Source organism: Xiphophorus couchianus, chromosome 18, assembly GCF_001444195.1.
Source record: "Xiphophorus couchianus chromosome 18, X_couchianus-1.0, whole genome shotgun sequence".
In the NCBI taxonomy this organism is placed as follows: Eukaryota; Metazoa; Chordata; class Actinopteri; order Cyprinodontiformes; family Poeciliidae; genus Xiphophorus; species Xiphophorus couchianus.
The window spans coordinates 6,711,849-6,844,265 of record NC_040245.1 but is presented as its reverse complement, the minus strand read 5'-3'; the positions used below and the strand labels follow the sequence as shown (position 1 = coordinate 6,844,265).

At 37.4% G+C, this 132,417-nt stretch overlaps 3 protein-coding genes across 5 annotated transcripts in view; 2 read left to right on the top strand and 1 right to left on the bottom strand.

Annotated features, from left to right (window-relative positions):
- Positions 1–10,728: 10,728 nt before the first annotated feature.
- Positions 10,729–39,768, bottom strand: cog6 (component of oligomeric golgi complex 6). The gene is made up of 19 exons (XM_027999215.1): positions 39,566–39,768; positions 39,022–39,165; positions 38,491–38,562; positions 38,105–38,163; positions 29,213–29,324; positions 28,306–28,388; positions 27,755–27,825; positions 26,203–26,296; positions 24,820–24,948; positions 21,565–21,656; positions 21,241–21,305; positions 21,035–21,126; positions 19,826–19,943; positions 18,940–19,071; positions 18,516–18,683; positions 17,081–17,188; positions 15,880–15,933; positions 14,623–14,702; positions 10,729–11,319 (listed from the first exon to the last, which is right to left on the bottom strand). Exons 1-19 carry the CDS (start codon positions 39,698–39,700, stop codon positions 11,172–11,174), a joined length of 1,956 nt encoding a protein of 651 aa, XP_027855016.1. The 5' UTR covers positions 39,701–39,768; the 3' UTR covers positions 10,729–11,171.
- A 923-nt stretch (positions 39,769–40,691) lies between these two features.
- LOC114133237 (LHFPL tetraspan subfamily member 6 protein) lies at positions 40,692–106,077 on the top strand. Its single transcript, XM_027998972.1, has 4 exons — positions 40,692–41,004; positions 43,077–43,577; positions 98,895–98,993; positions 105,295–106,077. Exons 2-4 carry the CDS (start codon positions 43,193–43,195, stop codon positions 105,411–105,413), a joined length of 603 nt encoding a protein of 200 aa, XP_027854773.1. The 5' UTR covers positions 40,692–41,004; positions 43,077–43,192; the 3' UTR covers positions 105,414–106,077.
- Positions 106,078–128,328: 22,251 nt separating this feature from the next.
- The window catches only part of nek3 (NIMA related kinase 3), a 7,419-nt gene continuing 3,330 nt past the window's right edge, over positions 128,329–132,417 (top strand). The window contains exons 1-10 of one of the 3 annotated variants that reach the window (XM_027999642.1): positions 128,329–128,384; positions 128,546–128,676; positions 128,950–129,043; positions 129,585–129,682; positions 129,784–129,867; positions 130,040–130,107; positions 130,207–130,293; positions 131,691–131,745; positions 131,931–132,131; positions 132,314–132,417. The exon at positions 132,314–132,417 is cut by the window's right edge and continues 11 nt beyond it. In XM_027999642.1, coding sequence (XP_027855443.1) covers positions 128,560–128,676; positions 128,950–129,043; positions 129,585–129,682; positions 129,784–129,867; positions 130,040–130,107; positions 130,207–130,293; positions 131,691–131,745; positions 131,931–132,131; positions 132,314–132,417 — 908 coding nt within the window. In that variant the 5' untranslated portion in view covers positions 128,329–128,384; positions 128,546–128,559. Of the gene's footprint in view, positions 128,385–128,545; positions 128,677–128,949; positions 129,044–129,570; positions 129,683–129,783; positions 129,868–130,039; positions 130,108–130,206; positions 130,294–131,690; positions 131,746–131,930; positions 132,132–132,313 lie in introns of those variants that run through there. The other 2 variants (XM_027999643.1, XM_027999644.1) reach the window with 2 other exon arrangements.

Here is a 132,417-nt window from a genome sequence, read left to right as displayed (position 1 = left end):
AAACTATCAGAAAGTAGACCAACACCTGGTATGCTTTTGAATTTTAATTCAGGAATTTGATGATAATTATTTAGAAAAACATGATACTATGGCTCAATTAACTAGATAATTAATTGTCTTAGCTTTGTTTCCTCTTGATGCAACATATTAAGTTTGACAGTTTCTGAAAACAGAATCAAGAACGTTTTGTAGAAAAAGCATTTCCATCAGGTTAGAGGTTAAAAACAATCAGTGAATCATTCAATAACAGCCCAGAAACTAATTATGCAGTAGAGTATATGTAAAAGTTAATTTTAACAAGTGAACGTCTACATGGAACTCAAACATGTCAGACTGCAGTTAAAAGAGAAATGTACTTGTATCAAAAAGCACATGTTTCCACTGTGCATTTTTTTGACACTATCCATCCAAGTGCAGAAAAAAAAACATGATACATGCCTACGTTGGAAGCTGATTATCTTCAAGAAAAAAAATGCAGCATGTGTTGGGCTCTGACTCAGTGTTTGCTCATCTTTCAGCTGAACTTGGACAAGACGAGTCCAGACAGCAGAGTTCGAGGGTTGCACCGGCTGAAAGAGGGCTCCACCATATGGCCTCTTATTGGGGAACAAAAGAGGAAAAAAAATGCAGAGTTTACAGCCTCTCATATCGTGACAGCAGATGCTAAGTGAGTGGTCTTTTTTTTCTGTGACTCACATATCTGGGCCACCCACGAATGAGAACATCAAGCTAAGATCACACACTGTCTCCACGACAACTATAATTCATACCTTTCAAAACTCTTTCCTTTTTTTCAAACATTTTGACTCACGCTGTCACAAACGTTGGGTTTTTGTCACATATGAGTATGAAAAATGCTAAACCTAGATGAGGACATTCTGTGCGCTACCCATAAACTGAGAGGCAGGCTTCACAAAGCTTCTGAAAACAGATGTTTGTGATATTTTGGCTGACAGCCTTAAAAGAACCAAACAAAGTCAAAAACATCCCAAATGCTCATAAATCAGATGCGGGAAAGTGCTTTGTGAAAGTCTAATCCTTTATTCTTAAATTTTATCTGACTTCCTGCTGTGATTTCCTATTTAAGGTCAAACAAAGCTTCCTACTTTTGGATGAATCTGGAGAAAATCATATGTTAGAGCCAAGTTACCACTTAGGAGAAAGTCAGGACCTTTCCATGCATGAATGGGAGGAAATAGCTGGAGAGTTCAATCACCAAGGCAGCCATTCAGGAATAACACCCTTTCTTTTGCTCCTGTGCACTCAGGTTAAACACCAGAGGTTGTTTTTCTTTGTGCGGATTTGATCTGCTTCCATGATTTGAAAGTGACCCTTCAACATTCATCCCACCCCGTCGTGAAAACACGACCCGTAGTGGACCAGGCCACCGCACCCGGTTTGTTGGGACAGCTGCTCGGAGAATCTGGGCCCGCTGCAGGTTCCGTGATTCATTTTCTGAGTCAACACCGTGAGCTTGAGCTTCAACTTCAATTCAGCCATGATTCACAGACAAATTTGTAAATTTGAATGATGACTACTCACTTCAATGTGTGCAAATGTTTGTGTATCAAACACAGCCTGTGAAAAATAAATATTTTTTCCCCAAAATAGAACAAGATGGCATGCTTTTTGTTTACATTCAAGAAATTACAGTTTTGAAAGCATTTTATCATAAAATCATTGTTGAATCACACTAGGAAGAGCAGCTAAATCAATGCAAATCATAATGTGGTATGTTACTGTTAAAACCGGGTTTAAAACCATTTACATAACCAGTTTTGTCTCAGCCAGTAACTGTAGCAATATGATTGCCAAAAACACACAAAAAATCTGGGTCATGCATCATAGGAATGTCCCAATCCAATCCCAAGTATCAGATCAGGGTGATTATCAACGCATTTCTTTTTAAATAATCTGTGCTAGAGTGTATGATTAACATCAACCTTTGATATATGTCATTGGTACGTAGAAGAGGGTAATGTTCTTAGTGTGACTGATCCGGATCATTCTGGTTCTGCTCCTGAATTAGTTGCACCATACTTTCAGTTTGGGCTTCACTTTTTACTAGGCTCATGCGTGGAATGCGTGCGTTGGAGTGGATTAATGATGTCAGGGCAACAGTTTTTGTCATGGACAGCCACACCCAGTCTGAGTAAAAAGCCACTAATCACCAATCTACCTTCGACAAACTGCTCCAAATTCCCTATTCATGCTAAATATTATTGCTATGAGTTGTAGGTCTGGTGACTCATGTTTTCCAACGGCATCTTGCTCATTCAGACGCTACAATGGGAAGGAGTGGCTTTTTGCTGACACACATTCCCACACAAATATTTTTCATCCGCTCTTGTGCAACTGTAGTTTTAGATCCTCAGATTTCAGCTGTGCATTTCTTATCATGTGAAGTGAAGTGGAAAAAAAAAACTGTTGGTTTAAAAGACATTGATGTTAAATAAGGAACCATTATCTAGCAATGCACTGGAGACATGATCAGACTTGTCGACCTTTTTAGTTGTGATGTTTGACTGGTCATCTGCACAGTCTTGCAAAAGATTTAATTATGGACGTTGAATTTTTTCACATTTTATCACATCACATCCACAGACCTTAATCTACTTAACTGGAATTTATGAGATGATTGACACAAAGTAACAAGACTTGGAGAGAAAAGGATATGTGGTGGTTCAAATTAAAAAGTAAAATGTTTAACATGAGTTTGTTTTACATCAGACTTTGAAAAAACAGCTTTTGTTGCAATCACAGCTGCAAGTTTGTGGGGTATGTGTATCAGTTTTGCATATTGAAAGACAAACTGAAATTTGTGCTCATTGTTCTTTCTGAGATAGCTCAAGCTCATACAAATTGGATAGGCAAAAATGTTCACTTGTTGCCTTCAGCTTCTCAATTGGATTTAGGTCTGGACTGACTCAGGTCCAAACAGGTTTTCTTCAAGAATTTAGCTTAAACAGCAGGATAGTATGTACTTTCCAGGCATGTTGTACAATTTTGTAGCAGAATCACATAACTGTTAGGTTCTGTCGTTTGAAAAAAGCTGTTTATATCAAACATAAGTTAAAAGAAATTTGATATCGCCACTTGATGCCTTGAAATCTGCCTCTGTCTCTTTAGGAAGCTCCTGCTCTTTCCGACACTCCGCCTTCAGCACGTCATCACAACAATGCATCTCATTATTCTCATTATACAATCTTTCTTAGGAGTGTTGGACTGCGACGTAGTTTGTATGATGACACACAGTTCCAGCAGGTGTTTGCTAATTGTTGCAAACCCCTGCAACAATTAGCAAACAACTCTCCGGCTGACATTCCACTAGTTTGGAATGTCGGCTGGAGAATGCAGCTCCAAGAAGGATCCTGCCAAAACTGTTTCATCATGATGATGGTACATTATTCAATGTTTATTTTTAACAACACATGGGCTTAACATGGACCAAAAAGCTTCAGTGAACCACTCTTTTGTAATGCTCAGTGTTTGTGGACTGCCTAAACAAATACTTGTCCTGTCAATAAATTGTCCTATTTAATACTAAAAGGAAATGGAAGAAATAACTGCTGAGATTCCACCTGTCATTTGGTAAAAGCCACAGACGGATGGACTACAGCCACTGCCAACATACATGTTCATTCTGGACCTGTGAGCACAGTCCTGAGCCCAGTAGAAGCTGACAGCTTGGTGCCGTCAGTGCTCAAAAAAGGTGTGAACAAGAATTTTTAAACGTCAGCAGCATGAAAAGTTAACGGTGAGTCATATGGACTGAGTGACATCTAAGCTGAAACTTAAGATGAAATCATTTTATTCATTTAGTTAGGGGATAAGACAGTAAAAATAACATATTTAACCTTTAGGGTATTTATCTTGTTATGCATTGAAAAAAAGATCTGCATGAGGTTGTGGGGTTAGTATGTGCTGCTCAGATTCTCTCCCTTGCTAAGCTCTTTGAGTGTGTGAGAGTGTTTGAGCGCACACTGTAGGGAGTCAGCACACAGGCTTGGTTCACGTGGTTCCAAAGGTGAAGGGCTATTAGGGGAAAGGTGAGTAAAGGGCTGTGGCTTTGGGTTATTTAGTAACTGCCTCTCTAAGGAGAACTGCTGCTTGAGCATGTTTCTATACTGTAGACGGATGCAAGATTGTGTGGGTTTAGTTTGACTTTATTACGAAAATAGAGATGCCTTAAAATGGTGCAGAGGGTAAAGGATAAGACCCATGGCAAACTCAAACTTAGGCCTAGAGTGATAAGATCTTTGTGGTTTGGCACAAAATTCTCCAAAAATGTTCTTGTCTTAAGTCAGTGAAGTCAGGTTTTGTGAAATTACCAGTTCCCCTACCTGTATCCGGGCTACAGCAGCAGCGCTGATGAAGTACATGGACATAGTCAGAAGCCTAAACCAACATATTTTAGAGTGGTTATAATGTTCACCTGAGAAAACTGTGACAAAACTAACAGAGTTGATGAGAAGATAAAAGGAACAAAATACATATTTAACCTGGAAGAAAACCCGTTGAGGGTTCAAAAGACTTGTGCCACCTTCCAGAAAAACAACCGTTATGTTTGCACAGCAGGGAAATTAAATCTGTATCAGGTTTTTTTGCCCATATGTGACCTATATCCAGCTCTTTCACTGCAGTCTGAACAACCTAATTCAGATCTTTTCACCCACCCAAATATCCAATCTCTGCACTATGTGATATTAATTTGGATACGTATTCAATTGATCTCAAAGTGTCTGTCATGTCGCATTTTATCCGGCTTTTATGCCATTTAATGGTTCCATTAATTATTACTTCTGCAAATGGCGCATGGATGTGTGATGTTAACATTCTCCTGCGCATGTGGGTCGCATTTGGGATGTAAACCGTTCACACATGTCTCCCTGCGGTCGGTTTTAATTAGTATTAAGAACGACCAAGCAATAATAAAAAAGCAGATTTCAGCAAAAAATCTGCATTGATTTTTTTCAAGGGGGATGAGAAGGCTGGGTGAATGTAGCCTTGGCATGCAGGAAGCACTCAGCCATCTTCTATTGTGTAGTATGTTGGAGCAGCAGCTTATCTACTGCTGAGAGGAAGTAGTTAGATAAGCACATCTTGAAGGCCAGCTCTATTCTAAGATGCCGTCTCGACTCAGTGAAGGTGGAGGGAGACAGAAGGACTCAGGCTAAAATAAGATCACTGTTGGACAATCTCTCCCATTCCCTGCATGACTCTGTTGCTGAACTGGAGAGCTCCTTCAGTGACAGGCTGCTACATCCTAAATGCACAAAGAACCGTTACGGCAGATCCTTCCTCCCAGAAGCTGCTAGACTTTATAACCATCACTGCTCCCAATAAACTCAATGTGTGTACATCCCTGCTGTTGTTTGCATGATTTTATTGTTACTTTTTGTAAATAGTCTGTTGCTTTATCTGCACAAATACACACACATTTTGTACATCTACTCAGTTGGATGTTACTTTTTATTGGAGTACACTGTTTTTATTAACTGCTGTAATAAAAACTGTTGTTTCTGTTGTTTCCAATTGTGTTTTTATATATTATTTTCTTTGTTTGAAGCTAAATGCTTCGACTGCCTGTCACTTTGCTGCTGTTGCTCTGGAATTTCCCCACAGTGGGACAACAAAGAGTTTTATTCAACACCATAGAAAATCTTTGATATCACGCAGGATGTTGCCACCTGAGACTGGTGACTGTTGGATCACCATCCAGGGACGTGTGGCAACAATTCAACAGGTGTGTTAGATGCAGCCAGAGCGTGCTCTGATGGTCCCGTTTGTTTACCATCCCAGAGTAGAAGGGGGCACATGAAAGTGGGGTCACCGGGTCTGCAGCCATGACCCCAGTGGCCACATCAACTCCTGCTCGTATAATCGCCGTCTTTCTTCCTTTCCCCACTCAAACATAAACACAACTTGGCCCAGTTGTTTTGCTTCGGGAGGAGAGTCACAGGACCGAGCTTTGAAGAAAGCCAAGGCAAGGCCGCATGTAGGCCAGCGAGATCGAAGACAGTGTTCACTGTGTGAGTAATGATTGACAGAGTATCGGATTGCTCACAGATGCATTAGTCACGGCAAATTTGTTGCGTGTTCTTGTTCTCGATTCTGAGTGTGAAAAGGTCTCTGTCAGTCTCAGAGCTTCATGAGTTTGGAAAACTTGAGCTGAAATTTGCTCTAGTTTAACACCCCATTTAATTATCAGGAATGACAATAAAAAAAGTGAAGATTTTCAAACAACACTAGGAAAAATGTGGTCATTAATGACAGAATTTGGAAATTTCTAAACAAGCGTGTGTGCAGTCAGCACTCAGTACAAAGTGTTCATACCAGCAAAAGCAAACATGTTTCTGCTGGGAGGAAAAAAGCTTACACAATGAAGTATCACAACCACACGCAATAGTGTACAAGCATTCTGGGGCACCATCAGGGGGTCCGACCTTTTTTTTTTCCAACAGTGTGCGGGAAAAACAGCGTCGTCATTGGCTAATTTTTGGCTGGAAAGAGCCAGTCAGCTCTGCTTTCTCCTCTCATCCCACAACTATCCAAACACTGGGCTGTTAGTAGCTCCGATGTGCTCTATTTATCAGGCCACCTGGACATGCATCTGGTCAGCCGGGGTGTGCAGGCCTGTCAATAGCACAGCCAGATGGATGTGCATTAATAACGGCGTCTTATGTGTCAAAATCACAAGTGGCGAGTGGTGACTTTGGAGGCAGCTTTGAAGCATTGAAAGCTGTATTATGGGTGAGTGGAGTGAATGAATGGCAGAGTGGGGCAATGGGAACAGCAGACAATCAGAAGGGAAAATTAATTACGGAGCACTCCTGTTTCAGTCAGTACTTCACTGTGCTCCCCTTCCTGTGCTAATAGACAAATTACATAATAGCCTCTGAAGAGAGGGAGCTTTGACATAAGGTAACCTCTCAGAATAACAAAGGAGAAGCAGAGAAAAAAATACAAAGTAATTCAGCTCCATAGTGAAATGGACAACCACTGGAAGTTGTGTGCTGTGAAAGAGTGTTTTCCTCTAAGATTTCTTGTTTTTTTGTTCTTTTTTGTCATACTTACATGCTTCAAATTATCAAATAAATTTTAATAGCAGACAAAATTATCTTGATTTAATACAGAATGCAGTTTTTAAACGATAATTTTATATATTAGGATTTTTCTGATAACTGGCAATGAGTCTTTTAAACCGCTGTGGTAAACCTTCAGTCCAGTTTTGCAGGTAGAGTTGTTTTAATTTAGCAATATTGTGATATTTTTATTATGAAATCTTGGTTTAAGCTCATATCAAAGCATTTAAATTGCACCTAGGTCCAGACTTTAACTAGGCCACTCTAAATGCATCTCAACTAGAGTGTTTCCCCCCCTCTAAGCTCCAAGTTCCAAGTTAGAAAAATAAATGGAACAAACTGATGGCCAGATATTTTCTTTCTGGATTTTCTGCCAGACAGCAAATTTCATGGTGAATTCTGAATTCATCAATTTTGTTTTGAAATGTTCAGACAATCATATTACCACCAGATTTTCTGTCAATATGATGTTGATTTTTTTTAAATAGAATATTAGTTTTACATGAGATATTTTCCAAAGAAGACCATTGTTTGGCCTTGGAATTTTCTCATTGGTTTAATTTTTCCTCTAATCTCTTTCTTAGTGCTGAATCGTGAATGCGTCAGTAGTGCTTTGGATGTTACTATGAGGGATTTTTTGTTGTTGCGATATACTAGATGAGTGTATGACAATCCCAAACGGCTTTTGCAACCCTTCAAGAGTAACAGATGTCAATAAATTTCTTTAAATTGGGGAAAGATTTGATGGTTTTCAAGTTCTTTTAGCCTGCTTGATGTTGTCAGACAAGTTCTTGTTAATGATTGATTCCACATATCTGGCAGTAATGTGTCAAGTATTGATGAAAAAGTACTATTTATAAGTAAAATAAGCTGCCAGTGGAACCATATTAAACAGATGGTTTTTGGTCTAGTTCAAAAGCAAGGGATCATGAAGTTGAGAAACAAAACATTTTCCAAGAACTGAAAGAGACCCATGTTATGTCCAAGGACTGATAAATTAGATCCGGGTGTCTAAACCACCCTCTCAGGCTGAAAGCTTGTGTTCAAAGTTTACCAGAAGAACGTGGGCACGAGGCAGTGGTGGTACGGGACAGTTTGTGACACAAACAGCCTCATCAAAACAGATGATACATTAACACTGCGCACATCGCCGTGCTGACTTGAATATTTAGTGTCACAAAGTCCATCATTTCGTAATTGATTTCCTAACAGCTTCCTTTTGGTTAGAAGGTTATCTGTGTGAGAAGATTAGCGCTGCAAAACAGAAGCCATTTTCCCTGAAATGTGGTCTCACTGATAGACAAAACTACCTGTAGGTAGTAAGTTTATTTTCTTTTCTATCCCACTGATACACCTTTAACTTTTCAGCCTAAATATATTGTCTAAATTTAAACCCAAAGCAAGAATAAAGCTTCCAGTATTTACACTGAATTAATTTTTTTGTAAATAGGTTACAAATTTTTCTTTAGCGCACTGTTTTGTCTATGCTATGAAACAAAACTAACACTTACTGTATGTAAGACAACTACTTGTAAAAAGATAATTTAATTATAAAAGTGACACGTGCACCATGATGTCATTTCTTTAGTGATTCTCAACTGAAATAAACAGGAAAAAAGCTTTAGCCTGAGACTTCTAAAATTGAACCTTACAACACCTCTTGAACTTTTTCAAAAGTTCTCTTATTAAAACCACAAACTAAAGCCAGGAAGATAGAGCACCTAACACCAATTTTAAAGTCCCTACAGTGGCTCCCTGTAGCTCAGAGAATAGACTTTAAAATACTGTTGTTAGTGAACGGTTAAGCACCACAATACATTCAAGATCTGTTGTTGTTGTATCAACCTCCCAGACCCCTCAGGTCTTCTGATTCTGGTCTGCTCTGCATCCCCAGAACCAGAACCAAATGAGGAGAAGAAGCTTTCAGCTTCTATGCACCACAAATCTAGAACAAACTTCCAGAAAACTGTAAAACAGCTGAGACACTGACTTCCTTTAAATCTCGACTAAAAACCCACCTGTTTAGAGTTTCTTTTGAAACATAATCAATTATGAATTTAATGATGGCACTTGACTTAATGTAATGTTTTGATTGTTGATTCTATGTTGCATGACTTTGTATTTTTGTGTTGGTATGATGAAAAGCACTTTGAAATGCCTTGCTGCTGAAATGTGCTATACAAATAAAATTTGATTTGATTTGAAACTTTAAAGTAGCATCTATTGCAGTAAAGAAAAATGATACCTGCTTTTTTCAACTTTTTTCCCCCGTTTTTACAAACAAAAATCTGAAAAGCGTGGCATGCATTTGCTTTCAGCCATTTAATGCCGCAACGCATAACTTTCATAAAAAATATTTTTCCATATTTGTTAAGCTGTTCCTATATTGTGACAGTGCAGTATGAGACAGATAATCTGTGAAAGAAATCTAGCTCGCTGAATACAAATGCATGCCACACTTTTTAGATTTGTATCTATAAAAGAAGTGCCAATAATCATGAATCATTTTCTTTCTCATTCACAATTCAACACCACTGTTGGACAACAGAAAATCTTAAATAATTTTTCACCTTTAGGAATGTGGGGTTGTAATGTATCAAAACGTGAAAAAGTTAAAGATAACTTGTCCTCTTGTCACTTGTCCCTGCCCTGCAGAAAGGGAAAAAGAAACCCCAAAATGGCGGTATTATCCTTTAACCCGGGCTCCTGCTGGTTTCATGCTCCAGCAGGCAAAAGCTCGGTAACTGGTGTCATATGGAGCGGATGATGGGATGAATGTCCGCTGCTGTGGTCACAACTACCTGCCTATTTGTGGAGACTCCATCAATTCTGCCAACTGCTTAATAAAGTCGCAGAGAGGACAAAGATCCCACACTCTGAACCCAGAACACATCTGTGACTAAGTGGGTGTGTTATTACTCATAAAGTGGATTGTTATTAAAATACTCCTACTTTTAAAACTCCATCCCACTTTCTGACAGGGACTGTGTAGCAAACAGACTCCGACTCTCTGTTTTTGTCCAGACAAAGTCAAGCAGAACTGGGAAAAAAAGAGAGAGCCCCTACTATTTAAAGGGTTTAACAACGCTGTCCAGATGCTGAACTTTGTGGTATTCCATTTATTCCCAGTACTCGATGTCCCGGCCAATGATATCCGAGGAATATCCGGTGAGCTGGGGGAAATCCTGGGACTCTGTGCAGAAAGTGCTGCCAGGTTTGGGCTGGCTGCCATGAACCCTGATGTCAGATAGCAAAAATGAAACACTGCCTCTCAGAGCTGAAAGCAACAGCAGAACGGTGAATCAATATTCACTAATCTTTACCGTTTCACTGCTGCTTTATTGGAGATTATATTGGCTGGCTTGTGTTAGATCTATAATGATATATTGCGAGACGGTGCCAGAAGCGACAATTAGGTTTATTGTTAAGAGATTAAAAACATAACAGGGATGAACTGTACTTCCTAAATCTAGAAGCTATTTATATCAACAATAAAGGCTGGGCTTTATTTGGGCCAAGTAAATCAACAACAAAAGAGGTTGATTATCTTTTCTTGAGAGTTGGGCCACTGCAATATCTTTATACCATCAGAGAGAGAGAGAGAACCAAAGCATGAAGTTGTGAAGAAGACACAGCAAACATGTTTAGGTTAAAGTCAACTTTATGTTTGCAGTTAAGCCTCAGAAGTTCTTCTTGCCATTGTTGTTAAATTCTTCCTAACCGCTTCTATGTGTGGAAAACAATAAAAGTCTTACACTTGAGTGTTTTCATTTGTTTTAAGTAGAGCTCAGCTTTCCAAATATATAAAAAGCTCTTGTTGTTTGCTGCAATTATAAAATACAAAAATGTGTAAAGGATATAAAAAGACAAAGGAGTCACAGAACAAATGGTTGCATGACTCGCATGTGAAGTTTTAATTCCAAACACACAAAGCTTTATATACAGGCACATCTCTCTGACGTCATTGATTTTGCAGGAGCTGCACCCATCCCGTTTCTGTTATTCACATTTAGGTCATTACGCTACACAGATGGCATGCCTCTTTTGTATGCAGTCTTTGAAGCAGACGAGGCAAATAAAGGTTTCTCAAGACAACAAAGTCTGGACCTGTTGAGGTGATCTGGGTACCAGGTTCTCTGGGTCCTTGTAGGCGTTAGCCGGGCTGGTCAGAGCCGTGTGAACCTCTCCATAGGCTCTGCACACCAGCTCTGTGGACTGACGGAAAATCTGCTCCCTGCAAAAACAGACAAAACACTTGAGAGGCTGCGCTTAATGAACAATTCATAGCTCAGTGGAAAGATTCTAAATTTGATATAATGTAATTAATCGTGAAGAGGAAATTACACGTGGTTTTCTAAATTTATGTCACAATTAAAAACCTGAAAAGTGGGACTTGCATTCATAAGAAGGTGCTGAGGTTAGAATCTGTAAACAGTAGGGATGGACCGATATTTAAATTTGGGCCAATATTGATATCCGATATTACTATTGCGGTTATCCTACAGGTTTCACCAACTCAAATTTAATACATTTTAAAGATTGCTCCTTTTAATGTTATTCCTTATAGCTGCATCTGTGGCTCTCTATTCTCTCTTTGGTTCTATTCTCTACTTCTTTTCTTTTTTTCATCCTTCTCTGCTGTATTTTCCCCCATTGTAACTTTGTTACATTAAAATACCTCAGTAGCTATGACTGATGCTTTACCACCAAGTTTAAAATCCACCAACTCCGACTTCAGAGTTTGTCGCACCAAATGCTGCTCTTAGATCAGTGCGAGCAGTAGCAGCCGCAGTGATCATTTTCAGGGGAGCAAAACTGTGACATTTCCAGGATCTGTTTGTAGCTCTTGGTAGCAGCCGTGTGCTACTCACTGCATATGTATCTCTACAGTCTTAACCCCCGCAGTGCCAAGCTTTTGTGCGCAGAATGTATGTAGCAGTGCTTGGGTTGGCAACAGCAGTGAGCCAGTGGTGAACACGAACATCGTTCAGTCAATAAGCGATAAATTTGCACTTGCCCATAGTAGACGCAAAAAATCAAGCTAGCAGCTAAATACTGGTAGTTTCAACAACCTCGAGTCATAGAACGTATTGAAAAAGTCTTCTGCCAGACGAAGGTTTAGTTGCGCGCAAAGACCTGCAAGAAAAAAATAACTGAGTGGAAAGTACAAGATTAAATAGTCCTACCACCACAAAATCGGCAGGACTACTGCCACAGATTAGTGACTCCTTATGTGTAAGTCATTAGTAGTCGCAGGTCATGGGTCATTTAAGACCTGAGATTAATGCATTTAAGGCCAACTTACATTTTCTAAATTAGTTTAAGACCTAAATGCCTTAATTTTAAATACATATATTTAAAACTTTTTAAGGACATACAGACACCCTCGGTCACCAATGTTAGACTTATTTTCCTGCCCTTTTGACACCCTAAAAAAAAGACCAAACCACTGACAATGGCTCCTTAATTCAGGTATACACCCCACAGTCCGGCTGCATCACTACAATGGCCACAAACCCAAATAAATACCAAAACCACACAAACGGCAACAAGATGGAAACATTATTGGTCATGACCAATAAGGATATGTAAATTTTTCAATGTCAGCCAGTGGCAATATACCGCACATCCCCAGTTAAGAAGGCATCTATTAGTCATGCACTCTGTAAATCTGTAATTCGTTTTGGTAAGAAAAAAAGGCTTTGTTGAAAGCAAAAGGAAGTTCCTGTTAAAGTTTCCCACTAATCATGTGGTAGGAAGTTGCTCTGGTCAGGGGGAACTAAAATTTAACTATTTCATCTACATGGATAACATTAGGTATGGTGGAAAACCAACACATCAGTCCAAACACAGGATCCCCAGCTGGATTCATGCTATTGGCAGAGTTGTGCTGTGGGAAGGAATGCTTTTCTTTAGCGAGAGCAGGGAAAGTAAACAGAAAATGAATGTAACTAAATAAAGGAATTTGTTAGAGGCAAAAGACAATGTCCAGACCCAAATCTAATTTAAAATCTGCGACTGGACAACTGGTGTTTATAGACACTCTCCATCTAATCTGACTGAACTTTAGCAATAGCTTTACATAGAAGAATGGGAAAAGACATCTGGTCTTTAGATGTGTAAGGTTGTTAGAGACAAAACCAAAAAGAATTGCAGGTGTAATTACGCTGAAAGATGAAAGCACTAAATTGGGCCTGGGGCATGATTTAGATGACGATTTTTAATTTAAGTTTAGTTTAATATTGTGTGTATACAAATTATGAGAATCATCTGATAAATAAATTTCCAATGGACTGTCAGTCAGAATTTTATTCCGTGTGCGTATCCCGGCAGGACTGATACAAATCTTGACAGTGTTTGGTACACACTGCCATCTATAGATAAAGATCACATTCACAGCTGACTGGCTCAAACAAAAGCATCTAAATATTTATTATTACTATCGGTTATATTACCCACCTGGATTGACTGATAACGTCATTTAGGTTTGAAATATATATATGCTGATTTAGAGAATTTTTAATCTTTTTTTAATTTTCAACACAGCAGAAAGACATTTTTGGACAATTGGTTTAATAGAACATAATGTGTGAAGATGGGAATTAGGCTAAACTATGATGTCATTTCCACATGTTTTGTAAAATTAATAATAAAAATGTATAGAATAAAAATTTTATTTGATTACTTCCATATTATCACCATTTGCTTTTCTTTCTTTTTGCATTTATTCTATTTTAGGTAAGTACTCTAATTAAGATTTCAGGAAAAGTAAAACAAAAAATAAATAAATAAGTTTTGCATAAATGCATAGGAGCCTAGTGAGAGGACTGGAGGACACGGTTGTATCCCTCTCAGGCTCTTGAGGATCCATATTTTTAATTGGCCCGCAGAGAGCCTGGTACCACAGTGGAGTTTATAACACCTTCTACCACACCAAGTGTAACATCATAAAATGTCAAATGAAAGGAAGCCCCCCAAAAAAAGATTACTTCCCCATTTATAGCGTTTTTCAGGGTGTTTTTGTGTATTTATGTGAGCAGAGAAGCATGAGAGCTTGGCAGGGATGACGAATGATTTCAGGCTACGAGTATGTGTGAGAAATGGAGCAGAAGCTAATTAATGGCGTCCTGCACATCAGTTCTGCTGTGTCCATTAATAGAGAACATTAACCTGAGGTACAGAGTGCTTCTCAAGCCTGCTGCGCTTTCCTCGTAAGCACAACTCGCAAAAAGAACCCTGAAACGCAGCAGCTGGATTGAGCTAAAAGCATGGGCGTTTTCTGATCAGTGAGACAAATAGAAGCAGTCCAGCTGAATATTTGCTCAGTGTGTTGGTGGATTTAGCAATTTAGCGTCCGAACTCCCTGTGCATTTAGTCGAGTGTTTTGCTCAGAAGGCTGAAATGATTCTGTTACATCTGAAAAACAAATGTTGACCATCATTAGGTAAAAGCTCCTGTTCTATTTTTAAACTCTCCTTTTTATTTCACGTAATGCGGTAAAAATTTGAGCTCATCTTGTGTGTTCTTTCAGACTCACTTGATGGCTGCGCTCAGAAGGAAGTTGAGCTGCGGCATCACAAGAGTGTCCGGTGATGATAGGTACCGATCAAACTGGACCTGTACGGAAATGAAAGAAACCTTATAGGTATAGAGTGCCTTACAAGTGTATTTACACCCAACGAAATCACAAATGGCAATGTATTTTAATTAGGTTGTTCCCCTTTGATTTTATTTTTTTATTTTTGCTTTTTTAACTAAGTTCTAAAGCATTCATACAACACATGGAAGGCAATCTGTGGACAACTACACACCAGACTGGTGGAGCCTACATACTAATTTGGTGATTTCTGAAGACAGTTGCTCTGCATTTTTTGTTAGTAGTATCAGAGTGAAGGGGGTTAAACAAAAATTTAAGGCACACTATTGAAGAGTTAAAAAAAACATGAAGGATTTTTCTTCTACTTCATAATTTTTTACTACTTTATAGAATAGAATAGAAGTACTTTATTCATCCCAGCAGGGAAATTACTTCGCAGTTACAGCATAGAGACAAGACACAATAACAACTACCACTGAGTGGTAGTTGTAGATAAAATAAAAATAAAAAAAATAAAATATAAAATGCTATAAATTGTAAAATATAAAATTTAAACTAAATATAAACTTTATAGTTCCTCTCTAGCCTGACCATTGCCTTCCAAAGCAATTCCACTCAATTAACATCTCCCTTCTGTGGTTCGTCTGGGATTTCTCCCATTGAGCTTGATTTCTCAGGCTAAATTTCAACGATGACGTCAATTTTTTTGTGATGTTTTGGAATTGTAGCTTACCTATATAGGATTGAAGTTTAGCGATGGCATCAGAGAAAGTGAACTGAGCTATTCAGTCCATGCTTCCAAATATATTTGCATTACCAGCCATCTTGTTCGGCTCTGAACTTCTCTCTTTGCAGTGACGATGATTATTTACAGTGCACACAATTCCCATAAGCTTCATATATTTGAACTGCCACATTTCATATGTCATGGCAAAACGTTAGCAATCCAGTAGAATTTAAAATTTCAATAAAGTCTACATCTCCAAGAAACAATCGTCATATCTAAATAGTAGAGTGTCCAGACCCTATGTATGAAGGGGCAGGTTGTTACCAGGTTAGTTCATCACATAACATCTGAATTAAATATGTTCAGGCGAGAGACTGTAACAAGACAAAATGATGACAAGTTTTCTAAGAGTTCAGTTTTGCAATGTATGAAGATAAATTTGCTTTACTTGTACATATAGGCCAACCCACCATTGCCGTTTTCACCGAAGAGACGTCCATACTGGGGAGGAGAGACAGAGGACCCTGGGAAAATAGAAGCAAATATTAGATTTCATTTTAACAGTAACAGTACTCAATCACTAGAACTTCAATAACTAACTACATTTACTTATGTTTGCAAAGATGTATTTTTCATAAGAATAACTGAAACTACATGTAAATAAAAGTAAGACTAAATATTATGTGTCTGAACCTGTGAGTTTGGATGTGAGAACAAGGGAAGCCTTCACCTGAATACAAATGCAAAGAAGACAAAGCAAATACATACTGCCTGTATGTACACAGCAACGGGTACTTTTAAGGCAATTAGCTTTCACTGTAAGTCTAAAACGGCTACATTAGGCAAGCTTAAATGCCTAAATTGCCCACATTAAATCCAGCAAATAAAAAAAAGTGCAAGGTTCAAAATCACGGGAAAATTACGGACATTTAAACAATCATAAAGCCTCCGCTGAAGGCTGCAGGATTTTTTAATGGAACACACCACAGCTTTATTTCCGATTTTTAATTTATGTATGACAGAAAAGAAAATGTTACATGAAGGGTAACAATAAGGAATAAACATAATGCTTTAATAATATTAACAACTGTTAGGATGGATTCTTGCTTGTGACTAATACCTGAGATTTAGTCCAGCAGACCAAGGAGCAAGACATTTAAAGTACACAATAATAAGGAAGAAGTGAGAAGGCCACCCATGTAGGGCTGAGGTCTGCAGGAAAACGATGGTTTGTAACCGTTCTGTGTCGAGCAGTAGCATCAGTGGGGCGTGGTGTGTCCTTACATGACCCAAGGGCAGGACTCGCAAGCTAAACCACAACTATGAGTTTCACTCAGCCCAATGGAAAGTGCTAAACCGAGAAGAGGAAGGCTCCAGGACAGGGCTCTTATCTGCACAAGACACTTCTGGAGAGGCCAGTATATTTTAATAGAACATGACACAATCTGTCTTTCCTCTCTCCTTTTCTCATCTGTAAATCTGATAAAAACCCCATTATGCTCCAACAAAGACGCAGGTCAGGTGGTAACCATAGCAATAGGAAAGCCTATAAACACTTCTGAAGCCCAAAGAGAGAGCACAAACCATACTTCAGGGGACATATGCCATTTAAAAAAAACACCCACAAAAACAGGAGAACCATTATGGATGTAAAATGTGAGTGTTTCAGACCTGTTCAGCAGTGTGCTGCTGCACGCAGCTGTAAATATAACTTAGTCCGGCTCTGGTCAACACGTAGGACGCCTGCTCGTTGATCAGCGTATCAAGGTGAGCCTCAATCTGAAAAATGCGACACAGAAGGAGAGAGAGGCTTGAAAACTGATTCCATGCATTGTGAATCAATGGCACTTGTGGTTAATGAAGAACTACCGTGCTATTGATACTGAAACTTGTATGGAGGCTCTTGTGGTGCTCAATTACAAAAGACATGCTAAAAATAAAAGGATGGATGGCGCGTTTAAGCACGAGCAACAATACATGACGCATTCACTTTCATGAGACGGCAAATTAAATCTTTTTAGTAAAAGTTTTCAGCTGTGGATTTTAATCAGAGGGATAGGAATAGTTCTTTTTTTTTACAATAAGCCTACAGTCAATGTGACTTTAAGCTGAGCCATTATGCTGGATAACTGTGTTTCATGGTTATCTACTGTTGCTTCAGACTGGCATGATTTACCACAACAATTATTGTTATCTTGACATATTTGACAAATAAAATGGATCAACACATTGTCATATAAAGTGTTTTGCAAAAGTATTTATACCCACTGGATCTGTCCACATTTTGTCATGTAAAACCACAATCTTTTATAAATTTCTACGAGGTTTAACAAGCAGGAAGACACAAACTGGTACATAATTATAAAACAGAAAATTTTTAATTCACACAATTTAGTCCTGACACTACCATATATCACAGTAGGGATGCTTCTATCATGCAATATTTGCGTGTGTACAACAAAAGCCTCAAAGCTTCTGTAATTTTTTAATTACCTAAACCTACTTTAAACTTCTCCACAACTTCATGAGCTGACCTGTCGGCTGTGTTGATGATACTATTTGTTCCCAAAGCCAAGGTCATCACAGGACAGATGAGTAATTTAATACTGAGATTAAATTACTCGCAGTTAAAACTCAATTTAATCTTCCTTCTGCTTCTCAATTATATGATACTTTGGGTGGTTTTGTCACATAAAATCTTAAAATAAATTGAAGCTTGTAGTTATTGCATGAAAAAATGTAGATAGCACCAAAGGGTAAGAAGACTGTTCTGGACTGAGTTAATGTTAACCATCATGCTAACATTAACTGCTAGCATGTGGCTAACTGTTAGCCACCATGTCTTATATCTCGCAGTAAGACATGGTGTCTTACCGTGTAAGATACGGTAAGACACCATGATACATGATAGTGATAGCATTTAAGCTAACATTAGCTTTATACCTAATTTTGAATATACATACAGTACATACAATATCGGCAAATACTGCACTGATGATATCAGTTATTATGGAAGTCTATTTTCTTCTCTTGATATGATGATACATTTGGGATATATAGTGCAGCCCTATTCACTAAGAGATGATTGGTTACAATCAGGATATACCTGGAACTCGAGCATCTCAAGCCTCTTGTCAGTGAACTCAAACAGAGCTAGTGTAGTCTTCATGACATACAGGGAGTTGACCATGTAAGTGGCCATGTCAGCTGTTCCAAGGTTACTGGCTGAGACGGTACATAACTGTAGGAGAGGATCCAGAATGCAAGAAAGCACCTAAAGCAGATAAAGTAAGACAAGACATGAAGAACAGCGTATAATAGATTGGATTTTAATGAAAAGAGAGCTTCAAATATTAACAGTCAGTGCTTTGACAAAGTCAAATCTATTTCATGCCAAAAAATCTTTTAGGGTAATCACAGCATAAAAGATATCCTGCATTTTTGGTCCCATATTGATAAACAAAAACAAGTGATGTTTTAAAATATTTGAATTCAACGCTTAAATTAGAGATTTGCAGTTGCATTTTTACCTGAGCAAAGTCAGCCTGCCGAGCATCCAGAGGAACTACAGACGAGTCATGGGATGTTAGCACCTCCCTGAGGAGGGTGAGGGTCTGATTGAGGGATGCTGTGGGTCCAAGGTCCGGAGGCGGCAGCTCCACCTGCGTATACACACAGAGTGTAAAATATAACACCAATACAGGAGAAATATGATAGAAGGCAATCAAATTAGTTTTTTAAAAATATAAAAACACATGAAAACTTATTTACACTAAAAATCTTCTATTCTCTGGGTTTGAATCTACAAAGCGTTTGTGATGAAGAGAGTTCTGATTTCATTGGGCTCAGTACACAGGTTGCAGAACTGACCAAGGGCACCTTTGTCCACCTAATAGAGCAAATTATGAAAAGGTTGTGTTCCTGGGATTAGCTGAAATTGACACCAAAACCTAAGGGCATCCAATTTGATTAACACTGAGCCACAGGGATAATTCTTGTAACTGCTATTGATCAGAGCAGAGCCACCGTGGAAAATGAAGGAGCTCATGCTCGTGCTATGGTACATTTGGAAGCCAATTTAACTAAACAGTTCGAAGGAGAGCGTTTCTTGGCAGCTAGCGCCATTTTGCTGTTGTGGCCAGGAGGCTGAAACTGTTTACCAGCTTAAGTGGTGCAGAAATAGCCTTGTTGACTTTGAGAGTTTACACCTAAAGGAGAAATACGCATGTTCACAAGGAACAAAGCTAAACTCTGCTGCACTGTGATTTCAGCATTTTCACAAAAGAACATTGCAAATCATCTCTATTTATGAAAATAAAGCCTCTGTTTTCTCCGCAGGATAATATGTTCCTATCAATCTTCTTCTAATACCAGTCTGAACAAATAGAAAATGAAATTGCCATGTTCTTCCAGCACCTTGTCCATTAGTCTGCTCGCATGAAGGCTCAGGCTGTTGAAGAACATCTTTTTGCTCAGGAGGTGCATTTCCTCAATAGTGATGAGCATGGAGGCCACACTGGTCCCAATGATGGAGCTGAGCAAAGATTCGATCAGGAAAGTTAGAAGTTTCTGATTGTTTTAATGACAACACAACAGGCAGACTGGGCACTGTTCAGGCAGTGCCCAGTCCTTCACTTTGTGCACATTTTGCCAGTCTACAACGATATCTTATCAGAAATATATGAACTACAGTAGTGAAATATTGTAAAGTGGAAACAAAATAAAGGTTTTTACACACAAAAACATTCCCAATTTTCCCCAATGTTTATCGCACAGAGAATGAATGACAAGGATCTGTGTATTTTAAGTCAGATTTTGAATTTCGAATTTGACTGGACCATTTAAACACATGCAAATGCTTTGATCTAAATCATGCTAATTCTGTGTATTTCACGTTAGTGTTCAAGTGTTTTATAGTCTCTAAAATGTTTTTCTCTGTATTTAGCACCATTGACTTCCCATCAGCGCTTACTAACATCATTGTCCCTTCTGTCAATGAGCCTTCCCACAGGATGAAGCTGCCACCACCATGCCTAAAGATGGGGATGGTTTGTTTGGCAAAGTAAAATGTTGGTCTTATCTGACCAGATCTTCTTCTTTCACATGTTTATAACAAATGTTTGCAGTTGTCTGCCTGTGGCAACTACAAATATGCCTTGGTATGGTTCTGTGCCTTTCTACAATTAATTTTTTTAACCATAAAGTTTAGAATTGTGCACTAGATAGCTCATAGTGAGATGTTCAAAGCTTTAGATATCATTTAAAAATATAGCCGTTCTTTAAACCTCTCCACAGCTTTATTCCTGACCTCTCTGTTGTGTATTCATTTGGCTTTATGATGGGTTTTTCCACTAACAGCACCACAATTTTCAAATTTTTGAAAGACTTTGAAAACCTTGCATCATTTTCCTTCCACTTCACGATTAGACGCTACTTTCTGTTGGCCAATCACAATACATTGCAACAACAGACAGACCTAAAACTGTTCAAGCTGCCACACACCATAAAAAAACCTACAAAAAACCTGAGAAAATTACAAAATGGATCATAAAAAAATATGTTGTTTTATTTTTTTAAACAGAAATCTGACTGTTCATTTGCTTCCTGGAGCAAAAATTCAAATACCTGATTGTGTGGTGGTAGAACTTCAGCAGGTTAGAGAGCTTGTAGAGGAGGACAGCACCCGGCTCTGCCACAATGACTTGTTCTATCCGTACCTGAGGAGAAGATCGATAACAGAACAGCTGGGCTGATGAGCAAAACCTGACAAAAAACACAGCGTTCAGGCGGCTCAGACTAAAATGGCGTTTAAAACATAACTGGTTGCTCACTTTCAGTGGTCTGCAAACCCCCTCTGTGATGTGCCCCACCACTTCCTGCATGTTCTCCTCCACATCTAATACAAAGGGAAGGAATTAAAAACTTAATAAAGGCTTCAACAGCTTTAATGCATGTGTTTATAACAATGGTAAGAGAGGCATTCACTAGTAAAATTATTTATTTCGTGGAGGTTATTCTTCAGTAACTGAGATAAACTATTTCAATATAATTTAGTAAAACACCTACAAAATGCTGGTTACATTCATGTGCTTTACATTCATCACATGATCCTGAAATCAGATCATAAAATATTAGACCCCTCAAAGTTGAAATACCTTGTAGAGTGACTTGTTTTAGTAGAGCTTCTAGATGCTCTTTCTCTGAGGCAGTTGCTTGGTGCAGCCAGGCCAGCATGTCCCCAACATATCTAAAGAAAAAAAAGAAAGAATAAATCAGTACTAATACACAGGCAGTAGTGAAATACCTCTAGGAAAGGACAGCCAAGTTTTCATTTTTGTTGTCACACACAAGAGTTGTTGGCTTTTTAAGTAATGGTTGTTCTTGAGCTCACTTATGCGATGAATTCCCGTTTAAAAAAAACCCCAACAACAAATATTTAACCTTCCTATGATTAAATATAGGACTCAAGTTGCACTTTTTCACAGCGTGCACAAAAATGCTTAAATAGACTAAAAATGGGCATAAAATAAATAACACAACTCAATTTTTAAATATTTTTTTAATCGGCACTAAAATTAAATACAGTTCTCACCAGAGAATGCGCTCTACTTTTTTTGTGAGAATTTGACTGAAAATTCTGTCATAATCTTTTTTTTTTAACCTCTTAATTTTTAAAATAATAACAGAGAGATGCACCCTTTAATCTAAGCTGAATAATTACTATTTTTTGAAATGCAAATTTGGTTACAGAGACTTCACAATCTGTTTTGATTATTGTTGTTTTGGTTGTTTTGTTTATTTGAATACTTAAAATGTTTTCCAGTTCCAGTGTTAAATGTTCTTTAGAAATTAAAGATCTGTTTTTATCTTTGAGAGGGTGTACACTTGTACTAATATGCTATTATTATTATTATGTTAGTTGAAACTGGTCTGAAAATTACAGTATTGTTTATTACAACATTTTCAGCGAAAATGTATTATCCAGCTAAATTTGTTATCATGACAGGCCTTATGAAATGATGATGCCCTTTATAAATATTTCTGTCCAAAGCAGCAACACTCCTGCTAGAAATACAGACCATATGGGCATAATTTACTTAAACAGTGTAGTTCTATATACAGTGAAAAGTATCTCAGCAAATGGAACAGAGGAGATGAAAGGCTCATGATAAAGGCTCAGGGAAGCATAATAGAAAGAGTGATACCTATAAACTCTAATGTGTCAATAAACACAAGCAATGCAGTGATGAAAAAAATATTGTTAAAATTCTGCCACTTCCTGTTTCTATTTTTGAATACATGTGTTGCAAGCATTTTTACGATAAGAATAGCTCATTTACAACTCAAGGCAGAAGCAATATTTGTGTTTCTCACCTTTCTGTTTCAGACCCAGAAATGTACATAATGTATTGTTATTTTACATCAAACAAGTCAAAAACACAGTTTTAAGATTCACACATTCTCTACTGCTGTTTTAAACTTGGCAAGACGGCGTGAATTTGTGGGTGTCAGTACATAGGAAGTGAACAAGAACTTGATGTTCTGAGAAATGCTGATGTCCCCAATGAAGTGGAAAGGATTTTTGTGTTCCACACAGAGCTGATATTCTGAGAAAATCTCCTGTTTGGCTCCAGGGTAAAAGACGGAGAAGATATGGTGCAAAGGGAAACAGGCACAATCCAAGATTTTGCAAGATGACCTATAACCAGATTGGCACTTAATCTGATTTATTTATACATCAATTATCACAATAACTTTTCCTGTAACTGTAAAATAAGGGGTTTTAGGACAATTACTTTGTCTCATTAAGAGCATATTTGTCAAAAATAGAAACATAGTAAATATGTATTATTTCATCAAAGCACTTTCAAATATTGTTTTAATGTCAATTTTAGAGAAATGACAAGTAGAGGCTTAAAAGGCTGAATAATTAATCTATCAAATTTATTTGTATGGCACATTTTGAAACAAGGCAGTTTTAAGTGCTTTACGTCAAAAAACTCAAAAATATAAAGTCATACACTCACAATTAAGAAACTGTTACTTTCAGTTGTAATAAAAAATGCTGTGTAAACCAAACATAACTTGAAAGAAATTTAACTTCTCAATTCTGTTTCAATTCTATTCTGTTTACAACCGTCCTTAGGAACGTTTGACTGAGAAGTAGTTTATATGATAAGCTCAGTAAACTTGCATTTCCACCAGGTGTTTGATATTTGCTTCTGCTGCTGGTCTGGAGGAGCTGAGTGAGGCGGAAGCTCGGCTGGACACTGCAGCTCCAAGGAGGAGTTTGCGGAAGTAGGTGGGACTTTGTGGGAGAAAGTGTTAAGGGACCCCTGAATGAATTCAAGGACTCCTCAAATGTGCATGAAAGAATCATGTATGCAACACTCCAAGTATGTTTTTGATGAGGTAATAACATTATAACCTAATATACAGCTAAAAAAAAGTTGTTTTTCAATGATACTGTCCCTTTAAGCTAGCTGTTATACTATATGACTCATATCCCATCCATCATATAATAACATCAAGCAACCGCCTAATGTTTTCCTAATTTGTTCTGCAGCCTCAAAGCTAGCCTAAATATACACCCAGCCATGAATCATCAGTTTCAGCGAGTTAAAGCCCTGAAACACTTGGTACGATCCCAGGAGAACCCAAGATGAGATGCTCCAGCTCAGTCTGAGATTATTTAAGGACACAGAACACATTGATTATACATAAATGAGTGAGGAGCCGTCGCACATTCAAAATGCTTAAAAAATGTGTTCTAGTTTAAATAAGTACATTTGTGCTATTTGAAAAGTGGTATCTATCATCCTTAACAGGATTAAGTTCAATATACTTTCACTTTTAAGGTGCAAAGATATCTCTATGATCCAAAGTGAGAGTGAGGATCAGAAAAATATCTACATTAGTAAATTAAGGCTGAATGTATATGATTGAATTTGAAAGTTTACAATAGGACCGAAAAACCAATACAATTATTTGTGCACAACCCACAGCCACATATTTTTGTTCTGCAAATCTGAACTGTTCACTTTTTAATTCACACAATAAAGGAAACAACTGGGATTTTCTATTTGTAAGGTAGTGATGGTCGCTTTAAACATCCAAGTATAGGATGACAAACAGAAAAGAAAGGGAGGAAAACAGATGGTAGAAAGCAACATTAACTGAAGAGATTTTGAACTTGTTTACTGTTTACCTGTTTTTTCCACAGATTTTATTTTTATGTGGTTTAAGCATAAAAAAGCTTAGTCTAGATATGACTGCTTAAACACCAATTAGTAAAATTAAAATCTATTGAACCGAAAAGCCTCTCTTTGCACAAAAAGTCATCATTATTTCTGTATTTTTGTCCCAAAGTGTTTTTTAGGAGTGATATCTCAATAAGACAGAAGATGTACCTCAAAGGGTCATGTGAATGCATCTCTATGGGTCGTGGTGTGCCCCCTGGACCACCGCGGGTCAGGGCGTCGATAAAGCCTCGCACCACAGCACATCTGCGCGCGGTCCCAAACTCATCCAGGGTGTACCTGAACAAACAAGAGGAGGCAATATTCAACAGCCGGACCTCATGAGAAAAGACAGCAGCCATGGTGTTGTGAAGACTGTAAGCTGTGGTCAGTTCCTAAGATCAACAGTTGGGGCCTGCTTTTCCATAAAGAATGAGTTTGGAGCAGTGTTGATGGCTCGGCGGTAAGGACCTTTGCAACAGACTAAACAGAAGATAGCTGGCTACAGGATCCAGCCTCAACATCCTCAGCCTTAGGGCGACCTTGGACACTTTGTGGCCACAGAGACAGGTGCACATCCGAAAACACAGACACAAGGGCTTAGCCTTGAAAACATCAGAAAATATGTTGAAGTTTCAAACTTTTCTTTGCTGTTACCCACCTCTTTCACGACAAAAATAAACGCTTGTTAAATAGGTCTACATCTGTGGTGCTCTGCAAAGGTATTCACTTTTTGCACATTTTGTCAAGGTGAGATTTCATTGCATTATATTAAAATTGTATGTGATATATCAACACAAAGTAGAACATAATTCTGACATGAAAGGAAAAAAAATAAAATAAAATATATGCACTTATATTGAGCTCCCCTGAGTCAAACTTCGTAGAAACACCATTAGCTGCCTTTACAGCTGCAAGTCTTTTGTGTTGTGTCAACTACAGAGACTTTGCATATTATTCTTTCTAAAGCAGCTGTAGTCAAATAGCTCGGAGAGTATATTTTCTCTTTATGCTAGGATTTTGTGTTTGGATTTTGACTGGACCATTCAAAACACATGAAAATGCTCACATAAGATCAACCGCAGCAATAATCTCAAGACTTTTGCTTCGAAAATGCGCACTACTTTGCACTGGTCTATCAAATAAAATCACAATAAAATTGCACTGCAGTTTATGGCTGCAAGGTGAAAAAGTTCAACGGTCATGAATCCTTTTGCGTGAAAGTTTTAAACATTTTGTATTTGTAGACGTCTTTCTTTTAATTTTAGAGGATCTGCTCTCTGCTGATGGTGACATTTTGTGTTGCTTCAGGCTGCTTACTTTGGTGTTTTATAACTGAACCTTGTTGTTCTATCCAGGAACAAAGCAGCAACAATACCCCGAGGTTTCACAATTTACTTAGGACTGGCCAAAGAATAGACTTATGGTGAAATAAACATAGATCCAAGAAATCACAGATTCCAAGTGTAACATACAGGTCAGTAAACAGATTAGAGTGTCTATTTTTACAAAGATGTCTCTGTTTGTGAGGTTTGTGAGTGTGTCTTTACTTACTTGTAAAGAACAGGTCGATCTTGTAAAGCCTCCATGGCTTGAGTCAACACTGGGCTAATATCACACGTTTCCTGAGTCAGTCCCCGGCATTCATCTGGGGGAAAAAAAAAGTAGAATCACAGAATGCATTTTTTTCTGAACTCTCATTTTATTTTTCTTATTGTAGGCATCTTGAGCTACATAAGACTTAGAGTTTCTGAATACTTTTGATCACAAAAGTGAACAAAAGTATGTGCTACCTTCCTGAGCACATGCAAATCAAAGCTTTCAAGTCATCTTGCTAACAGGTTTTCTCGTGGGCTTTTGCTAAGAAGTCAGTTTTATTATCCAATATAAAACAAACTGAACAATTATCCAGACGTAAAAAAGCGGTAGAGACTCCAGTATTATGCTGGAAATAAAACTGTTATCAAAATGTTTCTGTACTTTGCAAATACATATAACAACTACCCTTTCCAAAGCAAATAAAATACTATCCTATGCACATAAAACATTATCTACAGTCCTGAGCAGTCAGGAGTGTAAAATTTAGCCCTAGAAAACACTGACATATTGATTCGAATATTCAGAACGGCTAATGTTAAATCCTTTCTACTGGTGAAGTACAACTAGTCCCAGGGGCACGGGTGCTTTGCTTAAATTATTCTCTGTATTTTGCTTCTGCACAACAATAAATAACAGTTTTTCGGTGATTTAAACAGTCTAGTTCCAGTGGGAATGCAAGATATTAGGAAGACAAGAAATGATGTTATAATAGTTGCACTCTATGTCCTGCCCTGGTGAAATATTTTATTGACAACACTGATTATTAACATTTTCCACACTCCTTTCTATTTTTTCCCCCATCATCACAGGAAGCCTCTACTCTCTCTGGGCTTCAGCATCTTGGTCACTAAGCTCTATATCTGTTCTGGGCATAAAAGGGAATGGAGTGCCATCCAACTGGTCAAATTGTCAAGAAGAAGCTGAATGTAAGACACTAGAATTATTATAGAATATAGAATTATAACCAAAAAAAAGTGCACAAGCAGTTCTTTGAGATTGTGATATTGCAAATATGAACATTTTAATTATTAATTACGATACAATATATCTGGTGCAGATTTAATTTCCAAAAAATGACAAGTTGTGGAAAATTTTATTTGCTGCATTTTCTCCACCTAAACAATTCAGAAGACACAAGTCATTTGGAAGTCGTGGGAGCATCATACTGTGGGAGCGATTTCCTTCAGCAGGCACAAAGCTTTCATCTTTTTTTGTTCTACTTCGTGTTTATCAATCATGTAAAATTCATATACAGAAAACAGAAGTTTGAATCTGGAACATAAATTGCAAAAAAGATAAAGGAGTATAAAATGTTTAGCAAGGCACAATGTGCAAATAAAGCACAGGTTTTCATTTGTTATATTTAATACAGACTTTAGAAATATAAAAAAAAATAATAAATCAATGGCCAAGGAATGAAATTGACTTTTGATTAAGTTATGAACATACTGTTGGTCCACAGTGAGTTGTCACCATGCAGCTGATGGTAATCGTGTGCAGTACTCACTCTGAGCCCAGCGGTAAAGCTGCTCGTACGCCGTCTCCTGCAACACTGCCATCTGCTCCATGATCTCTAACCTAGAACGTGCACACATGCCAAGGACAGACATTACATACATATGACTTGTAGCAGAGTGTTAAACTGACAGTGATATGAATACTAATCTTTGGCAACTTAGGATCAAGGCCAGGACACTCAGAGTGCTGACAGAACTGCACGCCTCACTGAATCACCTTCTTGGCACAGTTCTGCTTTATGCTGTTGTTGAAGTGTGAGATTTGTTCCTGCATATTATAAGCTGTTTATTCATTGAAAATTCTTCCTTAAAGTTTTCTTTACATGCTTTATAGTTGGGATTATACAAGTGAATCCCAAACTCTTCAGCTTCTGACATATTTACAAAACAATGGGAGCCCAATTATTGTTGGACAAACAACAAATTCTATTTTCAAGTATCACATTTCAAAGACAGTTAACCTCAACCCTTAAAGTTAGGCCTGTCTATACTTTGACTGTGAAACATTGCGAGACATTGTGCAGTCAGATGTGAACCTTACCCTGCGGTTTGCTGGTTGGTTCGTAGGAGGATTTTCACATCCTCGTGGATGTGCTTAACCCGGCTGAGAACCTTGAAGAAATCCTGAGAAATTAAGCAACAAACACATCACATTCATTAGCAAGATAATCAAGAACTTAATGAACATACATTTAGTAGGCAGGGCTTTGAAGTAATGATGTAATGACATATTTAAGCCTATCGCAATAAGCAACTAATTGCATGATAAATTGAAATGAGCTCGGTATTTTCCATTCTGATTATTAACATTTTGAAGGGCAATTTTGTTTACGGTTTTGGTTGCAAGTGTTTATTTTTATTTTATTAACTGTTTTTGTTTGTTGTACTTTACATATAAATTGTCTTCCAGTCCCATTTATTTACTTTATTTACAGTTTTATGTATTCTGTAGTTACATTTTATTGTATTAGACATTAGTCCTTAGAGAATAGTTGTTTTTATTGGATGGGTGGAGTGGAAGTTTTGTGTCTTTTCAATAATCGATCTATACTCACACTGTCGGCTGCTCAATTGTAAATGAATCAAATTGTGAACCTACCCAAGATTCAATGCCTTATCAGTTTGTCGTCATAACGACAAGATATCAAACTGTTATTCCAGCAGATATTTTTCCCTAATAAAAATCCACTGGGATAACAGCAGATTATCACAGCATGTCATAAAAATACACACCACACTCTTCAAATTTTCATGTGTGAAGCATTTGGAACATTTGAACATTTTCTACTTTGAGTTGGCCCTGCTACATAAAATAAAATATGCTACATTTTGGGATTGTAATGTGATAAAGTATGAAAAAGTTCAGGGGATGTGAACACTTTTGCAAGGTACAGGACATCATTTTTGCTCACATGGTCTGATTCATTGGGCTTTGTGATAAAGATTACCTCTGTAACAGGTGCATCTCGAGCCCTTCGCAATGTGGCCATTTCCTCGTTGGACAGCTGGAACTTGGCGAGAAAAGCTTGAGCCACCTGAGCTCTCACCTCAAGTCGTTGGCTGCGGAGACAAAAAGAAAGAGAAAATCATTTACTTAATTTGTTATTGTTTTATTTAAATGTTTCAACATATAACACATTCTTTTCATTTGGATTTTAGTAAATGTATTTAAGATTTTGGTTTACGTTTCTTCTTACATGGCAAATTCTTATGAAGAATTTACCACTTACATGTAAGAGTTTACACTTTAGTCTATCATTGAGTTTCATCTGTGTATTCTCTCATCCTTCAATTCTTTGAGTCAAAAAAAAAAAAAAAAACTGAAGAAGCTGGAGGAACACCCCAGGCTTTTATTGCACATAAAAAAGGAATGCTGTCAACAACATGTAATGCTTAAGGATCTCCAGCAGATGGCAGTCAGACTCTACAGATCCCATATATGCTCCTATGCTGCCTACATTCTTTCATCAGGGTGGGACACTGAGTGAAAAATATCATCCACAGGAGTGGGAAGATCAGCAGGACAAAAGCCAAGAGCTAAAGAAAAGAGTTGGACCCCTGCCAGCAAATAACAGCGATCACTATCATGTCAGGAAGTGCCTCATCACAATAGAGACCATGGCAACGGTCCCAGTCAAACGGGGAACTCGTCACAGGGCGGCAGAACAACAGCAGGTCCTCCCTCTGTTCCCATCTTCCTGGCCAAACCATCCCGTTTATTTTCCATCCATTCACAGAGAGAGCCAACCATGAGCAGTAAATCACCGGAGTATTTTGGTAGAGCTGAATAACCTGGTGATTATCTAACCTTTGATTCTCGCATACCTACAACCCGAGCTCAGGCTGCTGAAAGCAGGGGACTGTAAAACGGTTCCAGAACTCTGATTCAGTTTTCCCTCTGTGGCTCGCACCAAGCCTGACACAGAGGGACCCCAAGGCTCCTCCACCCTTTGTGATTTTACGTGTTGCTATTTTAGCTGCCAAACACACAAAGACAATAGATACACCGTTAAACTTGGCATGTTCTCGCAGTTGTCTTTAAAAAAAAAAAATAACACAATCAAAAGTGTAAGAGGAATATTAATGTTTCCCCACCCGCCCCTCAAAATTCACAGAGATAAAATACTCCTGCAAATAATTAAAATGGCCTTTGGATGTATGTGCTTTCACTGTGGGATTTCTTAAATGTCTGCAATTACAAGAAGCTCGTATTTAAATAATGAAAAATATTCTGAATTAAAATGAATGAAGCCGGAAAGAAAACCCACTAATCTACAAGATCTTAGAAACAAAGAACAAAACGGATTAAAAAGCATGGATCACAACAGACAACTGAATGCACAAAAAAAAAACTTGTTATGCTAATGAGGTCATTAATTATATTAACGATTGCATATATTAGAAGTATGTGAACATGCTTGCTTCACATTCTGCACAAGGAGTCATAAAGTAAGACCTCTAACTGTTGCGACTCTGGATCCAGTAATTCTATGTTCTTAGGTGTGGCAGGCATTTGTATTCAATATAGTGCAATCAACTACCTTTAGAAATCAATTAGTTAATAAATACTTCAATACAATGTAGATTTCAACCTTTTGTTTTGCATGGAAAAACCTGTGTGGTAAAAACAAAAAAACGCTGAAAAACACCCAACAATAAAACATGGAGGAGTCAGAATCATGCAGTGTGGTTGTTTTTCTTCAATATGGGTAAAAAAAAAAACAGGTCACTGAATTTTAAAGGATGCATAAACCTTAATAGAAGGAAATACTAGAAGAAAACCTGCTGGAATAATACAGAAACATTAAACATACAGCCCGAGATACGTACAATCTAATGTAAATTAAAGAATAACAGCAGAACGGAACAAATAAAGTCCAGGCCTAAACTTCGCGAACAATCTAGGGCAAGACTTATAAAGTGACATTTCTCACAAATTCTGACAGACTTTGGTCTATTTTGCTAAAGAAAAATGGGCAAAAATTTCAATCCCTACACATACTAAGTTGGGAGAGATGTGTACCAAAAGACATGGAGCTACAAAAAGTGATTTTACAAAATATTGAATTCAAACAAATGGCACTTTTTTCAGGTTTATATTTGTGAGCAATTTTGTAACCACAGATTCATTTCCTTTCACTTTAAAATCATGCTCAATTTTGTATTATCTGTCACACAAAATCCCAAAGAAAAACATTGTAATCTGCGTTTCTAAAATGACAAAATATGAAAAAAAAATCAAGGGGTTTGAAAACATCTGCAAGGAACTGTATGCAGTTACTCTAAATGAAAATAAATAACACTGTCAGATGCAGTTTATTAAAATGGGACCTGTTTACATGTTAGTGATATATCTAAGTAAACAACTTATTCTACTACTCAATTAAGTTCCCATATCAAATACAGCATGGTCCAATTTGTTTGAGCTTCAAAAAGTACTTGTTTTGAACCTTTCCACATTACTTATTTTTTGGGATGTTTATAAATAAATTTAAAGCATCACATTTATGACAAGGTATCTATACAAATATCAAGCCTAATTTAAGACTTTTAAAGATCTTTTTAATACCACCTTGAATAAAATATAGGAGAAAAAAAACCTATAAATTTAACAAATGTTGCTGCATTACAATCAAGCTGACCCGGACCCTTAAAAGTTGTTTTCAACATAGCCTCCTACGGGTCGGCAAGAGAAGTGAGCTAGTAGCGAAAGTGGATGTCATCCAGCCAACTTGCACTTACCAATGACGGATGCAAAAAAGCTAGTTAGCTCCCTAGGTAACAAGGGTATTATAGCAGTTTGTCACCGATAGGCTAAAACTTTTTTCTTACAGAAAAGTCCCCATAGAAAAGCAAATAAAAAATTTAAAAAGTTCTGCCACAACAACATTTAAGACCTGTAATTAACATATTTAAAATCTAACTCGCATGTTTTTAAATGAATTTAACACATTTTAAGGCCTTATTTTTGACATGCAAATTTAAGACATTTTAAGGATGTGTGGACACCCTGTATGAGCTGCCTTGAGAAAAGCCTTAAATTTCGTACATAAAGAAAGACTAAACATGACCAACTTGGAAATATCATAAATCAGAATAACGAGAACCTGAACATAGGGTAGAGTCAAAGACAAACTTTCCTTTTAGAACAAGCAAGAACAGAAATGAGTAACTGGAGGGGTAATTTTGTAAACCTCTGTCCGGACATGATCCGTTCACCTCGAGGCTGACATCACTGAATACCACAGAAATGCAGCATACTTGGATCAACAAATAACACAATCCAACCTACGCAACATATTTGTACTAGTGCTTCAAAAAGAGGTCAACAAGCTTATTTTATTAATCTCAAGCAAGGGCAATATTAAAGAAGAGTGCTGTGATTGGATGAAACGTCTCTTATTGCATGTGAGCATGCTCAGATTTAGCCCGATGGATTCAGTCTGTTCAAGCACAGAAATTGTTCATGAACTACAACACCCTATAACATTTGCAGTGCCCATTTAATTATCTCACAACACTAGGCTGATAGTGCAGCTTGATCAGAGAGCCACAACTATGAATTACCAAAGAAAACTGAAGGAAAAGTGAACAACAGCCCTTTGTAATAAAGGAGAGAGTTCAACAAGCTCATAAGATGTGAATCATGTTGAATATTCATGAGAATCTATGGGGGGCATTTCAAAGAATTGCATAAAAATCTGGCATTCACAGAGCTGTTAGATGGTTAGTTACGCACCGTGATCAAAGAGCGCGTGCAGTTACATCAGGAAACACAAAGGAATGCTGACTGCTGTAGCCTCATTAGCACCAAGCTGGGCTTTAATAATGCTCAAGTGTCATATTACGAAGGTTGCATGCACTCTCTGATATCAGTCATTGTTCTCTCTGGGATTTCACCCCTCTTTATTTATTAATGAACTGTACAAAAGTCATACTGAGAACATTCGCTCTCTTCAGCAACAAGAGTTCTCATACCGCACAGGGCTCAAGGTCTGATTATTTGTCACATGTTAGTAGGAATTTTTGTGAGCTTACAATCCATTGCAAAAGGTATTCAAACTTTTTAATGTTTCCTAATTTTGTCCTGTTATAATCAAATAGCCCAATGCATTTCAATGGGGTGTGAAAAGCCGACGCAAAGTAAAGTCATTTACTATGCAGTAAAGGATATGCAGTTTTCAATATTTCTTATTTACAAACAAACAATCTGTCAACAGGACAGATAGTAGTCATTTACATGTAAATGCAAATGAATACCAACATTTCTTCTGAGTGACATTAAAGTGACATTTAGCCAGAGTGGTACTACAGCAAAGTATATTCATGTATTAGATGGCTTAGTCAATGCCCAGACTTAATTCAAATTGAGAATCTGTTATAAGATTTAAAATAGCTGTTTACAGATTCTCTGCATCCAATCAAAGTAAGCTTGAACTACTTTGCAAAGAATGGGTAAACATTTTAGTCTTTAGATGTGAAATAACAGTAGGGCCATACCCTAAAAGACTTGTAATTTGCAGCAAAGTACAGGTGCTGCAAGTATTGACTTAGAGAGGGATAATAAAAATCACACTGTTCAGGTATTTATTCAAGACTATGTGTTGCACGTGGGTCCATCACATAACATCTAAATAAAATGCTTTGAGGTTTGTGCTCATACGTCACCAAATGTGGAAAAGTTCAAGGGCAATCATCACTTTTGCAGGACACTGAATGCTTTTATTCCCTTTTGGATATACAATGAGCTAGGTCCAGAATAGATGCATGAACAGATTAGCATCGGAGACCACACCATCACCTCTGGCTTTGGCTGCTTGTGAGTTCACGTTGTTAACAGAAACATCAGTTTATGAGACGTGTTTGCATGATTACATGCCATGTTAATGCAAAGATTACACAGAGTGGAGCAGGTGGGCAGCATTGCATTTCATTATAGAGTAACACACAACATCTATTTAGCGCTTTTGATGACAGCACCTTTAAACAGTGCCAACCCAAAACAAAAGAACCTGGTGACTGAAAGCCAGGTCAGCTGCAGCTCATTGCCTCACAGCCCCTACCTTCACTTCCACGAACTAGACTTTATCAGCAGATTCTTTCTGTTTCATTAGAGCTGACAAATGACACAATGTAGCGAGCAGATGAGGCAGATAAGGGGCAAAGAAAAGGCAAATCAGGAACATCAGCAGAGGCTTGGAAACCACTGTTCTCCCCCAACAGAACTGCCCCATGAGTAATGTGACACTGTTGTAATAAGCATCAACAATAAAGGGACATAAAGAGAAAAACCATAGACTGCAGAGTCTTGTGTGACCTGAAAAAAGATCTGACCAAGAAGACTGCAGAGAGCCAACTCGTCGCAAACTGAAGGACGACAGCTTGCCGGCACGGTTTTGCCGGCAGCCCTTCTGAGACAAAATTACGAGAGACAAGGTCAAAGCCCAGTGTGTGCAGACTAGTCAATGTGGCTGTGGGGTCACTGCAGTTCTAAGCATGAAAATGTCACACAGGCAGACAGCAGGTCCCGAAGGGAGCGCTGCGCAGGAAAAAGGACAAAAACCACTCAGCACTCAGGAGGACACTTGTGTCAAGCGTCTGAGTACTTCCAGGAAATACACGTCACAAAACGTACATGGTCTTAATTCGCTTCCTACATGTGCTCCCTGGTGACTGTCTCCACTCCCGTCTTTTCTTGCTTGCCTGTCTATTCAACTTTCAGGCTTCTCCATCTCTGTCACCTCTTTATAAGGAAGGTGCTGATGGTGAAGCGCTGGAGCGTGAACTGCAGTGGTACGTCGCTAATGTCTGCAAATGTCCCTCACCACAAATTTACATCAACCTCTGCAGCACCCCTAACTTCATGTCAAAACACAAGGTCACTGATCACATCTGTTACAAATGCTAATGAACCCCAGCCTACGGCAATTCCCAGTGGACAAGAACAGGTCGAATATTTTCCCGCCGCTGTCACTACTGATGGCACAAAGAGTGAGACATTAAGATATGATACGCAAAAGCTGATAAAGGTGTCATTTTGTTTTATTTTTTAATAAAACCCTAACAATGAATGCAAACTCCACATCCTGTCCATACGACATGTTATGAATTAGAGCAACTAAAATGTTGACCTTGTGCTGAGCAGAGGACTACACAGTATAAGCCCCACAATAAATATATCAGAACTGATTAGTTGTAAGACAATGGTGCAAATCTGTTTCTTTTGGAAGAAGGCAATGGGACATTCTGATAAATTCTGTTGTGCTTATGTCAGTAAAACACGGTGCAAACCACGTTGGTAGGAAGTTGTATTTTCCACAAGTCATTTTGAAAAATCCCTGCATATTTTATGGAAGCTCCTTGCATTGTTGGTTATGCACATTAATTGTATACATTTTTAGACTCAAATCTTTATATATTTCTGGACACAATTTTCAAATCAGGATTAGATTATCTTGAATAAATCATATCTTTCAAAGCAGAACTTGTTACCTTACATATCTTTCTCTTTGTAAAAATGAAAGCTGTGATGTGGTAAACTAAGTACAAAAGATGTCTTTAATAAAAGTTAGTTTTAGAGACTTTAATTTTCCTTAAAGTTTAAGACATGATTATTAAATTTTATTTATTTGTTAATTTCCTTTAAGAAATTGTCTTTTTTAAAAACGTGCAGATAACAGAATGAGGAATAAAGTGTTTAAAAAAATGTTTTAACTTATCCAAACTTGGAAAACCTGATTCTTTGTAAGAAATCCTGCATTATTAAAAGCACAATAAACATAGTCTGGCATTTCTGCAAAATCTTTCGCACAAAACTTTTTTTAATATTATTATGTTGCACTATTGAAATTTTTGGCATTATCATTCTGATTAAAGTCTCTGAATGAAAATAATTGTAAAACATGTAAAATAAAAACAGCCAAAATAAGATTTTTGGGAGGAAAAAATATAATGGAATATGGAGAAAATAACTAAAAGCATTTCATACGCAGTAATAAATGTCTTTTGTCTCAATGTATGTATCACATTTTTTTTTAAAAGTCATTTTGTCTCCAAACAAGTAGTTGCTGAAGAAAGGTTAGGAATTCACATAAATCAGGCATCATATTGCACTCCTTGTACATTTAGCTCCTTCCAGTTAAGCCTAAGAAAACATACAGCATTAAAGATATCTTATCTGTTTGCACATTTACTCAGTGTTATGATGGGTAAAATATTTTAGCTCTCAATTACTGATTCTTTTGAAACTATGTCATCATCAAAACTAAACGCACACTCCCAGACACAAAGTCCTACAGCAGGCCTTTGAAGTTTATCAAGGCCTAACATTCAGACAAAAACAAACACCTATTTCATTAAGGCTGACTGTTGGTCTCCTTAACATAAGTTATGATACATCTGTAGAACTGATAACAGCTTCATAAATTATTCAGTTCTCCTCCCACAGCTTTTTAATCAGCCCTTACAGCATTTCCCCAAATCATTCAAACTACAAAAGGCAAGTATGAAAATCTTCAACTTATTAGCAAGCAAACTTTAAAGTTGATGTATTTGGAGGGCTGTAATAGTCGGCATAAATTACAGTTTGAGTCACTTTGGATACAAGAAGAAGAAGAAACAAATGTCATGTTTCATATTACTTTAAACAACAAAAAATAAGCTGACTTCAGTGATGAGGCTCTAAGGTTGCAGATCTGTACTGACACATCTCAACAATACCATTTTGGCTCAGACATCTTTAAAAAAGAGTTTATGAATCTGAGGACAATTCCTGTTAAAACGAAAGTTAAACCAGAATGAAAACTCAAATTTATTTCAGAAAATCAATTAAAAAAAATAAAACTCACTTCAGATAGATTAATTACAAATTTTAAACATTTATTTTTTATCATTCTGATAATTGTGTAAATTTGAAATATTAAGTAAGACCAATTAAAAACTGATTTTTAATATATAAATGTTGAGTTAATGACATATGCAACAATAGGAAAGACTGATGGCTTGTCAGGTGGCCATCAGTCATTGAGAGACTCCATAGGGAGAGAAAGTCATTAGACGCTAAAGAAGCTAGCTGTTCACAGTGTGCTGCAACCAAGCATATTAATGAAAGGACAAGGTTTGGGAAGATTAACTAAGTCATAATCATCAAAATAAACAGGAACAAACACTTGAAATATATAACTGAATGCGTAATTAATACATTTTATTTTCAGCTTTTCAACATGAATTACTTAAATAATTTGACTTTTTAATTGTATATAGAATGTTGCAATAAAAAGAAAAAAAAAAACTTAATGGAAATGACAATGAAATATGATGGAATAAGTTTTTCCAAAATGAGTTTTTCCATCGGAAAAAAGTCTGACCTATAGCAATAAGGATAACTCTCTGTTTCCATGTCATAGTGTCTTAGTATGAAATCCAGATTTTGACATAAGGTTTTTGATGACAAAGTAAACTGAATTACACTTAATGATACCTTGTTGAATACTTTTCACTTAATTCAATATTTATGCAACTGCTACACTGTCAGTCAGGCACATATTTAAACTGCCAATTTGACCAGATTTACTAATCTATAAAATGACTATTACTCCTAAAATTAAAGACTGGAATTATGTCTGGACATATAAATTAACTGACTTTAAACATATGCATTTACATAATGTGTTGCTTTTAACTATGTCTGCTTATTTAACTTTAAATTTTATACTCTGAACAATTTTGCTTTTGTTGCCTAACAATCTGCTCCCAACAAAATGTCATTGTATTGCCTTAGGCATACAATGACAATAAAGTTCTATCTATCTATTTATTTTGTAGCAAAATAATGAACTCACTTTTCTCCTTGCAACTTGTTAGTTTTTACAATGAGGTCTTGAGTTTGCTCTTTCGCAGCCTGTTGAAGAGAAAGCGTGTTATTATAATTATTATTATTTTTATTATTATTTACCTTTATTTCACCAGGATTAAAAACATATTTTACAATAGAATATTGGCAGCAGCACATAGAGTTTACAGAACATTCACATCAAAGCAGAAAAAGTTAACACCATCATAAATTAATTAGTGAAAACATTGCTCTGCTAAAACATTTACAGATAGATGATTCCTTCTCAAAATCAGTAATTGTAATTGCAGGTATCTCGCCATGTATTATTCCAACAATGATGATAAAAATAAATGTTTAAAAACTACAAACAGAATACAAATCAGACTTTCATACCTTTAATCTATTGGTCATTTCCTCACAGCACGTGCTCATGGCCTGAACATCCTCATGGACACTTTCAAGCTCCTACAGAGAATGAATAACAAAGTCTGGTAACAAAGTCTGGTTGGAAAAAGTTCATAAATACAACAAATATGATAGATTGTCTTACTGAATGCATGGTTCATGCAAACTGAACATTTAAAACATGAAAGATCAATCTTAACAGGTGTTTCATGACTGATATTTGAAAACTGATATTGGAAATAAATACTTACACGAATAATCACTTATTTATTGTTTAGTTCCATTGATTATAGGTCTGATCCCATTAGTGAGCGAAATATATTTTAAAAAAAAAAACAGCCAAGAAAATAAAAAGACAAGCAATGTCTACGAGCATGGGTAGAAAATGGTTTGATTACGAAGCAAAAAAGAAGCGAAAACATTCCTTCTCATGGAACGCATGGGAACGAATAGGGGAAGAAAACTAACCGGAAGGGAACGGTATTTTTTTCTTCTTCTTTTAAACTGGAATTCTGTTACCTCTTTAACTTCTTTAAATATCCGTGCAAACTCCTCGTTAATCGTCAGACTTCTCCGCTCTATGTCACCTCGTAGATTTCTCCTGGTGCGCAGACTGTTCTCGGTGAAGAATACAGACAGCGCCTTCAGAGCTTCCAGCATCTCCTGAAAACATATCAAACAAAATATCCATAAAACTTAAAGTGCTTTGAGAAATTAAGAATTGAACAGACAAAAAAAAACACCAATTAAAATAAATAGATAAATAAATGGTAGCTCGGATTCAGGGACTTGTGTGTGCTTTCACACAGTGCTGGATTCTTAATGTCTTAAGTAAATAAAATAACCAAAAGAAATTACCTGCGACGCTAATGCTAATAGTTAAAATACAATTGTTAGCCTTTCGGTTGGGTTTTATTCGTCCGAAAGACCATATATTAACGTGAAGATAATTACTCACATGTATTTAATGCTTGTTATGAGCATATAACATTAATAAAACGATAAACTACAGGCGCAGCTGCTCTTAGCCTGATAGCAGGAAGCTAAACTTCTTCCAGCATACCTTGTCATTATCCAGCCTGGTCTCCAGGATTTTATTCAGCTTCCTCGATAGTGGGTTATTAGGCTGAGAAGGCATATTTGAATTTGAAGATATAGTCGCGTTATCGACTGAAGTTTCTATTTTAGTATTTGCCATTCTGAAAATCTACTTCCACGTCAACTGAATCCGAAGACTGTTTTGGTCCATGTGGAATTAACGTTCGGTCGGACCGCTTGGCGAGAGTCACAACGTTCCGACTGCCACTAACATTGTGTTGTGTAAACATAGTGCTGTGAAAATACTTAAATTAAAGAGATAATATTACAGAAATACTTTTTCTGTGTTATCCATATATTTTAGATGGTTCAGCTCAGAAAGAAAATGACAGATCAATGTGTTCCATGTAATATCGTGAGGAAACATTATCAAATAGGACAAAAATACTTTGGAGAAATTATGACAAACTGATTTGATTAAGTGAATGCTTCCAAACAAATTGAATAATTTTACAAATATCTTGTGTATTATTCATTACTTACTTATTTTTGAAATATCTATTAAACATAGACCAAACAAACATAAAATTTGGCAGCTGTGAGTTCTGCCCTATAAGTTTATACCAAACAACTTTCTTGCACTGCTATAGGTTTCTTGATATATCTAACACAATATGCTTTATTATGGACAGTGGGAGATATAACTATCATAATTTCATGTTGGAGATTTTTATAAAACATGCAGTTCCCTGCTTGATGAGAACAGAGTGACACAATAAGAGACACTTTAAGATATTTAGGTACATTTGAAAATTCTAAATTGAAAATCTTGAAAATATGATGGACTCGTTTAATAATTTCAATTAAAACAATTGCATGGCTAAAAGTTCTTATCAATCAAAGCTCTTCCGTATAATTAAAAGTTTCTTAAATATTCTTAAACATATAGTTCCTCTAGCTTAACACTTAAATACATGAGACAATTTTGCTTTTCAAAGTATCTGTAAATGCAACTGGAGCGGCGCTGACTCTGGCCCCTGGGTGGGGATTTGTCTGATTGATGGTCACCTCCTAGCAGCCTCCTCCCCGCCTCTCTCTCTCTCTCTCTCTCTCTCTCTCTCTCTCTCTGTCTCTCTCTCTCTCTCTCTCTCTCTTTCTGAGAGCAGGAATGTGTGATCTGGAGTCCGGTCAGTGGGCGCCGCTCCGCTCGTCTGTCTCCAGCGCAGGAGTAAATCATTGATTCAACGCTTCGCCTGTATCGACGAGGAGGAAGTGATTTGTGTGCGGATTCTGCGGAGACGTTTTGTATATGTCGCATTTTGGACTCTTTACTCGATCGGAATAATTTTCTCACCTACTCCGCTGGAGAAAAGTTTCCTCTAAGACCCAAACACAGCTGGACTCTGCAGATGTAAACACCCTCTCCAACATCGAGCGCACCTTACATCGGATTTCGTCCAACATGTAAGAATTCACCCTTTTTCATTTTGCCGTTTAATTATTGAAACAAATCTGTAAATCTGTGTAGCATAAGGTCACCCCTGAGATCCCTGCATGTTCGTGAAGAAGCGGCAGCTCTTGCAGGGACCTGAAGTCTCATTTCTCAGCTAAATGTGTTCAGGATCAGATTATGTTGGTGGTGCATAGTTGTTAATTAACAATACATAAGGCACAGTGTTTAAAGTTCTACTATGGCACGTGCGTGTGTTATAAAGTGCTACAGTTTATCCTGAATCTGTAACTTTGTGTATTAAACAACATGTCTAACACGTGTATGCAAAGGCAACAAATCAAACATGTGAATAAGTTCTGACAGGTATTATTCACATGACATTGTTGTAGTGATGCACCAATCAATCAGCCAGACGTGGGAATCTGCCAATTCCTTGATCAGCTCTGATCAGAGCTTGTCAAATACTGAAAAGCATAGTTTTTTTAATTATTATTTAGTAGAAGAGCATGTGTTTTGATGTTCTTTTTCGAGTTGGATAAAAATCAGATTAAGTTTGAGGACAAATATGCTTTGAAGTGCAAATGGAATGAAATGTCTAATGCCTTAATTTTGTGCTGGAAAATACCTCCTCTATCAAAAACTGGAAGCAAGATGATTTTGTTTCCTATGTGTTGGGAAACTGTTATAGGTCAGAAAAAGTCTGAAAAATAATTAAATCCTCATGTTGCAGGGTTGTATCTATCAATTAGAGCTCACATTTGTCCAATTTTCCTTTAACTGACTCTGAACAGTGATCTGCTGGACAAATTTGATTTATTTTTCCCATTGATTAGTTACATCAAAACTATGAAGTCCCACAATTATTGGTCAACAAACAAACCCATCAGTAGCATGTAATTGTATGTAATCCTTTTAGTTTTGTAGAAAAACTGGATACATAGTTTGGAGATTGGTATGCATGTGTTGTATGTTCTGTTGGATTCAAAACCATTACTATGAAAAAAAAGTCCTGCGGATTTCAACTGTTGAATGTGTTGCTCTTTAAAGAACAAACAGAATAGTTGAATCAGTCAGACTTCCAAGAAAATCAGAAATCTAAATTGGCCCAGAGAAGTCTGGTCGGTGCATCTTTATCTTGCAACCGTTTGAGTAATGAACAAAAATCACACATATGTGAATAATCTTTGAAGCAGCAGTCAGTCACTCAGTGATCAGAAACAGTAAAATCTGTCTTTATAAACTCTGGTCAGTATTAGGTAGGTAAAATATTGAACAATCAACATTTTGTTGGCATTTGCTAAACAAATCAAAGAAAGAAATCCCATAGGTTTCAGTGATTGAGTGCACCAACCAACAGCAAGAATTTAGTGTTTTTCTTAGTTTAATCAACATCAGTTAGGAGTTATCTTGACATGCTCGATGCAGACAATCTTGTAATATCTTCATTTGCTGCTGAATTCAAAAACATTACTTGTATAAAATAACCTGCAGTACTTTTTTCCTCTTTATATGTGGAAAAATCTAAAGTGGTCAAAATAAGAGTCACAAAAAAAAAGAAGAAAAAATCTATATCTGTCAGAAAAAAAGCCTGATCAGTGCATTTCTACTTGGCGGTAGATAAAAATGGAAATAAATGAAATACAAAAATAATAGTTTCAATTTGCTCATCTAAGTTGAATTGATTAAACCATTTGCAGCTGTTTGAGTTTGATCATGATGCCGTTTTGTTTACTATTAATCAAATCACAATTATGTCTAATCTATACTGCATAAGGCGTTGGATTTTAACATATACAGCAAACCAATTTCTGTTATATTTCTGTCTATATTTAATTACTTTTTATAGCAAAAAAACAACAATTAATCACAAAGTTAACCATTAGAGGAGGGCTGTTAATTAGAAATAATAACCTCTTTGACACTTTCTGTTTTTTATAATGACCGGATAACACAATTCTATTTTTCCCCTTATCCAGCTGATTAATTTTATTTATTTTTTCGCTGTTTTACAACCCGATAACTTGTTTGCATGGAGAGTCTGTGCGTCAGCACTCAATCTGGCTGTTTCTCCTCCTCCTGACAGGGATCCAGAGTCAATGAGTAGGTGAAGACTGCACGTGTTAAATGCTCGCTTCAAGCCTTCCAGCGACACAGCAACTGCTCGTTTAACTGCTGTCCTGCTCAGTGACCATATTTACGATGGCGTCCAGTCTGACGTGCACGGGTGTAATCTGGGCCCTGCTGTCCCTGCTATGTGCCGCTGCTTCCTGTGTTGGCTTCTTCATGCCCTACTGGCTGCTGGGGACGCAGATGGACAAGCCTGTGTCTTTTGGCACCTTCCGCCGTTGCTCCTACCCGGTGAGAGATGAGGAGAAGCAGATCACGGTGATGCTGGAGCAGTGCGGGCGCTACGCGTCCTTCCACGGCATCCCGAGCCTGCACTGGAGGATCTGCACGGTGGTGACGGGCGTGGGCTGTGGCCTCCTCCTGCTGGTGGCCCTCACAGGTCTGATGGGCTGCTGCATCTCCGACCTCATCTCCCGTACGATCGGCCGTGTGGCTGGTGGAATCCAGTTTGTTGGAGGTGAGCAAAATGATGTGAAGCTGAACTCTGCTTTCCCTGTTTTGATTTGGGCTGATATTTAGGAAAAGCTTATTAAGTTTGATAAAAAATAAATAAATGAATAAATTAAAAAATAAATAAATAAATAAAAACTTTTTACTGTATTTAAAAACTTATTGGTCTGGAAATTCTTCATGAATTTTTATAAACGTATATTTGCCTTTAATTGTAACTTCAAATACATTCATTGTATTTTATGACGATTTCATGTGATGGACCAACACAAAGAAGAATAATTAAGAAGGGTTTTCATTTTCTTTTTAAATTGTATTCAGTTTCCCAACTCTAGTACTACTAAACATAATACAGTGCAACCGTCAGAAGTTACCTAATTAGAAAATAGACTCCATTAGTGTGTACTGTAATATTAGCAAAAAAAAAAGAAACAAAATCAACACACAAAAAAACCCAAACTAATAACAATGTTCTGAACTTTGAATATCTGAGGAGAGCAACTCCAAATGGACAAGAAGAGTTCAAATATGTAGCGCAGGTGGAAAATTCTGTGGACAAAGCACTCCACAATTTGGCCTTTATGGAATACTGGACGTAAAAATTCATTGTAGAAAAAAATATCTGTAAGATATCTAGTCCAAGGTTTGCCATAACATGTGTAAGGAACACAACAAACATGTGTTTGTGAAGAAGGTGATGTGATTAAATCAATATTTCACACTCTGAAACTTGGTGGTGGTAGGGTGATGCTGTGGGAATGCTTTGATTCAGCACGGATATTGAAGTTGGTTAGCTTTAATGGAAAGATGGGAGGAAGAAAATCTGTTAGAAGCTGGGAGGAATTTGAGACCTGGGTTGGGGTTCATGCTCCAGCAGGTCAATGACCCTAAATATACAGCCTAAGTTACAATGGAATAGACCATATTTATGTGTTAGAATGGTCCAGTCAAAGTCCAGACCTAGGTGCAGTTGACAATCTGTGGAAAGTCAAGAGAAAAGTCAAGTGATATCAGAAAAGTGCTGGTCACAATGTTAACTTCTAGTAGTGCACAACAGTAAGAGGTACATTCCAAAAGACTTGTAGCTCAAGGTGGTTTTACAAAGTTTTGCTTTCTGTAAAAACATGTATCTTTTTCTTTCATGCTTAAAATTGTTCAGTATTTTGTGTTGTTACATTATATGAAATCCCAATAAAGTACATTAAAGTTTGTTTTTTGCAATGTGACAAAATGTGAAAAAGTTCAAGAGGAAGTTATTCAAGTTTTAAAGTCTGTGTTCTTATGAACATAGTTTTATAGAGATTTCAACAAAGCATTGGTGAGGAAATAAAAGATTTATACATATTGTAGGTCTGCTGACTTCCCAGTAAACCCTGCTTCTCTGCTGGACAGGAAATGAAGTCTCCTTGTGAGCTTTAGTTATGCTTCTGAAGTTCTTTTTAGATTTTTTTCCATTTTCTTTTCTGCAGACTTATGTTTGGAATGAAGCAAAATTGTTGTTAGAATAGTTTTAAACATTGCACATCAAACTGGGTTTCTAATGAAGCAAAATGTCTTGCTGTGTCTGCAAGTGTTTGGCTGCCGTTCACTGAAACATTTGGACTGCGTCTGGTAATCTTGCCTTGTGAAGTTATGGAAAGCCATCAAATGAGCTCAAATTCGGTTCTCCGTTTGATTCTTTTAAGTTTTAAAGAAGTCTCTGCCCTTTTGTTTTGGGTTTTTTTTTTTTTTCCTCTCAGAGAAACAGACGCTGCAGAAACCACGTTTTGTTTGTCTGTTTGCACTAAGTTAGACCCAGCTTGGCTTGGCACCAGCTTTTGTTTGTGTGCGTGCGCTGTTTGGCTTTTTGCACATGTGCTCTCTCGGGACAGGAGGTCTGAGGGAAGGCTTCCACTGAAGCTGCAAATTTTCCCCCTCGCCCCAGTTTAAGAAGCTGTGGCGCTCCAGTCCCTCTCATTAACTCAGAAAACGTTTGCTTGCATACTGTGGCTCACCACTCTGCTGTTTACAATCCTCATCACTTTGGCTTGGGTTTAAAACGTGACGGGACAGAGAAGCAGGTTGCGAGCTGCTGATTTGACGGAGCTGCTGCGTTTTCCAGAAGGACAAATAAAGAATCTACAGAAGACTAGCATGTCCTAATTCTAAAAGGCTTAGCTTCTTGGGAATTTCTTTAGCATTAATGATGTATAATAAGGCGGATGATTAAGGTGAAGGCTGCTTGGGTTACTCTGAAGTCTCCCCTTTTTACATAAGGAAAGCTTCTTTTAAGCTTCACAGCTATATGCAAGCTGCTATATTTGGTTGCAGGATTAAAAAATTCCTGTCTGTCTTTTTTGCAGTTTTTTTTTCCTCTCACAGACTCACAAATCCAGACACGCATGAATTTAGACAGTGGGAGAGTGAAGAAAGGCGGCATACAATGCAAGAGACACCGCTCAGGTCTTTTCATCCTGAATGCTATAGCGAGCCAAAGGGCAGAGATGTCTCAGAAGGGCTAATTGGAAGTGACACAACTGAGAAGCTCAGTGGGCTGTTGCATGCATTGTCTTCTGTCACTTCCAAAAGAGTGCCGAGATATTCAGGCAGGCGACGGAGGCCAAGGGGAAATGAGTGATTGAAACATTTGGCGTTCGCTTCTTATTAGCTGCGAGAAATAAAGATCCGCAGGGAAGCGGGGGGGCGAGAAGTGCGATCAGATATCGGTGATTAGCGGGAACAGGGAGAGGAAGTAAATGTGACGAGCAGTGAAAGCGAAGTGTGAGCCTCGCGGTTGGCTGTTTGATGGTGATCCTGTACATCCTTCTGTGTTTTCCCAGAACCTCTTGAGGACCATTAATTAAGAGAGGACAGGGCGTTGTGGAGGTTGCCACAAATAAAATATCAAGCTGAGATTGTCTTGCAATATATCTCATTTCTATGAAACAGATCAGACCTAAAAGGTTTCATCAGTTCTTTATCTGATAAACCGCAGCTCCCGATAGGAAAACTCTCCAATTGCTTCATCCCAGCACAAGGAAGTGAATGTTGCTAATGGTTGTGGATTTTAGTCGCAGCATGGAATGTTATCAGATTCATAAATCAAAGGCCTGAGAGCTTCATCTGATTTACATTAAACAGCTTTCCCCCCTTTTGCTTCACAGTTTCTTGTTTTAGTCATCCACAGCGGTGCACGCACTGGAACGGATGTGGCACAGGCGAGCGGTTCAGACATTTAAAGATTCTTGACTCGGATTTGGTTGTTAGGGGATTTGGTCCCTCACCCCCTCCCACAGAGGCCTGCCCTGTCTATTCGGGCACCTCATGCAGAACCGCACACAGCAGGAGGAAAAGCTGTTTAAGCTTTGTTTTTAACAGTCACGATTTAGGCCAACTCTAACCCCATTTTTCCTACATTGTGTGTATCCTTCTATCACAATAAGTACTTGTGTGTGTCCATTTCAAGAGTGGCTCAATATATTATTTGTATACCTTTAAACTTTTCTGACATTTTGACAAGTGGTAACCACGAACTTCAGTGTTCTTTACTGGGATTTTGTGCAATAAGCCAAAACAAAGTAGCACATTATTGTGGAGTGGAAGAAAAACAATGTAGCTAGTCCGAGTGAATTCTGGAAGAAAATCTGTTTGTGGCTAGAAAAGACTTGTGACTTTTGACACACCTACAGCTAGAGCTACAATCGAATGGTTTAAATTAGGGGTGTCCAACTCCAGGTCTCAGTGGCTGGAGTCCTGCAGGATTTGTCCCTGCTGTGGTATGCTTGAACCAAATAGTTGAAACCTCCTCATGGGCCCAAAAAGACCTGCAAAGGCCTTGTGATGAATAATTCATTTGAACATTTGATTTTCACATGACTTGAACAAGAAAAAAAAACCCATCAAAGACATGTGAGACACTGCAGGTTTGACCTAAATATAAGTGACAGTTTTACATTTCTTATTCTAATAATTAGGAACTACCAGAAACTGGCAAAAACTAACACAGCTCATCACCCTGAACACAACACGTTCGTGGAACTTTGTGAGCAACTTTTTTCAGGCATCAAAGATTTTATAAAAACCATTGGAGACAGTTTTAAATACTATATAGTATTAAGAAGAATCAGTTTTCATTTGAAGTATTTCTGACTGGCAGAACCTCTCACAGCTATACCAGAGATGGTATCTGATCTGTTTCCTATTCTGTAGGAATGTTTCTCAAAAAGAAATAGCTGTGGTAGAGTTAGGGCTCAAAAACAGTTGCTAAACTTTATTCAAACACAGTTGTGCTGTGACGGGGGAGAGATATGCTGGGGAACAATGAATCTCTTTATATTCCAGTTTAATGTTTTTACCTTTTAAATTTCATTGGAGGTTAATTTCTCTGAACTTTTAATAAAATTTTCTTTCTCCCTATTCAGCTAGGTTTGACAAATTGTCGTCTTGTTTAACCATCAAAAAGTGTTGCAGACTAAATGCTAAATATTTTCATTAGTATAAAATCTGCAAATGTTTCCAAATTCTGAATTCCTAGCAGTGGCTGCCTCTCAGAACTGATTACATGGGGCGATTTTAGCAAAATGTGCTGCGAACTGGCTCAGACATTTGGGTTTTTGCTTCAGATCGCCAAACCTTGCCTGAGACAGTCTAATTCTCTCGCTGTGTGACTGGCTTTAAGGGATTTATATTGTAGATTTGCTAGACGCCAAAGCCAATGATAGCTTAAAAATTAAATCTCAAAATTAATTTCAAACTGGCAGAGAAAGGGATAGGTGTATGCCAGAAGCCCAGAAGTCTGACCCATTTTTCCATTGCACCTGATATGAGCCCTTGTTGCTTTGCTTTCAAAAATAATGGTGGGCTAATTAGTGCATGACAAAATAACAAAAGGCAACAGCATCTGTTCTCAGCACATAAAGCAATGCATATTTTAATGGTTATCTTGTTGAGAAAAACAATCAACTGAAACTTCAGAAAAAATTCTCACGTGGATTTGAGTTTATTTTTGTCTGAGTTCTGTATTTCCTTTGGTTCTGCTTATCCACATTATCCTTTGTAGTACAGTGTTGTGAAAAAGTATTTTCTTTTTTGTCACTTTTAAATTTTTCAGATTGTCCATCAAATTTTAATAGCATACAAAGATAGTCTGAAAAAATGTAAAATTCCAAAGTGCCCTGATTATCTTTATGCCTGTAGAATGAGGACGCTGCTTAAATAGAACTTACATGGTAATGTGTAGTAGGTTAAATAATATCAAAAAGTAACTCATCACACTGATCTAAAGAAACTCAAGAACAGATGAGTAACGTATTATTGAAATCTGGCTACCTATAAATAGTTAGAAAGTCTTTGGGATTCCAGAAACCATGATAAGAATTATTAACCACAAACAGGGAACAGTGTGTTGAAGTGTTCGGTCTATCAAAACAAGTCCAAAACAAGCATGGATGATTCATCCAAGAAACAACCCAAAACAAAATTGGAACCACTCACTTGCTGTAGTTAAAGACAGTTTCCATGATTCATCAATAAAAAAAGAGGGTATAGCAAAAATTACCAACATTGCTGACTAAAAAGAAACATAAAAGGTGAGCATTTGCTATAGCTCTTCTGAAAAATAAAATCATACCTACAGTTGGACATGGAGGTTGTAGCGTGATGGTTTGGAGCTGCTTTTGCTGTTTTAGGGAAATTGAAGACTTTGACTTCCTTTAAGTAAGCATGATATATCCTCAAAAAGAAAAGTCTGAAAGAAAATGTTTGGCCCGTAGGCTGTCACTTGTGTTTTGCAGCAAATACATAAATGGCTCAGGAAAATAACATGAAGGATGTAGTGTGGCCTATTCAAAATATGATGTTAATTCTGATTGATATGTGATGTCACCTTAAACTGTTTATTTATGTTAAAAAAAAAAAACTAAAAAAAAACTTCGGTGTGTTTGAGTTTGAAACAATCACACCAATAAAACAGAATTTATCCACATGTGGATAGATGTTGCTGCCAAAGTTTAGGAGCAATTACGTTTTTAAATAAACCTATTTATTAAAAAAAAAAAAGAGAATTTTTAGCCTCTTTGTCATTAAATACTTATACAGGAACTTGCCTATTTTCATCATGCATCGGGATCCGTTCAGGAACAAGCAAGAACAATATGATACCTTATGGGTTTAATTCATGTGAGAAAAATATTATTTTTCTTTTTCAGACAGTGAATAAAAAAAAGATTATTTGAACAGTATTGGTTCAGAGGAATCAAAATTGAAACATTTTTTTCAAAACATGACTGAATCTCTCAAAAATATTGTTTTGACCTGCAGAGAATATCAGTGCAACCAAACTCATTTTAGGTCCTGATAAAAATGTCAGGTGAGACGGCCGCTCGAAGCTGGAGGGTGCAAACCATATTTCATTGAGGACGTGTACAAACTGCTGAGTCTGCAGAAAATGAAGGTGAAAACAACAAGACAAACACTGCAATGCATGACGGCCTTTTCCGGGAGTTTGTTGGGACAGCTTGCGGTGGGGACGCAGAGGACTTTCTTACAGGCTGCTGCTGTGTGAACTTACGAGGTGCTGCGTCCCTCAGGGATGAAGCTCAGGTTTGAAATAGCTCCATGCAGCATTTTCACTATCATTAGGGAGGGCTGTGGTCAGAAGGGAATTCTGTAATCTGAATATTTCTGTCAACGTTGGGTAAAGTACAAAGAGCTGTTTGGTTTTATAAGGGGAAATTTAATGTCGTCAGGGTGCGATGAGATTAAATTATTGATTAGAGGCATTTAATGTCTATTACATTATACATTAGTAAAGAGTTCTGACAGCTCTTTGATAAACTCAGATCAGAAAATGTGGGTTTTCTTATGCGGCTCCATTTCCCTGTGAAGCGTTCTGGAGCAAAGTGACAAACTTGTCTTTCAGTTGACACGTATTTATCTTTTGAACACTTGCAAAGCTTTGGATTCTGACCTTATGACCTACTTGAAAGTGTCTGAACTTTCAAGTAGTTTTAAATAAAAAATCATTTAGCCAAAGCTGATAAAACACAGATTTTTTCCCCCCGAACTAAAGGCTGTGTTTGTGGAGGGAAACTGTGCAGCATTTTGGCTTTTACCGCCAGAGTTTGAACAGATTTGTTGGCAGCTCTGGTTGAATTCTTCCCACCCCGCCTCCACTGAAGCTACAGTTGATCTGAAATATCAAATAATTGGCTGTAGTGCCTTTTGGGAAACCTTCTCCGTTTGGTTTTCTGGTTGAATGATTGTGTTTACTTCTGTTTGCTACGTTTTTGCAGACACTGGTGTGGAATGTCGGGAAAGGAACAATATGCCTGGAGGATTCACAGATATAACTATTTCGCCTGAGTTTTATGCCTATTTAAAAAGAGTAGCTGAGGATTTTGGAGCTATACTTCATATACTCCAGCTGCTCTAAACTTAATGCGTTTACTACTACTCTGCTTTATGTATGACAGTTACTCTAACAGGAAAAGCTTCATTCTCTTTTCAGTTAGTCACAAGAGTATTATCTGTGGATCTTCAAAACAAAAGATTCAAAGGGTTAGTTGGGGGAAATATGAAAAACCAAAACTGTGTGATAACTCAGTAGCATACCTATGCACACCTTTAAACTAAAACCTTTTGAAAAAACATTTTTTCTGTTTCAGCAGTCAATCTTTAGAATGATTCTGTCAGTACTCGACATCTTGACTTGACAATATTTGCCTACTCCACTTTGCAAATGGTCTCCAAATCTTTCATATGCTGTGATACCACAGAGATCGACCTGCAATCATTTAAGTGAAGATTTCAGGCCAAATCTGACAGGTATTCGGAACAATTCATAACTTTAACCACCTCAGTTCCATCTGAAGAAAAGTCTCTACAGAGCCTGATGCTGCCACCACCATGTTTCCCTCTGGATAAAATATTCTGGCTGTAGTATACAGTGTTGATTGTGTACCAAATAGATCATTTGGCATGAGTCATAGTCCAAAGGTCCGACTTCGGATTCTTCAGGCCAAAACATATACTTCCACTTTGTTTAGAGAGATTTTTTGTTGCGTCTAAAAGTTTTCCATAGAATATTTTAACCGTACTCCTTAATCTAGACATATGAAGAATATGAACTATTTTTCTTACATGTAAAACACAACCAGTACTTGTTATAAACTTTTGAAGCTCCCTCGGTGTTGCTTTCAGCTTCTTCGGCAGTCTCCCCAACCAGCTTAAATATTTTCTTTTCTTCAATTGAAGACAAATCCCCAGTTTTTAAAAAAGTCTCTTTGTCTCATATTTTCCTTCTATGGGTAACGACATACTAAGTAAGTGGCCAATGCAAACATAATGACATTTAAAGCTTCATAAAATATCCTTTATATAAACTGTTTTAGAGACTAGTGATGTTTTTTGACAGTAGCAGTATGGTCTGTTCTTAACCCCCCCCCCCCCCCCCTACTGTCTAAACTCCAATATTATTAAACAAACAAGTCCAACAATTTGGATATTTACTGCCTACAAACTTTTAACTAAACTTCATTTCAAAAACCTGAACTACCCCTTTAGATGTAGAACTTACCAGGTATCTAAACTGCCAGTAAAGGTGACCTGTTAAACACAACATGTAATATAGAAGTCTGGTCATGTGCCATCGAGGCCACATGAAATTAACTGCTCCACGTCTGTCTGCACTCCCTTTGAGGCTCAGAGGGTACACCAAGGGCATGAGCACGAGTTATAGTTATAAAGACACATCTATAAATTACAGATGGGCGGCCTTTATTGCCACCATAATTTTGCCAAAGGTTGTTTGGCTTCGTCTCGTGTTGTCCTGTGTCAGAGCTATACCACCGCCGCCAGGAGCTTTGTCCTTGTGCCGGCTTTGGGAGCTCTTGCCAGCTGGATCCCACCCAGCTCCAGAATGTTGCGCTTCCACTCCCCTCTCACCGCCGGCTCTCATTTTCAAGAGGTACAACAACATGAAATTGCATCCATATGAGGAAGGCTCCAGGATGAAGAGCTCATTTTTCTGTCTGGAACAGTGTCTCTTGACACTCTTTGTTTAATGGTGTCACATCTCAACACATTTCCGGAGAACTGGATAAACATTTCCCTTCGGTTGCGCTGTATTCCTTCCTCCTTACAGGCCTGCCAGTGTGGTGGGATGAAGATGATGATGATGAACGGCGTTGTCTTGTTTGTCGTGCAGCGAATGCATAAAGCAAATGAGATTGCAGTAGCACATATATTTATACCACAACTTTATTTTTTTGCTGTGGACATGAGCTTTGTGTAATGGTGTTTAGAACGCTCTCTCGCTCTTCATTGGGTACGTTTCCGGCCTCTAATGGTTATAAAGTGGATCTATCGTCCTCTGGGTTGATTGATCACCTAAAGTACAGACCACTCTTGCACTGTAATATGCTCATTCAGCCCAGCAGCCTTTTTTTTCTGGATGTACAGTTCTCTCAAACCCCCACCGACTACGAGGATGTTTGGAGTCAGAGAGCCGTGAAACGTAGCCTGTGTGCCAGAGGCGCTCTGTTCTCCCCAGTGCTTCAGTCTATCCTCACTTTCTCTTCAGATTCTCCTCTTTCTGTCCTTTATTGGTTTTTGTTTCTTCTGTATTATTTCCAGTTCCTTCGGTCTTTAACTCTGGTTTCACCTTTCCCCCTATTCCTGCTTTCTGTCCACCCATTTGTCCCTCTGCTCTGCTCCTTCATCTCCTCCTTCCTGCAGATGAGGTCAGCAACCAGTGACCCAAAGAATGGACCAGGGTTCAGACAGAAACACAGAACAAAAAGAACAAGATACAAAAAATATAATGTTAAAACAACGAGAGAGACAGTAACAGAGACAAGGGCGGAAAGACTGGCATCAGCAGGGATTTAGTTTTGTCAAACAGGAAGTGTGTGGAACCAAAGAAGAGACAGAAGGGTTATTTCAGTAAACCCCTCTGTTAAGTCATTGTTGTTGCTGGTACAGCAGCAGGCGTGCTGCATATTGAGCTGTTTTTTTTTCTGTCACTGGGTACAAAACTGGTCCAGAAAGCATGTCTGGTGTGTTTGCAGTCATGTCTGGCATTTCTGCAGCTGTAAAAACAGAGAGCTGAGGGAGTTTGACAGCAGAAGAATGAATTCAGAAAGCATAGAAATTTGGTTGTGTATAAAAAATAAGCTAGTGAAGGATTGGTTTGTTCACAGAAAACGGCTTAAAAACAAATCAATAACCAAAATATCTAGTAGTGTATTGTAGCTACTGTGAGGTTTGTTTTTTTAGTCAGGCAGATCTAAAGATTCCCCAATTAAAACTTTTATCTTGGTTTCCAATCATTGATTTTTCTTTAAGCTTTGCCATTGTCAGTTTTCTCAACACATTTTTTTAAAATATCAATTGGCAGAAACTATTATTTCTACCAGTGGATTTTCTCACCAAAAAAAATGGAAAAAGGTTGACATTTAAGAAATTAACATTTTTAAGACCCTTTTAGGCCTTACAGTGAGATCATGTTTTTTGTCTGCCTTTTTAAAATCCTCCAGAATCCCCCATCTGGACTTATATCTCTGACATAAACTCATCAACCTTCAACAACCTTTATTTTGCACCTTTTTTGTGTGTCAAAAAAAACAAAAAACAAAAAGAAAATACCCAAAATATGACAGACAGTGGCACAGTGGCGGGTTCTGGGCTGCAAGGTTCTTTTCAGATATGCGCTGCTTTTCAGCTGAGCATGTCAGCCTGTTGATAGGAGGACGTGGGCGGTTTTCTGTGAACAAGTAGTGATAATCTGTTGTGTGTCTCTGCGAAAGAGCTTCAGCTTGTACCTTGTAACATTTCGGTATCATTTTTAGGGCAGCGTGTTAGAATGGAATATTGTCACATTAAAGATAAGCTAAGTCGTGCTACCCTTGCTTTATTTTGTTCTGCACCAGCAGCATCTTTTATCACAACACCTGAGCCGAGAAAATGGGTAGAAAGCTCTGTTGATGTGTTTTGTCTTTTTGTGGCAGGTTGAGGGGAGTTGGAATTAACACAGATTGATGAGCATTGTGTTATTAACTATAAGTGTAAGAAAGCATTCAGGGTTCTTACTACTGAGTTAAAATAGGAAAAAACCTATACAGTGCCTTTTTAAAGTTTTCATACCCTTTCAGTATCACACAATGGCTGTCCACTGACAGACCAGGCAAGGAGAGCATTAATTACAAAACAACCAAGACGTACAGTATATTGCAACATTGGAGGAGCTGCAGAGATCCACATCTCAGGTGGGAGAATCTGTTGACTAGATGTTTAGTTCAAATAGGAGAACACGGTAAACATGTGGATGGTCAAAAGACCAAAATTCACATTTTTAGCATTTTTAGCAACTTTATGTATGGAAGAAAACGAACACTTTCCATTGCCCTGAACACATCGCCCCCAACTTGGAATATGGTAGTGGCTGTAGGGATGTTGTTTCTCAGAAGGGACAGGAAAGCTGGTCAGAGTTCATGGGAACATGGATGGAGTAAAATACAGTAACATTTTGCAAAGAAATATGTTGGAGGCTTCAAAAAACTTTAAACTGGGGGAAAGTTCACCCTCCAGCAGGACAATGATCCAAAATAAAAGACAGAGTTGCAACAGAATTTTAGATTTTCCACTTTACAGCTCTGCTCTACTTTATGTTGATTTGAAATATAAAATATAGATAAAATAAAATTTGTGACTGCAACTTAACAAAAAGTGAAAAAAAAATTGAGGCAGTATGGCAGCATGGCTAGGCATTCTATATACAATTTATCTGGTCCATTCCCAGTAGAGATTTCACAACTGAGTTTTATGTAAACATGTTGATGAAACAAAAATCTGAGGACTTTGGCATTAGGTCTCACTGGATTAGACACCTCTACAATCTGAAAAGCCATTAATGCTACATTTTTTTGTGTATAGAAAGCAGCTTTAGTTGTGTACAGTGCTGCTTTTATTGGAGCTGCACAGTAAATTAAATTGCAGCTGTCATCACTTCAATGTGTGCAATATTGCAATTGCCAAGGAATGCTTAGATGCAATATTTTGTAGGTTATTATATTTAAAATGAGAGGAACCCACACCCTGCATATGGCCAGTTGGATGAACTTTATCTGAGTGGGAGAAGAAAAGAGAGAAAAATGGTGAATCGTGATCAGTGTCTTTGTCGCAATTTTAAGCGAGTGTTTTTTAATCATGTGTTTTCTTTACATTATGGAGTTCCAGCTTTTGCCTTTACATTCTAATATTAGAAGTTGGAGTGACACTGCCGAAATCTGAATATTTTCAGACTCGGGAACCTTCACTTTTAAATATCCATGTTCAGTCTGTTATTGCATCCTTATTACCATTATATACAAAACAAAAACAAACTAATGTGCTCAGAAATGTTGTTCATTTAAAGGCGCTGCACAAAATAGAGTTTTAATTTAATGATTCTGGGCTAATAAACAAGAATTTAACCATTAACATGCAATTAATGTGAATCAATCTCAGATTTTATTTTATTTAAGTCACTTGGGCCAAAGTGGTAGCCTAGAAACACAATATTTGCATCGTCAGAATTGTATTTTTTGGTCTTTTTAATATTGTATTCATTTAGTCATGCTAAAAATCTCTTTGTGTGGGAGGTTTGTTTTAGCTCTCTCTGGTTGAAGAGAAAACAGTGATAGGGACCAAAAGACAGAGGAAATAGCTGTTAACTTGTCACATCCTTGCTACAGACACCTGAAACAGTGAATATGTGTGAGGAGATGAATCACCCGGCAGACAGATGCCTAACAGATGGTGGAGGCTCCACGTCTCTGTATCAGAGGTGACACACAATGTGGAGGGCATGTTTGATGCCACTGCTGGAGCCTGCGCCCACAGTGAGCAATACTTTAGTCACCTATGGAAACAAGAACAAAGTCCTTTCAAGCAGGCGAACAAACGGAAGACCAGGAGGAAAACATTCACCACATGTTGTAACAAATAGCAGATAAACGAGATAACCGGGGGAACCCGCATTTGACCCGTTACAGATACCTTCCACTGAGTCAGAGACTGAATAAATGTAGAAGTATAGATTGGCCATAAGTCCTGTGGGATAAAGTAGTTTGCTCAGTATTCATGGCCTGGTTTTACAGTCTCAGAGGCACCATGCCTTTAACTCTACAGTTAATTATCTCGTTCATCCTGAAGAGGGGAATGTGGGGTCAATACTTCTTTTGTGTTGCCCTCTGGTAGGTCAAGTAGCAGAGCCATGAGAAACCAGAACTGGTGCTGGATATATGGAGGCAAATTCACAGGTTAATATGAAGCACAGTGCAGAGATGACTCTGTATCAACTGAAGAACAGCCTCAGTTCTTCCTCTCTTAGTTTTTTTTTTTTAACCTTAAAAAAATCTACTGATACAAACACACTTCATAATCCTACAGGGTAATGCACACACTCTCATAGGAGAGAGTCATTTTTCCCTTTAAATTGGGAATTCTTTATTACTTTTTTTTCTCTAAGTGTTCAAGATTCTCAGTGATATAAAGATATAAATGAGTTTCCACCATTTTATGCAGGATTAGATCAGTTTACTCCAGTGGGAAAGGTCACCCAGACAATTGCCGTCACACTCCCAGACACCGACAACAGGTGAGAAAGGCGTAAAAAGTAGTTGTAGATCAGCTCAGCGGGGGATGTGGGTCACCTGTGCCCAGGCCTTTGTCTGTCAGGCATCCTGTCATGATCTGATGTCAGCAGCTGCAGGTCTGAAAGTCTTGTTTACCCTTTGAAATGAGAATTGCTAATTTTCTCACATCTCTGAGTGTGTTTTTAAAAGACTCTGTAAATATTCAGTGGCTAATAAGTCAGCACATTCTAATTCCAGCATTTAGTAGTCTTCTGTTCCCACCTGCTTTCAATAATAGTGAATTTGATTAACCTGTAACACAGTTCAGTTGTCCTTAAATTTGGATATTTGCTCCTTTGCATAATTTAACTGAAACCAAACTTTGCAAATTATTCAGTTTTGACCCTTTAGCTGTCTACTAGAAAGGCAAAGAAGAAGGGACCACTCTGAGTGCAAATGAAAATGGCATCACCAGAAGTAATTTCAAGTTAATAAATTGAATTATTGACTGGTATTAGAGACTGGTATTATTTTAGTGGAATTGTACGGATTATATGTCACTTTAACAGTGGAAAAAGTATTAAAATGATTCATCATGGAATCAGTTTTTTCATCACAAAAACAAGGTATTATAACAGGAGCGTATAGATTTTAATACCAACTGTGGGTCTGCATTTGGTTTAGTGTATCAATGACCTCTGTACCGAGACTGGCATCCCCTTCTCCTGTCTGCCTCAAGGAATGTTGGGAATTTAGGGGTAAATATATTCTGCTGCTTGCCTCAGATCACTACCACACATTTAAAGTGGGACATGATGTTCAAATGAACATTCGTACATCTTGTTTAGTTTGTGATTTGAATGATAACAGAGTCCACAATTTCTTCTTTTCTCCCATTACATATTCAGCTCATGTGAAGTAGAAATGACAGCTCCCCCGAGAGACAGTGTGACTGAGTTTGTTTGTCGAGTGATCAATACAAATAAGAACGTCTTTGAAATTGGTACATTTACATTGTGGGGTTTTTTTTAAGTTAATTTCGAAGCTTCTCGGGGGGAAAACACACCAAGGGCACTTTGGTGAATTGCAGTAATAAGCAAAATGTCATTCTCATCACTATCATAGAATGACAGCTTCCAAATGTGCCGCATGAAATTAAGTATGTTGGGAGAAAAAAAAAGCGTTTCCCTCATTTTTTCCCTTTTCTTTTTTCTGAGTCTGGCATAAGCTGGTGAATAATCACCCCTTTGTAGCTTATGGCTGTATATGGTGTAGACTCTGGGAATCTTTTGACTGTTTGGGTAGAACTTAGCTTTGCTTTACTTCCCAGGGTTCTCTCTCATTCCAGCTGGCCAGCAGCAGTTGGGTGGGCTTTTCTAATAGGATCCTGTTTCCACAGCAGCATGGGGTGCAGACACAGAGGAGAAAATGGAGAAAGTTTTAAGATGTGGAAAAGTCCCTGGAGTTTTCTAATGGCTTGAGATCTGCTGTTCAAGATAAACAGTTTGAGCTGCAAGTTGCCTTGAGATTCGGAGGCAACAGGCCACCATTCTGCTAACAGTACACTCTGCTCCCCGAGTCTATTTCGGTCCTCCTCGGGCAGATTGTTTTCAGGCTTCAACAGTTAAACGGCGCTGTGGCGACTGCCCTTTAAGTGAACTTGAATAAGAGGAAAATATTTAGCAACAGCATGAAGACATAAACAAACCTGAACAATAAAACTCCAGTTTGGCTGTGCAGCCTACTTTGTAAAAGTAAATATAGTGTAATTTTAATATGATGCTAAGTCTCCCAATGTGTTTCTGTTTCTGTGTTGTCAGTTTCTGTTTCTGTTAAAGTCTCTGAGTTAAACCTCTGTTTATTCACAGTTAAGGGGTTTTCATATTATTTTAAATTTGGCATATAAATCCGAATCTAGCCTGGGGCTAAGCAGGAAGAAACCAGATAAAGCCACGCCTGTGGAGACCCAACACTGTATATTCAAAATTATACATATAGGCTCATCTACAAATATACACCTTCACTGATATTTTTTTTAACTGCTTCTTACAAAGTTGCATATTGATTACGCACTTTTTCCTGCCATTAACAAACTACTAGCATGAGTCAGGCAGGATATCTGACCACTGTACGAGACAGAACTGGTTCAATTTATGTTTATCTTTTACATTATGCTACAGCAGACATTTAAATTCTGATGAATCTTTTTTAAATTTATTTTATTTACATATACTTCACAAGGTAGAGCTAGGTGGTTTGGCTATTGGCTTTTCTTTTATATTTTATATAGATTCCAAACTATTTTGTAATTAGTAAAAAAATAAATTATTTTGGAAATATGGATGATATAGAAAGAATTTTGGATTTCCATAAAAAACTAAACATTGTAAACTTTACAATCACATTCTTGATAGAAAAAAATAGAGATAGAGAGACACAAATACAAAATTAACATTACATAATGTTAGGTTACCACATTGGCCTAAGCAACTTAAGTAAAATTATATTTGAGATGGAATGCATGTTGATATTTAACTTCTTGACTTATTTGAGTACAACAATGAAGGACGACGTCTATTTTGCGAAACACCTGAAAAACTTATGACATTTCCATACAAATTTCTTTATTTTTGTCGTATTGAATAATAATAAGCATGTAGTAACTAGCTAAATATGATTTCATTTTTAATAAATCAATGCATTTTTAGAAAAATGAATGCAAATAACACCATAACCGAGCTGTCCTAAAAATTAACCAAAGAAATATTTTGTGATTACAGATTTTTACAGTGTATCAAAGTAACAAGAAAAGGCTGCAAAAGTACTCTGAAATAAGAGGCCCCGTAGTTGGAATCCCCACGCTGTTCACCAGATGACAAAGTGGTTGGTTGTATTTTAAGGCATTCGGTTCATAATAAGATCTTGTGTAAGCATAACATAAGGTTTCTGGAATGCACAAAGTAAGCTTCTTCCCAGAGGGTCGGGGGAGGCTATAAACAGGACAAAGAACTGCTTCCCCCTTATTTGTATGCACTCATAAAGGTTGTTGAGAGCTGATGGCCAAATATAGGAAAAACTGCCTCTGTGGAACCGATTATTGATAAACAAACAGTTGTTATTAGAAAAACGCATCCATATTGAATCATAAACCAAACTGTTGCTGTGATGAGTTGAGTCAGATGTGATTTAGAAATAGCTTCGTGGTTGTTGGCAGACGCTGATGTCAGCTGTGATACCTTATCTTGTAGCAGGTTTTTTTCACCTGCTATAAGAGCGGAGAACATTAGAAAAAAAGTCTGCGCTCCATGCCTACTCCACCTACACTGCTGCCACTTTCATCCACTTTATTACCATTAGTCACATGCTCCCTCATTTACTTCTTGCTTCACTCCTGTCTAGGCTCATTTTGCTTCAGTGAAAACAAAATATCCCAGAGAACCACAGCTAAAAGTTGAGTTCAGCTTCCAAGGGGAATGTGGGAACAAAGGTGCTCTTTTATCCTCTAGAATGATTTTGCTCTCTGCTGTGTCTCTGGGTTTGAGCCATTGTGATTTCCATTGTGGTTCCCAGGCCTATCATAGTGGGCTCCCTACAATGCCATGGCAACTTGGCTCTAGTTACATCCAAATATTGCAGAGAGTTTTCCTGGGTGTGATTTAGATTCATACAGAGCCTGAACCCGGGCCTTTTTAATCACATATTCCAGCTATTGCTTGAGCTGGCCCATGAGTTGATGTCTCATGCAGGAGATGGTGTGGATCAGTTGAAATGATTAAGTAGAAGTTATTTTCAGCTCGTATAGACTCGGCAGTGTAATGAAAACACCAATCTTTGCTGAGAAGCTCCAAGATAACGCAAACACTGACCACCATCATTTGTCTGTTTGTGTTGCTTCTTTCACTGTGACTAAAGCCAGGCAGAATAAAGTAATCTCAATCTGTTCAAAAGTGAAAATGAAATCAAATTAATTCTACTCTTGTTGTGTCTGAGCTATTTTGATTTCAGCACAGAGTATAGATTTATTTTTTCTAAAACGAAATCATAAGCCCTGTCACATAGTCCAAAGGTGTTATTGCCTAACTTTGTAACCCTGCGAGCAAATTGGGCAGGAAGCAGCAAGGTTATAACTGAGACCAAAACCTGTGAAGGTGAGGCTGAATGTGGGATTTCCAATTATAGGGTGATTATATATGGAGTCAGGTCTTTTAAAGCTTTACTGTATCGCTCCGTTAGCAGAGGTATCACTCACATCTCCTTATCTCCTGCACTGGCAGCTAAGCCTTGATCATTACTGAATGTGTCTCTGTCATGACTGTCTCGATAGGGGTAGTCTAATGCTTGTTCTTTGCTGGAATTCCCCTCAAGGCAACTCCCACTCCTTCTTCCTTCAGCGTCCCTTTTCCCCATTAAAGCTGGGAAACCAAAGACAAAAGTGAAATTGAATTTGCCTCATTTATAGTATACTGCGAATTTAAAGCAGAGATAGGCCAATGTGAGATTCTCAAGGTATTATAACCGTGAAAGAAAATCTTCCAGTTTTCTACCATAGCAGACTTAATTCAAATCAGTACAGTTTGCTTTTATCTGCAACATATTTATATTGCACTGTTTAAATTGTAAAAAATGTATAATGCCATCTGAAACTTAACAAAATAATATTTTGAAATACACAATTATAATATTATCTGTTTATTATGCATTTTTATTTTGTTATTGTGACTAGGATAGACTAAATATAGAATTAGCAATAAAGTTAGTGGTAGTTTTCAAATTCTTATTGAACAGATTCAGTCCCCTCTGCTCTTTAGCGTAATACAAGCAGAGATGTTCACTTTTATTCCTTAGTCACATCTCACGTACTAATCACTAAATCAATACTCTTTCATTAGACACATGTCATCTAGTTTGCCTAAAATACAAAGTAGTTATAGGTTCTGAATTTAAACCATTATCCATCCATCCATCCATTTTCCGTTCACCCTCGTCCCTAATGGGGTCGGGAGGGTTGCTGGTGCCCATCTCCAGCTACGTTCCGGGCGAGAGGCGGGGTACACCCTGGACAGGTCGCCAGTCTGTCGCAGGGCAACACAGAGACATACAGGACAAACAACCATGCACACACACACTCACACCTAGGGAGAATTTAGAGAAACCAATTGACCTGACAGTCATGTTTTTGGACTGTGGGAGGAAGCCGGAGTACCCGGAGAGAACCCACGCATGCACAGGGAGAACATGCAAACTCCATGCAGAAAGACCCCGGCCGGGAATCGAACCCAGGACCTTCTTGCTGCAAGGCAACAGTGCTACCAACTGCGCCACTGTGCAGCCCTAAACCATTATCTGTAATCCTAATTCAATTCATGAATACACGAACTGTTAAAGTCCATATCTTTTTCACTGCTTTTTTAAGTAGGGGAAAAAAAACTCTTGAAAATTATTTTTTTATAAGTAATAATGTATAACATTTATCCAACTGGAATTATAAATGTGCTTTTATCTTTGAAGATAAACAATGCATGTAGGTTAACATCAGTTAAAGTAAAAAAATCTGAATGCATCAATTAGGTCGTACATTTATTTTGAAGAACCAAATGCTCTTGCAGACATTATCTTAACATTGTGCCAGTAGCACTCAAGTTAAGCTTATTTTGTTTTAGCATGATCCAAAGACACAGCGTTCAGTTTTAGAGATATCCAAGTGATCATTTTTATAAAGCTATACCTATCTGGAACAGGTTTTATTACCCATCAACAACCCAGGGTGCACAAATCTCTCTGGTTGATAAAACAAACACATCCTTTAACAGAATAATGTTCTTGTTTCAAACTGAGCTGTGGTGTGTAGCTTATTTACTGTAATAGTGTTCAATAAAAACAGACAAACTTGCTCTTAAATCCTTTTGATGGCACAAACTGTCGAGAAACACCACACAGAACCCATAAATAGTATGTATGATGTTACCATGCCTACTGGTCATTTATACTTTATTTAAGACAAATCATATCGGTAATATTAATCACTTACCTAAGTGGTTAATATTGCCCACTTACTTTTACCCAGCATTAGAGGAGATAAAGATTCATGAGATTCACGAGACAGTAAAAACTGAGTATAGAGTCTGTATAGTCTAAGTTAAGCAAGAAGCCTTTAGTTTTTTGGCTTAAATGTGACTCTGATTCCAAATATTTTTGGGACTGGATATATTTCCAGACATTCAAATTTGTCTTTCTTGTAAATCAAAGGAAAAGTGAAAAAAAAAACACCCATCAACACAGAAACATGTGGGGGATGGGCAGAGCTGTTTTACCCTGTGTGTATGCCATTCATATGGAGAAAACTTTGCTTACTTGCCCACATTCTTTGGAATCTCATTTAAAAGGCTTTTAAAGGAATGTTACAGTGAACGATTTCAGCAACTTCGAAACTTTTCCTTTTTAAAAACCTTGGGATACTTTGGTTTCTTTAAGCAATCCATACCAACTTATTCTTTCAAGGATAAGTTACACCTAATAAAAAGAAGATTATGTAAATTCTCTTGTCTTCACAACGATCCTCTAAATCAGTTACTGGCTGAACTGTTCCTACAAAAGGAGAGCAGGTCAGAAGTCAAAGTTAATTTTCGGAACATCTTTGAATCTCCATGAAAGCCGCTGGCTAAAAACATGAAATCCGTCAAAGCCGCTCTGCCCAACGTGTTCCTGACTGACCGTGATGCGCTCCACCACCTGACATTTGAAGATAACCACCGAGACCGGGCAAGTGGCCAGAGTGTGGGCTCGAGCGTTCAGCCCCGTTCACGATGGATGCCGAATAGCTTGTCATGTGCAAAAAGGGAGATAACGGAAGTTCAGAAGACACCAGCACTAACACGGCGCAGGCTGTCAAGCCAGCAGAGAGTGGACAAAGTGTGGGTTTTACTGTTCTGATTGTCTGCTTCATATCTCTACCAGCATCTTTCTATCTCAGTTGACAAACCAAGATAGATATTTTTCCTTAGTAATGCTGGCTGTGGCGGTCATAGCAGAGGTGGGTAAGTTTGACATGAGTCATTTTGTAGATTTCAATGGCTATCACCCAAAGGAAGGAGCGTCAGGAAGGTTATTTTCAAAGATATCTTGTTAGCTGACTCCAGTGGCACACACAAAATGTCAATAAAAGCAGTAACTGGCCGTTATGTGGTATATAGAGGCCCTGGAATACCCAGTTGGGTTTTGGAGAGTAACTGTCATTATCTTAGCATTGTGTCCTTCTGCCTGTGTCTGCAGCTCTGCAATAATTCAGAGTTTGCTCTAATACAGTCACAAGAACTTAGATATTATTTCTGTCAGTGGATGGAACGGCTCACTTGCTGCTAATCTATGCAGCAACACCGTCTTGGGTCTAAGCAGAATATCATCACTGATCTTTGCAAATGTGTCCTGTATAATTAAACAAACTTTGTGATCAGACTGCACAGCATGAGCTGCATGTTCTCATTACCTTCACAAGGCTTTGCAAGCTGTATTGTTTAAGAAGCTTCTTATCCCACTCCGGATTTCTGCCTGATTAAATGTTCTGTCCTCTTTTGAAACTATGTGCAAAAAATACTAACATCACTGTGCAAAAGTATTCACACAACTTAGACCTTTTTACTTAGGAGATTTTATGATTCTTGGAGAGACCGACACAAAGTAGCACAAACCTGTAAAGTGAAGGAAAAGAGATAAATGTTTTTCTTTAACTTTACCAAAAGAAAATTTACCTTCACCTTTCAATTACAGCTGTAAGTCTTTTTTGCCTATGTGTCTACCAGTTTTTCATATACAGAAGATATGTTTTTGCACACTACTCTTTTAAAATATGTCAAACTCAGTCAGACTGGGTGAATAGTATATATGAATGCCAGCTTTCAAGTCATGCCGCAGATTCTTAATTGGCTTTAAATTAGGTCTGGACTTAAAAAGGGCCGTTCCAACACATGCATTTGCTTTGATCAAAACCAGAGGTCCAAAGGACTGGTCCTATGGGGCCATTAACCTGTATGTTTCAGGTGCTTCCCTGCTGCTGTGCACCTGACTTAAATGAGTGGGTGATTCCGCTGCAATTAGAATCATTATATGAGGTAATACAACCATTTGAATCAGGTGTGCTGGCAAAACATAACATGTTGGTTTCATCTGACCAAAGCAGCTTCTTCTACATGTTTGCTTTAACTGTCCAAGGCTTGTAGCAGCATTCACAAAAACAATTGAGCTACATGTACTAAATTGGTAGACATCTCAAGCCGGACATTTTTGAAACACGTAGGAGAATGTACTCACATACTGCAGATTTGTATCTATTTAGTAGTGGGCATTGTAGTGACCACTGACATTTGCATATTTTACATTGCATTTTGTCTTTTGAGACAATCAATACTTGGTATGTTCTTTTATAATCCAACTCTGCTTTAAACTTCTTCACAGTTTTATCTTGTTTAATAATCATCTCTAACAAACCTCAGAGGCCTTCACAAAATAACAGGATTCATTCTGAAAATGCTAATTTGCGAAGTAGGACTCGTATATAGTTCTTAGGTGACTTCCGGGGGTATTTGGCTGCACTAGATTTTATTTAATTGCATCAGAGTGAAATTGTCAGATTTACACATGCATGCTACACTTTTAAGTTATTTACCGCTTTGTGATCGTGACATAAAATTTCAGTAGAATAAATTGTTTGTGGCTTGATTGCAAAACAAAGTAAAACAATTTCAAGTTGTGTGAACAGTTGGTGAAGTATTCAGCTAAATAAATGGTCATAGCATCACATAGTGTAGGTTTTCTGCCATCCTGCTGAACAATTTCTGCAACCCACTAATGTCTTTTTAGGGTTTTATCTCTTCAAAGTTTCCAGCATGCTTATAGCTGAGCGAAGTTTTAAAGCACTTTTAAAATCTTAAAATTAGGGTGTAAAATACGAGTATATGAGCAAGAAAGAAGGGGAGGGGGACTGTTTGAAATAAAAAGTCAAAGGTACTTAAGAAAATCTGACAGCTTATCATTTTAAACGACTGTATTTGCCTGAGTCTGGAGCTTTCATGTACCTCTTTTAAGATTCACGTCCCCTGCTGCTTTTTTTTAATCTTTTCCACATAAAGAAAGCATACACCAAAGGAAGATGGTAAATATGCGGTTACCGCTCATTCCACGGCTTTGTTTTCTGTGCTTCAGAGATACTCGCCGTGAAAGACTTCAGAGGAGCTCAGCACTTTTCTCCCTGGCAGTTGTTGTTGGCCAGTTACTGGCAACTGGTGCATGGAGATTTCCCTCGGCGGCATGCGTTGGGTTTGAAGAGAGGCGTTTCGATTGCGCACACGCACACGCCCTCCGCTTCAAACTTCAAACTGAAAAAGGCACTGGAGTTTTACAATTGATTTCTGTGTGGTCACTGTGTCTTTTCATTGCTGAAATGTGATCCTTGTCAGTAAAGCTGAAAACAAAACCCCAATGGAGGCACAAAGTAACCAGGCTTCTTAAAAACTTCCTTGTACTTTCCTTCACAGAAGTAAAGTTTACCCTCCTGGGTTTTTACAAACTTCCTTTTAGTTGCAACTGAAAACATTAAAGACAACAGCGAGTAAAAAAGAAGTATCTCAGGTTTAAGGGCTTGAGGGCTTGTTGTAGCTTAAGTATTATGTCCAGACAGTCATTTTTCCTACTCCTTATTGATAGGCTCTCAGCAGGATACTGCAGAATTGCGAAGACACCTGTCCTGAGCCACAACAATTTGTAATCACGATCAAAGCTCAGATCTGTCAGCTGGAAGCTCGTGAGTGTCCTCTCTCTGAGGGTTTATTGCTTTGAGTCGACTCTTCTCCTCTACTTAGTGAGCCCTGTGGTTAGTCAATGGCAACTGTGGGAACAGTGCAGGGTGGAGACCAACACAAACAGGGCACCAGGCTCAGGCGTGTGACAGCAGCATCTGCAGGACCCATTGATCTGTGAAGAGAGATCTACAGTCTCTCCTCAGCTACCAACAGAGCACTATTTGACATACTGGGAGCAAGCAGTGAGTGTTTTATGCCTAGATGTTTCATTTTCTCCATCTCACCAACGTCTTAATCTGCATTCTTCACACGCAGCGTTTTGTTGATTCCTTTTCTGCCACCCATCTATTGACCTTCCTTTTCTGACTTTAAAATGCACCAAACGATTGATCCCACACCATGTGCCGTGCAATTAACGAGACAAACTCACACATTACCTAAACTTATCATCCTTTGACATCCTTCTCTATCTCCACCCCGTGTGATAATTACCCCTTTGCTAGACCTTGATCTTGAGAAGTAACGCCTAACCAAGGGCGATGTGTCGTGTGCAGAGCAGGGCTGTGATTCATTGGCATGTAAATGGTCGGCTGTATATCTTCAGGGAAAAAGGAATAGGTGGAGGTAGTAAAATGAACATGGTGAAAATGGACTGATGACTGCTAATGCAGATGCTCACTAATGATATTAAACACTAGGGAATAGGACATGATTTTATTATTCACTAATGGATTAGACTATACAAATGACAAGCTTGAGGCTTCCCAGGGGAGGTACTTGATTTGTAATCATATATCAATGTCCAAGCACTTTTCTTGTTCTAAATAAGATTTTTGCTTCACAGACTTTTTATTTTACTAATTTTTACTTGAATTGCCAACCATTATCAGACAAAAAGAAATGTAAAAATTTTTGTTAGATCTTTGGACACACAATTTCCTCCTAATTTCTTGTTCAAGTGTATTTAAAAAAAAAGGGGCTGATCTACACTGGATTTATTTTTGTTCCAAACACAACATCATTTGGAAATAGGCTCTTAAAAATAGGCATTTGGGAACAGAAATTTGTCAATACCAATACTAACAACCAGAAAAGACTTTACATAGAAATATCACAGTATTTCATCAGTATTACATGTAGGCATCAGCAGTGTGAACATGTAGCACCTTCCACAGTTCCTGCAGAGCATCCCAATGTGCAACTCCAACATGGGGTTAGCTAGATGAAGAAAACTGCCATTATCGTTTGTCGATATGTTACCTAAATCACACATAGATTTTACATTTCTTTTTAAAAATATATTTGCCTCAACACATATAGCCACAGACTCCTAAATATGTCACAATATTTTATAATGTTTTCATGCAGAGTAGTTAGCAAAATGCTAATGACATTATGTTTTTAAACACAATTTAGACAGTTTATTTAATTACTTGGAGGCCTCGCTAGAGCAGAGGATGAATTATGCATTCTGCAACATCCTTGACCTGATATAGCTTCAGTATAACCTTCAGTTATATCTTCAGTATAACCAACAGCTTTCAGCAGACATTATTTTTTACATGCAATCTGTGTAATGCAGAATATGTTGAGTGTGAAGCTGTGAATGTCAAGTTATTTGGCTGCAATTTAAATAAATACACATAATATGGTTTTCAAACTTTTTATGAGTACCACCTCAGTAACTAAAAGCTTTTCCTACTACCATCATCCTGACAGACATTTTATAACAATCAATAAAGAGGATTTATATTTCACCTACTTAGGTGTAAGGTTGAGGTTACACCTAAGTAGGACTGCCATTTTAACTCCAGATTTGAACTTAAAATTCATTGAAAGAAGCTTGAAATTTATAAAATGTTTATCCTGGTGTATCTTTCTTTAAAAAAGTACTACGCTAACCTCCTTTAATGAACGCGCAGCCACTGTAATTGAAAGTTCAAAGAAGCTAAGAAGCCTTGCTCTTAGTTTGTATTGCTAATGGTACAGCAGTTGCAGAGAATATTAATTAGTAAATCCCACTGGCATTCAAACTTGGACCTAGTTTTTATTTTGGTTGGGTTTATGTCCATCCACAATCCACATTCCAACTTCAGAGATAAATGTTGTTGGTTAATCTCATCTGTTTCTCTTCACAAAAGGAGTTCTCAAAGGTCTTTTTTGACTCCAATGACCTGTAGGGACGTTTATAATGAAGCCAAAGTCAATGTGCTTTAACAAATTTTTTTTTTTTTTCTTTGGCTGTTGGGTTTGTATTTATCTAGCAAATAACTCTTAAACTGTGTTAAAAGTACCACCTGTGATGCTTGTGCTACAGTTTAAGAGCCAGGAGCTTAATTCAATTCTTTTGTCCTTCATTTTTAAGCACACACTCCAAACTATCCTTTACAAAAACTGGGCTTAAAATGTAAAGGAAAACTAAAAAAAGAAAAATATTCAAAGGAATGGCTTGTTGAAAGCAAAATATAAAGGACCTTTATGTATACTTGCAGTGGAAATTCTTTACTTTGCATAATATAATATCTTCATGTTATTCATGGATGACAAATTTCAGATTTATTGTATTTTTTTACACCAGCCACTACCTCACCAAGGTTTTTAAAATTAATCTTTATTATAACCAAATACAATAGTTGTGAAATGTCGAATCAAAGGGCGAACACCCAGTTTAAGAAACACACTGAAGAACGCTACACTCTCTCCACTATCCAATTGCTTTTTGCTGTGGAATGTCAACTGTGATCCAGACCTAATCTACCAGCCTGATAGTGGGGTACCTACAGGGAACCCAGGGCCCTATAGGCCCATTGCCACTGCCTCATTTGTCTTCAAGACAGGCAGAGACCAGCATCATGTCTCTCCTGCTGTGCTTGCATATGCAGAGTTATGAGGGGATGCTGAACCCAAAGCTTTCATCTGGCCACCAGTGACTTGTCTCTTTCCCCAGCACATTCTTGGTGAGCATGGATAAGAAAATCTGTGAAGATGGCCCTTTTCCCCCCCAATGGCCTCCTCAGAGGCAACAAGCAGGCGTGACGGTGCTCACACACTGAGGTGACAATGAGCAAATAGCCTGGGAAGCCTCGCTAACGGGGGCTGTTTGTGCAGCTTCCTGTTATCATGTCTGCCACCAGTTTGTTTTGGAAGCTGCTCACACATTGCACATTTTCGGTGAAACATTTTAAATATTCTCTTTGTTTTGTACATTTCAGTCATAGCTTGGTAGCTTACAGCAAACAAATCAGTCCTGAATGCATGCAGACTCATACAGATGGTGGAGAATCTGCAAAAGATGCTCCCCATCACTGTGTTTGTTCTTCACTGTGCAAAGATTTTACAACAAATTACCATTTGGAAGACATTGATTAGCTTGTGCAGTGCACTCACTAAACTTCAAAAGGCAATGAATTTAGTCATTAATATTTTGAACATTACTTTTGAATATTGCATTGACAATATCAATTGCAGCTAAAGAGTATTTTCCTTCTCTTTCTTTTCCATCAAATATTAATGAGGCTGAGCATCTCAGTTGCTACACTATCTCGGATATGCATATCAAAGATGGTGTGAGTCCATCCAACTGGTCAAATGCATAAGCTGGAAATGTATTTCACTTTGAATTAGCCTACTAAATACTGTACTGTATCCAGGCTAATGTTGCACTGATCAATATGATTTGATACATTGCTAATTTCTCAAATACCAGGTATGGTCCAGTATATAAAGTTTTAAAAAGTCTAACTCTCATACTGGCTCATGTCAAAATGTAGGTTCTATCAAACTGTGACATCCAGACAGAGTCAATTGTGAATTCTTTCATTTGGCAACTACTCTATAAAAGTTTTTTTTTTTTTTTTATTTGCAGTAAAATTAATGACATTCCCAACAAGGAGACAGAGCTCTGCATTTGTACTATCCTGGTAAAGTCAAATACAACCCAAGTAAATTTGATTCTCTAACAATGTGGGGAAAGGAAGCCTGTTTGAACTGAATACAGACGCTGACTGATTGTGTTATTAGAAATTAGAGATTGTCCAGTTCCAGCTCTTTTATTTAATCATCAGACAATTATCAAACAAAATGAGGCATTTGTCATAGCAGCTCTTCTCTGAACCTTCCCTTCCTTCATCTGTATCACTTATTTCTGCTCTAGTACACTGAGTAAAGAATACATTAGAGGGTAATGAAATAAGAGCATTTACAGAAAGATTTCAACTAAGTGTCAGTCATGGGTGGAAGATCACGTTACCAGTTGTCCATTGCGATGACTTTCATTCCCATTAAGAGGTATTATGATGCCCTCTAAAATGTAGTTACAGAGGAAATGGGGTCATGTCTAAGCGGTTGAAGTGAACAACACTTTATTTTTATTGATAAAGTAATAAAAGAACTTGACTGATTTGTGATTTCCAGCTTTTGTAAAGCACTGAATTTTAGCTGATTCCAATTTCTCTAAAAAAAATATTAATAATCTAAATATTCTTCCCTCAGTAAAACCATCCAGACCGAAAAGTGTTATTGTCTGGGCAGCCTAGTAACCATTAGAGTGATGCAGTCAGTAATCTGAATCTGAGTTTCATATTGACAGTTGACCAGTCCCTAATTACAGTTTTAGTTATCTAATTGTTTTTCCCCGTGAAGGTGCAGCTTTTGTATATGATATGTAACTTAAGACACTTTATTAGATGATAATTTCACCTTCCCTGTTGAGCAAATTTAGATGGAAGAAATTGATGCTTTTTCTTGTTACCTGTACAGGTACAAAAACGTCACAAATCAGCTGCATATTTCTTTATTCCAAGCAAAACAAATTCAGAGTGGAATTCGAAGGTTAAAAAGGTATTTAATATACTTCCTTCTCACTCCGAGCCTCTGCATCTTTACCTCTGCCGTTTTCCACTCGCTTTCAGGGACTGCTGAAGGTTGATGGGATCTGAGGCTGGGGGAAGGGAAGGAGCTCTGGAGGCCGCTTGTGGAATCTTTACATACCACCAAAGAAAGTGGGAGGGATTTTTTTTTTTCACTCCCTCCTCCCCATTTCCTCCCAGCTAGCATCATAAACGGTGCAGCAGCTGGTGTCAGAAAAACAGAGAGAGAAGAGTGAAGCCCTCTTATCTTGCTCACCGTCTTCTTTAAATAAAAGCGAGGAAGCAGTGAAGGATGGGGGGAGGAGGAGATGCTTTACACTGAAGAACGGAAGATGTGGCACCCATCCCCACACGACATTACCAGATGGAGCGAGTCTAAATCAAGTTTTTCCCCGCTATAAATACAATGCACAACAAGCCGACATGTAAGATAATAAGCAGCAGCATATGCTGTGGTCAACCACCGTGGATAGAAAGGAGCACATTTTTTATGCTTTGGATTTCTCCTCCTAAGTCATCCATGAAGGCGTGCAGTTTAGCACGGAGCACAACCCAAACATCCCTGGCAGCGGGAGATGCCATCAGTCTGGGAGCTGTATTCTCATGTTTTTTACTGTGCAAAAACAGTTTATTCCCAATGAAAATTAACTCAGGTGATAAAACGCATCATCCCGCTTTATGGTCCAATATTACAGCAGGCTCAGAGCCTAATTACGTTTCAAATAAATGTTTAACAAGAGGCAAAAGGAAAGTAGAAAGCAATTTGTGACAGCGAGTTTTACAATTTTAGATGTTTGTGTTGCAGGTTTTTGTTTGCGTCCTCATGAAGACCAATTAAGCTGTCAGGAGGTAGAGACAGTAAAAAGACGTGTTATGGAAGATCCATGTTCCACAGGGAAACTGTGTCAAATTCATCACCACCCCGTGTTAACACGTTTATCATTGGCACATTACAACTTGTAATCTGTCGCAGATGTCAGGGGTGGTGCTGCCTCTCCATCACACCATCTTCACGCTGTAGGAGTTCATTGGAGGATGTAATCTGGACTGGCTGAATTAATTAGACAGTCCCAATTTTACCATAGATTTTTTTACAGCAAAGATATTTTTTCTTTCGTGATTAAAAGGGGGACTGTTGCTGTCTGGAGATGTCTGCAAATCTTTAATATCTAATGTTTAATTAAAATTAATCTTCACATTCAGATAAGTGTGGAAAAGAAAACATTAATATTTTTTTCTTAAAATGTATGAACTCTCTTTTAAACAGGTTCCATCTATAAACTCTACATGCTGTGGTAAGACCTTACTGGTATGAATGAGCTTCCAGTTGACAGTTGTTTATTCAAGAAAAGTTTAATTGCGGAGTCCAAATCATCCTTATGTCTTTACAATAAAAAAGACATATTCCACATTCCTGTCTGGCCAGCAGGGTGGAGTTAATCTATTTGCGGAGTTTCTTCTCAAAGTTGGTTTCACACTTCCTTCCACAAACTTGTTCCATTGTTACATCAGCTGTACCAAAATGGGACAAACTGTATTTCTCAAAATAAATTAAAGGGGGGAAATGGTGTTAACTGGGACAAAGCGTAGATGCAATATTCCCCAGGTAATATGCAAAAGTTTGAGTCCAACTTTTATTATTACGCAATGAGCAAAAAATAGGGTTTCAGTGCACCTTGTAATTTCTGCGTCTTGGAAGAAACAGTCTGCTCCCAGTGCCAAGCCTCAACTTTCACTCAGTGTGCACAGTGTGGCCTGGCAAGAATTTCAACCACGCTGTGCTGTAGCTGACAGACAGTACTTTCTTTCACTCATGTACTGTAGCTCACTTTCAAGTCTCCCTGCACTTCACTGGATGAAGTCTACATTCACTCTGCTGACATTATGCTTTACATCAGATTTTCAAATTCAAACGGGAGGAAATATACAGCGTGACGCTGACAACACTTTCAAGCAGCTACATGAAACAATTTTTTTTACTGTAGATGTAAATATGAGTTATTTCATCGGTACTGCTCCCAATGGTTTATTGATTTTTTTTGGCAGCTGTTGGCTGTCAGTTTTAAATCCATATGCTACAGATAAAAAAATCTGGTGACTTCTGATACTTTGAGACAAACTTGTGAAAAACAAAATATCTTGCAATGAACCTCGCTGAAATTAGAGCAAAGTACCAACTTGCTGTCACTTTTCAGGTCAGAGTGATAATTCCACGGGGAAATTTGTCCCATCATGGTAATATTGTATCAAAGATGTAAGGTTGGTAAACGTTTTTATAGAAGGTTTGATTAAAAGTGCAAATTTTTCTAAGCCGTTTTCATACCGAGGGCAAAGCACAACCTGCACCACCCAGCTCTACTGCAGGGTGAGGCAGCTGCAATGTGTTGTGTGATTGGTAGGAAATTTTTGGCCATGTTTTATGCAGAAATGTGCTTTGACAGTACTGTTAGTATTTTGCTTCAACTAGTCTGCTTTGACTATCTCATTTTGTATCCGCAGATGACTATACTTTTTGAGGAGTGTTTATCAGACACAGTTAGGAATTATGTACATTTGTATGATTCTTCAGGATGTATCTGTAACGATTGTCAAAAGGCTAAAAACTCTTGGTTGGAAATTGTAAAGTCATGCACAGAGGAGGCTGTCTGCAGAAAGGTGTGGCACTTTGACCATTTATCTATATGCTTAGAGCGTGATGTATACTGAAGTGGGATAGATGTCCCCCGGTCATCTATCCCACTTCAGTGGAAAGGTGTGTGCAAATATGAACGCCCTGCAACCACGTGACCCCATGCTGACTGTTTGGCTTTGGGTGAAGTACGGAAACACCCTCAGTAAGGGGTGTTCATTATTTGGAAAAAGATTGGATTTTTGAGTCTCCTACTAGCCAGTTAATGTCAGAGCTGAGCCGAAAATAGACCAACACTATCCAATCTCTTGGTACATTTTTAACATAAATGCTTTGTCACAGGTAAGGAAGCATGTTAGCAACCAGCAACAATACTGCTTCTGACTTCGGATACATTCAGATTTTTAAAGAAATGTTTGTGTGATTTGTAGAATTCCTTTATGATGTGGATCATGTGTCCCTGTAATAGCCTCTTCCACCGAAAACACATTTCTGTGACATTTACAACAGCAGGAGTAGCCACAGTTCAGGCTTTTGGTATGATGAAATTGATACATAAAGGCTTCCCTGTGTGACCTGGTTTGATTGTGATTGTAGATGTTTTGCAAATCACCAAGAGTGCTCATTTAGACGTGGAACTGAGATCATTAGGAAAGAGCGTTGTCTAAAGAAAGGTTAAGTAGTCTGTGATGAGGTGTATAGTTAGATGCAAAGAAATGATTATGTGCAATACACCAGGTTTTTAGAAGTTGAATAGGGTCACCAGCTGTTGTTCGGTGTTTCTACATAGAATTGTATCATTTTTATTAGTAGCTCACACATGAAATGGTTTTACTTGTATTTTGGATTGATATCGTATTACCTGGAAATGACAATAGATTCCCTGAAGAAAACAACTAAGACATAGAGCTTGCCTTTCAGAGCACTGCCTGCCTCGTTGGCCTTGCCATATGGTGTTGCTGGAGGAACCCATGCCCAGGGAGGAGGCACCCGTATGGTAGCAGGAAATAAACATGCGCAGCAGTATATCAAAACAAAACAGTAGGGACAGGGCAGTCTCCTTTTTGTAGATACGTAACCCAGCAAATACAATATAATTTCTTGCAGTGTAATGGAGAAATATTCAAGCATAAATGAGATGGGAAAAGGTCAAACCTGCCCTTCAAGTTAAGTTAATAGGTTCCCAAAAGTAGATTTCTTTGCTCTTTCAGAACCAGTGTCTTTTATGCATCTTTGCTTCCTTTTTTGTTCAGCTATCTGATCAAGTCTCTTTCCTCTAAGGCACTTCTGAGTGAATTCAGTGTTTGTCTTTGACACTGCAGGCTCAAGCTACTGTCATTTACCATTTTAAATCCATATCTTTTCTAACTCTTTTAAAGACTTACTTTGGAGCATTGTTGAGAAGACTGTAGAGGCATCTAAGAGCTAGCCTCAAGAGTCCGTTGGTAGCAGGCAGTGGGTGGTCGAGTAGGTGTGGGTGGGTGGCTCTCCTGTGTTATGAGTGACCTTTTCATAACGACTCAAAGGATTTCAGTGCCATCTGTGCCCTCCGGGTACCTCTAATCCCATTGCTGCAACTCTCAGCAGTAATGGCTACCTTTAAACCTTAGCAATATGCCCCTCGTCTTAGTCACAGTTGTAGGAACACACAGCTTTCTTTGTTGCAGTCTTTGCTCAAATACATGTCACAAATCAACCATGATAGACTTTGTATAATAGTTACATCTCACCTTCTGCTTTTTTTTGTGGTTTGTCTTTATATTTTTTCAAAGATTTTTAAAGGATCTGTTCCTTAAAAAATTAAAACAATATCCCAAGCTAATAAATGCTTCATGGAACAATGTTCAGTCTAAAAATGGAACAGCAAACTTACCAAAACATGGCTGTCTACCTAACTGAAAGACTGGCAAAGAGAGCAGAGACTGGAGAAGCAGCGAAGAGATTTATGGAATATCTGGAAGAGCTGCAGAGATCCACAATTCAGGTTGCAAAAAGAATGGCATTGCTGAAGCTAAATGTGCAAAACAAGAATAGACATAGCACAAAAGACATGAATCTTCAGCAAAAGGAGTAATTCAACAAAGTACTCATGTGGTTGATTGATAATTGTGATTATTTACTGTACTTTGAAGCTTGTTCTACCTTAAGGTTTGTGGGTTCAAATGTTTCTTCTTAGTACTTTTTGCAGGATACAGTAAGACTAAAAGTAAAGATCATAAGACCAATTTAAATACACTTTAAATCTAGTTTTTCACACCTGAACTTGAGTGGCTGCAGCTGTCTTTTTTTCTGTTTGCCATCGTTCTTAATGGATCAGCTTGAGTCAGTCTCAGAATACTTTCTTACCCAGCAAAGGATCTTCTTTATTCCTTCTATTCCCTCTCGACCCCATAGGTTTACCTTTGAAGTGCAGCCTTCTTCCTAAATGAAAGTGCTCTGCCTAGGTAGGGCTCTGCAGAGCTGTTCAGTTGATGCATCTGCCCTTCCTCGGCTTTGAAGGCAAAAGTAGGAAAGGGACCTTTGGAGACAAAATGCTCTGCTGCTCTCTGAGAGGAAACCTTTTTTAGATTTGGCTCCATGACAAAAACTGTGCAAGATACAGAAAGGAATTTCAAGCATGCACTGAACAAAGAGGGCCACATTTATGAATTGATTCTCACACATAAGCTCGCTCCTTCACACACTTTGGCTCTACTGATGAAGTCAGCATTACTTTGATGCCTGTGATCACTATTTGGCATCCTCTGATTGCGGTAACTTAATTTTCACTCTTGTCATAACAAATTCAGACACCACAAGGTTTGTCAAAACACTTTGACAATTTATTTTGCTTGACACTTGCTTCAGCAGCTTACTTTCCTGTCAGGAATGTGTCTGCTGCTGGGGGTTCTCACTTCTTTTTTTCCTCCCCTGTTCAGCTAATTTTCCCCTTATGGAAATTGTCCAGCTCCCATGTCCTGGCTGCGTTTTTCCCTCTTCTCGGTGAGTGAGAGACAGAGGATCAAAGAACTTCTTCCCTGTAGTGATAACAAAAAAGATATGACACAGAATTCTCTTTCCCTCTTGTTATATTTTATAGTAATTACCTTAATGGAAAAGGTATTGAGATTTCCGTAGGTTTTCAACCATTTATTGCAGCCATAAATCTAAGAATATAAACTTGATGTGGAAGACAAAAAGGCGTATAAAAGCAATACCAAGAAGTGTTTGAGCTTCTCTTTGATAATTCTCCTATAATTTGAATTTATTCCCAAAGATAGGGAGGTAATGAAAAAGAGATGCAGTATATCAAAGTGATAACAGCAGGGGAAAGGAGGGACACACAAGACTGACAGTCCAGCAGCGAGGGGAGAGCCAAGCAAAACTTTACTGGATTCTTGCAGCGTGGCTGCATGCCTGTGATTTATTATTGCAAAGCTCTCATGCGGGACAGGTTTTTTGGTGTTTTTTTATTAATCTGGCTGAAATGTGTGAATGCCTCCCTGAGGAATGATTCATCACCAAGTTGCTGGGATGCATCCAAAGCTCCCAACAACCCTCTCTCTTCTCGCCCTCCCAAATGTATAAAACGCTTGAGCGGCTGAAATAGTTCACCTGGCGTCCTCCTCCTTTTGTGTGTCCTCCCATTGTTCATCACAACATTGATTTTAATTGTTAGGAAAATGTGAGTGACGGATTCTCTGCAGGAAGAAATAATCTCATTTGTGCATCAAAAAAAAAAGAAAGAAAAGCGATAACTCCTGGGTGATGAATTTTGAGTGATTGCCCTTAGAAGTTGACCATGTTCAGAATCATGCTCGCCACTGGCAGCACAACATGGATGAATGTGTTTCTAACACAGAACCCCGCCTTTATCCCCCAAACTGCTGTGTGTCTAATCATCAGATCAGTAGCAGAGTAAGGACAGGGTGACCTTCAGGTTTGGGGGAGGGGGTGTTTTTTTCCCCCTTCTTTATAGAGACTTATGCTGGGGGGCTGAACTCCACCTCCTCTCCATCAAAAACTCCCATGTTCCCAGACATCAGCGATTGTGTCTAAATGAATTCACAGAATACTAATCAGGCAGCCTAAGTCCAGGGGGTGGGGCCTTGCTTGACACAGACAGGGTTCTGTATAAATATGCAGAGAAATGTATATTTTCCCCATTAGATTTTCATTATCAAGATAAAAACATGCATTGTACAAGAAAAAAATATATTTTCACAATTCTTGATGATACCACCATAAACGTACGTTGATGTTTTATTTAGATTCTATGTGACAGATCAACACATTGTGGTACATAGAACTGAAGGTAAAATAATGAAATTGGTTTCAAATTATTTCACAATATAAAACTGTGACATGCAAATATATTCAACCGCCCTGACTCAATAAGATCACCACCACCTTGAAAAGCAAAGCTGCAGGTCCTTTGGGATAATTTGGAAATTTTCTTTTCCCCTTTCTTTTTGGTAAAATTGCTCAGCATAGGTCAGATTGACTTGGTAGGGCCCGTGAGCAACAGTTTTCAAATCTAGCAACAGATTCCTAATCAGTCTAGGCTTTGACTCTGACTGTGTGTTTAGTTTTGTTGTGCTGGAAAGCAAACCTTTACTACATCGCAAGTCTTTTGCAGCGTCTATGAGGTTTTCTTCCATGATTGCCCTGTATTTAACTTGATCCCTCTTCCCATCAACTCTGATGGGATGTGAAATTTCTAGTTAAATACTGAAGTAATGCATCCCAGCGTGATCCCACCTCCATCAACTTTCACACTGTGGACTGGTTTTTTAGAGAGTTACAGCTCTGCTACACATGATGTTTTATAAGTAGGTCAAAAAGTTCAAGTTAGTTCTCATGTAACCAGTGCACCCTCTCTCATATTTGCTGTGTCTCTACATGGCCTGTGACAAATGACACTTTGAAGATTTCTTTGGCTGCATTCATGCCAACAAACCGTCCTATCTGAGCAGTGGATCTCTACAGCTCCTCGTTGTCCTTCTGGCTGCTTCTCTGATTAATGCTCTCCTTATCAGTGCAGGCATTGAGCCCGGTCTTTGTGTATGTGTAGTTTCTCCTGTTACAAATGATGTACTGAACTGAGTGAGATGTTCAAAGCTCTGGATTTTGTTTTATAACCTGAGCTTTCTTTGAACTTCTCCACAAGTTGAAAGGAACTTGAAGCTTTATCTTTGAGCTATCTACTGTTTCTTTGTTCTTTCCTCTGTCTTCTTGATACTGTTTATTACCCGTGCCGTCTAAGAAGCTGACTAACAAACCTCTAGATCAGTGTTTCCCAACCCTGGTCTTGAAGGCACACTGCCCTGCATGTTTTAGGTATTTCCTTGCTTCAGTCCAGCTGATTTCAATTGATGACTGATTAACAGGCGTTTGTTGAACTGCAATCAGTTGAATCGGGCACATTAAAGCAGGGAAACCTCTAAAACATGTAGGACAGTGTGCCTTGAGGACCAGGGATGGGAATCACTGCTGTAGATAGACAGACAGATAGATGTCACGAATTTTATTTAGTCATGTCTAAGCAATCATAAATTCATAAGACACGTTTTTGATTTATATTTATAAAACAAAAGAAAAACCATAGATATTTTTTCTTATCTGCGCATATTTAATCCCAATTTAATACACACACATTATAGCCACATTTGTGGCTATAATGTGAAAAATTGTGACACTGTGTGGTGAAAAACAGACTGTTGCCATTCGCTTCTCTACGCTTGGTTTATTCCCTGCTGTCCTACTTCACATGTTTGTTTCATTATGACCTTGTGACAGCTCTCTTTTTGATTTAGCTTTCGTCTCAGGGATACCCTGCAATTGTTGTGTTCTCTCTGACTTCAAACCTCTTCAATTGAGCTTGGACGTATTTTGCTGCCGAGACCCTGTTAATATAAGTCTCTCAGCATCACTGACCAGAGTTCTATATCCTGTAGCATTAATCAACACTCACCAGACTTCTAATCTTTTATCCAAGTCCTGTTAGCCCCATGGACAAACACTTTATGGCTCAATCAATCACACAGACCAGCCCTGAAATCTCTAGCGGTACATTCTCGACAGTCCTTGGCAGGCTATTTAGTGGCTGTGAGACTGCCATAACTGAGGTGTAGTAATCAACATTCACGGCGGATGAAAAAAAAAATAATAATCATGCCTGAAAGTCTGCAGTTGGGATATGCAGGGTGGGGTGATCTTGGGCGGTTCAGTCATGGAGCAATCAGCACTCAAATTGATTCAATCAGGAGGAGGTTTTATGAATGACTTCATTCAACAGTGAACAACAATCTTTGTGGACATTACAGACAGCTCTTCTGCCCCATCTGCCAGAGTTCTATAATAACGAAAAAGTTAATTTCAGTGTGAAATTGCACAGTTTATCCCATAAAGCTGATCTCAAACACATCATCAGTGTAGCAAACCCATATTTTATCTCTCACTTTAAGCTATAGGGAGACGCACATGTTCATGAATACTGATGGAAGTTTATAATGAGACTTTATAAAGCTCTGTTGCCTCTGTAATATAAGTCGAACTTGGGGCGTAACTTGTATAATTGAGGAAGATCGCAGATAATTTTAATCTTAATGTGAGACATGGTTGTAATTTACTCCTTCGCTGCCAAACGTCTCATTAAAGGGGATACAGGAATAATGTTTAAAAAATGCTGACCCCTAAAGATGTACCCTTGGCTATAATGTGTGATTTTCAAGCTATTTTGAAGCTAATTTCTGATTTCTTTCTTAACAGAAACCACTTCCACTGATTTAGAGTGACTAAAAGTGGTAGTTTTTCAGCAAAACACTTTCTAGCATATAATTGCCATAGAGTAATGCTTTTTAGCACAGCATCTCAAGGAAGTTGCAAATAAAACCACTTAAATAGTAGACAACAGAATTAGCCTGTCAGGAAATTGCTAAAAATTAGCATGTCGTCACTAATCTTTCTGTTTAGGGAGTTGGTTTCCGCAGAAACAAACTGGAGATTGTCAATCACACCAGGTCACAAATTACATACATGATGACTATATCAAAAAAGTTCTGTCAAATCCATCTGCACCTCTGAAATAGTCTGTTCTGTTTTAATAAGATTGGAAGTCGCCTGGTTATTGGATGTTAACTGGATAAAATTCAGCAGAATCACAAATTTTATTTATTTTCAAGGCTTTTATTGTTCACCAAATAAGCCTGAGCAAGTAATCCTCAGATAGGTTCTGTAAGATTGCCAGTTTTATATTTGTTTTCAAAGTTATATATCTTCTACAAAATGTGTTTCTAGCTGGGTTGCACATTGATGCAGTTGGTAGCACTATTGCCCTGGAGCAAGAGGCTCTTTCTGCCTGAAGTTTGCATTACCATTCTGCTTTAAGGCTCAATAAAGTGATTTAAGTAATGTTCTAATATTTAGACCTTTTTAAATAACAGAAACAAACACAAGTGTGCAATGAATTTATTTATTCTTTTAAGTAAATGAAATATTCTATGAAAGACTGAACAAAATAACAGATAAAACAAAATCTGAATAATGTCATAGTAAAAACTTTCCTGACTTTCACTGCCATGTTGATTAAGCCTAGCAGTAGAAAGTTGGACTGCTCTCAAATCTTAAATGTTTTCATTTTTTCTTTTTTACTTTAGAACATTTCTTAGAAATAGAATCTCAAAGGGGCTTTGAAAAATATCGATTCTCTTCATTCTTCTGGCTGTGCTCTAAACTCTGGATCATGTGATAAGGTGCCTCGTAAGGCATGAAAGCCTTCTGCATGATTGAATCCATGTGTTTGTGTGGGAGGAAAGGTGTTTTGGCCTCTATTGTGCAAAGCGAAATGAAAAAACGGAAAACTTGTCCAGAACTCATTCCCATTAAAAGTTTCAGATTTATTAAAAAACATCACACTGAAGAACACTTCATTTGTTTACTGAGCTTTACATCATAACTAGTCACATTTTCCTATAGCAGACAAGGGAGCATTAAGAAGAAAAACAGTGGATTCATTTTGCATAGTCGCGGGTGTGTTTTCTGCATTTTCTGTAATGGCTCACTGAAACTGCTCCATCAGTACACCACCTGCAAGTACTCAACTTGAGTGTTCGCATCGAGCTAGCCTGATTTCCATAAATGTTATAGTTTCAGTTTGCATAAACACTCATATGGAGAAACATTTTAAAGCAAGAATAAAGACATCATGTTTGGCTGGGAGAAAACAACACTTCGTTGAGAAAAAAGCCCTGCAGGGTCTATACACGTCATCAGGTTGTATCACAAGACATTTTTGATCCCCAAAGCAAAGCAAACAAGTAATAATGAAATGTCTTGATTTATTCTTTTGTCGATTTTATTATTGTATATAAGATTTCTTAAAAGCTCAGTCAAGAAGATGTAGAGCCATGTAGAAGGATTTCTACAGGTTTCCTTAGCTTTTAGTTTTGTTTGTCACATTCAGGTTTTAACGTCAAAGATTACAAAAAAATTCAGTTTTCAAACAATTATTTCATTTATTAAGTAACAAACTGTTATTAAAATGAATCTGATCCTATATGAAAATGTAATTGCCCCCCTATTAAGTTTTTAATTAATGGTGATTAACTCCATCTAGTTCAGTAGAACTTGTCTGACAACACGAAGTATGCAAAGATAAGATAAGATTATAAAGTGACACATTTAAGGACATTGAAGAACAGATGAAAAGCAAAGTAAATTAATTCTATTGGTCTTTGAAGGGCTAAAAAGTCCTTCCTAAGCTTTTGGGTCTGCAGTGAAATACAGTGAGTCATTATGCTCAGACAGAGAAAATATTGAACTGTGGTGCACCATCCAGGACTAACAGACCTACCAAAATTACTCCAAGATGGCATATCGTTGATTCTCCAGGAAGTCACAAAAGAACCCAGAAAACCTTCAAAAACACTGCAGGTCTTAGTTGCCTTGTTTAAAGTGAGCATTTGACCGACAGGAAATAGTCTTGGTAAAAATGGAAATCAAGGATGTGTTACAATGCCTAAACCACTGGCGAATAAAGAGCCTTCTCACGTTTGAATGACTAAAAAAAAAAAAACAAATTAAGATTTTGGAGTGTCCTAGCCCAAGTTTAGACTTAAATAAGAATGAAATATTGCTAAAATGCATAATACACTTTATTTCTGGAAATTAAATTAAACGGACTGTACTATGCATTTTCCAGACACATAGTGGTAACTTATACCGCAATGAAAATGCTGCAAATATTAATAACAACTTAGAAAAAAATTGACTTCTCTTCATAGCTGTATTTGACGCCTAGAAATTGGCCTGTGTCTCTTTAAGAACCTACCTTTTCATACAATCCCTCTTCAGCATGTCATCACAACATCACTTCTCCTTATGACAAGCTCAGTTTACCAGATGTTTGCTTATTGCTACTGCCGCTAGTCTGTTGGAGCTGTGTGGGGGGAGTTGTAGGGTGAGGAGGGATGCTCTGTGAGGCAGAAGCTCTGCTGGAGGCTGCAGCTCCAAGGCAAAGTTTTGGGTAAAATGACTGAGTTTTGTATAAGTATGCATTAAAGCACCCCCAAATGCTTCATACAAGAGATTCAAGACTTTCTCAAATTTGTATAAATGAGTCCAAGCAATAGTCTGGGTATGCTTTTGATGAGGGAATGACATTGTAACATGATAAAAACCTTAAAGTTTATTTTGCATAATGCTTTTTACCAAGTATTTAAAAGACTCGATGACAGCTTTTGCTGCCTGCTAAGGGTGGTTAAACCAGTGTTTGGGTTTAGGGGGCAATTGTTGTTTCACAAGGGAGGATTTATATAACCTAAAGCATTTAAGTGTGACTGAAAACATCTAAACAGAAAAATCTGTAAGAGGGCAAACACTTTGTCTTAAGCCATCGCCAGCAGGCTATAGTTTCTTCTGTAACATTTTCTTCCTTCACTTTACCTCCCCGCATGGCTACATAAACAGAATAATAATCGCAAAGCATATGAAGTAGAACTGGTAGCCTTTCTTGACATCTGTTTATTTTCAATCTGTGGAGTCACTGAAGCAGAAATAACTTTTATCCTTGAGCGGACAGGATAAACCAGATATTATGATATTATTATAGGATCGCTATTCCAATTCAATACCATACAAAATGCCCTGCACACCCTGATCTCCGTCTCCCTCTCCTGTTGCCCTATTGTTCTGCTCTCAGATGATTTAACATGTTATATATTATGCTCTTATTTCTGCCATTCTCTTTTATTCTTAGGGACTCTCAAATGTCACGATAAGAGCGTGTAATGAAAGAGGAGCTACTTGAGCTTCTGCATAACCTCTTTCTGTCAATGCAAAAGAGATAACTCATAAAAGGTTATTTCTCCTGTACAGATCAAAAAGGGCGTGACAAAAAAAAAAGAAAAAGAAAACAACGTCACAAACTAAGAAGCATCTTTGGATCAGAAAAGCAGACATAGCTGTCAAAAGAAAGTGAATAAAATTGTTTTGTTAAAACTTATTTAACATTAAAACTTATTTAACATTAAACATAATGTTAAATAGGTTTTAATGCTTTAGCTCTACTGGGTACAATTCAAAAATTATATAAACAAAGAAACTTTTTTATATTTTGCCTCATTCTAGCCACAATTTTGAATGCATTTATTTTGGATTATAAGATCATACAGTGTTGTGTATTATTATGAATTAGAAGGAAAAGCACGTTTTAAAAATATATATATATTCTGTAAAGAAAAATCTGAAAAATAACATTAATTTGTGCTTACACTTTGTGCTTACCCACATACCATTGCAGTTACATCCACAACTGACTGAGTCCATCTCTAGTTTACTGCAGGCTCTAGCATTTTTTGATTACATTTTTTTGCTCTTTTTTTAAAGAAAATTATCAATTTGCTAAAGTTTCTGTTGGTCTATAACATAAGATCCCCCCAAAATACATTAAAGTTTATTGTAATGTGACAAAATGTGGAAAAGTCAGAGCAGTTTAAATCGTTTTTCTAAGCAGTTTATTTAAAATCATGGAAATGCTTTCAACATTATTCAGAGACTTTAGAGTTGGCTCATGACCTGTTGAGATCTCTACTGTTCCAGAATGGTTTTCATGTCACACCCAGACATTAAAATCCAGGCTGTCTGAGTGACCTGATAGTTTAGTGAATGTTCGATTTTTGGGAGGAGGGTAAGGTTGCTTAAGCACAATTTAGCTCGATTCCCCCTGGGGTTACTAAGCCTGGTTGGTGTGTGTCCCAGAAGCAGGCATGAAATCAGCAGGGTGGGACTTTAAACACAGGCTGTGAAGTACTTAGTCCACTTGCCAGTGGGAGTCAATTTTTGCTCGATCCCTGAAGCGTTGCATTGTCTTTTGAAAGGAGGCTCTTTGTGTTTGTGGTATGAAGCTGCTCACATGATGAGCCCCAGTACTGTCAGAAAGGCATTTTGAAGTCTGGCGGTAATGCGTGGTGGATACTAAAACATTCATTGCATATTTGGATGTGATTACCATGAATATTACACTGTTGACTTCAGCATCTTTTGATATGCCTCTCCCCAGAAGGCCTGGCATTAGCATGCTTACAGATCATTATAAAGAGTAATTAAAGTGGAATGCTTTGCTTTAGGTATATTTACCCAACTGCCATGCTTCTCGATCAGGCTGTGTCAGTGGGAGGAGGTTGCAGCTCAACATATCAGACATGACCCAGTTAGAACAGCTACACTTCCAGGACCCTATAATGTGGATCCTACCCTGAGGAGGATTTTCATACCCTTTGGCTTTGTTGTTTGCATCTCAACTTCTCTTCACTCCACTCTCTTCCCTCATGGAGAGAATCCTTGTCACATTTTTGAATTTCATTTCAGTCTGGTATACATGTCAGTGTCAGTTTTTGTAGCGTTTGCTTGCAGTCATCACGGGCACAAATGTTGTGTTAAGTGTGGGGCTTTAAAGATGTAGTTAAATCGGCATCTTTTAGGGAAGGATCATACAACTTTGATCCTTTTTTGACTTTGTCAAAAAAATGGGTGCACAAGTCTGAATCTAATGGTCCAAAAAGCTTGAATATGTAAATACACACCCACTAAAATCTGGTTTAAGATTTCATATCATGTTTTAGAAACCACACTCTTTTTCTAGCCATCAACAAGCTTCTTGCATAACCCTAGCTGGATGCTTGAACACCCTTTAGAAATAAATTTTCAATTGAATGGATCTCTTAGGAATTATTTACCCATTATTAACAAAGCTGAGATTGGAAGAGAAATATTATCATCTTTTATCAATTTCTAAAATCGTTTTGATACTTGTTTAGTTTGATTGTCCTTGTGGAACACCTAACTGTGTCCAAATTTCAACAATCTTCCTGTTGAACTGAGGTCCAGTTAAGAAATTTGGACTTAGTCCTACTTCATTATTCTGCTAGCCTTGACTAAGGCACCAGTAACACTGACAGCCATGACACTTTTCCCCTGAAGGCATTTGGCTTGTCCATGTAGGCAGCTGCAAAATAAGTTTACCGTGAAGATGTCAGTAGAAGTAGAGCTTCCCACTCAATGACTGTTGATACTAAACAGGCTTTACTGTGCAGCTTGTTTTAGCATTTTCAGATTAATGACAGTCACATGGTGGACAACTGGACTAGGATCTCAAACACAGCTAAAAACCTTAAACCTTAAAAAATCATCAAAATTGAAATGATCAATTTCATTTTATTTATCATGTAATTAATTGATTAACTGCTTTTTGCAACAGGCATAAATAATTATGTTAGCGTCCGTTGTAGTGTTAATTTGGTTCCTCCTATATATTAATGTATGTTAAGCATAAGTGGTGTCTGAACTATAAAATTATGCTGCTATAAACATTTTCAGAGGGGGTCTTGAGTCATTGCAGGCTTCAACTATGCAGGCAGTTGTGGTCCTCAACCTCCATGTATATGTGAGTCCACTTTAAATTAAAACTTGAGCAGCAATTTGTTTTTGAAATTCATTATTTACCGGGAAAAATGAAACAGGAATATAAAATGCACAGAGTGTAGTTGCAGTCAGTGGCAAAAACAGACTTTAAATCAAACATTCTCACTATTTTAATGCCTCCGATTCTCCTTTATACATCGTTAAAGAGGTATGTTTTGCATTTTAGTAGAAGTAATGAGAGGATCTTTTCTTAGATGCTGCTGAACCTTTCTCAGGTTTTGATTTGACGTCTCCTAAGGAGGAAAAAGAATGTTCAATTTGCAATATGAGATCAGATGAGACCAGGTGTTCTTGGAAAGGGTGAAAAAAACAGAAAAAAAAATCTATGCCCTTAAGTAAAAAAAACCTTCTGTTTCCTACCTTGTTAGAAAATGTTCTCCAATAAATGACTTCCTTCACACTCAGAGCAATCCATTTTCAATTTGTGTGAGATCCCTTCAGTGCTTTGTGCTCCTTAGCTGTAGACCTTTAATTCTGTTTTGACCACTGCTTAATGAGGCAGGAGTTAATTTTGCTCTTGTAATTGGTGTGTTTATTAATTGCTGGTTTTAGGCAAGAGCTGTGACAAATGAATAGTGTGATTAGATAAGACCAGCTTTTACCCAAATGCCTGTAGCAATAGCACTGAACTGAGATCAATGAAACAAACAGCTCGCTCCGCCCTGGGGCCACGACTGGTGACTGATGGGTGAACAAGAAAAAGAAACAAAAGTGTTACAGTTGAAAGGCAAGAGGTGAACACATACTGGGCATAATTTTGGAATTCATTTGATTCTTTTGATCTGAAAAATATCCACATGAGACAGAATAAAAGCAGCTTATTTCAAAAAACTTCACGTGTTTAACATTCAAGTACTTTTGATAGTAAGAGGCTCCTCTTTAAAAGCAACTGTTATAACAGCACGCTCATACTTTAATGCTTTTCATGAGATTTTGGGTGCAAGGATAACAGTTAACAGATAGACAGCAAGATAAATGACAGCTATAATCATAATCTCATTTCTTCATTTGACAGGTTAGCTGTTCACCTTAAAAAAATGCTGCGCTGTTCAGATTTTCATTTGTACATCAAAGCAAACAAGCAGTAATGTCACAGCCATGCAAGCGTGTTGGCACTTAGGGAAGATTGCAGAAAACCTGCAAGTGTCTTAGCATAAGGTGTAATTTGTTCTTTGGAAAAGTCTTAGTTAAATTTGTTTTATTTTTAAATAACTAACCTGAAAAACAATGTCGGACACAAAAAACGTCCCTTTTCAACCATAAGGTGAAAATGAAAAAAAAAGAATTTTTTACAGCCACATAAGGCATCATTTGCACTCAACATTCGTGTAAAATGTATTTTGTGCCAAGTGTCAACTTTTTTGACCCTTGGCAAATACACACAGCTGTGTATTTATCACACACTGTATTAAGTACGCAGTATATGCTGTCGGATTAATTGTTATTGCATACGTAGGTAATTTTAGACTGACTACATTGGCTTATTCTGTACACTTTTGTGTTTTCTTTTGATTTTTGTGAAAGAAGTAACATCACTATATACTGAGCTGAAATCTTCATGACAAATTTAAATAATTTAGTTGCATATTTTAGCATTAATGCTTCACAAATCTTGAACAGTGTTTTAGAGAACCGGTTATCAGAATATACAGTTTATTCCAAGCTGCACCACTTCGTATTCTCGGTTGTTTTTTTGTGTTTTACTTTAAGTTTATATTTTAAAATAATAATAATTAAAAATGCAATTAAAGTACAACATGAATCAAAAATAGCACAAAACCTAAACCCAAAGTGTCAAACAAAACCAAACTCCTCCCAAGTATGATGGTAGTAGGATTGTAAAAAGTAAAAATGCTCTTCCTAAGTGTTTATGTTCCCAGCAGTTTTAGCTGGAAGTTCATAAAATTCAGTTATTTTTTGTAATATTGTAGCTGAAAAAGAGGATTTCATATTAATATGCCCAAATATTTCACTGTCTGACTCATCAGTTTGACCTTTTGGTGGCAGAGGGATGATTTGCTTCCTAGAGACAATTGCAGCCGTCCTCGTGATCTGTCGGAGGCTGTTTGTGTCAGAGCTCTGAGGTTGGTGCCTTGGTCAGATATTGTTTCCTCTATTTTCATTTGAGTTTAAAAATCAACTTAAGAACAAAGAAAAGTGGATGTTCTTTGAGGTAATTTTCTTTTTCAGTGATGTGCAGCAGCTGTGAAGTAAAGTATTATAGATTTATAAATCAATAAGTATTGATACAACATCAATGCCTAGACTATTGGCTAAATGACACTTAGTCCTTGTCATTGGTAGCATAATGCAGCTAAATGATTTGCTGTGCACATTACTTATCACACATTCTTGTCATACTTTAAATAAATCCTTCCCTCTTTTGCTCCCACCCACTCAAACCACCATCTCTTTCTCCTTTATTCAAACAAAACTCCAGATACCCATCTCGCTCAAAGAGAGAAAAAGACAAGCTCTTCATGTTTCCCTGGAAGCAGTGGCCACATGGCTTAAAGCCCTTCTGAAAGTGACTGTGTTGATGCAAGTCAGGCAACAGAGAGAATTGAAACATGATAAGAAATGTAGGTGTGCATGCTGAACATGTTGATGTGTGCCTTGGGTTTCAAGTGAGGGAGCGGACAGGCCTCAACATGCCGAGAGGGTTCCTTAGGCTGTGCTTACACTGACATATTTTCAGTTGTTGCATTCAACTACAGCTCAAACTCTACAACCACAATGCAGGGTTCAATAATTTATAACCCACAAATCATGTTCTCACTGCACAACCCAATGTTCGGACTCAATGGCGGTTTGTACAGTACAAATGTTTGCGACACGTCGCTTTAAATCTGACAAGAAGAGAATGTTCCATATTCCTTTGAGATCATCATAATTTCAAATATTCAAATTTCTGCCTGTCTTTTTTACTCGCATGTCCACTTTCAAGCAGGCAACATCTAGGCATAATTATAACATATTACATTGCTTGTGGCACTTAATCATAGTAGGCAAAGTTACTCGTATACTTCCTTGTAAAGCATTGCAGTGAGTGACTTGTGAGAATTTCAGATAATTTTGGCTTGTGGCACTGCTTCTAAAGTTCAGCACCAGAATTTCAAAGGGGTTTGATGTACGTTCCACTATATGAATGCTAATGAAGAGCTAGTTGTGAGGTGTTAATCACTTCTTGTTATCCCAAGTGCTACACAATGCACCACAATTAGACCAAGACTCAGCCCGATTGCAAAGGTTGTCGGACTAAACATATTTAGTCCATTTTAATCCATTTTTAAACATGCAAGTCAAATAACTTCTGAAAGCTTCATGTGATTGACATAGGAAAAGTTTTCAATGCAGTATTTAATTTAAAATGTCTCCTGTCTTCTGTTTTCAAGAGACAGGATAATGCTAGTCTGACATTGATATACTAACAATATCTACTCAAACTGATCTGAATGTGCAGTTTTTCAGTGACTTTTAAATCACTAGCTGTCATAAAGAAAAAAGTGAAATAAAGTCTGAGCAAATGATATATTAGAGTGAAAGTTATTTTGGTTTTTTCAGGTCTGTAATTTTGCCGTTTGAAGTTGCTCTCAGATTTCCTTACTTAATCCCGCATACCCTAAAGGGAATGTCTTACAATAATCCGGGTTACTCAAGCCCTTCCCCAACCCCAATTCCCTGGCCACCAAAAGTCTCCCCAGCTTTAACAGACGCCTTTTCTCCCCCTTGCCCTCTTTGGCCTCTTGAATGATAACCTTGAATGGCATTGTCTCAGTATGAAGGAGGGTAAAGAAATTCCTGGGGTCTCAACGAAGAGAGCAGGAGGGCCGGACAAAAGGCATCGCAACTCTGCAAATCAGAGAATGTGAGAGGATATGAAAGGGGGTTAGTTTTTCATTCAGGTAAAAAGCTTTGACAGAAAAAAAAAGCGCAGCCCTGGAAGAATAAGACTGTTCTCTGTGTGCTTTTTAAAGCATTCAAACCTCCCTTTCAAAACTCAACTCGACTATGATGATGAAATCTGAGGCAAGAATAAAGATTGCTATATTAGAGCAGAACTCATGAACTGAATGTTGGATATGTGCAGCTGATTGTAGCAGGTTAAGTCTATTCAACCTAACTCTCTTTCTTCCACAGTCCATACATGAGTCTTTCATAGGAGCCATTAGGCCTGTGATAGTGAGCCTGATAATGACTGAGCATAGATCAATTGAAACTCAATCTGTGAATAAGCTGGCCTGCCCTTTTATATTCTGCATGGTACACTCATTCTGACCCTTTCCTCTTCATCCTCACCTCCTCCACTGAACTCCATCAAGTATCAGCTGGCTGCCATAGCAACTGAGCCACAAAAAAAAAATTGATTATTGGCAAAACACATAGTGCAAAGTAAACAGTTCTCCAAGATATGTGTTGATGGACCCGTTTTTAAACTCCCAGAAAGCTGAAGGCAAATGAAACTTTTAACTGATGTTGTTATTGATGCTTTTTAAAGAAAACTAGTTCTTTGGAGTCACCATAAACCTTTCAGGAAGAGTACAGTGTTGTCAGTTTTTATAACTCGTCCTCTTCTACAGTGTGATGGAGCAGCCGCGTTGACTATAAAACAGCCCTCTGTTGAATTTATCCTGAACTATTCTCGTGGTAGCTTTGTGAAGTCTTGCAACAATTTCATCATGAGACGACCTTTTGCTTGAAGCAAAGTTAAGTTGTTTGTGAAAAGGGGAGATTTCCAGTCTGTGTTTTTGTGGAAGAAACTAACTACACAAAAAAATCTGGTTGTCCATATAGATGATGCTTTATTTCGAAGGATGTTCTTAGTAGCAGAAGGAAATTAGAATTTTAACTCTAAATGTAACCTCTGGTTTGCAAGTGGTAAAATGAAGACTTTAGTGTTGTTTCAATCTTGTTGCTTTCATGTTGCAGTTTTCAGAAAGTGTGAGTCAAGGGAACTAAGTGTACAGTGCTTGCTACATTTATTGGTCCCCCTGGTAAAGATGTGTAAAAAAATGAAATCTTCTTGGCATGGTCTCATAATAAAAATATCCGAAAATACCACCCATTTTTCTTTCATTTCATTTCAGGGGAGAATTGGTTTTTTAACAATTCTCTATAAAGATAAGAATTGTTTCAAACAAAAACCCTGGTGTCAAAATGATTTTTGATACTGACTATTACTTCTTTTTACAAAGTTGGACTATATAAAAAGAGATGTTTGACCATTCCTTTTTACACAATCTCCCTGGATTGTCTATACAGGCTTGGGTTGTGTCTGGTGAAAATTTTCTCTGTTGATTTGGCTTTTTGATTTGGATTATGCTTTTTTGTTTGTTCATGTAATGATACATGCTCCTCTATTGATCTACGCACAGATATGAAGGCAGATGTTGTCTGAAGTCAAAGTATAGAGGCTTTAGCAAAGGCACTTCAACCAAGCCTGGGAGCAGTCCCTAAAAGTCAGCAAATTTGAAGAACAAATATGTAGACCTGTGACTATAGCAAATTTTGCTGGGCAATAATAAATAGTATAAAATGCCATAACAATGCAAATACACCTTTTCAAAGATCAAGGAACTAATTTCTGAAGAAAATTTAGATTTGGAACTGGAAGACATTTTAAATATCTCAAAAAATAAATGAAAAACAAATAAAATGGATTATGAAGTCGCTGTAAACAAACTTGCCCTTTAAAATATATTAATCATTAGGCTTAGATTGGGAAAACAGACTGTTTAGTGCCAGTTAGGACTTTTGTTTTAATAAAAAGTGTAAACTTTTACATTTACTACTACTGGGTGTCAAATATTTGTAGTAGTTTTTGAAATGCTGGTTTTATAATAGGATTATAAAATGGCTCCTATGAAAGGGCAGCATCTTTTATTGTTTAAATAAACGGTATTAATTTTGGGCTGGACTTTTTGTGTTTGGTTTGTCATTTATACACCCCATTGACGGTGGACTGTCAGTAAGACAGTCTACCGCTGGTTGTAGTTTATTTTTATTTTTTCCAAGCTGGGAAATCTGAATCAGATGATTACAATTTTAGTGTTGATACATATTTGTTGTATTTCCATGTTTAGTTGCTTCTGTTTTACAACAAATGCAAGATGCAGACTCCGCAGGTTAAGTGGCTCACCACGGCCATTCGGTTTGAATTCAGATGTGTTCCCTCACTTTAAACCAGTATTTCCTGGCTTGCTCTTGCTCATGGGGCTTTCATACTTCACTCTGTGGTACCACTCCATGAGCCTGGCTAGTAACCGATGCGAGAGTTCCCACAATCAATCTTGCACCTTGAAACTATCGACCACATTTTGATTTATCGAGCTCATTTTATTTATCATACAATTAATCTCGACAAGCCTACAAATCTCGACAGCATGGGGCAGATATAAATCTGAAGCAGTAAGCACCATGAGGCGGCAGAGGGCAAACAACCCAGCAAGCCTCCTCACAAACCCAAAGCACCCAAACACTGCAAGCCCCCACACCCAATGACCACAGCCAAAATAAAGGATCCTGCCTTGTAACTTGTAGATTGAGAGCTGCCTTGACATCACTTTAAGTTAAAGCTAGCAACCTAACCCCATGCACTGACCCAAGCACTCAGTTTTACCTCAAGTCCCTGTAGAGTTTAATAAACTTTCCATCTGTATGACAGAAAGAGCTTTTTCCAGGCATGCCTTTGAGAAAACTATTTATAAAACAAAGTTCTATTATAAAGCAAAGTAAACTATAAATTTGAAAAATGCTTCGATTATATCGATAGATAGATAGATAGATAGATAGATAGATAGATAGATAGATAGATAGATAGATAGATAGATAGATAGATAGATAGATAGATAGATAGATAGATAGATAGATAGATAGATAGAGTTTTGGTGGGTTATCACACTCATGAAAGAAACAAATTAACCAGACTGCACTCATTTGTGGCTCAAACAGCTACAGAAACTCTTAGGTGTTCCAGCAGTTGACAAGCACACGTGAAATGAAACAAATCCCCAAATGTCTCTTTTGTGCAAATTGTAGCGTGTTGGTGTCAGCTTTGGTGAAAAGGACAGGAAGTATCTCTGCACAGCAGCGTGCATGCAGAATAACAGCCTAAAGGTAGTTGCCTCTGAAAGCTCTGCATGTTTTTAACATTTTGGCTCGCAAACATTCTGTGAAAGAACGTCTTATACTCTCACTAATCTTTTTCCCACATCCCAGTCTGCAGCTTTCCTACCTCCAGTTTTCAATAGCCCGCATACTGAGTGTGGAGGATGAGATTTGCTGGATTTATCCATCTCCAGAAAAAATAAATAAATCGAATAGATAAAAGCCAAACGAGGAACGTGGGACCACATTAGACACAGACCTGAATTGCACCTTAGTGATTCGTTCATATTTTTATTTGTCTGCCCCCACAGTGATTTGTTCTATGCCATGTCTGTCTTAATGGTGTCATGGTGAATTGTGAGGCCTTACGTTGATTTCACCCACTCAAATGTTGCAGGATCAGAGAGTTCTCATTTTAAAATTGCTGGAAGCAGCAACTGTTTGTAGTCTGACCTGCTCTGATTTTGCCAAATGAAAGAAATTGACTAATATATTTGCTGTTGTGAGAATTCTCCTTCTGCTTTTAAATTATCCATCCATTCGTTCATGATTTAGATTTTAGAGGTGAAATGTATACATCATGTTACAGTATCTACTCATTCATCTTGGCAGATTGATGCAAGACCTGCATTACTGCATACACGACCCCAACCAACATAGTCAGCTCTCACTCTATTTTATCATCAACAACGCAATTGAACTCCTCCTATTGACTCAAAGACCAACCCCCTGCTTGGAGGAAGCAGTCCTCCTTTTTACATTAAGAGGCATTCAGACTACAAACCACTCCTCCATACATTGAAAGTCTTCGCTTGATTTAACCAGAACCAAATCATAGGTAAAACATCAAAGATGAGCCCAGAGGTTCCCCAGCCAGACAACTCCCTCTCCACAGTAAACCTTGAGATGCTGTCCAGAAAAGCTACAGAGAACATTGGGGAGAAATGGCAGTCCTGACAGAATCCAACGGCCGCTGGAACCACACTCAACTTTGTGCCGAGAATGTAGACACAAGTCTTTCTGTGGTTGTACGGGGACTGAGTAGCACTTAAAAGAATCTTGGGCACCCCATACTCCCCCCCTCAAATTCAGTTGAAGAACAAGGATGTAAGCATCCAGAAAGCACACATAAATCTGAAAAGTGACCATACAGTCTTGCTTGGGTAAGATCTGGTTAATGTTCCATGGCCAGGAGGCCACAGGACTCCATACTTGCTCTGGTGTCCAGGAAAATAAGTTCAGTCCTAATTTTGACGGATGGCGACGTGGATGTGCTTCACATGGCGCTGTCATGCTCAGCTTTGTGGAGGCAGTATAAACGCTCTCCCTGACTAGAATGGGTGCCTAATTACTGTGGAGTCCATTACATAGTGGAGCAGAGAAGCATGCAGTGTAAATTAGGTGCGACAATCAGTAGCATCATTTTTTCCAACAAGCTAGAGCAGCAACTCTCCAACTTTTCAGCTTCAGACCTTGACTATCAGTTGAGAATACAAACATTTCCACCAACTCAGCTAAACAGGGGTATAAAAAATTTGCAAGTGCTTTTTGTAAGCCTTTCTGACATTTATAGAATTCAAATTCTTTGTCATTCTCCCACAGTTGTTTATTCACGAACCAGTGCCTATAATAAGCCTTCCCAGGGATGCCGAGAAGCTTAATCCCTTCATTGCTGATTTTTTTTCTGGTCCCCTTTCCTAAAATTAGCTTTCGAGGATGTCTCCAGCTGGCACTCACTGAGAGCGTCTGTAATCAGAACTGTGACTACTATAATAATAATAATAATAATAACAACAATAATAATAATAATAATAATAATAATAATAATGGAGGAAGGGGGTTGCGGTCTAAGAGAGAAAATCAAATGATTGCCCTTTTAAAATTAAAATTTTAATTGTTTAAAATTTTAAACAATTTAAAAAAGTTTTTATTTGCTTTTTGTGTGTTTTGTGTCTACAACGACTTAATAGTTTGATTGTTTTTCAGCAGACATGTTGAGCTTTTTCTCTTAAAGAAATGGAAATTTTGCTCTTTGAAAGCTTACATAACAATATTTTTCTTAATCACACATTTGTTTTATTTATCTTCTGTATTGCTGCAGAGACATTCAATTTGACTACATGCTGGTGCATCTGTGTCTTGCACTTAAAAGAGAATTGGAGATTTTCTTTAATAATAGTCATGTATATGTAATCACTTTGGCAAGCTTTACAGTCTATATGCTTACAACCTTGAATCTTAGCACATTAAATCACACTATATAGCTGAAAATATTCAAATTGCTGTTTATGTGTGTTTTTCCACCTAGCAGGATGTTGGGTGTTGGGTTTATCACTGTAACACTGTGGCTGCTTGAACAAGGGATTAATGCGCCCTGCTTGTGTTTTACTCTTCCTGCATGCTCAGCTAAATGTTGTAATTTTTCGGGGTGCAGCAAAGACTAATCTGAAATTCTCTTAAAGCTCTGAAGAGAAATGGGTGAGTTATTGCATATGTGAATATCCCTGGATCCCCCCGCTGATATTCAGCTGTAATGATACAGACTTGGCCAAAGCCTGTTTTATATCCCCTTGCTCTCATCAGTATGCCAGAGTTTCACTGAATTGATTTTCTAGCAGCACTACCACAGTCAAACACTCTGTTTTTCTCACACAACTGCATCAGAAACACGTTGTCCTTTTGACTTTGATGGGGAGGGAGAAAACACAGATGTCTTTTTCACTTTCCCCACTCCGCCCCAAATGTTAGTTGGTTTGTCTGGCCCATCTCCATTAGCATGTGGATTAATTTCTGTTTCTTATCAAGTCTAGATGTAATAAGGCAGCCTTGGATGGTACAGCTAATCATGTTGGAAGGCAGTGCTTTCTTGCTTTTCTTCTTTTTTTTTTTTCTCCTCAGCTGCCATCCTCACATCCCAAAACTGATAGCAGGGCAGACGCATCAGAGAGGATTAGGCTAATGTGATGGCAGAGCCACCTACAAGGGGCCCCCACAGGATAATTTTAAGAGACAGTCCTTGACATTCAGGGAATAACTTGTCAGGACCTGGCTACAGGCAAATATTGAGGATATTAATCCTTAATGTAATGGCCTTGACTAGATTTTACTCTTGTCTCTGTGAGCAGCTTTAAGCACAGTCATAAGTCTCTTTAATCACTGACATAAAGCAGTCCCTCAAGGATTCTCCTGAGTTTTACAGTAATTATTGCATAGCGGGGGAAAAAAACGCTTGTGTTTTTCACTCTTGCCTGTGTGAGAAATTGCCAAGCGATTTGCATAATGTTTGCTGTTAATTTGCACGAGTTTGATGATTTGCTGGCTGAGGAGTGCTTTGTTTTGCTGCAGTAAAAATGGAATGAAGTGTGAAATCACAATCCGTGTCATTTTACAAAGAATTTTTTGGGGAATGGTTTAGGGCTTGCTGTGCCCAAGCTGGTATCTGACATGGACAAAACAAAGAATAAAAATTAATCCTTCTTTCTCCTGTTGCTTATAAAAAATAAACCATGACCTTTTCCACATTTTGACATGTTGTAAATACAGATAGCAAATAATCTAGTTGGAATTTTATCATATAAACAAATAAAGGTGGTGCATAACTGGGAAGTGAAATGAAAAGAGTTTACAAAAATAATTCACAAAAGTGCAGCTTGCACTATAGTTCAGACAGTTCAACAACACTGTCTCAATAGTTGAATAGGTAAGAATGAGGTTAATTTATTAAAAGAGCAACAATTATTCATGTATCCAAACAATCTGGCCTTTACCAAGTGTAGATAGAAGAAACCCGTAGGAAACTGTGTGCACAGTTTGCTGCCAACTATGTTGGGGAGGCAGTGAATCTACAGAACATGTTCAAGATGGTTTTCTTCAGTCGATCAATCTTGGGCTATCTTAGAAACTAAAAAAATACCTTGTCCAGATAAATTCATGGTATGCTATTTCTATTAAAAAAAAGTGTATAAAAATAAAACTGAATTATTAGTACTATGTGATACTTTGTGTAAGTCGACTACATAAAATCCAGATAAATTAAATTGAATATTCAGAATTGAACTTGACATCAAAGTGGCATGAACACTTTTGCAAACTGTTAATAATGAAATAATGATTTCAAAAACGCAACATGTTGCTTTGTATTTTTATTAATATCAATGAAAGGTTTCCAAATTATGTAAACCCTGAGGGATCCATCCATAAAGCAATGCCAACCGTCCTCCAGGAGCTTAATTATGAGAGTCTGTCCTTGATGCAGGTTTCCTTTCATAAGCCGTGTCTTCTCAGCCTCCAGCCATGTTTTGTGATATTTCCGAGTCCCCTGTGATGGGCTCCTCTGCTGCAGCCGCCTCATCATTTTCTCATCATCTTCTTCTTTAGGTCTGCTCATTGGGTCGGGCTGTGCACTCTATCCACTGGGATGGGACAGTGAAGAAGTCCAGCAGACCTGCAGCAACAGCTCAGGCCAATTTAAATTGGGTAAGAAACTACAAATTCATTAATTCATGAATTCGTCTCGTGTTTACTGGGTGTTTTAGTCCCATAAGCGAAGAATCTAGGAAAGAGATATGTACTTTGTCTGAGCAATGATACACAATCCATTTTTTTTTTCAGAAAACAGACACCTGCCTCTCTTGCTGTCATATTCTGTAGAGCCGTTATTTCCTGGTGTTTAAAATTCATGATATAAAGTCAGCCGATCCTCCTCTAGCTGGTGAGCTGCTGGTTACAGCTATAAATATGTGCCGAGAATAACTAGGAACTCGACTTGCACTCTGTATGCAGCTGGCATTATCAGGTCTAACTCACAGACAGTAATATGCTTTTTTATCAGACACTTGGGAGGCAGGAGATCTTTTCATCTCACTGCTCCTATATTTGATGCTAATCAAATAGTGCTGAATGTTTTACTTCATTTAAATATTTTATTAAGAACTGCTTCATCAGCAAACTTCAGAGGGGAGAAGGGAGAGATATTTAGTAGGATTTAGACAAATAACGCAAGACAATCCATTTTGAAATTTTTCATTAGGCTGGCTTGATTGGGTTGTGTTTAGAGTCGACATTTGGAGCTCAGATTGTACAACTGACAAACAGGCTGTGTTTAAATAGAAAATGCAGTTATGTGTTGAATTTTAATGACATTTTTCAAATTAATTCTGTAATTTGTTCAAGTCTTTTCTAATGGACACTTGTATGAGAATGGATTTTAGACTCCACAACAACATTGGAAATGTTCAATATAAACCGGTATTATATGTAGTTTTACTTCTATAAAACATAACCTTTATTTAGTGTTATTAATTTCATAAAATGTTTCTTAGGAAGTGTTTTTACCACCAAGAGCCACTGAAACATCACAGATCAGAAACAACCATTTAATTACCATTGTGCCCAGTTGGAACTTGAAAAAGAAAACTTATTTTAGCTGACAGTATCATTACACCCTAGTTCTTCAAAAATAAAGTAAATCCCCATTAAATAGAATATAATTACACTCATCTGTCCCTTACTAGTTTCTAAACAGCTGACTTTGTCTAAAAATACACAATAATTTCCACATCTGTATAAGTAATTGAACAAAAATAAGACAAAAAAAGGAAAAGCTATATGTAAAAACTTTCATTTCAATATACTGTACAGTTGCTTCTAACCAAATGCACACGAATAACTGACCATAATCTGTTTGACCACGTACATTAAAACAGAGTTTTATCTTTTGCTGTCTTGGAGTATACAGGTTTGTGAAAACACAATGAATGTCACGGAGGAAAGACATTAGCAATGATCTTAGAAACACAATTTTATGACCTATCAATCTTGATTATGAGACCATCCCCAAAGTATTTGAAGTCCATCATTCTTCAGTGAGAAAGATTATTCTCAAGTTTAAAATATCTATTTTTTTACTTTGCTGTTCAAGTTTCAGCAATGTGAATGTTGAAGTTCACTACATGACAATTAGAAAGATACTTAACACTGCTTTTTGGAATTATAAAGGCAGAACGATGTTTACGTCAACCATTAGTCCACATTTCTTCCTGTGGGCTTTATGTGGAGGTGGCCACTCTCCCATTTGTGGGCCCAGAATCACAAACACAATTTCGAACCCCCTCTAGTGCTGATTCTGGGTTGGGTACACCAGCAAATGTTGTCTTTCTCCCTTAAGATCTCTGAATAGTAGCTCTTATTCTGACCTTTTCTCTTAGACTAATTTTCTAAAGGAAACCATAACACTAATAATGGTGTTATTGGTGTTATGATGGGGGGAATCACAAACCCCTCCATCATGTTAAGGTGGCAAACCTATAAATGCTTTTCTTTCTCCATTCTCATGTCAAATGTGTCTGTCAACTAATGGGGCGTACTTTACATCATTAAATTAAAGCTGCAATATGTAACTTTTGTAGAAAAAAAAACGTTTTCTAAATATTTGTTAATAATGTCATTATGTCAAGACAGTATTGTATGAGACAGATTAGAAGAACTTAAACTCCTCTTGATACCTGCTTCAGCTTTAATTTCAGTTTAGTAAATAATGACATGACCTCTGCTTTAGCGATAATAAATGCCCTGGTGAAAACAGTGACATGCTAGACTACTCTGCTATATTTAGTTCACCTCAAATAGGCCAGCAATAATTGCATGTTGTCCCTTCTGTTTCTGGACGGCAGGCAAGAACCATCTTTCTGAAATTCAAATAAGTCACAGAAGACAAGCAGACTTTATAGCCACTGCTGGACTGTAAGTTCTGAGAGGCAATAAACATGTAAACGAGCTCATAAGTTTTGCTCTGTTTACTCACTGGAGTTACTACTTTATCACTTGCAAGCCAGTTGGCCTTTAGTCTTTTTTGTAAGCAACTGCTGATTAGCTTTAGATACATGAGGAACTTTCAGGTTGATGTTATATTTGTGGAAAACCAAAAGGGCACATAAAGTAAAGGTCAGTTTATTAGGCATGACCCGCCCATGATTGGCTCGTGCTAATTCTAAAGCTAACCAGCCTTTTGGTTTCTTTCAGCAGACAACATCATAGATTATATATAAGCACGCAGAGCTTGCTGACAGATGTCGGTTGACTCCAAACACCATATCTCTTTATTACCGTGAACTATACCACAACCTGTTTTCCCCTTTTCGTGTTCCCTGACATGAATACAAAGAAAGTCACGTTTTAGAACATGAATCAATAGGTTTATTTTGCATCGGTTTACACAAACTGCCATGAGAGTACATTCTTCTGTCAGTAATTGTTCTGACAAATTACCCAGAACAGCTGGATGAAAGATCAGTGAACACTGTGTCCTTTAACAAGACAAAAAACACCAATTATACTTGTTCTCCTGCAGTTCTGCAGCTTTCAAAGACAGCCAACACGGCAGAAAAAAAAGGTTGTGTCAAACAAATTACGGCTTCATATAGTAAACAGCTGTCAATATGTCTACATTTGAATTTGACGGGATCTATATAACAACCTTCTCCATATTAATCAACGCAATGATTCATTGATTAGTTACCTTCCCAATTAAAACCAGAGCATGCCATCAGAAGTAATTATGTTCGGTATCCAGTTCTCACATTGTGATTTCCTCTTTGAAATAGCAGACTGTTTGAGCATTATTGTTAACAAGCATGCTTGCTTCAGAGTGTCATTTGCTGCTCCTGGCAAATTAATTTTTTTTCTTGTTTCAGACTGTAGCTGCTGTTGCTCTCGTAAGCGACATGACAGGCTGATGATTTTTTTCTCTCTTTTTTTTTGTCCCATGCGAGCAGCAGATTTCACACAGATCTTCACACAAATTAATTCCTCTTTCTCATTTATTAATCATGAGGAGTGTAGACGACAGTTCAAAATGCCTTTGGAGATCACCAACGCTGGGTGTGTGTGTTGCATCTGAAGATCTCAACATGAAAAAGCATAAAAAAACAAAACTTCTCTCTGCTTTGACCAGACAGGGTATTTGTAAATGAAATATTCTCACTTTGATCATTTAAAATCATAAACACACAAAAATATTTATGAATAATGTCCATTATTTTTTATGGAGTGTGACAATGAAGCAAAATAATTACCTTGTATTCGGTCTTTGAAGGTTTTTTCTGCACTGGGAACACAAGTGACAGGGTTTGTTCATGCAATGCTTAGTATTTCCATCCAATTTTAGGTCATAATATCTTTTAAAACAAGCTTCTTGCATAATTGGCAATTCAGCTTCCTATTCAGCTTTTTTTTATTTTGCTCTAAACCCACTATCTGAATTTAAATATTTAAATGGCCATAACTCTTAAATTATTGGTCAAGGTGTCAGTATGACTGAACCACAAAGGCACTTAAATTTTATTGCTGAAATCATTAGAGATTTCCTCACAATTATTTATATTCACCAGGTTTATTACTGAATATGCATCAGAATGATACTCTCATGCAAATGGGGAGAACAGATTCCAGAATGTAATGATATTTTTAAAAAGCAGCTGCTGTTGACTCCAAGGCTTTATCAGGTGTACAATGTTGGTAAAACGGTCTGAAAAGCTGTGACATCCACCAACAATATTATTTGATGTTGGTGCAATTCAGCAAATCTGTCTAACTGTGACTGAATATTAAATATTCATAAGCTGGGGTGACATTACACCAGGAGATTATGTGAGAGAGGAAGAGACGTAACACAGAAAAGCTTAATTAAATGGAAATTCAGAGTTTTAGGGAAAGTCAGAACAATATTATTTTATTAATGTTTTAGTTAGTTAGTTCGTTAGTTAGTTCATTAGTTAGTTAGCCATATCGAAACACTTGTCTATATGTATTCTTTTGAGAATGTAGATTTTCAAATCTAGTATGTATAATAGTAGAGGTCAAAATTTCAAAAACATAAAATATCAACTTTACTCTTTTGTGTCTGCTTTCTGCTTTAAACATTTTCTCTCTCTCTTTATTTGAACAATGTGTAAACATGTCTGCATATGTCAGATAAAATTGAGGTTTTTACGTGCTACATGCTTCAAATAGCTCAATTTGAGTCTTCTTCACTTACTAACAGCATTGGGACCCAAGTGTGTTGTTGTTAGTCTAACCTGAAAACTCTTAGGTTTGGTACATTCATTGATTGGAAAAGATTCGGTTTTTAAGTTTTGGCCAATTTCTTGAAGCCTCTCTATTTGATAATAACATTATGGTGTATATTTTATTGGTTATGCATGCATCAACTTTAGCTAACACAGTTCAGATAGCCAAAATATTACTTAAATTAGTGGCCTGAAATCAATATCTAGTACAACAGATGTGTTTGTATGATGTCAGACATTTAATCTGTCCCATTTTTTACAAAAAAATCTGAATTCTAAAATGAGCAACATAGTTATGGAAAGTTGTTGCAACAATTACAACACATCAAAAGCCAATGCGAATGTTGCGTAATTTTTCCAAACGTGCCTCTCTAAAAGTTATTTCCACATGCTGCAGTAATGTTGTGCTTTCAAAAGCATTCCTAAAAGTCCTTTAAATTAATTTGTCGCATACCAGACTGTTGGAGAATGAGGTTAAACTTTGCTCCTTACTTTTGTTTTAATGATTCTCACATGCAAGAGGGAAATGTAGGAGCAGCCTGAACAAAAATGTTAAGCATCTGGCTCCATTCCTTTCAACTCACACTAACATGTTAGGGTCAAACATATTCTACAGTATACCCAAGACACACCATACAGATTATACACCATCTTATGCATTTTTTTAATGAAACATTTCTAGCTGCTGTTTAAGACGCATGGAGTCTTTCAGTTTCAGCACACCTGTCAGAAATTGTATTTATTTATTTTATTTTGTAATAATAGATTCCCCAACAGTTTGTTAGAAAAATAATCAATATAGTGATACAATTAATTTTAGCAATATAACTCTCAGTTTAAAAACATACATAAATATAATCACCAAATTATAAAACTATGGATAATTAATGTTGATGTTCCTTCCCCAAATGTTCTCTTAAATACCCAGAAATGTATGTGGAAAATCCAATTGTTTGCTAACGACCATTATAGTTTACGAGATTATAAAATACAGTACGTTTAGTGTATGCTGTATATATATATATATATATATGTATATATATATATATACAGTATATATAGCTTAACTTTAACCTCAACAAGTATTTAAATACTAACAGTCTTATATCTCATTTACCAGGATGGAAGAATAAATGTTTTTATTTGTGAAATTTTAGTTCAGCGCTGTAACTTTACTACTGTGACAACAACAACAACAACAACTATTGTGTTGAAGCTTTTGCAGTGCAGGAAATCTGAAGCAGAGAGTCTATTACATCATTATAAAAGGTGCAGGCTCTGCATAATTGATGTGAATGTGGTGGGGAACTCTCCACTTGGTCCATCTGTAATTCATCATGATATATACTAGCAGAAAAATAGCATTGTTCTTTTATTATGTACCATCATTATAAAAGCTTCTACCGTCTGTCATGTAATACATGAGCAGAAATATAACACCATTGTTTTACTGTTCCAACAAACCTTTGAAATATGACAGAAGTGGTGTAACTAGGACAACATAAAGACGCTTACTGCATCAAATTATGTTATGTCAAAGTTTTCACTTTTGACTTTTTTTCCTGCTAGTTATACAACTTTTAGAAAATATCTTTTAGAAAATATTTTTCTCTTAGATATCTGACATCGAAGAAGCTACCCAACTTCACAGGCAGCTGAAATCAAGACCAAAAAAAAAATGTTCTCCTTTAATCCCTTGCTCTGTTCTGCAGGTTCTTGTCAGATCGGCTGGGCATACTACTGCACGGGGGCGGGGGCGGCCACTGCCATGCTCCTTTGCACCTGGCTGTCCTGCTTTGCCGGGAAGAAGCAGAAGCATTACCCATACTGACAAGAGAATCGGAGAGAAAGGGACAGACTGAGACCTTGGGCGGTATGACAAAAGGGAGGGGACTCCAACTGTGTGGACTCAGACAAATACAGCACATCAGGCACCGCAGACGCCAAGTCATTACGGTGCTCTGCACAATCTTCGGGACGCGTCTCATCTGACGACTGCAGGGACTGTTTCATAATGCAGCACGCACATGGCTCTGAAAACTTCTCTTAAAAGATGTTCCTAAATGAAAGATGTATGGACCAAGCGTATTAGTAAAGTTGTTACATTATGTTTTCCTTTATTTCTGTTATCTATATCTTCTCAATTCATTAATTTTAATGTGATGGTGTGGCCTGTAAAGAGCAGAAAATATATTCCCTCATTATTCCTGAAGTGTTCCCACCTCCTCTGTGTCTCCCATTCTTGCCTTAAACAACCTGAAATGCAATAATACCTGTAATAATGTAAAGCAGTCCAGAAAATTGGCTGCCAACCCTCCTTGGCTCAGCCTTTTTTCAAATATCAGACATTTAAGCAGAGTTTATTTAACACATCCATAAGATATACAATGTGTATGGTAATGTATTTTATCATGTTATCACGTGTTTTGTATTCACTCTCAGAATATTCTTTGTCATGCTTTTTGTTTTGTAAATAAATGTTTAATTAAATCCTGCTTTCATGTGTGTTTTTTCCACAAATCCTGCACCTTCGACTAAAGCACGCCCTGGAGCAAAATGGGGAAGGCCTTCGCATTCCTAAAGAGCCTTTCCCACAACTTCCTTATCTTAGGAGCATTTGCTACATATGAGCTCTGTGAATTTAACTTTTTTCCTGTTATTAATTAGCTAAATCTTATGACCTCTAGTCAGAGAATTTACCTTTTTGATAAGGTTTCTCAGCTTCAAAGCCCTAAAATGGTCCAGACAAAGCCTGCGATCTAATCACACCCTGGGAAATTGAGCAGCTCTGCTCCCAGCAGCCTACCAGCTCAATGTCAGGGGGTATCTCACAGTTCCTGAACCTGAATGCATGGTGGGAATAACAATAACGATAACCTCTTGGTAGCTGTTACCACGGCCTTATGTGTCATTAGAGGAGCGAGCTGCACCCAGCTTTTCGCCTTCTATTTTCAGCTGTTTACTCCTCCATGATTTTTCCTCCTTTGATTAACAAACACCTTATCCCCGCCTGCGTGTACACAAAGTCAGCTCATTTACAATGCAACTGTGCTTTGGCCCTCATTAGCAGTTCCATTTTCTCACAATGCTCAGCACTGAGCAGAAAATGGAAACACACACCCCTCCCTTCCGTTCTCACTTGAGAAATATCTCTGGGTGCACGATCTGATGTTTAATATGTTAGCACAGCTCCTCTGCATTCTGCTTCCTTTTCCCTCTCGCTCTGATCTACGGCGCTGATTGATATCAGCAGCGATTGTTGCAGCGAGTCAACCAGCTGCCTCATCAGCAAAGGCAGACATATTGGGGTCAAGTTGGAGCGCTTACTCCTTGATTCCGACACCCGGTACCTCAGACTGACAGGGTGCAACCCTTCAGTGTGAGAAATCGGCGACTGATTGTATTAAAACATGCAAAATGTGTGCAAACTTGAAAGTACAGCTGCTCTGATGAAGCAACATTAAAACTCCCTTGCAATAGTCATGAATGGAGACTGACAAGTGAATGCGTTTACTCTAGGCAGAATAATTTGGTTATGTAGTGAGGACCACACATTTCTTGCATACACAGATCATCCCAAAGATTTCCTCTTTTATTAAAAGACATGTCCCTTAAATTGACTATCTGATTTAAAAAGGGGGCATCACTTTTAGCCTTGTCTTAGTTGATAAACATTTAAAAGAACAATATGTTTTTTCCAGGCACATAGTGCCATTTTATAGCACAATCAAGTAACTACGTTACATTCAGTTACATTACATAAGTGTTGTACATGTAAAGCATGACTTAAAAGAAATTTGACTTTGTAAATTGATGCCTTAAAATTGAATCCGTCTCTTTACGAAGCTCCTACTCTTCCCGACACTTTGCCTGTAGGATAACATCGTCATCATCATAACAATACTCTTTCATTAAGTCACTTACAAGCTGTTCATAGGAGCAATGGATTGAGAAATGGTTCCATTCTTAGCTCAGCAGACATGCAGTTTGAGGTGTTTGCTAATTGCTGCTGTCGCTAGTCTGAAAAGGTCAGTTTTACTTAATGCACCTGCTTTCATGTTAGACCTTCAACTAAGACAAATCACAAGCTCAACAGGCCAGTAATCATCTTTTATATTTAACATTTTCTGAAATGAAATGAATACTAGATAAAGTTTATTTTCTTTGATTCAATATGTTTCAAACGGAATTTTATTTGTGTCTGTGTGGAGAGTCAACTATGACGAATGAACTGAGTCATCACCAAATTTATTCTGTTCAAAACAGACAACCACCCTTCTGCTCCCTCTTGAGTGATACACAGAAGTTGAAGAGAGACTCAATTAGCTCTACAAAGCCTTACATTTTTAAAAGAGTGCTGTGTTGTCAGAGTGCCCCGTTTAGTGCTTTGCAAATAGCTCATGGTCTTTCCTTTATTCTCAGAATATTGCTTCATATGAGCCAAAATTTTATATGATCGTTTAAAGCCACCTCGGGTGAAGGATAAGATCAATAATGTTAAGATATTTAAAGTTAAGTCATACTTATGTTTATGCCTCGTATCTTTCCAGGCTACACATTATGACGTGCAAGTGTGAGGAAGGACCAAAATGTAGACTGGTGCTCGGTAGGATCATAATGATGTGTATTTAATAATGAAACTGAAAAACAACTAAAAATGAGAATGGGAAAACATCAGGAGCCAGGGCACACATTCAGGAAAATAAAAACAAAACCGGGAACCATGGAGCAAACGAAAAGATCCAGAAAACATAGAAGGGGAGAAAGGAACTCAAATACTAAAGGAGAAGTGGAAATGACTAAAGGGAGCAGAAGAGCTCATTACAGGTGAGTGGATGCAGCTGGGGAAGGGAGCAGGCTGTGGCAATTGAAGAAATAATTGACACCTGGGACAGGTCGCAAGGAGAATGAAACAGGAAATTAAACATGAACAGTAGACAGAGGTAAATACTAATCTAACGAAACAAATCCAAAACACAACAATGAGAATTTTTTGTGTTTTGCCCAATGAATAAACTAAAATAGAAAGATATAAGAAAATAAACTAAGAAGAAATGATCAAAGCAGAAAGTAACTGAACCCGAACGTTCAAACGCCTACGAATCATAACAACACAATGTACTTCAAAGTGCATTAAAAGGAAAAAAAACGAACAAAGGTGAAGGAATTACAATTAAAGGAAGAAGTACATTGAAAGTATACTTGCTCATCAGTTAGAAAAATAATAGAAAAAAATAGAAAAAAGCCAAACCAAAAAAAAGGGGGAAAGTTTAGAAAGCTGCAGTAAACAGTAATGTTTTACATCCTGATTTGTAGTTGCTTTTGAATCTAAGGTTTTCAGAAAGTTAGTTTTATAGCTGAGGAGAATACAACTAAATGTTGCCATTGTTTAGCTTTGTTCTACAAACAATTCATATTTGACAGCTTTGACAATAAATTATTAAACAATAAATCTAGATTTATTGTTTAATATAATTCTGAACAGTTTCTCTAAATTGTCCTCAATGATGATGTAAATATGGTCATTTTATACTTATTAAATTTTATGTAATATTTTCTGAAGCAGGTGGATCTTATCTAAAAGCAATTTCCAAATTAAAGAAAATAAAAAAAATAATAATAATAAATCCAGTGAAAGATCCACCTTGAGACTGAATGCTATGCAATGTTCTTTCAAATTTTATAAACTTAGCTATTTTGACAATTTTCTTTGACTTTTATAAGGAATTTGACTCTAATGAACACACTACAAATTCTAGGTTGTGGAGAGTTATTTATTAAGATTATTAAAATGTTTTATAATGAAATAAACAGCTTAAATATATTATCTCCAACAAGGTTTTTGATATGAAGAGGTGTATGAGAGGCCCCTCATATTCTTGCTTTTCCTTTATCATTACTGAACTTGCATTCTCAAATATTTCACACAACTCAGTCATAATTTAATTTGGCATAGAAGTTAAGATGTCTCAACTGCCAATGACACAGTTTTGTTTCTTACAGATAAGTCAACATATATGGTAGAAGGGTCAAACGTTTGATATGCTGCAATTTTACTGTCTCTAAGTTACCAGTAAACCTTTCAAAGTTATGGAAGTATAATCTTTGTTGCAGAGTTATTGAGGGATAAATGTAAACTTTAGGACTTTCTGAAAAGTAAGTGTTTTTCAGTTAAATACCAAGAGTTTGCCTCTGTTGTGAAAGCCATTCTTTCAGGCATAGCTAAGTTAATGGAGCACACTTTTAATATCAAAGTTTCAGTCTGCAAATAACTTATATAAAAGTTTGTTAAAACAAGAAATGCTGAAATCAGCATACAAGGAAAGTCCTACGTAATTCGAATATGGTGTCACCCAAAGGAAAGGTTTTCTGGAATGCATAGTGTATAAATATAAAGTGGAGGAAAACTTGGATGATTCACTTTCAATACTGCGCTTCAAATAAAGTAAGGGAGCTTAATTTCAAAATTGTGCACAGTACTTACCCTTGTAACAACAACTATCAGTGTTTAAGTATGTGGATGAAAACTGTGCTTTATTCAAGTTGAGTCAGAAACTATAATACATTTATTTTACAACAGTTCTCTCTCTTCTGGGTTTTAGAGGGACTTGGAGAAATTTGTCAAGAATAAAACTAAGCGCACTTTCCAAGTCAGTTATGGGATGTTATAGCCAAGTTTAAATGTGGTGATAAAAATCTGAGCTTAATAATTAATCTAATGCTCCTGTTAAAGAGATTTAATATGCATAGGGAAAAATCCTCCACACACAGACCAGGATGCAGCAATTTGAATTCCACATTTTTATTTATAGTTAGCTTTAAAGTTTAGATTTGATGGACCACGGATGACTAGAATCATAAAGTGCCTTTACTTATTGCATAATTTTCATTAGCTGCATTTTCTTTGTAAAATATAAATGTTCATGCTAATTGTATTTGTAGCAGATAAAGTTTTTGAAGAACAAAAATGTTTTGGCTAATAACGTCTTTGGAAAAAAACAATTGTTTCCAGACTGTGCTGTTCAGATCCAGCCAAAAAACAGTATTAAGTTTTGCTTTTAGGAACATTTCTAGAAATTGCTATTTAAATTTTGGTTCTTTGCTCACGTAGAAACAATGCTCTTTACTCCATACATTTAAAAGCCTTCTTTATGTTTTTGCTATAGAAAGCCCCATTGGGTTTTTGTTTTTTTCTTGTTTATCTTGCTTGTTTTCAGCTAGACAGAGTAAAAATCTTAAAAACAGCAAGTCCCCAAAGAAACACTTTGAAACACCTTCAAAAACCAAGCGATACTGTATCTCGAGACTAAAAATCAAGAAAGTTTCTTTCTGTTGATGCAAAATCTAAGGAGAAGAAACATAGCTCAACACTTGTGTGCAGGACTGTAAGTTTCTTGTGTTGATTTGTGTTTTACCTTTCTATACTTGGCTGATTTCAAAATTACGTTTGGAGAGACAAACTTTTGCAGCTGAACTAAAAAATCTACATGAGTTGATTCTTTATAGTGAATATTTCCTCTGCCTGATGGTTTCCTGCTGCTCTTAAAGGCCAATCTGCTCAAAAGGAAATGTTGAACTATTCATGCTTAAAACTATTAAAAATTGCAAAGTGAGTATTACACCAGAATATTAACCATTTAGAACTTAAACATTTTGTGATCTTTAACTTTCAGCATTCATTTATCCATATCTACAAGTTGGGATGTCACTGGATTGAATACATATTTGGTTAATTGCACTCAAATGTGATTTGTCTTTCAATTCAGATTAGGAATTACGCTCCGTTCAAAAGGCTGAGCTGACTTTCTCTCTGAGCTGGCCAAAACAAATAAATAAATAAAAAAATACAGGTGAAATTCACTGAACATCCCCTGGCAAGTTATTTACATATAAAGTGGCTGAATGTACAGGCTGTGACTCATGCACAACATACTGAATCACAGTAACAGGGACTCAAAAAAAGATAAAATCTTGAAGCTTACAATAAATTAGTAACTAAATTTCTTTTAGGACATGTTTTTGTTTTTATTATGACACAAGAATGTAATGAGATTCACTCAACAACCACTGCAAAACAAAATAAGCATCCTCACTCCTCCTTGTTATTGGATAGCATGATTAAACTACATTAAACTATTCACATACCTACAAGATCCTTTCCTATACATTGATCTTATTTTCTGGATACGTCAATCTAATCAAGAATATGTATTTTTTAATCACAAGAGAGTCTGACTGCTAATGATTTTAAAGAGACAGAAAAACAAATTAAAAATACTAGAACTATTTCTACTTTAATGAAATGGGACATTTTATGAATGGAGATTCCAATGAAAAGGCTTTCATTAGACAAAAGACAGAGGCCAAAAATTTCAGCAAACTGTCATTGTAACCGTAATAAATATAACTTATAACTCAGGTAGTTCTGTCATTCAAAATGTCCGAGATGCAATCATTCCATTAAATGAAAAGACAGCTAAACATTTCAATTTTAACTCAGTGATCAGTATTTCAGTTTATGATAAGTCATGGGTTATTTTTAAAGTTTTCTTTGGAGAAACGTGTTTATGTTTACTTTTTTTTGTAACAAAAGACATTTATTTTAAAAAGTCATTAATGTGAAACGTTTAAGGTTATTTATGTAGATTTGCAAGTTTAACAAGGGCAACTTGAAGGACCTCTTGGAAACTCAGCTGTGGTTGATGACAGATCAAACCAGACAGCCACCAGACAGATGTGAGGTGTTTCACACAAACACCTCACAAAAATGAGGTGTTTGTGTGAATGATGTCATCTATTCAGTTTTTTTATAAAGCACTTCTTGGTTTCAGTATTGTCACTCTGCATGCATGACCACTTTTAACCCACTTCCACTCCGGAAAGAGTTCATTTAAAACCTACTCATATGTCTTTCTCTTTCCTTGAAAGTATCTGCCATTTAGCTTTAAATTTTGGATTTAATGATTTACAAAAACATTTTGAAACAGACATGAAAGTACATGGAATCTATTATAACACACCAGACAAACCAGTTCAGCAACGAGAATCAGAGGCTGTTTCTCAAAGCTCACACACGCATAGCATGGACGGATTAGATCTCAAGGTTCACTGGTTAACCCGTAGGGACATGCAGGCTTGTGGTGAGCAGGATTTCTAAATTAGCGGTTTGTTTGAAGTTAGCTAGAGGTAAAGGGCAAACTTGCAACGAATTTTTGAGCAGGGTAAGATGCTCGGTTTCAACAGAGCAACGATTTATTTATGAAACATGTGCACACACAGGTGTTTCCAGCTTGAGTGAAGTGATGTTGCTTGTTGCATTAGGTCACCGGAGACCCAACAAAGTCAACAAAGATTTTTGACAGGAGGCAAAGTTCAGAGCATTGTAATAACACCAGTCATTGCTGAGATTCATTCAAGTGGCCAGAAAGTTGTTATGAAGTGTCAATGGGTCAATGTAAGTAACACCAAAACAATAAAAACAACAGGAATGTATTGTTCTTCTAAGATAAAGTGTCTTCCTAGAGAAAATAGTAATTATCTCACAGTTGCAGTGCTTTTCAACATGTTTATACATTTCTACATGTTGTTACATTATAATCACAAACTCATCAAGATCAAATGTACATCAAGAAAAAATTTATTTCATCAAAGCATTTAAACCACTTTCAAATCTTCTAATGAGCAGCCAAATGCATCTAAAGAGGCAGTGAAGACTCCTAGAGTTGTGGGCTGCCACATTTCATTCCACCTGGGGAGATGTTTGGGGTTTAGTGCACTGCTCAAGAGCACTTCAGCTGCAGTTAGGGATAGAATGAGGCAGCTCTGAGCACGCAATGTACTGGTAATTTATTGTTGGTCTAGGATACCTAAAATAAAACTGTCTCAGATAAAGCAACAGGGCAAGAGAGATTATAATTATATTTTTACCAAAGCAGATTAAAGCAACTTAATTGGAAAAAGCTTTTAAGCAGGTTAATTAGATATCAAGCAATTATGGACGAAAGTCAAGCACTCTTGAACGTTATATTAATTATAATGTGTCATTTGCCGTCGCCATTATTTAAAGTGAAGAGATGTCTCTATGTGATCTACATAACTCCAGCTCATGGAAATTAGTCACAGCACCAGGGAAGATCTCAGAGAAAGACTGAGTGCAGATTATAAAACAAGACACTGTCAGGCTTATATCGTGCAAATACATTCCTCTGTAACTTCTTAGTGACTACAGGCTTCTGCCACTTCGGCTGATGTTAATATTCATGAGTCCACCATCGAGAGAACACAGAGAAACAATGACAAGAATGGCTGGGGTGCAATGGGAGGAAGCCACTGCTCTCTAAAGAACTGGGATTTGGTTCTGTTTGCCTACATCTGAGCCAGGATGGTTTGCCATCGTTGGTACGGAGGAATGAATTCAGATTTATTCCACAGGACACTCCGGGAAAATGCCAGGACATCTGTCCAAAAACATCCCTAAACGCACGAGACATTGTGCCAAGAAACAATGACAAAATGGCATGGTTGATTGAAAAAGTACTCATGCCCGTGGAACTTTTTCCACTGTTTCCTCACATGACAATCCTAAACCTTGAGCTATACTTCCAACAAGAGGCATACACCATGAATTCTATCAGTGTTTTATGTTATCATAATAAAACAATGTAAATTATCAGTTTTGAAAGGGAAGGAAAATAACATTGAAACTTTTATTTAATTCTATTTTTACTGAATAAAATTTTTAAACATGCTGGAAAATCTGTTGGTGCCTGCATCATATTTTTGTTATGCTTCTTCTGCTGGAGACTTGAAACTAGGCCAGATGTTTGGCACAGACAAAGACATCAAATCAAAAGACAATGCAATGCTTTGAGGATCGGGCAAAAACTGACTCCAGTTGACTGCCAAGTGGGCCAAGTACTTTAAAGCTTGTGTTGAAAGTCCTACCCTGCTGCTTTCATCCTCATTTCTGGGACACACACACACCAGCCAGGCTTATTACCAACAAGGGGAATCAAGAAAGATTGAGCTTGAGCAGCCTTATCCTCCTCTCAAAAATCAAACACTCATTAAGCTAACAGGTTACTGGTACAGCCTGGATTGTAATGTGCAGGTATGATGTGAAAACCATTCAGTAATATACAGGACATGGAATCACTATAAAGTCTCCAAATGATCATAAAAGTTTTTCCATGTAGTTTTTGAATAAAACTGCTTTGCACAAATATTTAAAGTCTCTGGACCATTCCTCAATTTACTTTGATACCTCTAACTAAATTACTACTAGAAGTCACCTAATTAGCAAATAATCAACTGATTGATTTATTCTCTGGACAAATGCAGCTGTGCATCATCATCACAACGTAAAATAACCATTTCTGGGGAGAAAACACAGAAAGTCAGATACAACCCATGTTGGCAACATGGCAACATGTGGAAAACTGCTTTGGTCAGATGAGACAAAAACTGAACTAATCCTAACTTTCTGACTCATAATTAATTGGACTGTGAAGAGCCTAAAGATTCCCAGCCCTGAGCAATCACTTCAGTGGAAGGGGTCAGATGAACACATGCTTATGTATAACAATGACCCAGTCAGATTCTTATTTTTAAGAATTATTTTTTATTCTTTTCATAGTTTTGCACCGCCTTATGTTGGTCAATCACATAACATGCTAACAAAATATAGAGAATTTTCTAGTTATAGAATAAAAAAATGTAATTAAGTTCAAGGGCCATGAAACTTTTAGCAACACACTATAACAGGGGTGTCAAAGTCAAATGGACGGAGGGCCAAATAAAAAATTTAGCCACAAGCCGAGGGCCGGACTGATCGAATGTTCATTGAAATTTTTTTAAATGACGCATATAGTCTAGTGAACCTAATTGAACCTACTGAAAACCTAACAAATATATTCCAATATGATCAGATAAATAAAGCAATAATTTCTTATGGCTCTGTCAGTAATCTTTAATTTTCAACAGACACAACTGAAATATTTTAAAAATATAATTGGATTGAAATACAATAAAATAAAGTGCAAAAATCTATTAATCAAAAACAACACTTTCATCAAGGAGAAGTAACATGCAGTGAAAACAAATATTAAACTTTAACTTTTAAACTTGAACTGAGTAAAAACTCTAAATATGTGATTGCACAGTAATGTTCACTTGTTTGAGGTTGAGGGTGATACTTGGACAACTGGACTACTCGCTCGGCAATGGTGTTTCTGCTCAGACTCACATTTAAAAAGAGTTGCCTTTTTTCTGGGCAAACTTCGTCACAAACTTTAATCATACAGTTTTTGATGAAATCCCCCTCCGTAAATGGCCGGGCTGATTTAGCGATCTCTTCTGCCAAAATAAAACTGGCCTTGACAGCAGCCTGGCCTTGTGATTTGGCTTTTTTGAACAGAGCCTGTCGAGATTTGAGGCCTCGTTTTAATTCCTCGGCCTTCTGTAGCCTTTGTTCCATGTCCATATTTTTGTTTTTGTCCGCGTGTTTCGTTTCATAATGTCGTCTCAGATTATACTCTTTCAGTACCGCCACACTTTCTCCACACAGAAGACACACAGGTTTTCCAGCTACCTCCGTGAACATATACTCCGACTCCCACCTTGTTTGAAACCCCCGGTTCTCAGTGTCCACCTTCCTTTTTGCCATTTTTGATGGGTATCTGAAAGTTAATTTTACAGTTATGCTGACCACTGCTGTGCTAATAAATCCCTTCTACACGTGTCGCCGGCGACACATCTAAATTTGCAGTACCGTAATTCCGCCACACGTAGCGCTAAGTGGAAAAATTCCAACGATTTCTGAAAGGGGAGACGTTGCACTTTCCAGCAAGTATCGGGTTAATACTGTAACTTCGCAGCTGCAGCTGCAGAGAGTGTAATTAATCCGGGGGGCACTCCTTCTATAGATGGTATATTTCGGCAATAACTTGGTGGATATTGAAAGTTCCGGTTGTTATGGATACATGGGTAAGTACATCATCTCACAGAACATTTAAAGAACTACTTACAGTTCAAATAAGGAAGGTTTTTTTTTTTCAGACGGGGTGCCGGCTTACTGCGGTCTGCGGGCCGGTTCTAATAATAAATCAAGATCATTCCAGGGGCCGTAAAAAACCTTCTCGCGGGCCGGATGTGGCCCGCGGGCCTTGACTCTGACATATGTGCACTATAATATCTTTAAACAGCTCAAAGTCCTTCAATAGAAAATAATTATTTTAGGGGGTTAAATCATTCAGCTACTATATAAAAAAACATATATATATATATATATATATATCAATATTAATGCTTTCATAAGAAATAGGATAAATATTCTACAGGATGATGTATAAAACACTGCTAAAAATGTTTTATTGCTGCTCAGAACGGTAAAATATGTAACCACGCATGTTTCTGTGTGGTTTGTACATTGCTAATTTGACATTTTGTCTCTGACAACTGTAATTAAATCAACCTGCAGGCTGCGCGTCTGGACCACTTCATGAAAAACACATCAATTTTCTCAGGATGAGATAAACAACCAAATTTCCAAAGGCCTCCATTTCGCCTCACTCCTCTTCTTCACCACTTTATTTCATCATACCCTCCAAATTGCTTCAAATAGAGGAGTGGTATGTTGAGGGCCAGATGAGAAGTATTTTCCTTCTTCACCTACAGATGTCTGATCGATCAAGCTTTTTTATTTTAAATTCATACTGAGGCAGCAGCGTCTAGTGTTTCTTTATTATGGAAGTTCAGTAATATCCATATAAAATATTAAAAATTTAATCTCTTGGTAGTTTACACTAAGCTTTCTTAAGTTAGCAAAATCGTCATTTTGCATGAAACACTGACCATTACTGGACTGTTAAAAACCACTTCACAGCCTTGTCTCTGTTCAAAGAACATAAACCCATAGAGTGCTTCAGCACAAGATAATTAGGAGCGATAAAATTTGAGGACCCTGGCAGGCTATAATGTGAGACCTATACAGAGAAGATTTGCACAACCAGCACTTTCTAAACTGCTATCTAAAAATTGGTACAACACTGCATCTCTGTTTGTTGTAATCAACTCTGCTATCAACATTCTCCACAACTGAGACCTCCCACGAGAAACATGCTGGGGCTTTTATTCTGCAACAAAAGCATTGAGGCATGGGTGATTCTTTTTGCTTTTTTGCTTTCAACTTGATAACATATTTCAAATTGTTGTTCAAACTGAGTTCCTCCACCTAGGTGGTCTTTGATAAAAGTAAATTCCAGTATAAACATTTCTGCAACTACTGGTGTGTACAGAGTTTATCACAAACACTAGTTCATCTACCTTTCTTATATCTTAATCCTGTTTATCATACATACTTACCACAAAAGCAGATGATACTGGTGTTTCTTAATTATATCTTAAACTTAACTTTTTTCACATTAAATACATTTTTAGTACAACAACATGGTTAATGTTTACATGCAAAGCGGTCACAGAAACGGATGTCATATTTTGTGAAGTGAAACATTAAAAGGAATACATATTTAACACACACAGAAGAGACAAAAAAAGGCATGGAAAGCCAAGAAACCAGCAGGAATCAATTAGTATTTAGAAAGCATTTGTGTTTAACATGTACTAAAGAAAAGGTTTCTCAAGACCAACATGTTGCACAGAGAAGTTGGCAAAAATTAGTCATTCTTTACAGAACATACTAATAGCAAAGAGTTCCACTGAGTCGGACTCACGCTTGAAGTTTGCTGCAGAATATTTGAACGAATGTCGAGGTGGGAACATCCTGGTGTGGGCTTTCTTACATCATATGGGCTTCATATAGTTTAAGTAAGAATGGATAGATAATTCTACTGTGACATTACTGACAAGAATATCAACATGAAATAAGTGTGGATTTAAAGAGAACATACCCCAACACACCCAAGTAAACTGTTAATTGATTTCAGAAAAAGAAAGAAAAGCTGTCTGAGGAATTCATGTGGCTATGTTCTCCACACAAAAGGTATCAAGGTTGTGATTTCTCAACAAAGACTTTGTTACAAAGTGATTAACACATTTCAGTGTTATGTGTATTTCCCTTTTTTAGACTTAACTTGATTAAAGGACTAATTTGATTTGAGGAAAAACATAAATACATTCAATATTTTTTAACATTTGTATATGAAAACTATCTACTTTTTTCTCTTTGGCTAAAGAGTGACTTGGCAATACAGAAGCTTCTTCTTGCACTGAAAGTATCAACACTGATTATCACCAAACGAACTCACATAATGCAATATGGTTTATTCCTTTTCAGATGGAACTATTTGTCAAGGCGGATGAAATTAGGAACACATTCACATGTCAGTCAGTTTGACTCACAACCTCCAGGTGTCTGCTGGAAAGATGAACACTGACTTTAGTTTTCAGCATCGCTGTGAGCCCAGGCATGAATCTGAATCTACAAATAACCTAGTCAAAATCCTGCACTAAATTTGACTAACCTCACCATCCTATTGATTAGGAGAACTCAGGTGAAGATGTGTGATGCTGACAGAAGAAAAGAGACTGCTAAGATTAAAAATTACATTTTTTTGAATACTTATGCAATCAGGTTAGTACACATTTTTATCTTGCATGTTTTTTTATTCTAATACATGTATTTTTCAGCTTAACTGATAAATGTCACATTTTCATATGTTAAATGTTTTCAAATTATTTATTACTGCCACAGTTGTGTTAACTAAAATAAAAATTGTTTTATATCCTTTTGGAAGCAACTGTGGAAAATAGTACCAATACAACTGTTGGTATTACAGTCACTGCTACTAAAATACTGCTTTTCACTGACTGCTATAATTGCTACATCTAGTGCTGTACTGTCACTCCTGCTATCACAATACTGTCATTATCTGTGTTGTTGGAAATAACTGCAGTACTGAGATCGACAGGTGACAGGGCTGTAGTGTGAGAGACAAGTGAATATTTCATAAACTTCTAAATAAAGAAACAAAAATGCAAAAGGAGCACGTAGAAGTTTCTTGAAGGCCATTGACTATTTCAATCTGGAGAGACAATGGAAGAATCTACTGAGAAACGCTTATAAACCCTGGGAATATGATGAGTTACATGAGAACCAGGTGAGACTAATCAGTGCAGTTCAGCTGGATGGGGATCAAAAATCTAGAGCTGAGGGAAAATCATTTACTCAACCTAAACCGATCATACATCTCACAAAAGGATCTTCCAAAACAAAAGTGAAAGTTTAATACTAAAATAAGAATGCAAAACACAAAGAGTAGAGCAATAGAAAATACTGAGAATCTCAACAAAAATGAATTAACATTTTGTCTGAGTAAGGAACACTGGAAGGGACAAAAATGATTCAAATAGCAAAATGATAAACAAAACACAAAAAACAATAAATAAATAGTGGTGCTACTTCGACTAATGTTACTACTACTACTGTTATTCCTACTACTAGTGTCAATGCTGCTGTCACTTTTACCTTCATTAGGTTGTACTATTGTTCTCCGTAATACTACTGCTGCTACTACAACTATTGTTACTTCTACTACTACTTCTGCTACTAGAACGGCTATTAGTACTAATACCTACTAACGATAATAATCACTACAAATAAAACTAAACTACTACTATTACTACATGTTTGGATCACTGGGTGCTTTAGGTTTTTTTTTTCAATGTGTTTTGTTTGTGTTTTGACCATTTCTTTATTTGTATTTGTTTAGGTCTTGCCTTATTTTACTCAGTTCACAGAGTTCATCATTGTTCTAAGGGTGTTACCATATGAGTTCATTTCTTTGTATTTAGTTGATTAGTTTACTCTTGTGTTTTGGTCTTTGTCCTACTACTGGATTTTCTTTTCTCTCAGATCAGTATTGTTCTTTCCGCTATGCTTTCTGGTTTTATTTAAGTCTTGGAGTTTAGCTCCTTAGTGTTAATTAGTCACCTTCCCTCAGGCTTCCACTTTGCTCCCTTGCACAGCTGTTCCCAATCCCTAATTTCTTCACCTGCATCTAATGTCATTCTTCACTCATTCCCCAGTATGTACACCCACTGGTTCTCACTGTTCTTTGTTGGTTTCTAACATTATCATGTCTATTGTACAACTTGCTCTGTGTCTGTGTTCTTTGATCTGTACACACACCTGCAGCCTGGATCCTTTCTCAACCTACAAACCATGACAACACTTCTACTAATACTACTGCAACCAGCTGTAATATTGCTGCCTTTGCTGTTAGTACTACTAATACAATTGATTATACTCCCTTTAACTGTTTAACCCTTTGCCAGTGGAATCCACACAGCAACCCCTAAAAACTTAAGTAAGGTAAGTGTAAAATGATGATGTAGCATCACTATTATAATTTAAACACAGTAAATTTATGTCACACCTATTCATGTAGAAGTTGTGCAGTTTTAGTGTTTTCATCTTACTTGTAGGCTCCAAAAATCTGTGAAAAAAATCCATAATAAAATCCACAATAAAATGGAGGAGAGTGAAATGAAAATGGCAGCCATATTAAAGATAATATTCTGAAGTTTTTATTCAGCAGAGTAAAATGAACCTCTTTAAAAACTTACAACAGGATGTCATATAAAGAAACCTCTGAATCCCAATAAGCTGTAGCCTCACTGCTGATTATTCTGATTGATTTTATGCTTTTTGTGTATTTATTTGTTCATTTTGTTTGAGCCCCTGATCGATTTTAAGTTGTGCCCGGTGATTTGTAGCGAGGCCACATTTTCTGTATTTCCCCTGAAAGTGGTTTTTGTATCAGTGAATATCAAACATCCCTGCTTCTCATATCGTGCTGTCCTTATCTAAGTTTCCACAGGACCTAAATTTAAAGTAATTTGTCTTACACATTAAAATGTTTCACCTGAGTTGCCACAGCATATTGCTGCAATATCTCAAGAAGCCACATAAATATGTATATAAAACCGAACTGAAATGATTAATAACAGCAGCTTTCTCTGCTTGTTAATGTGTCTGTTCACTCAAAGTTTTGGAGATGGAACATTTGATATCTTAAAGTGTTACGTTCCTATGAATAAGATTGGTAGGATGTTTTTAATTTTACAAGATATACTTTACATTAAAAAAAAACTATTTTAAAATGATTAATTTAAAGACACCAGAAGCTTATCAGGCTGGAATGCTGCAAGTATTAACATCTTATAAGTACATTGTATATTGTCTTGTTGAAGTGATTATATTTTTATAGCTGAACACAAATATATCCATAAATGGATCTAAAATGCTTGCCAGGGTATCACTTAAAAACCACTGGAGCCTGATTTGCTTGAGAAACTCTTTCTACAGTAGATTTTAATTTCATTTATTTTAATTTTTCTTATTGCCCCACAGCTGCTTCCTGAGACTCATTTGTCATTTATGCAAAAGCAGAAACCAGGGAGGTTATTTTGCATTTTGAAGCTCCCTCAGTATCAAAACAGCGACACATGCTCATTAAACCAAGGTCTTTATACAATCAAGCTCTTTAGATACATAAAATTTGTGGGGATTAAGATTACCAAAAACCTTCCATTTCTGTGTGTTTTACTGGGATATTATGTGATTAACAGAAAGTAGGATATATCTGTGCAGTGAACTTTACAATTATTTATGATTTAATACATTCTTTTTAAAAATCTGAAACGTGTGTGATGCATTTGTATTCAGTCACTTTTGTTGATATCTACATAGAACCACCTGTTGTGATCTCAGGGTGTGTGGGTTGTTTGTGTTTCTTTCTATTTGTTTGAATTTTATTTATGCTCAACATAGATTTCATACATCAGAGATCTGATAGTTCCATATGTTCCTAATGTAGTTTTCTCAAATGTAATATGTGTGTGATTGGATTAAAATTACCTCAAGATGACATTTGTTGTGAAATGGCTCTATATAATTAAACTGCATTGAACAACTGAATTGAATATTAGTTGACTCTATTTTCAGCTTAGTTTGGTCTTTCCTTTACCTTTTCCTTGCTTGGGTTTTTGACATGAGATCAGACTTACAGCTACAAATCTCTAAGCTGGTTTCTATTCAAGCATAGTACAGTCATGGCCAAATGTTTTGAGAATGATTCAAATGTTAGTATTTACAAAGTCTACTGCTTCAGTTTTTATAACAGCAATTTGCATATACTCCAGAATGTTATAAAGAGTGATCAGCGTAACAGCAATTAATTGCAAAGTCAATATTTGCCTAGAAAATGAACTTTATCCCCCAAAACACATTTCAACTTCATTGCAGCCCTGCCTTATAAGGACCAGCTAACGTTGTTTCAGTGATTGCTCCATTAACACAGGTGTGGGTGGTGATGAGGACAGGGCTGGAGATCAATCTGTCATGATTAAGTAAGAATGACACCACTGGACACTTTAAAAAGAGGCTGGTGCTTGGCATCTTTGTTTCTCTTGTGTGAACCATGATTACCTCGAAAGAAACGCGTGCAGTTATCATTGCACTGCACAAAAATGGCCTAACAGGAAAGAAAATCGCAGCTAGAAAGATTGCACCTCAGTCAACAATCTATCACATCATCAAGAACTTCAAGGAGAGAGGTTCCATTGTTGCCAAAAAGGCTCCAGGGCACCCAAGAAAGACCAGCAAGCGCCAGGACCGTCTCTTAAAAGTGTTTCAGCTGCGGGATCGGGCTACCAGCAGTGCAGAGCTTGCTCAGGAATGGCAGCAGGCAGGTGTGAGTGCATCTGCACGCACTGTGAGGCGGAGACTCTTGGAGCAAGGCCTGATCTCAAGGAGGGCAGCAAAGAAGCCACTTCTCTCCAGGAAAAACATCAGGGACAGACTGATATTCTGCAAAAGGTACAGGGAGTGGACTGTTGAGGACTGGGGTAAAGTCATTTTCTCTGATGAATCCCCTTTCCGATTGTTTGGGACATCTGGAAAACAGCTTGTTCGGAGAAGACAAGGTGAGCGCTACCACCAGTCTTGTCTCATGCCAACTGTAAAGCCTCCTGAAACCATTCATGTGTGGGGTTGCTTCTCAGCCAAGGGAGTCGGCTCTCTCACAGTCTTACCTAAAAACACAGCCATGAATAAAGAATGGTACCAGAATGTCCTCCGAGAGCAACTTCTCCCAACCGTCCAAGAGCAGTTTGGTGATGAACAATGCCTTTTCCAGCATGATGGAGCATCTTGCCATAAAGCAAAGGTGATATCTAACTGGCTCAGGGAACAAAACATAGAGATTTTGGGTCCATGGCCTGGAAACTCCCCTGATCTTAATCCCATTGAAAACTTGTGGTCAATCATCAAGAGATGGGTGGACAAACGAAAACCTAGGAATTCTGACAAAATGCAAGCATTGATTGTGCAAGAATGGACTGCTATCCGTCAGGATTTGGTCCAGAAATTGATTGAGAGCTTGCCAGGGAGAATTGCAGAGGTCCTGAAGAAGAGGGGTCAACACTGCAAATATTGACTTGCTGCATTAACTCATTCTGTCATTAAAAGCTTTTGTTACTCATAATATGATTGCAATTGTATTTCTGTATGTGATTACAACATCTGACATACACACATGAAAACCAGAGGGCAGCAGATCATGTGAAAATATAATATTTGTGTCATTCTCAATACTTTTGGCCATGACTGTACTTGTAGAAACAAAAAAATCCTATCAGTTTTTTTCTGCTAAGTATTCAAACTGAGTCAAATTTCATAATGTGCACCAGGAAGCATTAATCTCTTACTACGGATTCTCAATTGGATTTAGATCTGGACTTTGACTGGGCCATTTTAACACAGCTCTGGTTGGATCCTAATAAAGGTTGTACCGCCAGAAAAATGACTTTTTTTCTTCTTTTTTCTTTTTTTCCCCTGAAAAATAATACCATTGTCATTGTGGCTATTTATTAATACTCCTTGCAATTGTGTCTCTTTCAAAAGATGGATTAAACAATGATCCATTAGATCTTTGGATATGATTTTATAACCTCGCAATGATTTAGGCTTTTCTACAACTGTTTCCTTTGTATCCACTAGGTTACTGACGTTCAGAACAGAAGTGAATGAACACCTGAAACTGAGATTAGATATAAATTGATTCTATTTACCAATTAGGTGACTTCACCATGTATCTTGCTCTTCACAGCTGTGCTTTACATAACTGAAGTTATTACTTCTGTGGGGAGTTTATTTATATTCTTTAATCATTTAAGTTCTATAATTTCAGGGAGAGCTTTTTTTTTATTCATTCTGATTTAGCTGTAGAGTTAAACTTTGAAATGTTTCACATGTATCTCTCCAGAGTTTTGAAATACTTCAGTCCCCACCCATTGTTCTGGCGCCTCTTCACCAAGATGTTTTCACTGCTTCTCCTCAAACCTAATGAGACATTTTTGACACACCAAGAAAAGCTAAAAATGCCCACCATATTTCCTCTAACAGCTTGGGCACCCTAGTCCAGAGGCTATGAGCAAACTGCTTCTCTGTGCCTTATTATTTATTCCCTTTATTTTGCTGCTCTGGCTGACCATTTGCAGAGAGGTGGGACAAATGTATGGGAAAGGAAAAAAGAGGAAATAACAAGGTAAATGTTAGAAAATTGACCTGGTGTATGCTGTCGTCGGGCTGTTAGAGCATTTAGTTAGAGCAGCATGAGGACTTATGCTGAACACCGAGAGAACATGGGGGTGAGGTTTTCATCTCCTGAACTGACAAATCAAATGCACTTCAATTTGTGCATGCAATTTACACATGGACTGCCACGTTTCATTCAATAATGGGTGATATGGAAATCAATCAGCCAATAATTTGCCTGAATGGACTAATCCATCACACTGAATGTCAAAATGTTCAGTTTTTTTTAGTATATGATGTGTTTAGTATAGATTATGCTCCCAAATTTATCACAGCGTTAAGATTATATTTATGTGGATATGAATAAGAACCAGCAAAGGCAATGAATATATCACATTATGACATTATGTGCTCACTGCCACATTTTCTGTTCTAATTTAGCAAACAGAACTAGAGTTATGGGACATACAGATAATATCTGTTATCATGGGAACTTGGGCGCTTTAATATTATTCAGAAGAAGTAAAGGGAAGAATATCAAATGAACCAACCATGTTGGGGATTACATTCTGAAAAGGTATGACTTTCAGAAATTTTGGGGGTTATATTTACTTAATATTCCTTATTATTCCATAGCCTTTTAGAGGCAGCAAAAGACCTCAGACTGGAGCTATGGTTCACTTTCTAGGTCCATAAACCTACAGCCAGAGATGCACTGAAATAGTTCAGCATGTTCTAAGCATGAGTTGGAATGACCCAGTCAAAAGTCCAACTGGAACTTAATGGCAAGGTTTGAACTCTGATGCATGAAGCATGAGCCTTGGCAACCACCTATTCCTTTTTTGGTAAATTATTGGTTAGTAAAATGCAATTTTTTTAATTATTATTATTATTATTAATATTATTATTATTATTATTATTATTATTATTATTATTATGTATTGTAGTAAATTTGCCAAAATAAAGTTAATCTGAATGTTAAAAATAACTCTTTTCAGTTCGATTAAATTTGAGCTATTTCACTTTTGATATCAAAAAATTAATACCAAAATTTACATCTCTGAATATGCAAACTAGCGCACATCCTTTTCTTTCCACTTCAGGATTATGTACAATTTTATTTAATTTTCTTTTATATCCCATAAAATCCCAATTAAACTCAGACAAGTTTGTGGTTGTTGCTTGACAAAATGCAAAAAAGAAGTTTAAGGTGGATGAATACTTTTGCAAAGAACTGTACATTTTCATTAAACAAATGAATCAAGACGAGAAAAAACATTTTCCTCAAATATACTTTGTATCATATTCTTAAGCCAATGGTTTACTTGTGTCTGAAGAAATAAAGCCTAATATTTTTCTAATTCAAATCTCAAATCATCTAAATATGTGAGTTGTGTGCTCTTGGATAAATTTTCCCCTCCACACTCAGCCTTTCAGACTTAATTAAGAGTTTCTATGAGGCCCTCTGCTGTCAGAAGACCACTTTTTTATTTCCATCTCTTTCCTAATTTAGCTGCCAGTCATTTTGGCTCATATCCAAAATACCCAATCTTTGTGAACTAATATCAGGCTTCTCCATCTGTGACCAATTAAAGCCCTTTTACACTGATGCCATCATATGTTAGCTGCTCTTCATGCATGCATAGCTGCAAAAGCAGGGGGTAAAGGGATCATTTCAGCTACCCTCATTACATTTCCTTCACGGGCATCATTTTATCCATGTCACGATGGCTTGACCCTGCGACCTGACACACTCTGCCTACTTTATAAAAAACGTGATTAGTAGTTCTGCCAGGAGAAAAGCAACTCCAACCTTAGTTTGAGGTCAGCAGCTAAATAGATCACTAAACCTCACCAGGGACTGTTCTGAACCTCTCCTTATAAAAACAAAATCCTCGCAGAGCAGCTGGTTCTGAGTCAAACAGAACTGGTCTGTAAATGATTATTTATCCAGTGGTGTATTTTTTTTCCAATAACAAATGTAAGCTGTCAATAAAAGCACAGCTGGGTAATGAAGTATTGATTTTCACAGCAGGATTTCACATAATACAGAGTTTTAAAAGAATGCATTGAAGAAAAAAAACAGCTTATTCTGCTTTATGTGCGCTTGGGTCAATTATATCAGAAGTGGCACAAGAAAAAAGCTGGTTTTAGTAAATTTTATAAAGTTTTGACATATTTGAACATAGATTCTGAAGGATTTGGGTTGCATTTGAGTTCAACTTTACCTGTTTGAGTCAGAGCTTGACCCCTAGTGCATCTGACAATGTTGGGCACTATTATTGATAACTCAGCACAAGCACATAGTCTGGACTCATTCTGCAATCGTTTATCTGGACAGTTTCTTTTTTAACTGGAATTTTTCACAAACAAGCAGAGAGAAAATATCTACCGACAGTTGTAAAGACAGAAATGCCTTGTTGATGTCAAAGGAGCAGGGGTAGATTGGTTCAAATAGATAGAAAAGTAACAGTACTTTAACCACTCACTGCCAAGGTAGGTAAACACGGCATAATCACTGAAACTGGACATTAATGGATTGAGAAAATGCTTCATGACCAGCTGCTTCTCCATTTCAGTTGTTACATTCAGAAAGGGTCATGAAACAGACATTTTCTTGTTGGTTTAATAGTGTGGGTACATTTCCTTGGCACACTTTTGGTCCCTTAATGCCATTTGCCATTCAGACACCACCTGAGTGTTGTAAATCATATTATTAATGGCTAATCCGAATGGCTACATCTAGCAAGATAGTGCAAAATGTCACAAAGCTTACACTATAGCAGACTTGTTTCTTGAACACAACGAGTGGGCAGCATTTAATTAATTGGCAAGTGTTGATGTCACTCTATCTCTAGAGTGACATCAATCAAATTAACATGTCGGGCTAGTAGCATTGAAGTACTTAGAATACTAAGAATACTAACATTTCACTGTTGCAAAATATATTCTTTAGTAAACGTTTGCCAGAGCTGAGGAAAATACAGTATCAAGAAGGCTCATGTTAAAAAAAAATCACAGGAAAGAAAAGTAAAGCAAATATGACTTCACTGTAATATAGTTTCATCAAATGTCATCATTGTAAATCTTAGTAATAACAGGACATACTTCCATGTATTTTTAGGAAATAAATATGGTGATCTGCCACCATCTAGTGGCCATACTGCGCAATGCAGTGACGTCCTTCGCTACGTCATACAATAACAAGGAAGTAGCGACCAAGCAATCGGCACCGTGGGTGCATGGGTAGATTTATTGTCACTGATTGATTTATAGTTGTGAAACTTTGACCTTGCATGAACAATAAGCATAAAGAAAATATTTTTAGTCTTTATTTTTTAATTTCTTGACCGTACAATAACTGGGTTTATGTCTGCTGTGTGTGTGGTTTTGTTGTTGTTGTGTAGTTCGGTGAAGTATCATGGAGAAATACTCCCACGTTAGAGTGATCGGGGAAGGGTCATTTGGTCGGGCTGTGTTGGTGCTATGCAGAAACACTCAGGATAAATATGTACTTAAGGAAATACAGCTGCCAAAGGTGGGTACGAGCATAATCTTTTAAATGTTAATTTACAATAGTATTCTATTGTAAATCCTATGTATGATATAGTGGGATTTTTTCTTAACTTAGAAAAAAAAGGACTATGAACTCCTAATTCCTGCATGACGCTCAAAGGCGACTGTTGCATTAGTAAAAGAGTTAAATAGTTTTCAGCTATGAAGAAAGTGACAGATTAAAGTATGTTTTAAGCAAAGGCAGATAACTGCTCATTTACAGGAGTTGGTCAATGTTTATTGTCGCATTTTACAGAACCAGTCCAAATTGCAAAGTTCAAGGAGGGAAGCCGTTCTACTGTCCAGAATGAAGCATCCCAATATTGTGGCTTTCAGGGAGGCATTTGAAGGTAATTTTAAACAGTACAATTAAAATGATTTACAGCATATTAAAGTATATTTTTATATTTTATTGACTTTATTGTTTTTTTTATTCAAGTTGGATGCGTTATACCAACATATAGTAGTGGTTCTTACAATGTATGACAAACTAGAGCTGTGGATGGAGAAAATTTGACTTAATCAATTTTACGTCTGGATTTTAACTGACCTATCCTAACACAAACATGCTTTGATTTGAACTCTTACACTGTAGCTCCTGCTGTATGTTTTGGGTGGCTGTCCCAGTGGAAGGTGAACATAGGCTACAGTCTCAAAGTCTTTTGCAGCTTCTAACAAACTGAAGAAAATGTATTCAATCTCTTTATTGAGCTGGGGTTATAAAAGTTTCTGGCCCCTGGTCTAGACCATAAAATATAAATGAAACAGATCAAAGTTTGTGGTCGAACGGGACAAAATGTGAAAAAGTTCAAGGGTTGGGAATACTTTTTACTCCGAGCTGTGCAAATATCTTTGGATAAGATGAAAGGAAATGTAGTTGTGTGTTTCCAGGGGATGGCCTCTTGTGCATTGTTATGGAGTACTGCGATGGAGGAGATCTGCTTCAGAGGATCCAGCAGCAGAAATCCTCTCAATTCACTGTTGAAAATGTAGGTCGATTTCCCTGCAGCTGTTTTTTTATTTTGTTTTTTTTTTTTTGCTACTGATCTTATTTTTGTCCCCGTTCTAAAATTTTTTTTCCTCTTCCCAGATCTTGAAGTGGTTCACTCAGATGTGTGCAGGTGCAAAACATATTCATGATAAAAGGGTTTTGCACAGAGATTTAAAGTCCAAGGTAGAGTAGCATCAAAGTATGGATTAACATACGGGCTAAAGTGAATTGCTCAACCGTAACAGAGAAGAGTGCATGATCACCCTCTTGTGCATAATGTCATTTTGCCACAGCTGAATGCTCTTATGTTTTGCCTCATGTTAAATCACCACTTTGGTCTCATTTCCTGTCGCAGAACATTTTCCTGACTGATGATGGTTCAGTCAAGCTTGGGGACTTCGGCTCTGCTTGTGTTCTGAACAGGTGCTGCAGGAAAACACATTTAAATCGCCTCTTCAGGCTGATTTCTCATTGTTGCTTTCGCTGCTATATTTAAAAAGAATGACTGTGAATTTCTTGCAGCTCAAAAGCTTATGCTCAGGCATATGTTGGGACGCCGTATTATGTGGCACCAGAAATCTGGGACAACAAGCCGTACAACAACAAAAGGTACGCTGCAGCAGTTATACACCTAATTATGAATCATTTAATGATTGAAAATAATTTAACAGACAAACCAAACTGATTTGACTTTTGCAACAATAAATATATAAGTACTTATTAGTTGCTGAAAAACTCTTTATCTTTTTGGTTTGTCTTGTTGGCAACAATATGTTGCCAGACATAAAACCAGACTTCAATGATTTTCTTTATTTCTCTAATAAAAGTGTGGATGTTTCTTTTCTCTGTAGCCAAGAGGATGTCCATCTTTAAAAAAATATATAAAATTAAGTAACCACAGAGTGCAGATTTCCTGTAGAACTTCATCCCCTTCCAGCGATAAGTTTTGCTGCTTAAAAGGATTTGTGGAGGAGTTGTTTTCAGAAGATTCTCTAAGCCCACAGTGGGCTTGCCTTTACCGATTCCTGCCAGTTTTTAACGTGCTTCTGCCTGCAGATCAAAACATTGGCCTACATACAGATATCTGCACAAATTATGCAGCGATTAATCATAATTTGCACCACGTCCGGAAATCCTTCAGTTATTCAGTTGCAGTTTTACAATTGGAAACATAATCTTTCATTCCTATATGTGATTTTCTTTTTAGAAACACCCCAGGCGTTGTTCTGGACGGGGGCATGATTTGGGAGGTCCAATGTGGAGTTTTGGTGGATGGAGAATTTGTCGCTTTTCTTGAATCACTGGTAGTTAAGGGTTGCACTCTTTGAGTGTGATTGTGTTGACTCGAAACCCACAAAAATATATATATATTATTATTATTATTATTAAATTATTAAGCACTTTTTACTGTGCAACTATTATTCATTTAATCCAAAAAGAAATCCGTCAACAGATCAGTCCGAAACTGTATTAATGTAAAATCAACCAGGAAGGGCTGAGCTTTTTAAATATTGATGTTAGAAGTATTTTTTAGCTGCAGATGCATCCTTTGCTACAAATAATCAATCATACACTGAATGCTATGTTGTTGTGTTCTGGGCAATAATATTTTTATTTTCTTGTATAAAAAAAGAATCAACTTATTTGCTTATTTGCTCTTTTTGAATGTTTTTCAAATATTGTATAAAAATAAGCTTAATAAGTTAGATGAAAAATCTGCTGAATTTAATGGTCGGAACAATTGATTAGCTAATTCATTAAGTCAGTGGTGCAAAAGGAGAGATATGTAATTTTATCCCTGACAGTGCAGGGCAGCGCTAAGCTGTCAGGACAGGACATGTAAAAAAAAAAAAACAAAGAAAAACAAGGTGGAGCTATGAAGCCAGGCTTAGTCTCAGTTTCCAGCTGAGCAGGAGTTATGTAACTCATGTAGTCTTGCTTCTTTCTGACTGTGCATGACGAATGTCTGGATTGAATGAATAAATCTGTCTTTTTGTATTCTGCAGTGACGTATGGTCGCTGGGCTGTGTCCTCTACGAGCTCTGCACCCTGCGACACCCGGTACTCGTCCTCCCATGTCCTGAGTTTTAACCGACTGGACCTCTGCTTAAATATTTATGAGTTACTGACTAAAATCAGCTAGATCAGCCTCATGTTGTCAGCTGAGTTCAATTATCTGCTGTGTTTTTGCGGCTCGGGTGTGGTTTGTTGTCTCTTCGACCCTTACTCCCATTTCCTGCGTTCAGTTCCAGGCGTCCAGCTGGAAGAGTTTGATCCTGAAGGTGTGCCGGGGCACGTACCCTCCGCTCCCCAACCACCTGCCTTACGAGCTGCACTACCTGATCAAGCACATGTTCAAGACTAATCCAAAAGACCGGCCGTCGGTGCACACAATCCTGACCTCTCACCGGATTTCCAGACTCCTGCGCTCTCATCTGCCCCCACAGGTGGAAACAAGACATACACTCTGGATCCAAAGTGATTTTACAGCTGACAGGAATGTCAAAATCAGTTGAAACTCTTACTCATATTCCTCATCTGTGGAATCTGACAAGCCCATGTTGGTTCAGATGGTGCTGGAGATTTTATTAGGCGTTGCACTTACTGCTTTGGTTTGAACCCTTTACAGGTTTCAGAGGAGGAGGAAGAAAAGAGGCGAACGGGTCGATGGAAGAAGGAAGAAGGGTGGAAAGTGGCCAATTTCCTGGGAGAGAAGAGTTTAATAAAAACATC

Coding starts and splice junctions, on each gene's coding strand:
- LOC114133237 (XM_027998972.1), top strand. CDS start 43,193: ATGGCGTCCAGTCTGACGTGCACGGGTGTAATCTGGGCCCTGCTGTCC. Junction 43,578..98,894: donor TGGAATCCAGTTTGTTGGAG/GTGAGCAAAATG, acceptor CTTCTTCTTTAG/GTCTGCTCATTGGGTCGGGC. Junction 98,994..105,294: donor CTCAGGCCAATTTAAATTGG/GTAAGAAACTAC, acceptor TCTGTTCTGCAG/GTTCTTGTCAGATCGGCTGG.
- cog6 (XM_027999215.1), bottom strand. CDS start 39,700: ATGGCAAATACTAAAATAGAAACTTCAGTCGATAACGCGACTATATCT. Junction 38,164..38,490: donor AAATGACCAATAGATTAAAG/GTATGAAAGTCT, acceptor TCTCTTCAACAG/GCTGCGAAAGAGCAAACTCA. Junction 18,684..18,939: donor GGCAGGCTGACTTTGCTCAG/GTAAAAATGCAA, acceptor TATCTGCTTTAG/GTGCTTTCTTGCATTCTGGA.